The 143,504-nt window shown below is 46.1% G+C and overlaps 3 protein-coding genes across 11 annotated transcripts; 2 read left to right on the plus strand and 1 right to left on the minus strand.

Moving 5' to 3' along the window:
• Nucleotides 1–2,905: 2,905 nt before the first annotated feature.
• Nucleotides 2,906–72,003, plus strand: CEMIP (cell migration inducing hyaluronidase 1). The gene is made up of 29 exons (XM_004387501.1): nt 2,906–2,999; nt 3,195–3,304; nt 7,693–7,839; nt 8,335–8,473; nt 9,193–9,429; nt 13,125–13,304; nt 17,082–17,152; nt 17,806–17,901; nt 19,784–19,905; nt 23,336–23,468; nt 24,262–24,453; nt 34,170–34,345; nt 36,236–36,445; nt 43,775–43,980; nt 44,706–44,775; nt 46,812–46,940; nt 47,674–47,759; nt 48,764–48,895; nt 49,787–49,822; nt 49,904–50,059; nt 52,921–53,101; nt 54,479–54,694; nt 58,958–59,169; nt 60,099–60,284; nt 63,909–64,113; nt 64,321–64,407; nt 65,078–65,235; nt 69,299–69,399; nt 71,876–72,003. Exons 2-29 carry the CDS (start codon nt 3,211–3,213, stop codon nt 72,001–72,003), a joined length of 4,086 nt encoding a protein of 1,361 aa, XP_004387558.1. The 5' UTR covers nt 2,906–2,999; nt 3,195–3,210.
• Nucleotides 72,004–92,667: 20,664 nt separating this feature from the next.
• On the minus strand, nt 92,668–127,997 carry MESD (mesoderm development LRP chaperone). 9 transcript variants are annotated; one of them, XR_002825776.1, is made up of 4 exons: nt 126,561–127,997; nt 124,532–124,630; nt 121,137–121,354; nt 101,342–101,384 (listed from the first exon to the last, which is right to left on the minus strand). XR_002825776.1 is itself a non-coding variant. In XM_004387502.2 (3 exons), exons 1-3 carry the CDS (start codon nt 108,785–108,787, stop codon nt 96,419–96,421), a joined length of 699 nt encoding a protein of 232 aa, XP_004387559.1. In that variant the 5' UTR covers nt 108,788–108,792; the 3' UTR covers nt 92,668–96,418. The 9 variants fall into 9 exon arrangements, 2 of the variants coding, with proteins under 2 accessions (XP_004387559.1, XP_023597458.1); XR_002825775.1 differs by lacking the exon at nt 101,342–101,384 and adding an exon at nt 112,298–112,346; XM_004387502.2 differs by lacking the exons at nt 101,342–101,384; nt 121,137–121,354; nt 124,532–124,630; nt 126,561–127,997 and adding exons at nt 92,668–96,677; nt 98,330–98,562; nt 108,581–108,792.
• On the plus strand, nt 126,975–130,002 carry TLNRD1 (talin rod domain containing 1). Its single transcript, XM_004387503.2, has one exon. The coding sequence runs from the start codon at nt 128,274–128,276 to the stop codon at nt 129,360–129,362; it is 1,089 nt and encodes a 362-aa protein (XP_004387560.1). The 5' UTR covers nt 126,975–128,273; the 3' UTR covers nt 129,363–130,002.
• The last annotated feature ends 13,502 nt before the right edge of the window (nt 130,003–143,504 follow it).

Below are 143,504 nucleotides of genomic sequence, written 5' to 3' on the forward strand. Positions count from 1 at the left end.
GTCAGGGCTCAGGGCCATCAAGAGCCCATCTAGAGAAGCCCTCTAACCCAGCGAGGGCAGCGGCCAGCCAGCCCCAATCCAACAGCTTCCTGCAGAGATTTCGAGCATTATTAGCCAGTGTGCAGTCTTCCAAGGCCTTCAGCAGCTGGGAACCGATTCAAGATTGTACCGTGGCAGCCGGAGAACCCGAGTCCCACTTCCCATTGCCAGAAATTTTTAATAGCCGACCGAGAAATTCTTGGTGAAGACGTCCCAAGTGAAATTTGAGAACCTCTTGGAATTCACTTCACCAGAATGTTTCCCAGACTTACGGATACTGGTGCTGGGAAGCCCCTCATGGACAAGCAAGCACGAATGTCCACTCACTCGGTGATGTGGGGCTCGCCTCTCTGGGCAGGGAGATTTCTCTGCCTCCTGTGGCTCTGACATAGCTGGAAGGTAGCAGAAGTCTCTTCAATGTTAGGAAAACAGCAATTAGAGCATTATTCTCTCCAAGTGGCACTGTTTTTATTTCCACCCAGAAAGTAATTTTTTTTTTGTCTTTGAAGTTATCTATGATAAGGTCCCTGGGTGGAGCAGACAGTCTGCACTCAACTGCTAACCTAAAGGATGGCAATTTGAATCCACCCAGCAGCACCACAGAAGAAAGACCTGGCGATCTGCTTCTGTAAAGATTACAGCCAAGAAAACCCTATGGGGCAGTTCTACTCTGTGCCACGTGGGGTTGCCATGAGTTGGGATCGACTCCATGGCAATGAGTTTGGTTTTTGGTTTTTTGATGATATCATCGTCAGAAGCTACCAGAGCTTAAAAGCCCCCGCAAACCAGCCTTCCCACTCTGCACATGGGAAGTCTGAAGCCCGCAGGAGGAAATGACTTGGCGAGGGTCCCTCGTAGCTTAGGGAAGGATAGGTGCCCGCACCCATACTGCTGCCCGCACCCTGCTGCCTCCAGTCTGGGTGCCTGTCATATTTCTTTACCAAGCTAAGGTGCTAGCTCATGGCCCAAAAGTACAGTTTCCTTTCAGAGAGGCCCCATGCTGATTTGGGGTTTCTTGGCAGCAGACAACAAACTGCCTTTGGTTTTTCCAAGCTGATGAGGACTTGAGAGCAGGGCTGTAGCTTTCCCCTGAGGACCCTGAAAGCACTCCTGTCCCTGGTTTCTCCTCCTTTCTATCACAAAGAGCATGAAAGAGAACACTCGTGGGGGCCATGAGAAAGCAGCCATCCCCAGGTGCTGCAATACGTGACTTCAGCAATCTGACACAGGTGACTAGAATGGGCCCTGTTGTTCTCAGAAGATCAGATGTGGGCCCAGGCAAGGTGCCCATTATGAGGACACCACCAACATTGATTCTGAGAGTATTGTTTCCTCCTTCTCCAGGCTCCCCAAGTACACCTGTGTGAGAGATATCAGGCAAAGGGCCCAGTGGGCTCCCGTTTCAGGCCTCTCCCACCCGCCCCAGCTTGCCGAGCGTATACACAGAGCTCTGCTTTGAGCCGAGAGGTCAGGGATAATCAGATTTGTCGCTGAACTAGTTTGAAGAGAGGAGCCTGTGTTGGCTGAGATAGATGTTGGCCCCTCACTCATTGTGGGAGAATATCTGTTCCTGGGCACAATAATAGTCATACTCAGGGGAGGATTTGGGGGATGGGCATAGAAGCTGGAGCTGGCCACTTCCAAAGTCCAGTCTAACTAAGCTTTGTGTGTGCCACATATGACTTGAATGCAGACATTTCTCCAAATGACACTATACACCCATTCCTCACTTATCAGCATGATTAGGTTCCAAAGACCAGGTTGTTATACAATAATCAGCGTTGCGTGCAAATGGAGAATGACTACATCAGATCACAAAATGGAGGATGACTACATCATTACATAACTGCCAAACCACTGATAATCATGGCCAGCCAAGCTGACACATAACCTTAACCATCACAGCCAGCATTACTCTTGCCTCGCACCTCGGTGTTCGTTACCGCCATATGTATGTTGTTAATGCACAAAATAGTCGGATAGTAGATCTTTTACTATTGTCATAAATTTGAAATGTTGGATAACGAGGTAGTCGATAAGTGAGGAGTAGGTATAATTTGAAAGGCAAATCTTGTATCATTTTTTAAAGTTCCTGTTTTAAGGCTTACTTATATTCCCACATCCACATTCTGTATTAGTTAAAGAAAATAGCGTAAGAGTGACTTGAATAAAATAGAAGTTTAATTCTCTCTCACATAAAAATAAATCCATAGGTAGTCAGCCGGTTTAGAGCTCTGTCAGTTCTCCTCAGTGTCAGGCCCCTAGTTCTTTCCATTTGCTTTGCTACTGCATGGTCCAAGATAGCTGCTGAAGCTCCAGCCATCTTTATCTGCATTCCAACCAGCAAGGAAGAGGAAAGAGGGTAGCAAGGCACCTGCCTTTCCTTAAGGACATTTTCTGGAATACACACTATGCTTCTGCTGTACTTGGCTAGAACTTAATTCCAAGGCCACAATTAACTGCAAGGGAGACTGGGAAATGTGGTCTTTATTCTAGGCAGCCGTGTGCCCAGATAAAAACTGGGGATTTTATTACTGAGGAAGGAGGGTAGAATGGATACTGGGGGACAGTCAGCTATCTCTGCCTCACCTCCCTCTTGGGTGGGCAATCTGAAGAGGGCTTGTAACGCACATATTTACATATTTAGGAGTTCAATTACTATGATCCAAGACTGGTTTCAGAAGCATAGATTGTTACCGGTGGGGGAAAGCATAGAAACCAGCCAGTCCGCGGATTAGGAACTTGAGGCCCAGAAGAGTTAAACAGATCAGCTGAGATCACACAGCAGATTGGCAGCATCGAATTTCCCACTTACGTTCAGGGGGAGTGTTTTTCTTCTTCTCTGTTTCTTAATTTAAGAAAAAAGGCTTCATTCTTGGGGCGGGGGGAGACTTGGGCACCAAGAATGAAATTCCATCCCTCACTGGGTCTCTGAGCCTCAGGACACAGGCAGGACAAGGGCAGGGGTTGCTGGCCTGATCTGCCCGGCCCTGGGTTCTGGCGGCAGCGGGACACCGCTGGGAGGACTCTGCATGGACTGCAGCTATCTGTGTGTGCACATGGCCCTGTCTGTCTCTGGGTCTGTCCTGCCACCCTGCACACTGTCCTGGGCCTGCCCAGGTTGCACGTCTGACGCCAGTGTGCTTCCATTTCAGGGAGTGCTCTGCCACCATGGGAGCTTCTGGAAGGCGGGACTTCCCCTCTAGGGCAATGCTGACCATCAGCTGGCTCATCCTGACCAACTTCTCTGGGGCCACATGCATAGGTGAGCCACCACACAACAGTGGGACCTCTGCATCTCAGCATGGAAGGGCACAACCCCTCAGTGAAGCAGTGCTGCTGGGGGCCGGGGAAAGAGCTGTGGGTCAGGGTCAGGTTCTGACTCGTCCTTGCTAACTCAGGATCCCAGGAAAGTCTCATGCTGGGCTTCAGCTTCTTCATCCACAAAATGACGGGTTAGACTAAACCAGGAGGTAGGCATGTGACATAAATGGGTGAAACTGGTCACATGGGGACTGTGGTCACCGGCTCCCTCTAAAGGGTCTCCCAGTTCTCCGCTCTGGCCAGTGCTGCCACGTGGGAATGTGGGTCTGTGTTGCAGCACCTGCTCAAGTTTCAGAAACCAGAAGTCTCAATTTTTATGTAAAAGCTCCCTACTTTTTAAATGTTAGTGATGAATTCAAATTTTCAAAACCACTCTGGAGGAGGGCCAGGAAAAAACACCCCACATATCTGTGAGCCAGCTAGCTACCTCTGAGCTGCCTGAGCTCAATGATTCCTGCCTGCTTTGGCACCGTAAGATCTGGGTACGTTAAAGCACCTTGTAAGCTGTGCAGTGTTATGCAAGGGTTAGGTCTATTGTTCCAATCTCAATATCTTTAGCTTTTTCTTTGAGTGATTTTGAATTAATATCCAGAAACACAAAGCAAATTTTCCTGGGCTTTAGGAAACAGGAACCAAATAAATCAAACTTGGGGTGGAAGGTAAGAAATGGGGGACAATTTTTAAATTTTGAATAGGAACTTCGTGATATTACCATTGGAGTCCCTGGGTGGTGCAAACAGTTAACACACTCGGCTGCTAACTGAAAGGATGGAGATTCAAGTTGACCCAGAGGCACCTCAGAAGAAAGGCCTGGTGATCCACTTCCAAAAAATCAGCCATTGGAAACTCTATGGAGACAGTTCTGTTCTGGCACACTTAGGCTCACCATGAGTCAGAAACGACTCACCAGCAGCTGGCTCTTAATATTACCATCACTATTGATTGTTCTTTGAAAAAAAAATGCCCTTGTTATTAATTAGTTTTGTGCTCTTCTATGATAAGAATAAAGGGCTGTACATTCATTGTATTTTGCTTTTCTCAACCCACTGATGGACAGAAGTATCTATAATCCTAACTAGTGAAATTCCTTCAATGTGATTCCCTGTAGAATCTTTCCAGTCCTTAGAGGATGCAGCAAGCAATCAATATTTTAACTTTGGATGCAATAGTCTACAATATCACCTGAATTCATTCATCTGTCCTTAAGTCATTTATTCCATTAACACACAAAGGGGGTGTTAACCATGTGCTAGCCGCTGGGTTTTGGTTTATCCTTTGGTGTGGTCCACTGCAGGGCCTTGGGGAAGCCTAATCGATGCTTTGCCGGGTATTTCCTCCCACATCCTGGCCATCTTGCCGTTTGAGAGAAAGCCGTTTGGAATGGAGGCTGGGCCTCAGGTTCCCCCTGCTCTGTAGGAGGGATGGAGAAGCCAGTCCTTGCAGGCACGGTCCCAGCAGGTCCGTCTGTTCACTCTCCATCCTGCGTGGTGGGTCCACTCCTGGGACAGCACTGGTGGCTGCCGTGGTGATATTTCAACAGGGTGCGGACCATTTCCAGCCCCTCACTGATTTCTACAAATAAAAACCCACTGTCAAATGATCTCCACCAAGAGCCAAATATCCAGGTCCAATGAAGGGTTGTCCATCCCAGGCCAAGCTTGTCACTGCTGGGCTTGAGCAGTGGGCTTCAGCTGTGGTGCAGAGCTAGGACTTGTGCTTCCGGTGATGGGAAAGCCTGCAGGGTGAGACTGACCACCTCCAGGTCCAGCTTGTCTGACGCAAACTTGTGTCCTTGCAGAGTACAAGGGGCAGTTGAGAAATGTGGACTGTATTATACCTTGAGGCTTTGTCTGGTGGACTGGAGTGGTTTCTTCCCAGCATGCTTGTGGCTCCTTGCCTGGACCTCTGGGCTTGCTGGTTGACTACACGTGTTCCCCACACTGGAGAAATTGACACGCCAGGTCCAGGACCAGCTGGAGGGCAGCCCAGGGCCTCCAGTCCCCTCTGCTGAAAGCCAGCCTTGCACTTGACCCCATCTGGAGACAAACGCAGGGATGGGCATTGGCCCTCAGAGCCCTTTGGCGGGGCAGGGGCTCTGGAGCCGCCACCCCATGACTACCCTTGATTGTTGAGTTCCGAGGCAGAGAGCCCACCCCGCCCATATCAGCAGCTTGCTGTAGCCCTGCTCTTACATTAGAATGGAAAGCCCCAAACGAACAGCCCTGCAGTGTTTCATCTTATTGCCACAGCTTGAGCCTCTTGGGATTTACAACAGCTGGAAGAGCTGCTTCGGTAAAACTCCAAGAAACGTGAAACTCTCTTCTTAATGAAAGAGATCCCGGGCCTCCGTTGGGCCTGACAGCGAGCAGATGGAGCAGAAAGGAGGAGTGTTGTGAGGATGGGGAGTGAGTTCACTCAACAAACATGCATTGAGTGCCTGCTCTGGGCTAGGCAGGAAAGAGGAGAAGGCCAGTCCCTGCAATCTGATGGGCAAAGAAGACGCTGCAACGTGACTGGGGGTTAGGGGGCCCAAATCAGGCGCTGTCAAGTGTAGAGAGGGACAATCTCCTTCCGGTTCTTTTTGAGATAGATAAACATGGGACAGGTACTCTTACCCCAGAGATAACAGAATGGAAATCAAGTCACATGAGACTAGGCATGCCAGTAATTTCACTGAAGCCAGATCCCTCCTGAGGTCACGGTGCCATCTTGTGGATATTAGTCACTGCACCTACTTTGCTCGAGGGACGTGGCCTCCTGGGCTCCCTCTCAGGGTCTGAGCTGTGGATTGTGCTTCTATTCCTTCCAGGACCTCTCTCTGCCTTGGGCACCTCCCCACCTCTCCGTTCCCCACCCCAGCTTATTTTGAAGTCTGCTGTTTCATACTTCACAGCTCTGTAGTGACAGAAAAAGGAGGGCACCAGGGCCTAGTCCCTGAGGCAATACATTCTCTCTCTCTCTCTTTTTTTTTTTTTTGCCCATTGCCTCTTCCCACCTCTTTCCCTCTATGGATTTTTCTTTGCTATCCCAGGAGATTCTTTGAGTTTCTGAGCCAATCCTCCCCCCTGCACCCCTCCATGGCACACTGCTGGGTTAGAGCCGTGTTAGCCATATGAACATGGAGGGTCCTCCCAGTGCTTCTGTTGGGGCCAGAGGAGAAGTCCCTCTGCAACACCCTCCACAGGGGCTTTTTAGATTCAACTAGATATTCATACCCATGAGGCTACCATTGGCCACACTTGGCATCCGACTCACGCTGGAGGATATAGGACGGGAGCCTGTCATCAGGGCAGCATCAGGCACTTCCTTTCCATGGGAGACTCCTTGCAGCAGTCCACACAGCCATTCAGAAACTAGTCTCTTTGGTTTCCCAGGTGACAGCTCAGGTGAGAGGAAACCAGACTCATGGGACAGGTGTGGGAACTGCCCTTGCTTAGAAGCCTCAGGTCCCACTGGAGCCGGTATCTCTTATAACGACTCTATTTGCATAACTTCCGTTGTTCCTACAAGGGACGTACCAATTACAGGGTCAGCCCAAAGCATGACCTCCCCACCAGGTACTTATTCATTTACTGTTCCTCTGAGTTTAGAGGCCACTTACCAATCATTTGTTATAAGCAGTGTTCTTGGTAACATAGTTTAGAAAATAACCGTCTTTCTCAGATTTCCAGGGGAACAGAGCTAGAACATTAACCAAAGGTCAAATTCTCATGCAGAAGGGGAAAGACTTTCTTTAACTCTTCAAACCCCTGCTTTCCAGAGGACAGAATGGCTTGGAGTCCAAGTAATCTAGGTAGATCATTGTGTAACTTTAGATCTTGGAATGTCCTGAGGAATCATTTGGTCTACCCTTCATTTTATAAATGGGGGAACTGAGCCCAGAAAAAGGAAGTGACTTGTCCACAGATAAATGAACTAATGAAAGAGATGAAACTAGACCCCAGGGCTTCTGACACCTGTACCAGGGGGCGTCTCCCTGCTCTTTAAGGCCTGGCTTTTTAGCTCTAGAGGAGGCAGAGTCCATGGGTGGTGTGAACAGTTAAAGTGCTTGGCTGCTAATCAAAAGGTTGGCGGTTTGAGTCCACCCAGAGGCACCTCAGAAGAAAGGCCTGGTGATCTACTTCCGAAAAATCAGCCATTGAAACCCCTATGGAACACAGTTCTACTCTGACACACCTGGGGTTACCGTGAGTTGAAATTGGCTCAATGGCAACTGGAGAGAGGAGGCAGGAGCTGGAAAGATGGATGAGAGCCCCCTCGTGGTCTGTGGTAAACCTCGCTTGGTGAGGCTGGTGGATGGGAGCTGTGACATCTCTCTGTCCTTGGCAGTGGCAGTTGAGTGCCCCGACCAGAGCCCTGAGCTTCATCGCTGGAGCCCTGGCCATGACCAGGACAACCACGTTTACATCGGCCGGGACAAGGCGCTGCTGCTCACCTCTTCTACCACGGTCTACTCCATCCACATCTCAGAGGGAGGTAAGCCAATCTGCCCTTCCCCCCTCCATCACCCCAGAGCCTAGCAGATGGGATGCAGGTTGCCATAACTTCAGATGGACAGAACAAACATGTGCCTTGGGTTAATGTCAGAGCATCTGGCTTTTTGCGCTAGCCATCAGCTCTAAGCCCTTAGGAATGGCTTGTCGGGGTGCCAATCTTAGTGAAAGAAGCATTTCTAGAAGAAATCCTTGTTGCTGCTCTGAGCAGTCTTACGTATTTTACCTTTGGATGCTTGGTCATTGAATTTAGTGTCTGCGGTGATGGCAGGAAACCAGATGGACTTATTTGCACATTGAGAGGACGAAAGAAGAGAAAAGTAATTACTTGGGAGGACAGCAAGCACTGAGATGTTCAAAAGATGTGCCCTCTTGCCTGCCAGGATGAGATGAGGGATTAGGGGGGCTGCCCTGGCTCTGCTATGGTTTCATCCCTAACTTTGGTGTTCTGAAACCTCACCCTTTCCTACCTCTTCAGGAAAGCTAGTCATTAAAGACCACGAAGAGCCAATCGTTCTGCGCACCCGGCACATCCTGATTGACAATGGAGGAGAACTGCATGCTGGGAGTGCCCACTGCCCTTTCCAAGGCAACTTCAGCATTGTTTTGTATGGAAGGTGAGTAGACAGCTTCCATGGGTCAAGTGCTGTTCTTGGATCTGATAGGAAGGAGGCTTTCCAAAGGAGAGAGGGAGACAAGACGGCGAGGCTTAGTGTAAGACAGGGATCATCATTAGGTCCTGCCAGATTGCAATCATGAACAAACAGACATGGTAGTTTGGACGAGCTGGAGAAGTACATGAGGGATTTTATTTATTGTGGCCTGGGTGCTGTGCTTACGTTACAGAAGTCCATGCCAGCTTCTCAGCCACCTTCCAATCATGTCATGGCTCAGGGCGGCTCTGCAAGGTTTTAATAGGTTATAATGGACAAGATAAAGAAAAATTCCATGCAGTATTTACCTTTGGCTGTGTTCCCTCTTTAAGCAGTTGAGAGTTCTAAGAAGTAATGGCCAAGAATACACAAGGGTATGTGGTACCTGTCCAGGTGATTCCACATCTGACACGGACCAAAATATAAGATAATTACAATTGAAAGAAGTGCCAATGTGTCAACTAATGACAAGCACTTCTGCTTGATTTTTTGGCCTCCTTTTGGTTGGGCTTAGGAAGAGCTGGTTGCTAATGCTGTCTTTACTGACCTTATGTGATCATCAAAGTGTGGCTGACTCTGTAGGGGTCTCCGGGGGAGACGGGGAGCAATGATGGTCCCCTCTGGGTTCAGCACCTGGTAAAGAGATGTGCCAGCCGAATCTGAGGAGCTGTTCTCTCTCGTAGGGCTGATGAGGATGTTCAGCCCGACCCTTACTTTGGCCTGAAGTACATTGGAGTCGGCAGAGGAGGCACCCTTGAGTTGCACGGACAGAAAAAGCTCTCCTGGACGTTTCTAAGCAAGACCCTTCACCCAGGTGGCATGGAGGAAGGAGGCTATTTTTTTGAAAGGAGCTGGGGTCATCGTGGAGTCATTGTCCATGTCATTGACCCCAAGTCGGGGACAGTCATCCATTCTGACCGGTAAGCTTTGCCTTCACTTAAACACATAGCTGTTCATTCAGCATGGACTTACTGAGCGTATGGGCTAACCAGATACTGTTCTGGGTGCTGGGAGTATCACAGAGAATGACAGACAAAGAAGAAGGGCCCCCAAGGAATCATTGTCCTCCCCAGCCATTTTCCTGATGAAGCCAAATTTAACAGGGGGAAGCACACACAAACACACACAACATAGTTTCAGATGGTGAGTAGTGGGCATAAGGCGGAAAAACATAGAGGAATTGTAGAGCGTAGTAGGGAAGACCACTTCACACAGGGTGGTCAGAGAAGGCCAGTGTAAAGAAGAACCATTTGAGCTGAAAAGTGTGGCGTCAACGTGAGTCAGGGAACGTGTTCAAGCCAGAGGGAGGCACTACAAAGTGTGTGCAGAGGGACAGAGGTGAGAAAGAACATGATGTTCTCACAGAAGAGCAGAAAGGCCACCAGAGATGCTGGAGTACAGTGAGCGATGGAAGAGTGACATGCAGTAACATTGGAGATGTAGGCAAGGGCAGATGTGGGAACTGGGAGGCCGTGTAAGGAGATGGGGTTTATTCTTAGTGGGATGGGAAGCCACTGAAGGACTTCAAGAAAGGCCATGAGATCTGGTTTAAAATAATATTCTGGCTGCTGTGTGGAGAATGGATTGATTGTGGAGGGCAAAAGCAAAAACAGTGGGAATGGTTAGAAGGCTCCTTCAGTGGTCTAGGCAAGAGATGGATAGAATTGGATGGTTTTGAGAGGCATTTAGAGGCAGAGTGGACAGGTCTCCCACTCCTTCCCCTCCTACCCTCTTCCCTGGCCGTGGTGTAAGCTGGCATATAGTGCTGCGGCCAGTGGGCCTGCCCCTCAGACTCCTGGGGGCTCTCGTTCAGGCCCTGCAGAGGCCGTCTGTCCCAGGCCACCCAGAGGGAAAGATCCACTGGGAAGGACACAGATAGGGTAGGAAAGTGGAGACAGCTATCCTGGAGCTTCTGGAGGAGGGAGACGTGGAGCTCCTCAAGAACGGGGCCTGAGCTGGCAGTGTCAACAGGAGGTAGCAGGGGAGACAGCTTATCACAGGAGCAGGTTGGGCAAAGCTGAAGTGCTTGCTGGTGAACACAGGACAGCCAAACCTTGCCCTCTGGTGAATATTAGTAACAATGATACAATCACTGCATAGCATTGCGTTTACCACTTTACCCACCATATATAATTTAATCTTCATAAAAATCCTGTGGGGCAGATTCTGTTGTTATCTTCATTTAAAAAAAAAAAAATTGTTGCCATCTAGTTGATCCAGACTCATAATGACCCTACAGGACAGAGTAGAACTGCCCCACAGAGTTTCCAACGAGCAGCTAGTGGATTCGAACTGCCAACCTTCTGGTTAGCAGCTGAGCTCTTAACCACTGTGCCACCAGGGCTCCATTATACCAATGAAAATGCTGAGGCTTAGCTCAGAGAGGCTAAATTTGCTCACAGTCACAAAGTTGGTAAGTGCGGGAGCTGGGATTCAAGCCCAGGTCTGTGTAGACCCTTAACCACCAAATAGCCCCCACTGAATCTCTGGTGACAGCCATCTGCCTCGGCCTGGGGCTGGGCAAGCCCAAGTTCACATGTAGCAACTGATGCCAGAATGAACAAGACTGACGCAAAGCGTGCCAGATAGCGTCCACCTTCATACAAGAGAGAGCAGTCTCCTCAATTGCGTGCTGATTCCTTGGCACTGCTTCCTAAATAAGTAAAGTGTCATTACTTGCAGCTATCCAACCTCAAGCCTAATTCATCACTGAACTGGATAAAAAGAAGTTATCCAGACAGCTGCAGTGGAGATTACGAAGTGCTTACTCACTCCAAATCTCCTTGGCTTAAAGCGTGTAGCTGCAGCCTCGAGGATCTGATAGCTAAATGTGTATGAGTAAATAAAGATACTAATAACACACACACAGAAACACACATACACACACATGGTTCCTGGGTGGCACAAGTGATTAGGTGCTTGGTTGCAAACTGAAAGGTTGCCGGTTTGGGTCCACCCAAAGGTGCCTTGAAAGAAAGTCTTGGTGATCTACTTCTGAAAGTTCACAGCCATTGAAAACCCTGTGGAGCACAGTTCTATGCTGACTTACATGGGGTTGCCATGCGTTGGAGTTGACTCGATGGCAACTGGTTTTTTCAGCTTGTGAAAGGTAGTGAGGATTTGATTAGTTGGAGAAAAGGGGTCGTTGAGTGAAGACAGGAGTGGGCATGTAATGTGGTCACGGGGCACCAAGATGTGCTTGGCTTACAGAAGACAATTCTTGGAGAGCAGGCATGAAGGATGAGGGGGCATAGAGAGAGTGGGACCAGGTTGTGCAAACAGTTGAAAACCAGCTTGAGGACTCAGGAACACCTATCCAGCCACCACCCATACCACCATTGTTTTTCCTTTCCAAAATCTTCTTGGCTGTCTATGCTGGCTTCTTTTCCTGGAGTCAGTTTAGAACTATTTGGTTTGTTAGGTTCCAAGACAAATTCTTCTGGAGTTTCCATTGTAATTACACAAAATCTTTATACTTACACTGGGGGAGAATTGAGATCTTTACAAAGTTGTGTCTGTCTTTTTCTTCTCACCAGTGGTGGATTTTTTTTTTTTTTGAAATCTGCATTTTCTTGATGTTTTATGTGAATAAGGGTGAGTTACCTTTGTCAAGTTTGAGGTGATCGTTTCTTGGTATAATAAAATCTTCTTTCTTTAAAAATCACAGCTTTGGAGCTAAGAAGTTTCTTGAATACAACCAAACACTTTGAGGGACAGAGTAGCAGGGATGGGCTCTGGGGACCATAGTTTCAGGGGACATATAGGTCAATTGGCATGACAAAGTTTATTAAGAAAATGTTCTGCATCCCACTTTGGTGAGTGGCGTCTGAGGTCTTAAAAGCTAGCGAGCAGCCATCTAAGATGCAACAATTGGTCCCAACCCACGGGTAGTAAAGGAGAATGAAGAACACCAAAGACACAAGGAAAGTATTAGCCCAAGAGACAGGAAGTGCCACATAGACCAGAGACTTCATCAGCCTGAGACCAGAAGAACTAGGTGGTGCCCGGCTACCACCAATGATCGCCCTGACAGGGAACACAACAGAGAGTCCCTGATGGAGCAGGAAAAAAGTGGGGTGCAGAATTCAAGTTCTAGTAAAAAGACCAGACTTAATGATCTGACTGAAACTGGAGGGACCTCAAAAGACATGGCCCTTGGACTCTCTGTTAGCCCAAAACTAAAACCATTCCCGAGGCCAAGTCCTCAGACAAAGATTAGACTGGCCTATAAGACATGAAATGATACTTGTGGAGAGACTGCTTCTTAGCTCAGGTAGATACATGAAACTAAATGAGCAGCTCCTGTTCGGAGGCGAGATGAGAAGGCAGAAAGCGACAGGAGCTGGTTAAATGGACACAGGAAATCCGGGGTGGAAAGGAAGAATGTGCTATCACAGTACAGGGAGAGCAACTAGGGTCACATAACAATGTGTGTATAAATTTTTGTATGAGAAACTAACTTGAATTGTAAACTTTCACTTAAAGCACACACAAAAAAGTCACAGCTTTTGGGAGCTTTGATGGCATGTTAGTTGTTTCAATAAAGATAGACTTAGACCTCTCTTTTGTGGCTATTATCAAGACAGTTAAAATCCTCTCTTTCTGCCCTTTTGAGGTTTGACACCTATAGGTCCAAGAAAGAGAGCGAACGTCTGGTCCAGTATCTGAACGCTGTCCCTGATGGCAGAATCCTTTCTGTTGCGGTAAATGATGAAGGCTCTCGAAACCTGGATGACACAGCCAGGAAGGCAATGACCAGACTGGGCAGCAAACACTTCCTACACCTTGGATTCAGGTACTGCCCAGCTGTTTCTCTTCCCCAAGCTCCAAAACACTGAAGCAACCCCATGCCACCTAGAATTGACCTTCTCCTTCTTTTTTCCTTGGAGTCCCTGGGTGGTGCAAACAGTTAATGCACTCAGCTGCTAACCAAAAGGTTGGAGGTTTGAGTCCACCCAGAAGTGCCTCGGAAGAAAGGCCTGATGATCTTCCCCAAAATCAGCCATTGAAAATCCTATGGAGCACAGTTCAACTCTGACACACATGGGGTTGCCGTGAGTCAGAGTCAACTCTATGGCAACCGGTTTTTTCCTTTCCCCACGGCCACATGGTTTCAAAGGGAGATGCAGACACATTCTCTGCATTAGACATGCTTGGGGCTTGTTCTTAAAGGGAGTCTTTTTTTTAGCATTAATTTTTTTGTTTTATTGTGGTAAAATGTGTATAACAAAATTTGCCATTTTGACCATTTTTAGATGTATGAGTCAGTGAGATTAATCACATTCGCCATGTTGTGCAACCTTCACCATTATCTATTTCCAAAACTTTTTCTTCACCCTTAAGAGCAACTCAGTGCTGTCTAAGCGATTACTTCTCCCCCCACTCACCTGCCCCTGGTACCCACTAAGAAACTTTGGCCTCTATGCATTACCTATTCTAGATAGTTCATATAATCGGATCGTACAATATTTGTCCTTTTGTGACTGACCTACTTCACTCAGCATAATATTTCCAAGTTCCTCATTGTCATAGCGTGTATCAGGACTTCGTTTCTCTTTATGGCTGAGTAATATTCCATTGTATGGATAGACCACATTTTGTTTATCCATTCATCTGTTGATGGGTACTTGGGTTGTTTCTACCTTTTGGCTATTGTGAATAAATTGCAATGAATATTGAGGTACAAGTATCTGTTTAAGTCTCTGCATTCAAGTCTTTTGGGTATATATCTAGGAGTGGAATTCCTGGGTCATATGGTAGTTCTATGTCTAACTTTTTGAAGAATGGTTTTTCCTTACAAACATATTCCTAAGCAAAATTTCTCTCTTTATGTGAACTCATTCAGTCAGTCAGCTACTAAAGAAATACTAATTGAACATCTACTGTATGCAAGAGCCGTACCTTAGCCAGTAGTTAATGCAGCTAATTGCCCATCTCTGGTCATGTTATGCCTTGGATTGGCAGGCAATGATTTAAAGATTATGCAAAATGTCTCTGGCCAGCCAAAGACCCAAAGAAAAGTCATTTTGATGTGCTGCAGTGTGTTTTGTTTGCCTCGGACTGTAGCATCACACCTGAGTTTGGCATGCACACACATTGGTCCCAAGAGAGCTCTGTTTGTTCCCCAGTAACAGCGCCTTTTTATCTTGTTGAATCAGGTCTGAGCCCCGCGGAAAGTAGAGATGATCTGTCCTGTGGCTGTTGGGAGGTTGTGACACCTCTCCCTTCAGCTCCCAAGATCATGGGCAAAATGAGGGCAGGCCAGAGCCTTTTCTGGGCGTGGGGCAAAGCCATGTTCCTGGCTGCCCAGAGATCCCCAGGAAGGGTTGGGTGCTTCAGGTTCCAGGGTGCATTCTCCAACAGCCCAGGGCTGCTCCTTCAGGAAGGGTTTGGGCAGGAAACCCAAGCAGCCAAAGATAACAAGGATGGCTTGGCATTGCAAGACTTCTTTGTTAGCAAGAACTAAGGGCACTTCCACTTCTCTGTTTTATAAAAACCAAAAGACCGAGATGGAGAGAACTGTAGAGGGGACTGGCTACTTCAGGCCTCAGCGGAGGAAGCACTGGCTAAGGCGCAGGACCTGGTGTACACCTGCTTGATTAGAGTCTGGGCCGGACCTCCTACTAGGTGTGACCGCAGGCAGGTGACTCACTTTCTGCCTGGCTCCTGCATCTGTCAAACAGGGATGTGTCAGGGACTATCTCAAAGAACCGTTGGGAGGAGTAAATGTAATAATATATGCAAAATATTGGCCACGGTGCCTGGCACAGAATAAGCACTTAATAAATGTTAGCAAGTACTCTTTCCTTATGAGCCAAGAGTCATGAGGAGGGCTGACGCTCACCATGTTTTGTCATAGACGTTTGCGTGGCTGGAGTACATAGGTCAGCAGGAACTGCATATTTATCTCTTATTTGTACATTGTTGTTGTTGTGTGCCGCCAAGTCAACTCTGACTCATGACAACGGTATAGGACAGAATAGAACTGCCCCGTAGGGTTTCCTAGGCTGTAATCTTTATGGGAGTGAGTAGATCACCAAGTCTTTTCTCCTGCAGAGTGACTGGTGGGTTCCAACTGCGGACCTTTCAGTTAGCAGTTGAGCGCTTAACCATAGCGCCACCAGGGCTCCTTTCTTATGTGTATAGAGACACACTTTGAGTGACAAACTCAAAACATCTAAAATCAGTAGAAGTGCTGAGACTTGGATTCTGTGCCCTTCATTCTTTCATTTGTTCATTCATTCATAAGTGGTTACTGAGCAGCTATGGAGCCAGTATTGGCAGAGGTGGGTGAACTGAGCTCTCATGGGAGGCAGATATCAGATGGGGAACAATGATGAGGCACAAGAGAGCAAGAGAATGGGCAAAAGGCTCACGTGGAGCTTTAGTGCAGGCTTGTGGGTGAGGATGAGGGCAAGCAGGTTCCCCACAGAGTGACCAGCACGTTCAAAGGCCCAGGGGTGAACGTGTGGCTGTTTTGAAAGAGTGGGAGAAGTGCAGGAAGCAGCAGGGTATGGCAGAGGGCAAGGGGTGAGAGATGTGGCTGGGGAGACAGGCATAGGAGGGCCTTGTTTTCTGTGCCAAAGAGCTTGGTCATCATCCGAGGGGCAATGGGCAGACATTGAAGCATGTTAAGCAAGAGTGTGACATAGTCAAATCCCCAACCTCAGTTAAACACCATCCAATAACAACTTATTTTCAATACAAGAGATCAAAACAAAAATAACGAAAGGTATAAAACCCAAAACCAAACCTGTTGCCATTGAGTTGGTTCTGACTCATAGCGACCCTAAAGGAGAGAGCAGAACTGCCCCACAGAGTTTCCAAGGAACGCGTGGTAGATTCGAACTGCCAACCTTTTGGTTAGTGGCCATAGCACTTAACTACTACACCACCAGGGTTTCTAATGAAAGATACAGGGGAATAAAAATCTACTGAGATCCCATAGTAAGAGAGAGGCTACATTAGGCATTATGGGGAAGACAAAAATGAGTAAGAAAACCTCCCTGGCCTATAGCAGCACACATTTTAATGGAGGAAAGACATGGGTGTCCATGTTTCCGAAATCTTAAGCCTCCCTTTTCTCCTCCCCTCCTCTTCAAAAGGAAGAGGAGTCTCTTTCTGAGGCTCAGTGCAGGCCTCCAGGCTTGTCACATTAGCCTCTGGCATTTTCCGCAAGTCCAACTCCAGGGATGCTGGGCATGAGAGAAATAACCTATCTCTCTTGGAACGGAGCACTTGCTTCAGGACATAATTGAGCCTGGCAGGTGGAACGGTAGGTCTGTTGGCTTGTTTGTTTATTCGTGATTCATGCCCCGTCTCCTGCCAGACTGGAGCCGAAGAGGCTCACAATAAGCAAACACCAGGCAAACCAGGAGGCTAGAAAGCCCAGACCAGGGCTTGCAAAGAAAGACTCTGATTTTTCTGAAGGAGAGAAGCCCAGTGAGTGAACTAATTCTCCCCGAACAACAGGGAAGGTGCTCCTCAGTGGATATTGTTTCAACTCTGCCTCCAGTTTGGGCTCAGACGTGTGACGAACTTTACTTATTTATTTTGTTTTGCGTTGTTTCAGACACCCTTGGAGTTTCCTAACTGTGAAAGGGGATCCCTTTTCTTCGGTTGAAGACCATATTGAATATCACGGTAATAAATGGTTGACGAGAGCCCTGATTCTCTCCGGTGTCTCTCTGAACAAGAGAATCGGGATCTTTCTGAATGGCCCACTTCCCTCAAAAAATGGCTGACCCATTTCCTAACACCCAGTTGAATGACTAGCTGCTTAATTGGCTGTGTTCCATGAAGGTGGCCAAGGTCAATACTGATTTAAGGTCAATCACTCGAGATAGTATTTACATTTTCAAAGAAGTCTTCACTGGCTTCATCCAAAACAAATGACACTGGAAAGAGGAGATCTGGGACAGAGCCAGCAGGGTCATATTTTGAGCTAAAAAGACACTCTGGACAGGCCTTTATCATTACCACATAGCGGCAGCCTTGTCTGCCCAATGAAGGTTGCGGGAGGTGCTGCTGGTTCTACTCCCAGGGAAGAATTAATGAGAAATGATGGGACTCCAAAAGTCTAGATTTGATGGAGCAATGCAACTAACCCTTCAAAACTGAAACAAAGAAAGGGACAATAATTTGCTTCTCAAGTAGAAAGTTTTGTCTGGAATTTTTTTTTTTTTAAAAGAAATGTCTCAAGATCCGTGTGTGTAGGAGGCTTTCTTGGCCTCGGAATCAAGCCCTTTTGAATTGGAGGGTCCATCCGGTTCCTAAGCCTCTGGTCTCTCTGACAGGACACCGTGGCTCCGCTGCCGCCCGAGTGTTCAAGCTGTTCCAGACGGAACAAGGCGAGCTCTTCAACGTTTCTTCATCCAGCGAGTGGGTTCAAGGTGAGGTGCTTGAGAACTTGGTAAAACCTACCAGCGTGATCAAAGGCCAGGGGTCACCGTCTTTGCAGAGCAAAGTTTTTGCTCTTGCACCAATTGTTATTGTAGTTAGCTGCTGTTGAGTTGGCCCCCAACTCATGGTGACCCCATGCACAATGGAAGAAGTGCCACCTGGTCCTGCGCCATCCCTGGGTTGGAGATTAGATTGCTATGATCCATAAGATTTTCATTGGCTGATTTTCAGAAGTAGATGCCAGGCCTTTCTTCCTAGTCCATCTTAGTCTGGAAGCTCCACTGAACCTAGTTCAGCATCATAGCAACACACAGGCCTCCACTGACAGACAGGTGGTGGCTGCCTATGAGGTACATTGGCCAGGAATTGAACTCTGGTCTCCGGATAGAAAGCAAGAATTCTACCGCTGAATCACCACTGACCCCATTCTTGCACCGATAGGACCCCTTAACTGTTTCATAGTCAACTAGATTTGCAACTGAAAGCTATCTTTAATTAATCAAGCCACACTGGCAAATAACCCAAAAGGATGTTTCCATCTCGGTAAGATTTGAATTACACCTCGATTTGGGTCAATGGCACTTAGTTTTGTTCACGGAATACCTTTTTTTTTTTCTTTTTTTTTCTTAATTCTATTGCATTTTATTGCTTAAACACAATCTGATACGAATACGGCTCAACATGTTAAGATTTGAAAAAACTGAGTGGGTGTCTTAGTCATCCAGTGCTGTTCCAACAGAACTACCACAAGTGGATGGTTTTAACAAAGAGAAGTTTATTTCCTTAGAGTAAAGTAGGCTAAAAGTCCAAATTCAGGGTGTCAGCTCCCGGGGAAGGCTTTCTCTCTCTCGACCTTCTCATCAGTGTTCCCCCAGACTAGGAGCTTCTCGGCGCAGGGACCCCGGTTCAAAGGATGCACTCTGCTCCCGGCACTACTTTCTTGATGGTATGAGATCCCCAACTCTCTGCTTGCTTCCCTTTCCTTTTATCTCTTGAGAGATAAAAGGTGGTGCAGGCCACACCCCAGGGAAATTCCGTTTACGTTGGATCAGGGATGTGACCTGGGTAAGGGTGACGTTACAATTCCACCCTAATCCTCTTTAACATAAAATTACAATCACAAAATGGAGGCCAACCACACACTTCTGGGAATCATGGCCCAGACAAATTGATACACACGTTTTTGGGGGGACCTAATTAATCCGTGACAGTGAGTATATGGATGTTGTAGCACAGAATGTCTTTTAAGAGCTAGGCAATGGCCCTGAACAGGACAAATAGACGTGACTTGGACGTGGCCCATACCTTCAGGTACCTCATACATGGTTGCTGCAGAAAGCAGCAATCCTAGCGGCAATCCTTGGTTAATAGTTCTATGGATGGATTTTATTTTTCTCCTTTTTGTTTATTTGTTTTTATAATTACAATAAACATACCAAGAATACATATTGTTTTTTATATAATAAGAAAGTCAGTAAGAGGTGTTTTTAATTAAAAGGGAGTCCCTGAGTTGTGCAAATGGTTAACACGCTCAGCTTCTAACCAAAAGGTTGGGAGTTTGAGTTCACCCATAGGCACTTTGGAAGAAAGACCTGGCAATCTGAAAAATCAGCCATTGGAAACCCAATGGAGTGCAGTTCTACCCTGACACACATGGGGTCACCGTGAATTGGAGTCGACTCCAACTGATTTTCATTAAAAGGTGAGAAAATTGGCAGATGGTGCTTACAAGCCACCTGCTCCCCAGCCAGGAGGAACAATGTGCAGATGATATTCAATACCCATTTCTCTGAGGGTGCTTTGGGACTGCATTGAGCATGACTTGCCCTCTTGGACCCTTCCTGACTACCTTGCTCTTTGCTTTGTGCCTAGATGTGGAGTGGACTGAATGGTTCGAGCATGATAACGTGTCTCCTACCAAAGGTGGGGAGAAAATTTTAGACCTCCGGGCAGCCTACCCAGGAAAAATCTGCAACCGTCCCATTGATATACAGGTATCAAACCCGCAACCATCAAATCATAGTCAGGGCTTCCTTTTGCGGAAGACTCTATAGATCACAAATGTTCTTGTCGTGGAGTGATTCGATTTTCCTGGCCTTCCTCTGAGACAGGTAAGCCAGAGAAAACCGTTCCCATTTATAGACGGAAACTGAGGCACGTTATCTGCTCCAGGCTTCACGCCTAGTGAGTTCCAAAACTAGGACTCAAACTAGGACTCGGATTTGCTCCTGGATCCTACTTCAGCGTTCCTTTTCCTTCTCTTTATCCTGCTCTTTTAGCCATGGCTCAGAGTGCCCTGACTCTTCAAGGCTAGGAGGACCTACTGTATACAGATTTCCTTGGGGTGAGACCACACCAGGCCGTCTTTGTATTCCCCACAGCAGCTGGCACAGAGGTTGTAGGTTAACCTGGTGCTTAAGAAAATGTATTTTGAAGCCAGAGAGATCTGAGTTTGAGTCCTAACTCTGTCACTTGTGAGTTGTGGCATATCAGAAGGTTCAGGACTAGGGCCAGGCAAGTGAGGAGCCCAGGGCACAAAATTTAAGGAGGCACTCACTCTCAGGAGCTGATTCTGCACTTGCACAACACTGACACTGAGTGCCTCCTTAAATTTTGTGCCCTGGGCTCCTCACTTGCTTCACCCTAGTCTCAGCCTTAGATATCAGTCAAGTGACTTAGCTTTTCAGCGCCTCTGTTTCCTTGTCTGCAAAAATGGGGATAGTAATTGTTCCCTCATGGGATGGTTTTGTGGATTCATTGCAACAATATGTGAAGTGTCTGACCCATAGTGAGTGCTCAGTCAATTTTTTATTATTTTGAAATCATTTTTATTTTATTATTAACTGTAATGATATTGAAGGAGCCCTGGTGGCACAGTGGTTAAGCGCTTAGCTGCTAACTGAAAAGTTGATGGTTCAAACCCACCACCCGCTCTGTGGGAGAAAGATGTGGCAGTCTGCTTCTGTGAAGACTACAGCCTTGGAAACCCTATGGGGCAGTTCTACTCTGTCCTATAGGGCTGTTATGAGTCGGAATAGACTTAACAGCAATGGGTTTTGGTTTATAATAATATTATTCATTATTTTACTCTTTGAAGGAGCCCTGCTGGTGCAACAATGAAGTGCTTGGCTACTAATCAAAAGGTTGGCAGTTCAAACTCACCCAGCAGCTCTGCGGGAGAAAGATCTGGCAATCAGCTCCCATATGGGGCAGTTCTCCTCTGTCACATGGGATTGCTCTGAGTTGAAATCAACTTGATGACACCCAACAACAACACATTTTATTGTTATTAATTATCATCAATAACAATAAAATTTTGTCTATTTAAAGTGAAGGTCCAATTCACTGAATGGTGATAGAGCCCTTTTTACTCTTCTTATCCCAAATTGAGGTCATTCTTCAGGATAGATAAAGGGAGGGAAAAGAGCAGAAGTGAGCAGATGTTCCCTTGAAATTGCTTTGTTTGATATTATACCTTGGAAAAAGTCCATTTGATGACGCCTTTGGGCTCAGTTCTCAGTGTTATGGGGTTCCCTACTGAAGAGCATGTTGACTTCAAAGGAGACTATCCGGTGATCAGAGGAGGTGGCTTGACATTCAAGTGACCTTGAGCATGCATCTGAACCCCTCTGAGCCTTGGAATTTTCCTCTGAGAGCACATTGGCAACCCCTGCCTCTCTGCTGCGGAGACCACGTGAGACAGTGGGTGTGAGTGTGTTACTTGCAGCAAAAGACTGAATTTTAATTGTGACTGAACTCACATTTATGCACTGGCTTTTCAAGCCAAAGACAATGCATGTCTACTGGGTTCCAAGCAATGTTTCCTTAAAAGTCCCTTCCTTTCCTTTTTTTTTTTAAGGTTGCCTATACTACCCCTCCCTATTTCCCCAGCCCTGGTCCCTTTGGTCTCTGTGCCAAAGGCGACAGCAGCTGCAGCCCTCGCTCTTAAATTGCATGTCTGTGAATGACGGTCACAGTCTTGATGCGGACACACCCTGGCTCCGGGATGAGCCCCAGCTGGCGGGGACCACGTCCTCATCTGGGCCAGCTCCCAAAATCCCCTACCTGCCCTGTAGCTGCTGGCGCAGTCAGCCCCCATCCACCGAGACCCCTCTCTGTGCCAGGCCCAGGGCTGGAGGCTGGGGACACGAGACAGACAAAGACCTGGTCCTTGCCCTCCCAGAGCCCAGAACTCAGTGGGAGGGAGACAGACACACACAGACACATGGGTCTGCGAGCCCCCACGGAGGAGGGGAAGGGTTGGAAGCACAGGCTTTGCAGCTGGATAAGTCTGCACTCAAATTTTGGCTCTGCCACTTTTACTAGCTTTGTGACCTTGGGCAAGCTACTTCTCTGAGACTCAAGTTTCTTTGTCTGTAAAACTAACAACAGCTACCTCATAGCTTTGCTGTGAAGATGGAATGAGATAATACAGCGAAACCTGTGAGAGCCGAAACGCGACAGCACGGCTTTGTTTACCAGGTCTCGCAGGTTTTCCGCCTTTGACAGGGTGCAGTCTTACCCCTTGTCTATTGCTCTCGATGAGTGGAAAATATTTGAGTTTTCCTTCTCTGGCAGGTTTCCGCCTTACACGGGTTCCAGCTTTCACAGGTTTTACTGTAGCCATAATGTACTTAGCTCAATAACTACGGGAGTGGTTCCCAAACTTTGCTACCAATTGGAATCACCTGGGCAGCTTTTAAAAATTTCAATGCCCAGACCAGACTGCACCCCAGACACAGTGAGATTGGAGCCTCCGAGAATGGGGCCTGGGCGTGAGTAATTTTAAAAACGCCCCAGGTGATTCCAATGTGCAGCCACATTTGAGCACCAGTGCGCTGAACTACAACCAAGTCCAACTCATGGCGACCCCATGTGTGTCAGAGTCGAACTGTTTGCAATGGCTGGTTTTTCAGAAGTAGATTGCCAGGCCTTTCTTCCGAGGCACCTCTGGGCAGATTTGAACCTCCAACCTTTCTGTCAGCAGCTGAACGTGTTAACCGTTTGCACCACCCAGGGACTCCTGCATTGAACCTAATGAGTCCTCAGTAAAGATCAGCCACTGTTCTTGGTGCTGGTGGTGGCGGTACAAGTCGTAAGAAGTAGCCTGCCTAGCTCCTAAAAGAGGGCCTGCTTGTCACAGATGCTCCATAAGTGTTCACCAAACGAAGAGCAGTTGATCACTGGCTTGAATATTGAGTACTGTAGGACCCCAGGCAAGGCACTTACCCATCCTGTGACTTCATGCTGTCTTCTTATAACAAAACGGATGTGGGAAATAGCTGGGATAATAAGCTCGGGCCATTGTGAATAGCTCTTGCAGCAGGGACAATGTTAGACTTGTGAGTATATAACATTAATCATCGTCTTCTTTCTTCACCAAAAAAAAGTGACTTTGCCCTATAATTTCGGTGCCATTCCCAGGCCACAACAGTGGACGGAGTTAACCTCACCACCGAGGTCATCTACAAAAGAGGCCAAGATTACAGGTTCGTGTGCTACAACCGAGGACGAGCCTGCCAGAGCTACCGTGTGAGGTTCCTCTGTGGCAAGCCCGGTAAGCAGCCCCTTGTGGGGGATAGAGGCACAGTCGTGAGGTCATTCCTTGAGCTGGCAGCTACACATTGCGAGTTTGGGGGGCAGGTCAGCTGCCTCCACGCATCTGCAGTGACACAGTGCTGCCTCCGAGCTTCCCGCTGGAGGGCACTTCTGTGACACAGGCATGGTGGGAGGGTGCTGGGTGCTGGCAGGGCAGCAGAGCCACACCCTGCCCATAAGCCTTTCAGGAAGGGAAGGGCTTGGTCTAAGACACCCAGGGCTCTGATGGACAGGGCTGGCCTTCCTGCAGCCCTCCCCTACAGAGATGTGCCACGCTTGGCCTCTTTGGGTGCTATTATTTTAAACCGGTTCCTGAGGTGATCGTTAGAAGGGATTGGAAATGGTTAGTTTGTTAGCTGACGCACTTGGCCATCTCCAGAAGGCAGTCATTAGCCATGGAAGTTCTTTGGAGGGAGAGGTTTATGGCTACTGTAAATAATAGTTGAGAGGAACTATATTTGTTTTATATCTTGAGGAAAGTGGGTGTGGTGAGGCGGCCACATTTAACTCCGGCTAAGGAGTTGGTGGAAAATTCCCCTGCCCAGAGCTCATGAATCGCTCTTTTCTGGTAGGGTTTTTGTTGACTTCAAAAACCCGCACCAGAACTGGGATGGGGTGAGCCCAGTGATAGGAGTTTTGGATGGGCAAGTCTGGCATTTACTTATTTCAGGAGGGGGAGGAAAGAGGCGGACAGCCTAAAGTCTGCCAAGAGCCAAGGGCTACATCTCAGTCCTCCCTGTTTTGGGTTACAGTGAGGCCGAAGCTCACGGTCACCATCGACACCAACGTGAACAGCGTCATCCTGAGACTGGAGGACAATGTGCAGTCATGGAAGCCTGGAGATACCCTGGTCATTGCCAGTACTGACTACTCCATGTACCAGGCAGAAGAGTTCCGGGTGCTTCCCTGCAAAGCCTGTGCCTCCAACCAGGTCAAAGTGGCAGGTAGGCCCTCACTAACCCCTTCTTAGGCTGGACGAATCTGAAAATTGTTAGGCTTAAAGTTGACTGAGAGTCCCTGGGTGGTGCAAACAGTTAATGTGCTCAGCTGCTAACCGAAAGGTTGGCAGTTCGAGTCCACTCAGAGGCACCTCGGGAGAAGCCCTGGCGACCTACTGCCAAAAAATCAACAGTTGAAAACCCTATGCAGCAGCTTTCTACTCTGACACACATGGGGTCCCCATGACTCAGAATCAACTCGGTGACAACAGGTTTTTTCAAGTTGACCGAAATCACAAGAAATCTGTCTTCACTCAGCTATTGCCACAATTATGCTGCATAACCAAGCAAAACAAAGAGCCATCTTAAAATCTCGGTAGCTTACAATGACAAGTGTTTATTTCTCACTCACGCATCTGCAGGTTGGCTAGGGTTCCGCTGTGCTAAACTGAGCTTGGCTTCAGGCTGAGCGTTGGGTTTGGGTCTGCTCCTTGTAACGCATTCTTCCCAGAACACGCTCTTCTCGTGGGAAAGGGTGAAAGCGCCTACTGAGGGGAGCGTAAACACAGGAGGACTCTGAAGGCCTAGGCTCAGAACTGCACACTCTCACACCCACGTTCCATTGCCCAAAGCAAATCGCATGGTCCAACTCGACATTGATGGGGCAGGGAAGCAGAGTTCTCCCATTAACACCGAGGTGAGGGAGTGAATATTTGATAGATGCTCATTTAACTACTGCAAAAATATTATATCCCGTCTTTCTGTAGCTTTTGGGTTTTCTTTTTTTTCCTCATTGTGTCTCCTAAACCTTGACTTAAGTGCCTTGTAGTTTATGTTATTTGTTGCTACCAGATTCACAGATTGTTAGAGCCCAAAGAACCTCAGACATAATCCAGGCCAGTTGTTGTCAGTCGGGGGGGATTATGTATCAGTTGGAGTTCTTTGGTTGTAAGCAACAGAATCCAACTTGGCTATCTTAAGCGAAAAAGGAATTTATTGGGAGGTTACTCAAAAGACCTCTTTAAAGTGTCGAAAAGCGAAGCTGTCACTCTGAGGACTAAGGTGTGCCTGACGAAGGTGTGCCTGACCCAAGCCATGGTATTTTCAATCTCCTCATATGCATGCAAAAGCTGGATAATGAATAACGAAGACAGAAGAAAAATTGATGCCTTTGAATTATGGTGTTGGCAAAGAATACTGAATATACCATGGACTGCCAGAAGAACGAATAAGTCTGTCTTGGAAGAAGTGCAGCCAGAATGCTCCTTGGAAGTGAGGATGGCAAGACTTTGTCTCACGTACTTTGGACATGTTATCAGGAGGGGTCAGTGACTGGAGAGGGACATCATGCTTGGTAAGGTAGAGGGTTGGCAAATAAGAGGCAGACCCTCAACAGGATGGATTGACACAGTGGCTGCAACAATGAGCTCCAACATAGCAATGATTGTGAGGATGGGCACAGGACTGGGCAGTGTTTCATTTTGTTGTACACAGGGTGGTCGCTAGGAGTCAGAACTGACTCGACGGCACCTGACAACAACAACAACATTCAGTTTAGAGAATTAAAGCAGAAACTGGACAACCAAGCTGTAGAAGGACTTCAGGGGTCTGGGTAGCAGGAACTAATGGGCAGCATCCATTGGGCATCACTGGAAGAACCATGTTTAATTCCTGGGACGTAGCAGTCAAGAGTCACCCTCCAGGGAGAGGGCAGCTGGTTGGCCTGGTGGGTCACGTGCTTACCGCTTGGCTAGGAGGAAGCAAGGCATCTTCATAGACTGCATCAAAGGTTAGCTCCCTGCAGGGAAAATTAGAGTGTACTACTGGGCACTCAAAGTATCAGATGCCACAGGACCATAGGAAGAAAAGCCTGGCAATCTACTTCCAAACACCAGCCAGTGAAAACCCTGTGGATCTCAACAGTCCAATCTGCAACTGATCATAGGGATGGCAGCGTTTTTTTCCATTGTGCATGGGGTGTCCACGAGTCAGAGGCTGACTGGACAGCAGCTAACAACAACACAAGACCATAGTCCTGGAGAAGTATTACGCTTTGGGATGGGAGGAGGACAGTAGATTGAGAAAGCATACCCGAGATATTTGAAATACCTATTGTTTTGGAAATAAAACCACTGAGAGTAAAATTCAATACAATCGTTTTGGCTGGTGAGGATGCCCATGGTAAAAGGGATTGTAAAATCACAGAAGCAAACTATTTTTATCATTGTTTTTAACCAACATATGAGACAAGTCTTAAACTCCCTCCCACCCCCAGGCTGGGCGGGCATCCCGGCTTCTCCATTCTTGAGGACAGTCACGGGAGGTGGGAAGGAGCATTTCATCATTTGTTCAACAAATAGTTAAAGAGCGCATATTGTGTTCCAGGCGACAGGCCGGGCCCTGGGGATGCAGTGGTGAACAAGATAAACATGTTTCTGCCCTCGGGGAGCCTACAGTCCAGCAAGGAAAACAGACATCCATCAAGGAATCGTTGTTGTTGTCCAATCGATGTTTGAATCAGTTGCCGTGGAGTTGATTCTGACTCATAGCAACCCTATAGGATAGAGTAGAATTGCCCCATAGGGTTTCCAAGGCTGTAATCTTTCTGGAAGCAGACTGCCTCATCTTTCTCCCTCAAAGCGGCTGGTGATTTCAAATCGCCAACCTTTCCGTTAGCAGCCGAGCACTTAACCTCTGCGCCCTATATGACAGAGTAGAACTGCCTCATAGGGTTTTCTCGGCTGTAATCTTTATGGGAACAGATTGCCAGGTGTTTCTCCTGAGGAACCGCTGGGTGGGTTCCAGTGTCAACTTTTAGGTTAGCAGCTGAGCACTTAACTGCTGCACCACCAAGACTCCTTTCAAGGAATCATAAATCTCAATAAAATCATAAATCCCAATAAAAATAAAATTCCAACCATGATAACTGTTATGATGGAGAAATATGAGGGATGGTGGGAGCATAGAAAGGGGGATTTGGCAAAGCTGGAGCAGTCATGGAAGCCTTCCAGAGAGACTAATGACTGAGCTGAAGTTTGCAGAAAGTAAAAGTTGAGTAGGGAAGAGAAGCGCCGCCAAAGAGCAACAGTGTATGCAAAGACCCTTTGCTGGGAGGAGCACGGCGTAGTCCACTAGCAAGAGGTCCAGAGTGGCTGGAGTGGAGGATGCGAGAGCTGCATGGGACTGGAGGGAAAGAGAGCCCACGGTGGCAACTGGGAAGTCACAAAGGGCAGACACCCATTGGGTTTCCCCAGGCAAGGAAAGACTTCCTATGTCAGCATTTACAGGAAGCACCAAGAGATGCCAGTTCGTTATGAACTTGGGTCCCCTGGGTCTCCACCAGATGACTTCTCCGTCCCCTGGGAACAACACATTGTGGTCAAGCCCTCCCCGATATCAGGTTTCCCCTGGACTCTTGGCAGAGTGGTGGCATTCAGACTGTTTGAGCTGATGTCACTGTTCATTGCAAGGTGATCCATGGTTCTGGGGCAGCATTTGGGGTCATCTGGGAGGGTGAAAGCCTGACATCACACCCTGGGGCAGAGATTTCACTTGGAGCAGGTGCTGATGGGGCAGCCGAGACATGAGGGTGCCAAGGGCGGCCCCAAGAATACGAAACCTGTGCAATGTTGGGGCATGTCGGCCCCACCCAAAGGTGTGGTTTGGACATAAGTGTCGGTCCTGCTGCTCCTGGAGGCCTCATGAGGCTGGACAGAGAATGAGGTGGCGCTGCATCTGGACCCTGAGTTCCAGGGGCGGAAAGGACAAGTGGAGAGGATGCTGGATTCCCCTCAGGACCTTGCGAACGCCATTGGATTAGCACTAACTGTGTCCATATCACCCCAGCCTGCTCACGACTCCCTTAAAGCGATAAGGCTCAGAGTGGACTGTCCACTTGACTTTGCACAGAAGCTTTAGGGCCCACATGGAAACAGCGCCTCCTGGTGGGCAGTGTCAGAAAAGCCCTAGGCATCCCTCGGTGGCGCCAACATTTAAGCCCTTGAATACTAATCAAAAGGTTGGCAGTTCAAACCCACCCAGAGGCACCTCAGAAGGAAAGGTCTGATGATCTGCTTCTGAAAAGTCATAGCCATGAAAACGCTGTGGGATGCTGTTCTACTCTGAAACACGTGGGGACACCATGAGCCAGAATCACTACTCGACAGCAACTGGTCTGGTTTTGGAGTTTTCTTAGAGTGTGTGTGTGTGTGTGTGTGTCTGTCTGTCTGTCTGTCTGGGGGAGACTCACATTTCTCCTGCTGAGCCCCAAGCCTATTCCCTGGCTCTCCATTCCCCCGCTGACATGGGGCAAAGGCCTTCCACCTAGCTTCTCTCTTTTCCCTAACTGTGCCCTCCTGCCCCAACTCCCTTAGGGTTTTCCTCCCCAGGCTGGCTGCAGAGAGGGACACAGCCCCCCCTGGATCCTCCTTCCTCCCTGCCCCCAAAGTCCAGTAAGCAGGACTTTTCTCATTTTGAGAATTTTCCTACAGGAAACAGATGGTAACAAAGTAATGAAAATATGGGAATCATCTAAAAAATTCTTTCAGTGGTTTGCCAACCACAATGTGATCCCCAACACCTTCAACAGGGCAATTGGAGGCCCCTCGATTTTCTGCCCTGTTTCCAATCCCACCTTTCTGCTTTGCCTGTAACTGCCCCCACACCTGTAAATAATAACTACTATAAATTATTATTAGCATTTACTGAGTTTCCCATAATATGCCAATCACTTTACATGAAACATCTTATTCACTCTTCATGTTAACCTAATAAGGTAGATACTCCTGCTTTCTCTATGACACAGATGAGGAAACCGAGGTTCATGAAAATTAAATGTTTAGTCTTGTGCTTTCTGATACAGTAGCCACCAGCTGAATGTAGCTATTTAAAAGTAAATGTAATTAAGATTTAATAAAATTAAAAAATCAGTTCCACTAGCCAGATTTCAAGTGTCCGATAGCCACAGGTCGCTAGTGGCTACCATACTGGACAGCACAGAACAGAGCGTGTCCATCATCACAGAAAGCTCTAGTGGATGGGGCTGGTATAGACTAGTAAGCCAATATCTGAGCCAGGATTGAAACTCAATGCTATCTGGCTCCAGAGCTACATATGCTGCTTTGCCATTCCTCCATAATGGCCCCTGTTCCTTGCATCTCAACCCAAAGATGACAGCAGGGGGGACCTTGAGTGCTCTGTGATTTAAACTGGCCTCTCTGACACCCTCCAGCCTGAGTCCCTATGGCTTGTCCTTGTACCTCTGATGGCCTGAGAGACGCTGGCCCTCCTCTCCCCAGCCTCAGACTCACTGGGCCCTGCTAGGTCTGAGCTACAATTTGTTGTTGTTAGCTGACATCCAGCCAACCCCTGACTCATGGTGACTCCATGCACAATGGAACGAAACACTGCCCAGTCCTGCACCACCCCCATGATCAGTTGCAGATCAGACCATTCTGATCCATAGGGTTTTCACTGGCTGATTATCAGAAGTAGATCACCAGGCCTTTCTTCCTAGTCTGTCTTAATCTGGAAGCTCCACTGAAACCTGTCTGGCATCATAGCAACACACAAGCCTCCACTGGCAGATGGGTGGTGTCTGCTCATGAGGTACACTGGAGCCATAAGTATATGTGTCTGTTTATCCCACTGGAAGATCCTTAATGTTTATGCTTCTCTTCACCCCAGAGTGCCTAGCACTGTGCCTGCCTTGTATGGAGGGCTCTGGGGGTTATGGAACCAGGGCACCTGCAGGGTAAATGCTAGGAACAGTTGGTGTTTGAAGCCCTCTGTGGGGCCACTGCACAGAGAAAGCTTCTCTGCTCTCCAGGCCCCTCCCATCCCTTGCCCAGGGTTTTTCTGGATAACTTGGGAAAGATCTGGCTTAGCCAAGTCTGCTTTTCCCTGGTTGTCCTTCATGTATCAGTGCTGGAGAAGGAAGGGAGGGTGGAGGCCGATGAGAGAGCTGCGCAGACAGGATGGGATGCTGGAAAATCAGGAGCACTGGGCTTCCCTAAGATAGCAGTCTGGGAGTGGCCTGTGAATGTAGCCACAGGACAGATGAGCTGACTGCCGCAAGAGACGGTGCTGGTGAGGTTTTGTTTAAAGGCCTTGATGGGGGCTTCGGAGTGGGGGAATATTTCTTACAGCTCTCAACTGGTCTATTGGACTTACATGTACTCAGCTTCCAGGAGTCTGATAAACACAGTTTGTCCAATTTCCCCCATGGAACAAAGAACATTGCCAAACCTGCTTTCCACCAACTCTAGCATCACAGGCATGAGCTTAGTGGTTGGAGCCCCGGGTTCCAGCCTCAACTTGAGGACAATGCCAGTGACAGCCGTAGGAGTCAGGTCAGTTACACGAGCCACCTACTATGTGCTTTTGTATGCCAGGTGCTGTTCTAAGCACAGTCCATGGGTTAACTCATTTAACTTCGTGGCTACCTTATTAAAACCCATTCCGTCTCATAGTGATCCAATATGACAGAGTAGAACAGCCCCATAGAGTTTCCAAGGCTGTAAATCTTCACAGAAGCTGACTGCCACATCTTTGTCTCACAGAGCAGCAGGTGGGTTTGAACAACTGACCTTTTGGTTAGCAGTTGAGCACTTTGATATGTGCTATTATTTTTCCCATTTTACAGAGGAAGAGCCCAAGGGATAGGGACCTTGTGTGCTCTGGGACTCACAGCTACAGTCTGAGTCAGGAACCTCCCCTAGAGCTTCAGAAAAAATCCAGCCCCGCTGACGCTTTGCCTTTAACCCAGTGCATCTAATTTCAGACTCCTGGCTTCCAGAACTGTAAGAGAATAAATCTGTATTGTTTGAAGCCACTAACTTGGTGGTAGTTTGTTATAGCAGCCACAGGAAACTAATACGGACTCCAATGAAGATGTTTTCTCAGGTTTGCCGCACACTAATTTTACATCTTGAACTTTTGTTGTTGTTAGCTGCCGTCAGTCAACTTGGACTCGTGACGACCTTGTGTACAACAGAACAAAACACTGCCAGGTCCTGTGTCATCCTCAGGATCATTGGCATGTGCGAGTCCACGTTACAGCTATTGTGCCAGTCCATGTCACTGAGGGTCTCCCGTGCCCTCATTGGCTCTTTACTTCACCAAGCATGATGTCCTCCTCCAGCGATTGGATCCTCCTGATAATGTATCAAAAGCAAGCGAGTTGGACAGTGTTCTCTTATGATCCATAGGGTTTTCATTGGCTAATTTTCAGAGGTAGCTGGCCAGACTTTTCTTCCTAGTCTGCCTTAGTCTGGAAGCTCTGCTGAAATCTGTCCACTATGGGTGACCCTGCTGGTATTTGAAATACCGGTGGCATAGCTTCCAGCATCACAGCAACGCGCGTACGACAAACTGACAAACGGGCAGTGAATATCTTGAACTAAGATGCTTCTAAGAAACCATCATCTCACTGAGTCTGCAAAAATTTCAAAACAGTAAACATCCTTGGAAATAATGCAGACTCACAGGATGCGTGCCAGGTGTCTGGGGGGGCAGGGAAGCTAGCTCTTCCTGGGGATGAGAGGTCAAGGCAAGGCCGAGTGATGCTGGAGGGCTAATTATAACTGCAGCCTTTGTCTGTGGGCACTGGCGGGGCTCTGGGTTGAGGTTTGGGCTCCGTTGCTCAAGTCAAGGTCAAATGTGAATGTCAAGTGGTGTAGGTAATGTGGTTCAGACGGGGATTGTTTCTCACTGTAATTGCATCCTCAAATGGAAGAGAAAGCGCCTACTAGCCAGCTCAGCAGTCTCAGGAACGAGCTGAATTTAGAACCAGGCTGTTTTCTGTCCCAGAAAAGAATTTGCGATTGTTGTAAAGGCAGAATTTGGGCCTGTAAATCAAAGACAACGCTAAAGTTTGAACTCTTGTCACTGAGTATGTTTCTTATGGTACATTTTTGTGCACAGATGGAGGAAGGGGAAACTGGGAGGGAAAAATTGCAGTGGATTTAGCAGTTAATTGAGTGAAGTGAAATCTGTGTTAAGAGAAGCAAAAGGAGGGGACAGTGAGGGAAAGCAGAGGTGATAAAATCAGAGCTGTGGCGACAGCGGCAACAGGGTTGCAGAATTGGTCTTTTTGCCAAAATCCTTTTGTTTTCTCGTTTGTTAGCTTTATTAAGGATGGAGAGGCCTAGAAAAGTTTGAAAACAGAACATGAGGAACCCAAATGGGGGAAGAAATGAAGCTACTGGAGGGCCGAGCTGTTGGAGTCAAGAACCTTAAGAATATGGGAAGGGATAGTGGGCATGGAGGAGTCCCTGGATGGTGCGACTCCTTGGTAAGCACTCAGCTACTTACCAAAGGTTGCAAGTTTGAATCCACCCAGAGGCACCTTGGAAGAAAGCCCTGGCGATCTACTTCCAAATAATCAGCCATTGAAAACCCTATGGAGCTCAGTTCTACTGTGGCACACATGGGGTTGCCATGAGTCAGAATGGACTTGACGGCACCTGATTTGGAGTTTTTGGTTTTTAGGGAGGTAATCCATGGCACGAAGGGAGAGAGCACCCTCTCATCCAGGCTGGAGGGAGAAAGGGAGGTGGTGGTGAGGTCAGTACAGAGTGGGGTGCTAACTCTTCCTCACTGTTCCGTATGGTACCACTGAAGCACCCGGAGCCCCCCCACAGTGCTCTAATCTAGGTCTTTCCAGAGTACCAGGCTGTAGATACACACTCTACCTGAAGTTGAGGAAAGCACAATATGGATTTGCTTGCCTTAACAGACTATGGATTTGTACTGCTTTAAAGCCGTAACTGTGTTCTATCTCTGTAAGAATCCCAGCTGGTGGGCAGTCCAGGGTGTAAGCTCTGTGAGGTTTCTTCTCTCTTTTGCTCTGCCGTCTCTAGGGCATGGCTCTCATCTACATGGGCGAGGCCAGCCCACCAACACACGTCCACATCCAGCCCCCAGGAGACAGGAAGAGGAGGGGCAGCTAGAGGTTGCACAGAGCACTTGTGCACACATCCTGTGAGCACACCCTACTGCAGGCAAGCCTGGGAAGTGTAGTTCCCCTGGGTTCTCCTACCTAACTCTCAGGATTCTAGTACTGAAAAGCAGGAGAAAAGATAGACATTGGGGACAATTAGCAGGTGTGGTGGTTAAGAAGTCAGCTGCTAACCAAAAGGTCTGCAGTTTGAATCCACCAACAGCTCCTGGGAAACTCTATGGGGCAGTTCTGCTCTGTCTTATAGGGTTTCTATGAGTCCGAATTGACTTAACGGCAACGGATTTTTCTTTGGCCAAGGGCTTCAGATCTAAACATATGTGACTGTGAATCCGGGCTCTAAGTTCAGGCAAATGATTTCAAATGAATGAAGTCCCTGGGCTTTTATTCTTCTATAAAGTGGGACTAGGGATCACCATAAGCACAGAGTATGGTGATAAATAAGCAGCTTCTGTTAAAGCCTCTGGCAGGGGCCTGGGAGAAAAGTGGGCACACCAAACAAAACAAAACCAGTCGCCATCAAGTTGATTCTAACTCATGACGACCCCATGTGTGTCAGAGTAGAACTGTGCTCCACAAGGTTTTCAGTGGCTGATTTTTTGGAAGCAGTTCATCAGGCCTTTCTTTCAAAGTACATCTGTGTGGACTCAAACCTCCAATCTTTCTGTTAGCAGCCAAGCACATTAACTGTTTGAACCACCCAAGGACTCCCAGTGGGCACAGAGTACCTATCATTCCCCTACCTTCCCCCTTTCTGCCCTAGGGAAACCAATGTACCTGCACATCGGGGAGGAGATCGATGGTGTGGACATGCGGGCTGAGGTCGGGCTCCTGACCCGGAACATCGTGGTGATGGGGGAGATGGAGGATGAATGCTACCCCTATAGAAATCACATCTGCAACTTCTTTGACTTTGATACCTTTGGGGGCCACATCAAGGTATGGGTCTGCCAGGCTGAGGCTGTCAACCCATGATAAGGGTTAAGACAGCACACTGATTCCAACCCAGCCAGGAAAATTCCCTCGATGCCAGCCTATGGGTGGGAATCTTGATTGGGGATGGGATGGGAAAGAAGGAGGTGGGATTTTTTTTTTTTTTTTTACCAAGGGAATAGTGTCTTCTGGGAGGTGGGGAAGACTTCTGCATTATCCGTTGGCACATGGCTTCACTTGTCAATATTGGGGACAAGAGAGATGATGGAGCCAACTTGGAAACTCTCCTCTCCCAGGCCACATGGTACTCATCATACTGCACTCTGTGCTTTCAAGCCTTTCAACCCCAACCATTTCTTTTGTTCCTTTCCTTCGTTATTGAGCCTTGATCCCTTCCTAAAAGCACAAGCATTTAATTCACAAGAAAAATCACATTTCCAATAGATCAATTAAGACAAAGAAGACAGAGACATACTGGGCTGCAGAGCTCTACACAAGAAGGAAAAATGATACCAGTTCATTGGGGCTCCGTTTTTTCTAGTATTAAGCTCAGAGAGGAATTTCTTTTGCATTTCCTGCCTCTGTCTGGCATCTTGAATAGCATAAGACATCCAAAAGCCCTTCACGTGGCCATTGCTTTCAGTGACTCGGGATCAAAGCTGATAGCATAATATTATGTTGCAGTCCTGTGAAGATAATTCTCTCAAAGCAAAGATAGTGTGATTTAAGATAAGACCTTTTGGAAATTTAACTAAAGAGACTGATGGAATGAAACTTACAGAGTTTCACAATAGGGGGCCTACTGGCATTATAGGAGACAGAATTCTTGGCCATGTGGGCCTATATTACAGATTTTTAGCATCCCTGGCCCCTGCTCATTTAATTCTGGTAGTGTTCCCCGGTCATTGTAACCACCAAAAACTCTACATACTTCCAGTCATTTCCTGGGGATGGGGTGGGGAGAGGGGTGGCATTACTGCCCTTAGTTGAGACCCTGGTTAGAGAGATAAGCAAAAATAGCAGGTATATGGTATAAAAGCTGCTGCAACCCCCTTTCCAATTCCTGAGCGATCAGAGTACTCTTTTTCACTGAACTCAAACTAGGCCTCAGAATCATTCTCAACACAGCTCTCCAGAGTAGCCACTACCGGAGTTGGCATTCCAGTTGACACCTGTTTTTGGAGGGAATGGTTAGCATGTCCCTAAGACCATCTTTCCCTACTAGAAGTTGACTGAGCCAGAGTCTTGAGTCTTTTGTGGTGAGTTCCTGGAGTGCAGATATTCTGTGTTCTCAAGTGGTTTCCTTGAGCAAGCTAAGAATGATTCTGGGTGTGCTGTGATGTGAATATGTGGGTGCTCACTGAGCAAGACCCCACCCCACCACTCTACACGCCCACTGCCATAGTGTGTGGTTTCTCAAAGTCTCTGGGCTTAGCATCTACCTTCCCTCTGCCAGGTGACAGCCTCAGATGGTGGACGATGGCTCTTGTTACCCAAAGGTCCACCCTAACCTGGATTCCCCAACCCTTCTAGGGCAGGCATTTCGCCAGATTCCTCCCAGGTTAGCTCAGGGTTATCCCTTCCTCATAAGATGCAGTGTTTTAGGAGGCAGGAAAGGAGGGTTGAAGCAAACACCAGCTATTGCACAGGTCCTCCAGACCTCTCAACTCCAAACATTATTGCCTTAACCCTCTATCATTAGTAGTCCCTTGCTTGCCTCCTTTTGTGTACGAAGGACCAGACATCTTACTTCATCGTATGCACATAGAGAATATCTTTGATTCACTGAGGACCAGGAATGGGGATTAATGAAACACTTTGAGGACAATACCACTGCCATTTTGGAATGTGAAACACCTCGTGGACTCCTTCTGACTCTCGTCTCTCCTCTCCCAGTTTGCACTGGGGTTCAAGGCAGCGCACCTGGAGGGCGTGGAGCTGAAACACATGGGACAGCAACTGCTGGGTCAGTACCCGATTCACTTCCACCTGGCGGGTGACGTGGACGAGAAGGGAGGCTATGACCCACCCACATACGTGAGAGAGCTCTCCATCCACCACACGTTCTCTCGCTGTGTCACCGTCCATGGCTCCAATGGCCTGTTGGTAAGCACTTCCTTCCCAGGAAGCAAGGGTTCTAGGGGTCCCTCATCCCCTCAGTCCCTCCCCTCCATGCCAACCAGCTCATCACTGGTCCCAGGGATGGTTAGTGCTAGAAAGGCATTTGGATCTAGACACTTAGTCCAGAGCTGTTGGGGGTTGAACCATCCTTAGCTCAGATTTTAGACCAGTGTTGACTGAGAGCAGGTCACCAATCAAGCAAGAAGGAAAAAGTAGTCTGCTCCTTAAAGGGCACAAGCTACTGAGATGGGTGAGTAGTTACTTTGCAGTGGTCTCTGGGAGTCCAGCTCCTGCTTCCTCGCATTGGAATGATGTGAAATTTGGGATTGTTCCATGAGTGCAGACAAAAGGGATTGGGCAGGTTTCTGTGCTGAGGCATCTGCCCAAATGACTTGAGGTGGTAACAGTGATGGCCCTTTTTCTTCTGTTGAACCAAGTGCTCCTTCAGAGCAAGTGCTGCTGGGGGAAATGTTCTCATCTTTCCTTCCCATGTGAACCCAAATGTGGAGCCCAGACTCATGTCCTTGATTTTCATGGCCCAGGATTTTTATTGACCAACTGGAGTAAGACATGTGAGGGAGAAAGGATATATCACAGGTCAGCACAGAAAACACCACAAAGTAGAGTAAAAGGATGACTTTTCTTTCTTCTTCTTTTTGTAAAATAATATAGTGTTTTCAGTGAAGGTTTATACAGCACTTTAGGTTCCCATTCAACAATTTCCACACAAATTGTTCATTGACATTGGTTACGTTCTTCACAATGCATGAACATTCTCAGTATTTCTGTTCTGGTTGTTTGGTTTCCATTAATCTAGTTTCCCTTACATTCTCATCTTTGTTTTAATGTAATTGTTGACCATTTGGTCAGGTCCCCGTTTTCTTACCAGTCCCTCAACAGACCCAAAGCTTTCCCTCAGACCTCAATACCCACCCCCCAACTTGGTTGTTGAGTTCTTGCCCCTTCCTTCTAATTTTCCTTCCCCTCTCCCATCTCTCCTGAACTGCCTTAGAAACTCATTTCTTTCCTTATTAGGCAGAGTATTTTGGTTCTCAGTTTCCTTTCCCAGCTTCTATTTGCATATTCAAAAATTCATTAAGACTCAACTAAACAAAACTAAATAAATGACCGCCAACTCCAAGGCTTTTCTCTTTAGCAGCTGAAAAAAAAAAAAACAAAAACAAAAACAAGTAGAAGCTTGGAAATTCCAGTCTTCCTTTAAACGTGATCACATCTGTTGTCAAGTTTCTCACTTATATGAATTATATCACACACATCCCCTAGAAAGTAGAAATGGGTATAGTCAATTCCTGCTTGTATTTGTTTGTTTTAAACAGCAATTTCTTTTCCTTGCTTTATACAGGTTGATAGTTGAAACCATTACAACTGGGGTGACCATATGCCCTGGTTTGCACAGAATAGTCCATTTTAGATCTGTTGTCCCAGCATAATTATTAATAGTGCCCCATTCACTCTAAAAAATGCCCTGGTTCGAATGATGAACTAAATGGTCACCCTAACTAAAGGAGTCATTGGTGGCTGTGGGTCCTCAATTGTTGAGCAGAGCTGAGGAATTTTCTCCCTTATAATCTCATGTCTAAACTCTACCTAACAGGAGCTCTGGTGGCATAGTCGTTAAAGAGCTCGGCTGCTAACCGAAAGGTCGGCGGTTCAAATCCACCAGCCACTCCACAGGAGAAATATGTGGCAGTCTGCTTCCATAAAGATCACAACCTTGGAAACTCTGTGGGACAGTTTTACTCTGTCCTATGGGGTCACTATAAGTCAGACTCAACTCAGTGACAATGGGTTTGGTTGAGAAACTCTACCTAACAGCAGTTGAAGATTTAGAATAGCTTTAAGGGATTGTGTTTATGGCTTCCAACCATTAACAAGGAAAATGTTTAGAAGAAAAAAGGGAAAAATACAAGTTGTGCAGAGAATGACACATTATTCTGGTTAGCATGATAGAGACCCGGTGGCCACCTCTAAGTCTCCATGTATGTGTCTGTTTATCCATCTGCAACGTATCTGTCTGTCTATCTGTCTTAAGCTGTGTCACAGTCTAAATATTTAATCCTTGGAAATATTCTAACAAGGAACAATTGTAGAATGTCAGAGCTGGAAGGGACTTTAGAAGTCACCCAGTCACACAGGGGACGCTAAGGCAAGTTACACAGCAAGTTTGTGGCTGAGCCAAGATTTGACCTTGTGTCTTCTGTTCCCAACCCAGTGCTTTCTTCTGCCCTATAATGCCTCTCTTTTGACCCTACATACCTTTCTTACCCCACTCCTAATGAGAAGAAAGAAACATAATCCAAGGTGAGAGTCCCCCCACCCCCAGCACTGCTGAGTATTGATTGGCACTCAAGTTATGGAATCAGACGGAGAGGAAATCAAATCCGTATTCTGTCCCTGCAAGGGAAGTGACCTGGGGCAAGTTTCTGAGTCTCAGTGTCATCTGTAGAAAGGGAATAATCATTGTGATAAGGATTAAAAGAGATAATGTGTGTAAAACGTTTGACACCCAGTCAACAGCAGTATTTTTCCTTCCTCTCAGTGGAGCTTTTCCCTCTCTGTAGCACGTCACAAGGGTCTTAAGAAGGAATCTCTTTCTTGGGTATTTGTTGGAAAAAAAATGAGCCTTGGTGGCACAGTGGTTAAGAGCTCGGCTGCTAACTGAGAGGTCGGCAGTTCGAATCCACCAGCTGCTCCTTGGAAACCCTATGGGGCAGTTCTACTCTGTCCTGTGGGGTCGCTATGAATCGGAATTGACTTGATGGCAACCAGTTTTTAAGTCATTATTTGGAGTCTCTCGGTGGTGCAATGGTTAACGGTGTTCAACAGCTAACTAAAAGGTTGACAGTTCAAGTCCATCTAGAGGTGCCCAGAAAATCCTGTGGAGCACAGTTGTACTCTGACACACATGAGGTCACCATGAGTCGGAATCGACGCAAGAGCAATTTTTTTTTTTAATTTCATTATTTTAAATTAAATTAATTAATTAATTATTTAAATTCATTATTCCCTTCTTTTCAAAGAAGGGCCACGCAAAGTATGGTCCAGACAGAGGGCAAGTGACTGCATAAGACTGAAAAAGAGCTGTGGCTGGAGACCGCGGCCTGGGTCAGAACAACGTTCTCCCATGAAGCCACTGCGTGGCCCAGAAGCTCCACGTCTCTTCTCTGGACATCAGTGCCCTCCTCTGTAAAGAGAAGACGTTGGACTTGATCTCTGATGTCCTGCCAGCTCCAGCAGCCTACATTCCTTGCTTTTTCCTCCCATGCTTGTCTTTCTAGGCTATTTATAACCAACTTTCATAGCTCACTAGAAGAAAAGGGAGCAGCCCCATTAAATGACCTTGGTATTGACTGAAATGCTTATTGAGGGTCTGAATAGGAGTCAAGATAACGCCCTTGACTATTACAAAGATTAAGGGAGGGGTGCTGTTCAAGAGTACAGAGAGCCTTTCCAGAACAGGAAAGTTTATAGGGTGAATGGGCACACTTAGAAAATGGAGGTTCCAATCCTGATTTTGTTTATATGGGTTGAGTGACCTTGGGCAAATAATTTAACTTCTCTGACCATTATTTTCCTCATCTCTTAAAAAAAAAAAAAAGATGAGGGGGTTGTGTGAGATTTAAGCAAGATTAAAAGGTGTAAGAGCCAGCCCAAGGCTGGGACACGTAGGGGCCTTTTTTCCATATGCTTCCCGAAGAAGGCTGCCTGAGTGTTGGAGAGTAGACAAGCTCTGTCATATGGAAGGGTCTGGGGGAATCTGGTTGCTCACCCCAGATCAGTGCTTCTTAAAAGGGAGCGATTTTGTCATTCCCCACTCCCCAGCAAGTATTTGGCAATTTCTGGAGACATTTTGGTTGTCACATCTGGGGCCAGGAATGCTATTGTCATCTAGTGGATGGAGGCAGGCCAGAGATACTGCTAAACATCCTACAATGTATAGGGCAGCCCCTTAAGATGTTAACAGGGCCGAGGCGGAAGTTGTCTTGGCTGGTATAAGGATTTCCAGGGCCTGGCATGGTGGTAAGGTCCTTAGGTGGCACAAATGGTTTGTGCTCGACTGCTAACCTAAAGGTTGTCAGTTCAAACTCACCTGGCAGTACCACAGAAGAAAGTCCTGGTGATCTGCTTCTGTTAAGATCACAGCCAAGAAAACCCTATGGATCAGTTCTACTCGGGAATTCATGGGGTGACCATGAGTAGGAATGGACTCTGTTGCAATGGGTTTGGCTTTTTTTTTTTTGCCATGGTAGTAGGTACATTAATACGTGTGAGTTGAATGGATGTCATTCCACTGGAGCTCGCCTTGTTTAGTGGCGTCTTTGGGAAGTCAGGACCCCTGGGCGGGGATGAAGGAAGAAGATTGCAGTCAGGACAAGTAGGTGTTTCTCACCACCCTCAGTGTCCCACAGGGGGACAGGCCACCTGGTGTGGTAGTGAGCAGCTCATCTCTGGGATGTTCAAGCAGAAACAGGATGCCCATTTGTCAGAAACAAGAGTCCAGCACTGGACAGGGAGGTAGGGCTCAGGCAAGAGGCCCTCTGAGGACCTTTTAGCTCTGAGACTGAGGAGTTCATAGGGATTCTGACCCAGAAGGGGCCTATCTTAGTTTCCTGGGACTGCCTTAACAAAATATCACAACATCAGTGGCTTTAAAGCACAGAAATTAATTCTCACAGTTCAGGAGGCTGGAAGTCGGGATTCAGGCTTCTCTCTGTCAGCTCTAGGGGAGGAACCATCCTTGTCTCTTTCAGATTCTGGCTGGTAGCTGCATCCTCACTGGATCCATCTGTCTTCCCTCTGTGTAATTGTTTCCATGTCTGTTCTCTGCTTTCATAAGACACTGCTCAGAAGGGATCAGGACTAGAACCCACCCTACTCCAGTATGACCTTATTTAACTTAACTGATAACAAAAGAAAACTCCTATTTCCAAACAGGGTCACATTCACAGGTACAGGAGCTAGCACTTCAAGGTATCTTTTTTGGGGGACACAATTCAATCCATGTCAGAGCCCATAAATGGTAGAGTTCAAGTCTTCCGTTGTGTGGTAGGGAAAAGTGAGTTGAAGAAAGGCTGGGAGACTTGTCTAAGATCCCTGTGCTGGTTGGATACACCACCTAGACTGTATCCCAGGTTCTTTGACATCCATTCCAATTATCTTTCTGCTTCCCGCACTGACTCTGTGATTCCCAGAAGGAATTTGAAGAGCTAGAGTTTGCAACCCTTTCTGGTTCTCTGCCTAGGGGTTGTAAGTGTGGCCCATGTCTAGTGTGGGCTGAGAAGGCTGCTTAGATTCATGGGGGAGGGCGCAATGAGAAACGTCAACACTAGTCGTAATAAAAAGTCCACCTGGCTCCGCTCGGATGCTTCTCCTGGCTGAAGCTCTCCCCACCACCCTTACTCACTGGTCTTGCTTCTGTATAATCCCTCCATGTTAAATCCTAGTAAGCTGTGTTCTTGTCTGGGTCCTTCACCAAAGCAGCCACATGCAGTCTCCTCTCCATGTCTCCTCTTGGACACAACCTCTCACATCTGATGTTTTGTCCCCTTTCCTACACCATAGAGCCTTGACCATAACATTCCCAACTGGATGGGACTTTAAAAAGTCACCACTCCAGATATGGCACCAAAGCACAAGCAGCAAAAGACAAAATAGATAAATGGAACCTCACAAAAATTAAATATGTTTGTTCATCAAAGGAACTTGTCAACAAAAGTGAAGAGACAACCTACAGATTGGGAGAAAATTTCTGGGAACCATATATCTGATAAGGTTTAATATCCAGAATATATAAAGAACTCCTACAACTTAACAACAAAAAGATAAGCAACCCCTGTCAAAAAATTAGCAAGAGATTTGAATAGACATCTCACCAGAGAAGATATACAAATGACCACCAAGCACGTGAAAAGATGCTCAGCCTCATTGGCCATTCCAAAGAACCAAACCAAACCAGTTGTCATCTAGTGGATCCTGACTCATAGCGACTCTAGAGGACAGAGTAGAACTGCCTCATAGGGTTTCCTCAGAGCAGCTGGTGGATTTGAACTGCCGACCTTTTGGTTAGCAGCTGTAGCTCTTAACCACTGTGCCACCAGGGCTCCTCGTTAGTCATTAGGGAGATAGATGCAAATCAAAATCACAGTGACATTCTAGTTCACCCCCACTAGAATGCCTATGATTAAACAAACAAACAAAAAACAAGGTGTTGGTTTGGATATGGAGAAACTGGAATCCTCATCCATTGCTAGTGGGAATGTAAAGTGGTGCAGCCACTACGGAGAACAGTCTGGCGGTTCCTCATGAAGTTGAACATAGACTTACCATATGACCCAGGAATCGCACTCCTAGGTATATAGCCAGGTGAACAGAAAGTAGGAATGCAAACAGAAACTTGCACACCAACGTTCACTGAAGCACTTTTCACAATAGCCAAAAGGTGGAAACCACCTAAATGTCCATCTACAGATGAATGGATAAACCAAATGTGGTACATACACACATGGACTATTACTCAGTCATAAAGGGACGTGAAGTCCTGACGCATGCCACAACATGAGGGAACCTTGAAAACATGCTGAGTGAAATGAGTCTGTCACAAAAGGACAAATAATGTATGATCTCACGTATATGAAATATCTAGACTAGGCAAGTGAATAGAGACCAAAGTTTATTAGTGGTTACCAGAAGTGGGGAGAGGGGGAAAGAGGAAGTTATTGCTTAGGGGGCCCTGAGTTTCTGTTCATGGTGGTGGTGGAATAGTTCAGAAGATTTTAATGGTAACGGTTGCACAATGTGAAGAATGTAATCGATACCCCTGAATTATGTAAGTAAAAATTGTTGAATTGGCAAATGTTTTGTTATGTATATTTTTTACCACAATTAAAAAAAGTCACCACTCCATCCCCCTGCCCTGCCCTCCCCAACCCCAGCGCCTGTGAGGGGTTCATCTCCAAAGCCCCAGTGCTCCTCACAGAGCCTGGTGTCTAGCTGATGCTTTTGAAATGTTTGTTGAGTGAATGAATAAACCCGTTGCCATCGAGTTGATTCTGACTCATAGCAACCCTATAGGACAGAGTAGAACTGCCCCATAAGGTTCCCAAGGCTGTAATCTTTCTGGAAGCAGATTGCCACATCTTTGTCCTACAGAATGGCTGGTGGGCTTGAACCGCCAACCTTTCAGTTAGCAGCTGAGTGCTTAACCACTTCACCACCAGGGCTCTTTGAATGAATGAATGAGCACATGAATAATTGGACACTGGATGAAACGCCCCCCTGTTTTGGCCTTTGCAGGTCAAGGACGTTGTGGGCTATAACTCTTTGGGCCACTGCTTCTTCACGGAGGATGGGCCAGAGGAACGCAACACCTTTGACCACTGTCTTGGTCTCCTTGTCAAGTCCGGAACCCTCCTGCCCTCTGACCGCGACAGCAAGATGTGCAAGATGATCACAGAAGACTCCTATCCAGGATACATCCCCAAGCCCAGGCAGGACTGCAAGTAAGTGCCTCCCCTCCCCGCTGTGCCCAGGAGAGCGCGTGTGAGCCATGCTCACGTGGCTTTTCAGCTCATCTTCCACTTCCGCACTCAGGGCTTCTGAGCCACTTGGACCTCACAGTTTTTAACCTGCTCACAGCTTCTGGGAGAGAAGGCAAGAATGTGTCTTCTCCTTTCTCCCTTCTCAGTTTGCCTCCTGTGCATCCCTCTTGTCCAAGGAGAACCACTGTTCTCATTGGTGGGGCATTTCCTGGTGCCACAGAGTGCTCCTTTGATGAGAGGAGGGGGCTGCCTCCTCGGGTGCCACAGTCTGAACACACGGGCCCCAACCTCATGGATCCATTTCTAGACACGGGAGAGAGTGAGAGAGTGAGTGTGAGCGAGAAAGCGCTTCCTGTGCGGTCAACCTCTCCCTTAGAACTAGCTACTTTCCTGGGCTCTTTTGACTTAACACTCATTTTAGAGTTGGTCTCAGGCTTCCCCCTCAAAGTGCTTCTACCTGGCAGGGCAATGCCTGTTTCAACTTCTGATGATTTTCAATGCTTAAATGCAACACGCTGTCACAAGAAAACTGGGCTTCAGATCAACAAATCAATGATTACTTAAATCTCTGATTGGAGGCTCTTCAAACCAATATTACAGTGTCTGGCATGTGTCCACTGGGGCAGCAGCATGGAGCTGGTGGCCCTTTGTGTGATGCCATTCAATCTCTTGCCCCTTCCCCCTAGTGCTGTGTCTACCTTCTGGATAGCCAATCCCAACAACAACCTCATAAATTGCGCTGCTGCAGGATCTGAGGTGAGCAGAAATATCCCTTCTTTGGCAGAAGGTAGGGATGGGGGTCGGGATGGGAGATGGCTGGGGCTAACACCTCTGCTCACCTTGAAATGTGTGTGTTTGGAGCCCAGAGTCAAGGTATCCGTGCAGTCAGGCTTAGCTGGAGTGAAGAGGAAGAAACACCCAGACTAGGAGTCGGGTGGACTTGGTTTTAAGTGTTGGCTCTGTCGCTTCACAGTATTAATGACCATGGCCTACTGAGTGCCAAGCACTTTTGTTTTTTTTTTTTTAATTGTTGTAATTAAATGAAGTTTACATTTCAAGTTAGTCTCCATACAAAATTTTTATACATACATTGTTACAAGACCCTAATTGCTCACCCCATTCTGTGACAGCACAATCCTCCTTTCCGCCCCTGATTCCCCATGACCATTCAACCAGCTCCTAACCCTCTGCCTTCCCATCTCACCTCTGGACAGAAGCTGTCCCTTTGGTCTCTTGTATCTACTTGAGCTAAGAGGCATACTCCTCACGAGTATCACTTTATGTCCCACATTCCAGTCCACTCGCTGTCTGAAGAGTTGGCCTTGGAAATTGTTTTAGTTCTGGGCTGATAGAGAGTCCAGGGGCCATGCTTTCCAGGGCACCTCCAGTCTCAGTCAGACCATTAAGTCTGGTCTTCTTACTGGAATTTGAGTTCTGTGCCCCATCCTTCTACTGCTCCATCAGGGACTCTGTGTTGGGACCAATTGATGCCGAGTGCCAAGCACTTTATATGTAACAGCTCATTATTAGAATTAAATTATTTTAGCTTAGAATGGTGCCTGGCACATGCATTTGATCCTTATTATCCTAGGATTTCGTATTTGTGAATTTGCCTACTTGCTAAAATTTATTTGTAACCCCAAAGTCAATACTCATGGTGTTTTTGTGGTCATTTGCTGATACGCACATGCACAGGGCGGCATAAATCTTGAGTTGCCCTGTGTGCAGTTCCTGGCTGAGGTCGGACAAAGCTGGCTCAGTATTCACGAATTCATTGTCCCAAGGACTTTATAGAACATGTTATTGTTAGCTGCCATTGAGTCAGTCCCCAACTCATGGCAACTCAAGCACAATGGAATGAAATGCTGCCTGGTCCTACGCCATGCCCATGATCAGTTGCAGATCAGACTGTTGTGATCCATAGGGGTTTCATTGGCTAATTATTGGAAATAGACTGCCAGGTCTTTCTGCCTAGTCTGTCTTAATCTGGAAGCTCTGCTGAAGCCTGTTCGGCATCAAAGCAGCATACAAGTGTCCACTGACAGATGGGTGGTGGCTGCACATGAGGTGCATTGACCAGGAATTGAACCCCGATCTTCCACATGGGAGGCGATAATTCTGCCACTGAACTACCGATGACCCCTTTCACTGCAAATAACAAGAACTGACTGTATATGTTCTAAGCTAAAAATAATTGAATTTTTGCATTAAATTATTAGGTACTATTATTACTCCCATCTGATTAGTGAGGAAGCTAAGGCAGAGAGAGCTAACATGCCCAGAGGCACACACAGGTGGGAAGGGCCACGGGGACACAAACGTGGACATTCTGTCTACACAGCCTGGGCTCTTGCCCACCTTCCTCTGCATTTTACCTTCCGTGGGACCCTGACCAAGTCAGGTGCTCTCTGGGCCTCAGCTTCTGCATCTGTAGAATGAAAAGGAAAAGTCAAGGCCATAGAGGAACTTCGGGCTCTGAGCTCTGCTTAACGTCTGAAATCCTCCCATTAGCATTAGGAGGAGGAGCCTAAACTCCAGTAGTTCAGAGCCCATGGCCCCTAGAGTGGGATCCTACAAAGGGTTGAACAGTCAGGGTGGGCCCCACATATTATGTCTGCCTCATACTTTTCTCTGTATCCCTTCTGGACCTAGCCCACATGGAGGTGTGTTTGGGGATGCGCAGTCCTTTCTGAGTGATAATACTACATCTGCCCACTGTGTGGGCCACTTGGTCACCCTGATAAGTTGGTGCTGAATTCTGTGGCTTTCCCCTTTGTGCCCTCCCCCAACAGGAAACTGGATTTTGGTTCATTTTCCACCACGTACCAACAGGCCCCTCAGTGGGAATGTACTCCCCAGGTTATTCAGAGCACATTCCACTAGGAAAATTCCATAACAACCGAGCACATTCCAACTACCGGGTAAGTCTTTCCAGACTGCGCCTTGCCGGACGGCCTGTTGGCTCCCCCAGCTCAGGCCTGCAGATTATTAGCGCTGGGACGGTCACTTGGCTACAGCCGGGAACAGCTGCATTCCTGGCATGGGTCTTGAGAAAACAGAGCAGCCTTCTGAGGCCCCCCAGCCACTGGCCATTCTTCACAATAATCTATTGTGGCAGTTCTTGAATCGGCATCCACTTAGCATCTGTCCAGAGCCAAAAGGGGAAGGATGTGCCTCTACTCAGGCTGATGTGAGGAGGGCTTCTCCTATTGGTGTCCTCAGAGCTGAGCACCAGAGTTTGGTTTGGTTATTTACATGGTGGGGATGGGTTTAGTGTTGACTATGGAAAGTTAGGCCTGACCCACAGCTAAAGAAAATCAGGACGTGGTTCTGAAGGAAGGTGCAGGTAGAATTCTCTCCTCTGTTCCCTTTTATTTTGTTTCTTGAGACTTAGCTGTGTGACCTTGAACAAGTGACTTAACCTCTCTAGACCTCAGTTTCCTTACCTGCACCTCAAAGAGGACACGTTATTCCAACGCAGGATAGGGCAAGCTCTTCACCTCCTACGCTGCAGAACCTTTACTTCTATTAATGCAGACTGAGATCAAAGTTAGTTTTCCTGGAGCATTGAAGAGTATGTGATGAGGCCGGGTATGAGAAGATGCCTGCAGCCTGCAACAGAAGGTAATGTGTCCCTGTGTCTTCTCTGTCCAGGCTGGCATGATCATAGACAACGGTGTCAAAACTACGGAGGCCTCTGCCAAGGACAAGCGGCCCTTCCTCTCCATCATCTCTGCCAGGTAACCAACCCTAGGGAACGTATACAGCCCACAGTGACCACTTACCCCAGATCCTTAATCTCCCTCATGCATCCATTCATCAAATGTCTCCTGAACATTTTTCTTGTGCTCGGCATTGAGCTAGCTACTGGGAGTGTCCTGGTGAAAATCTGAGCAGGGCAAGGTCTGGGTCCCAAAAGCGTAGGATTCAAGTTCCCGCAGCCAGAGAGAAACACATTCCTGAAGCTTTCCTCAGCAAATACCCATACCTGCTATGTCAACAGGGGTGGCTAGGGCCATAACAAGTTGGGCTGGGGAAAGAAGGTGAAGAGGAAAAAAGGAAGGAATTTCACTATTAGGTAAATGGGCAGGAACATGCAGACTGTGCCTGTAAATAAATCTGAAGCCCAGCTGAAGGCTAGGAGCTGCTTTTAAAAGGTTCTGTCCAAACCTCAAGGTAATTAGTAAAACCAGTACCCGTTAAAGAGATCACTTCTTGGTCTCCATCAAGAGTGGGTAATGCTAGCGACATGATGATGTTTACGGAAGACTTCCACTGGCCGGACATCCGGCAGGCTCATCGCTCCTTTTTGTGACTGAGAAGCTGAGGCCCAGAAAAGGCACCAGCTCAGTGTCATCCCCCATTAGCAGGAGAGCTGGGCATCTCAAGACAAGCTTCCCAGGCCACATGAGCCGCATTTCATGCCTGGTTTGGGACTGGCTGTCAGAGCTTTCCTCTGGGCTGTGACCCCTCCTGGGGAGGGCTCTGCAGTGGTGCTGGTGGGCAACAGCGGTGACAGTGTCTGCAGGCTGCACAGGGCTGGGCCTGGAGGAGAGGCCTCCTCTTGCTTCTGAGATGAGCTCGGACAGTTCATTCCCAAGCCCAGGCAATGCCAGTTGGTTTTCGCTTAGTTGGTGTCTTCCTGGGCACCCTGCGTAGAGAGAAGCTCACAAAGTGCAGGAGGGAGTTGGTCCAGGAGGCCCCCTAAAACTGCCAACTGTGCCATTCCAATGGTGTGTTCCAGATACAGTCCTCACAAGGATGCCGACCCCCTGAAGCCCAGGGAACCAGCCATCATCAAGCACTTCATCGCCTACAAGAACCAGGACCACGGGGCCTGGCTGCGGGGTGGTGACATTTGGCTGGACAGCTGCCGGTGAGCTGGGAGCATGTGGGGTTCACGCAAAGGAGGGTGATGGCCCTCCCCTGGGTATGAAGAGACGAAAGAGGGAGAGAGTAACCAATACATACTGACATTTGGTTTTCTGGGATTCCCAACCAGGTAGGGATGTAGTATGACGTCACGTAGTGACCAAAACCACTGAAACCACCATATTGGCTTCAGCCTGCAATGCCAGCTGCTGTGGGCCATGATTTGCCTCTGAATAGTCACTGGGGTTGGCTTTCTTAAGACCTCATGCCAATCCACGAAGGGAAGGAAGGAAACCAGCATGTTCTCTGCACTTACTATGTGCCAAGAGCTTGGTTTCGTTTATTTCTTACCATGCTTCTCAAACATATGAATTATTATCTCCATTTTAGAGATGGAAAACTGAGGCTCAGTTTTGTGAATTTCTCAAGGTTGCACAACTCATAAGTGGTTGAACTGGGACTTGAAACTCTGGTTCATTGGACTCTAAGGTTCTAATGAAGAAGACAAGGAACACTGAGTTCTGATGTAGGGTCCCCATAGACAGCCACTGGCCATTCTGAACAAGGACCAGAAGGGACAGGCAGCTCGAAGAGGTGGACTGGGAGAAAGAGGCACAAGGAGCCCAGGCTGCAGGCTACTAGCACAATGTAGCATCAATCTCTGAGAGCCACCAGGCTCACCTTTTTCTCTCTAGAGTCAGAGATTGAACAGGAGGGGGCCTAGAATACCCCTTTATTGTACAGAATGGGAGAGTCACAACTACCTCAGCAAACTCTCTGCTTCCCCCACTCAGTATCCACAGTAGGATTCCAGAGGCAGGGAAGGGTCCTTCCCTCCATGCCTTCACTTAATGAGGAGTGAGAGAACATTCTGACTATCTGCTCTTGTCCCCAGGTTTGCTGACAATGGTATCGGCCTGACTCTGGCTAGGTAAGAGCAACTGTCATTGTGTTTGGTCTTTTTGGGGAGATTTTTTCTGGACATGTCATCTCAAACATCTTCTCTCTACAGTGGTGGAACCTTCCCATATGATGATGGCTCCAAGCAGGAGATAAAAAACAGCTTGTTTGTTGGCGAGAGTGGCAACGTGGGGACAGAGATGATGGACAACAGGATCTGGGGCCCGGGCGGCTTGGACCACAGTGGAAGGACCCTCCCTATAGGCCAGTAGGTTTGCAACCATGGTGTCTTCTTTGTTCTGTGTGGCTTAACCTAGTGGCAGCAATGGAAGGATGGAAGGTGGTGATTTCTACCTCTTGAACATGACTTCCCTGTTGAAATTATTGAAGCACTAAAGATTAAATAGCAGTTAGAGGAAATCTGAAACGGAAAGTGAAAGTTTTAAAAACAAACATTGTTGAGTATGAGTCAACAGGGTGACATGGCCATCAAAATGCAAAATGTGGTCCTGGGCCGCATTGATGGAAGTTCAGTATCCAGGATGAGGGACTGTGGGTTCCAATCTCCTCTGACTGCAACACCCACATGAAGCATTTCGTCCACTTCTGACCGTGGTAGGTGATAGAATCAGGCCAAAGCACACATAAAATAGAAGGACTAGGAGAATGACAAAACCCAAAGCCATGTCACATGCAGATTGAAATTTTCATCCAGGAGATGGGAACATACTTGCCAGGACATCATGGGAGTGTTGTCATATATTCTTGGGGCCACCATGCACATAAAAGACTAGACTCATTCTACGTTGGTCCTAAAAGATAGACTTGGTTTGGTGTAGGAAAGGTTTTTCTAGAAGTCAGACTTCTTCAACAACACAATAGCAGGGCTGTCTTGAGGAGTCATAGGCTCTCGGTTACTGGAGGAGTTCAAACAAAGGTTGGATGACAATCATATAGTTGGAGGAGGCAGTGGGGGACTGGAGGGTTGATGAGCTGTCATCGTGATGAGCTGGTCAGTTCCTCAGAAAGCCATATCCTGGGTCAGTGGTGAGGGAACTTTCTCTACCTTCTCACGGTGGTTCTGCTTAGATGAGAACTCAAGCCAGAGAGCAAGGCTCTGAGCCAGGAAATAACATGGTGGTCCCGATTCTCCTAGAGCTAAGATCAGCCCTTCCTGTCTCCCTTTCTCTAGGAAAATATAATTACTGCCACTATAGTCAAGACACAAGCATACCTGGGCCTGAAACCCCCAACCTAAGTGGACATTTATCTTTTTAAAAGATTTTGCAAAGGCAGAATTGCAGCCTCCTTTGGCACGTGCTGTTGAGAAGTTCTTGCTTCTGTCTATCCTAAGTGATGTAGCAACCCTTCATATCATTTTTATGAGTAAATTTGAGTCTGCATATTTGGGGTTTCTTTGCTGAAGGTTACTAGCTTCCCTGGGCCACAATGTTCTGATGACTTCCAGAGGTGGGCTTGTTTATGGAAACCTGACGACTACGTAAGACTCAGGCAGGTTCTTCAAACTGCATTTGAGAGGAGGAACCTAGGGCTGTGCACTCCTACTCATGGGTGATTAATCCTGTATGGAACTTGGTTGGGGCCCGAAAGTAAAGTAAGCACATGATTTAAATCAGAGCTAGTAAGAATGGGCTGTCCCTAAAATACCTTAAATGGAAGAATGTACGGAGCCATCCCATGAGTATCAGGATTCAAGGTGATGGTGTAAATCAATTATAAATATAAAAAATGTGGAAATGCAAGGAGTCCTTGGTATCCACAGAAGGCACAGTGCCAAGGCAGGTGTGACTAGGGACTTCCTCAAGGACTCGTATCTGAACTGAGGGGAAGCCATGGTCAAAGATCTGGGACAGCTGGAATACAGCCTTTCTCCGACGGATAGATTCCTTTTCTGCTTCCTTTTCCTCTTTCCACCCTTTCTTCTTTACGTCCCCTGTGGTCGGGGAGGAGCCTGATCCAGAGGTAGAGACACCAGTATAAACACAAAAGTTGGGCTTGGAGAATAAGTAAGCCTAGAGTTGGGGCCAAGTCCAAGAAGGAGAAGGCTGGACTGTGGAGTCTTCCAGGAAGTCCAGCCAGCTCCACTCAGTCCTTGCTTCCTATTCCTTCTCAGGAGTCCAAGGCAAATGGGAGGAGCATCTCTGAGAAGCTTGCCCTGCTAGGCCTAAGGCAGATTTCCAAGTCACTAGTTCTTCTCTAGTCTCTCCATTGCCATGTCCTTTCCCCGATTCTCAGGTCCTTAGGGCCTGCTTGGGGCCCTCCTGTGTCCACAGTCTTGCCTTCCCAATGGGACCTGCCCTCTCCTGTTATTGTTGTTGTTCACTGCTGTCGCGTTGGTCCCCAACTCATGGTGACCCCAAGTGTTACAAGTAGAACTAGTCCATTAGATTTTCTTTACAGAAGCAGATTACCAGCACTCTCTTCCAAGGAGCCACTGGGTGGGTTCCAACTACCAACCTTTTGGTTAGTAACCAATCACAAACTACTTGTGCCACCCAGGCTCCTTACTTTCTCTTCTAGGGCTACTCAAAAAGCTACACTACAAATACTCTTACCACATTTTTATCACCTTCCAATCTGTGTCTCTCCTCTCCCTGCTGTTTCCCAGCGTACTCCCAATCGAAAGACTTACTCAGAGAGGAGAAACTCATGTGAGTCTTAAACTGATTTAATTATTATAACCACTAAGACTAAGGTAACAATGAGTAAGAGCTCTACCTCCCGAGGGACATGGTATTGGCACTCTCTAGTAGTATTTACAGTATTTATCCAATGACTCTTCATATTATGGGAAAATTGGAGGAAATAGTTGACTGGAGGACCATCCTCAAATACTAATGCAGAAACTAGACAAATATTCATTCATTTATTCTTTCATTCATTCATTCAGTCAGTCAGTCATCCAGCAAACATTCATTTATTGACACTTACAATGCCCATGAGTGTTTTTTGAATGAATTAAGTAATCAATAATGTCTGGGGTGGAGAGAGCCGCTGGAGGTGGGGATCAGGAATGGCTTTGCCCAAAAGGTCTCTGCTACCAACCCCCTCAGAGGACGTAAACAACATGGCGGCACAGCCTGATCTCTGACTTTCTTAACTCGATAGGAATTTTCCAATACGAGGAATTCAGTTCTACGATGGCCCCATCAACATCCAGAACTGCACCTTCCGAAAGTTTGCGGCCTTAGAGGGCCGGCACACCAGTGCCCTGGCCTTCCGCCTGAATAATGCCTGGCAGAGCTGCCCCCATAACAACGTGACCAACATTGCCTTTGAGGATGTCCCGGTGAGTGAAGCGCCAGGGCAGACTTCCTGCAAACCCAGACTTTGGGCAGTGATTCACAAGTCTCCTGGGGCCTAGAGTTTGAGCTGTTGCCACTACCACAGGGATTGAACAGCCTTCTCTAAGCAGGCTGGGCCATGTCCCAGTTCTCTCTGCTTCCAAACTGGAAAAGTACAAGTATAGGTTGCCCCATAGGTCATGTCTGGGTACATGACCACTTACCCTCACCCTGTTCTAAACTCACCCAAGTCTCAGTAGGAACCTCACACTGGACTCAAGATTCTGAGGACATTCCTCCAAGGGTCTTGGTCTGGACATACATTGTGCTGTGACCAGGCCACCTGACTTAGCACAACTGATCTAAAAAACTCAACAGTTTCCACGAGAGGCCTTTCCTGAAGATGCTCTGTTTAATCTCTCACTGAGAGTGGAATATAAACAGGGGCCTCCTTGCCACAGATGAGTCTTCGGACTAGGAGCTGGGATTGAGGAGATCAGAACGAAGGGCACCCATTGGGATTAGGCAGGTTCAGATCCCCTGGTGCATTTTCTTCAGGTTATGGATTTCCCAGACTTTTCCTTCCTCTATGCTCCTGTCTTTGCCTGTCTGCCCAGTCACTGGCAGGCTGAGGGAAAAAGGAATGAAATTTAAATTACTTAATTTCTTTACTCAGGCATCTGTGGGCTTGAAAGAGGTCATGGAAATCTCTAAACACTCATGCTGAAAAACTCTTCCTGAAACACACACACACACACACACACACACACACACATGCATTCTCTTACACATAACACCCACACAAATAGATATACTTTCTCATACAAACATTCTCCACACACCTCCCTTTCTCCTCTCTCTCTCTCTCATACACACACACAATCTTACACACACAGACACACTTTCTTATACAAACATCCCCCACCTCTCTCTTTCTCTCCCTCGTACACGCACATTCTCATACATATACCCCAACACATGTATACGTACTTTATCATACAAACATTGACCACACAAAGTTCTCTCTCTCTTTATCTCTCTCACACACACACTCACTCCTAAATCCTCTCGTCCTCTGATCTGGGCCGTCTGTTGAGCCTGTGTATCAGAGCAGTCTCTGGGTCCCCCACAGCAGCTAGCCCTCCAGTGAGTGGAGGCCAAAATAATGTGCTGGGTCTGGGAGCTGAGAAACGGGGAGCACTGGCTGTTTTTCTGGCTCCATCTGAGGGGTCAGGCATGTGGTTTCCTCTAGTGCCCGAGAGCATCTTTAGTTTGGCTCATTTGGAATGTCAGCGGAAATCGGAAATCTTGCCCTGGCCTGATGACGGCTGCAGTTTCCCTTCACCTTCTGGCCCAGCCTAACTTTCTTGGGCTCTGTTTAGATTACTTCCAGAGTGTTCTTTGGAGAGCCTGGGCCCTGGTTCAACCAGCTGGACATGGATGGGGATAAGACGTCTGTGTTCCACGATGTCGATGGCTCCGTGTCGGAATACCCTGGCTCCTACCTCACCAAGCATGACAACTGGCTAGTGCGGCATCCAGACTGCATCAACGTGCCTGACTGGAGAGGGGCCATCTGCAGTGGGCGCTATGCACAGGTGGGGCGCTAGGGGCACCTCCCTCGGGGCCTGTCACTCACGCAACTCAATCAGGCAACGAGCATTCAGTGAGTGCCTACTGTACGTACTTCCGACTCTGTACTGGCCCAGGAAGAAACACAGGCTTCTTTTCTTCTTCTTTCTTTCTCCCTGTTCCCCCTACCCCGCCCCCTTTACTCGCTAGGATTTTCACAAAGTCAAAGTCAAAGTCAAAATACTTTGTAAGCATAATGCTTAGAAGAAAAGTACCGTGAGGTCAAATACTTGGATTCAAGTCAGGCCCCAGCACTTACTATGTGACCTTGGGCAAGTTACTTAAACTCTTGAAGCCTCAGTTTCCTCATCTGTAAAATTGGGATAATAATTGAACCTCCTTTGTTAAAATTATTAGAGTGGGTTCAGATAATGCAAGTAAATTGCTTGGACCAGAGTAATAGAAATATAATGAAAGCCACATATGTGATGGTAAATTTTCTAGTAGCCACATTAAAAAGTAAAAAGAAACAGGGGAAATTGATTTTTATTAAAATTAAAATGTATTATTGTATATTTTATTTAACTCAATATTTCAAAATATTATCATCTCAACATGTCATCAATATAAAAATTATTAATGAAACATTTTTACATTTACATTTTTTTTCTGTTCTAAGTCTCTGAAATCTGGTGTGTATTTTACACTTAGAGCCCATTTCAATTCAGACGCTGAATTTTCAACAGTTAAAGCGAAACATAGTCCTGCCAAACAACCAACTTGCATTCAACGGAAAAATATTTTACACTGCTTCCATTTTAAAATTTAAATTTAATTAAAATAAAATTAAAAGTTCAGCTTTTCAGTGACACTGGCCATCAGCTTTTCAGTGACACTGGCCACATTTCAAGTGCTCAGTGGCCTCATGTGGCTGTTTTTGTTAGGTGCTGTCGAGTCGGTTCCGACTCCTAGCGACCCTGTGTACAACAGAACGAAACACTGCCCAGTACTAAGCCATCCTCACAATCGTTGCTATGTTTAAGCCCTTTGTTGCAGCCACTGTATCAATCCATCTCATTGAGAGTCTTCCTCCTTTTTGCTGACCCTGTACTTTACCGCGCATGATGTTCTTCTCCAGGGATTGGCCCCTCCTGATAACATGTCCAAAGTATGTAAGATGAAGTCTCACCATCCTCCCTTCTAATGAGCATTCTGGCTGTACTTCTTCCAAGACAGATTTGTTCGTTTTTCTGGCAGTCCATGGTATATTCAATATTCTTCACCAACACCATAATTCAAAGCCATCAATTCTTCTTTGGTCTTCCTTATTCATTGTCCAGCTTTCTCATGCATGTGAGGTCATTGAAAATAAGGTGCACCTTAGTCCTCAAGGTGATATCTTTGCTTTTTAACACTTGAAAGAGGTCTTTTGCAGTAGATATGGCTAGAGGCTACCATATTGGACAGCAAAGGTTTAGACAGTGCCTGGAACGTAGTAGAACTGAAAATATTTGTTGTTGTTATTATTGGATGAGTCGAGTTGATACCAACTCATAGTGACCCCATGTGACAGAGTGCACCTGCCCCATAGGATTTTCTTGGCTGTAATCTTTACAGAAGCAGATCACCAGGTCTTTCTCCTTTGGAGTGCTGGGTGGGTTCAAACTGCCAACCTTTTGGTTAGCCGCCAAGCGCTTAACTGTTGTGCCACTGGGGCTACTTGAAAATATTAGTTAGCTGTTATTATATTATTGTTATTGTAAGGCATAAGGGGAGAAAGTTCTGAGAAAATTCAGAATCATCCATTCAGGAGGGAAACACACTGAGCCAGGTGGCCCCAGAGCAGGAAAGAAACATACATTCATGAAAAAGTTGTCCTTATGAGGGGATTGCAACCAATGTCGCAAAACAATTTGTGTATAAGTTTTTCAATGAGAAACTAATTTGCACTGTAAACTTTCACCTAATGTACTATAAAATTAAAAAAGAAAAAGTTGTCCTCACAACTACCCTTTGAGGCAGGTGTTACTACCACTGCTGTGGACTTAGGAGTCGGGTGTTAGAAAATAGCTAGAAGGTGATTTGGGGTTGGAGGAGAGATGGAGGGTGAGGCAGTGCCAAGCGGAGGGAAAGGGCAGAGGAGGACAAGGTGGGCCCAGAGGAGGAGGGGTACATGCTCAGGGTGGGGTGGGTGGTGCCAGAGGAGGCGGAGGGGCTAGGGTTTGGCAGGAAACAGGACCAGAGGAAGACAGGGGCTGGGGTCAGGAGGCAGGAAGTTGAAAGCGTTCCCACCAGCTGGCCTGGGTCTCTTTCTGTAGTAGCAGGCGAGGTCATGTGTTGAGAATGCAGGGAGTGGGCCTGTGGAGGGTGGCCTGCAGAGAGCGATAAAGGTTAGGAAGAGCTGCTGTAGAGAGTGGAAAATACTGACAAGACGCAGGGAAGGATTGCCTGGTAGTATTGAAACCTCAGTGGAGATTGGAGACGGGGAATTTGAAGAGGCACCTATCTCCTGGGCTGTGGGATTTTCTCTAGCCTTGTTCAACAGCCCTGGGAGAGGAGGTGGACTGGGGAATGTGTGGACAGGACAAGGGCCAAGGGATTGGATGATCATGGGAGCAAGTGGTTGATGCAATGGTCTAAGGAAGATAAGAAGGGAAGTGGAGTCAGAAGGCAGCAGATAGATGGAAGGACAGTGAGGAGTTGTGCCCTGAATAACTAACTGAAGGTGACCAAGCCCTCAGGCCTTACACCCACGCTTTCAGCGTTACATGGCACCTCTGACTCAAGGACTAAGTGTCCCATGTGGGACACTCTATCTTCCCTTCCACCTTCTCTTTCCAAAACATTGCTTGTGTTCTGTAGAAAAGGACTACTTGTTAGAGTGTTCCAGGGTATAACTGGCTGTTGTTAGCTGCCACCGAGTCAGCCCCCAGCTAATGGTGACCCCATGCTCAACAAAACGAAACGCTGCCCAGTCCCATAATTGGTTGCAGATCAGACCGTTGTGATCCATAAGATTTTCATTGGCTGATTTTTAGAAGTAGATAGCCAGTCCTTTCTTCCTAGTCTTTCGTAGTCTGGAAACTCTGCTGAAACATGCTTAGCATCATAGCAACATTCAAACTTCCACTGACAGATGAGTAGTGCCTGCACATCATGATTGGCTTCTGGTTGAATGTTATCAACAATCTCTTCCCCTCACTTTACAGCTTACAAAATGCTTAAATATACCTTCTACCTTTTGATCCTCTTGACAGCTCATAAGATAGGTAGGGTGAAAATGTCTCTTTTCATTTTATAGGCAAAGAAAAATGAGAGGAGACAGTAAGTCCTTTCTTCCAAAGGCACAGCGATATTGCACATTGGTGTTATGGTCTCGCTTGACTATAGCTGCGGGATGACATCTTACGAGTATGAGACATGTGGGTTGTCATGGTCCTAAAACAAAACACAGTATTTTAAATCAAGGCTGCCCTAAGGCACCTGGGCTGTTTGGCCCCGGGGACTCAGTGGCTGACAGTCTTGCTTTCTGTTTTTTCTCTTAAATAAGACCCCACTCATTTACCCAGTGCAGTCCCTGGATGGTGCAAATGGGTTAATGTGCTTAGCTGTTAACTGAAAGGTTGGAGGTTTGAGTCCACCCAGAGGTGCCTCAGAACAAAGGCCCTGAAGATCTTCTGAAAAATCAGCCATTGAAAACCCTATGGAGTACAGTTCCATTCTGATACACATGGGAGTGCCATGAGTGGCAACACACTCGATGGCAACTGGTTTTTCATTCATCCAGTGTGCACTGATACCACGTGGACTGGCCACACAGGCCAGACCCTGACATTCAGAGGGAGAACAGGGCACCACACCCAGGCAGCTCTCAGATGCAGTTGGGACAACAGATAATTAAGAGGAAGCTGCATTTGCAGTAGAAGTGTAAACGTGCTCTCTCCCCTTCTCTCCCTTCCTCCTCCTTCCATATCCTCCTCCTATTGTCAAAATCTGCTGACTACTAAGTAAACTCTTCCCAAGTTTCCACTAGTAGCTCCTCAGCAGAGCACTTTTTTCACGAGGCACAGAACACGTAAGACGGATTGCACAGCCCAGCTTGGGCTGCACCCACGCACATTAAGAGCTGCCCCTTATTTGGCCTTTCTTTCACTCAAGCCTTCTAAAAAGGGTACTGTAAAGAGAAAGTGGCTTTGAAAGTTCAGTCTGTAGTTCGATGTTAACCAGACACTCTTGAAATAATCCTTTGCAATAGCCTCGTTTGTGTTTTCCTTTTTGGGTTTTAAAAGATGTACATTCAGGCTTACAAGACGAGTAACCTGAGGATGAAGATCATCAAGAATGATTTTCCCAGGCACCCTCTCTACCTAGAGGGGGCCCTCACCAGGAGCACCCACTACCAGCAGTACCAGCCAGTCATCACCCTGCAGAAGGGCTACACCATCCACTGGGACCAGACGGCCCCCGCTGAGCTCACCATCTGGCTCATCAACTTCAACAAGTGAGTGGGTGGACAGCCAGAGGCAGCAGGACCGGGGCAGCTGCTCTAACTGAGTTCAAGGCAGTGGTGACATGCTGCTCACAGAACTTCAGCCTAGCCCATGTCATCCCTGCAGGAGGAGGTACCTAGAAGGGTTGATATCACCCAGCAATTAAGAGCTCAGGCTCTAGAATCAGAAGACACGGGCTCCAGCCCCCATTCTGCAGGGTGGGCAGCCTTAAGCAGGGCATCTAACCTCTTGGAGACTTAGTTCTTCATCTAGGAAGTGGGGATAGTACTTTATAGGAGTGCAGTGAGGATCGAGTGAGATGATGTATGGCAGGAATTTCTCCCATGGCCTGGCATTGCAAGGTGATCAATAAATGGTAAAAATATCTGGGTATTATTGTTACCATTTTACAGAGAAGGAAATGAGACTCTGTATGGTGAAGTGATTAGAGTGAGGGCTCTGTATAGGGTTTTATATTTTATGTTCAAGAATTTTCTGCACACATTATTTACTTGTCACAGTATTCCTGTGAGATGGGCATTTACTGGATGCAGAAAATGGGACCCAAGAAATGGAATGTGTCCTACCATCAGGCTGGACCTCCAGATCCCGTGGTCTTTTAACTACCACAGAGTTGCCAGCCCAGTTGAAAAAGTGTCTTTTTCCCAGCCAAAGGTCCATATGGATCACCCCCAAGGTAGACCCCAGAGTCACACATCTGACCTATTCCCATGACCTCCTCTGTCACTGGCAATCACCATTTCTCCCTCTCTCCTTGACCATTTATCAGCTCAGTCATTATCAGTTGCAAATGTTCTTTCAAAATTATCCATAAAAAATGGAGGTGCCCTTTGGTGAAGTCTTTGGTCTCTCTCCATGCCCAGAAGGCTGGGTGGAATGAACATCCTGGCTTGTAACCTGACTGTACTTCTGGTCCCAGGGGCGACTGGATCCGAGTGATGCTCTGCTACCCCCGAGGCACCACCTTTTCCATCCTCTCGGATGTCCACAATCGCCTGCTGAAGCGAACGACGAAGACGGGCACCTTTATAAGGACCTTCCAGGTGGAAAAAGTGGAGCAGAGCTATCCCAGCAGGAGCCACTACCACTGGGATGAGGACTCAGGGTGAGGAGTCTTCCCTTGGCTGCAAGAAAGAGCTCTTCCCCATTCTGTTGCCCTGGCCTTTCCAATACTCCTAACAACTACCATGCAATTAGTGCCAAACAAAGCGCAGGATGCTTTCCTAGGCTCCTTGATTCCAAGACTGATTTTACATCCATCAATGACTTTTTGAAAGCTGTTAAGCTTTGGGAATAAAGTAAGCAGGCTATTAAATTCTCATGTGGATTTTAGGGAATATGACTATTTTGGGAAAAAAGTGAAAGGTGTGGATCTTAGAATCGAGAACACACGGTAGATTCTCTCAAATCCTCACAATAACCTGGTTGGATCAGTTGATATTATCACTAATTTACAGATGGGAAAACAAGACACAGAGAAAATAAGAGTGACTAACGCAGGGACCACAGCACCAGCTTGGCACAGCCAGATTTGAACCCAGGCCTCTCTGTGTCCAAAGCCTTCACCCTTTTGCTAAACTGTACTAGGTTTTATACAAAAGAGATATAATGGGGATAGAGTGTCTGTTCGTGGAGAAAAGGGAGCAATTTGATCCCCCCTTGCCCCTCCTCCCCCCAAATTTTTAGTCTAACATCTTAGGAATGCCAGCACATCTCCAAAATGATAAAGCTGTGGATAGCAAATCCTCTAGGGAGTAAGTGTAAAAGATCATTTTATGTCTATTTCTCTGCTCTTATAGTGAAGTCAGTGATAAGGAAATAGATAGCACACGCTCTTCTTTTTGTTTTTTAATTGTGAAAATTATAGTGCTGCTGTTAGGTGCCATTGAGTCTATCTTGACTCATAGTGATTCCATGTGACAGAGTAGAACCGCCCCATAGGGTTTTCTAGGCTGTAATCTTTACAGGAGCGGATTCTCAGGTCTTCCTTCTGTGGAGCTGCTGGTTGGGTTTGAACCGCTGACTATTCAGTTGGCAAGAGCTCCATTGTACCACCAGGGCTCCTAAAATAATAATATATTTATATGGCTATATATATATATATACACACATATATGTATATATATATGCATAACACTACATTTGCCAATTCAACATTTTCTACATATGAAATTCAGTGAAACCAATTACCTTAATCATGTTGTACAAACATCACCACACCAGTATCCATTGCCATATTTTCCATCACCATAAACAGATACTCAATGCTTCCTAAACAGTGGCTCCCCCTTTTCCCCTCCCTCCTATCCCTGGTAACCACCAATAAATTTGGGTCTCTATGCATTTGCCTCATCTAGCTATTTCATATGGGTGAGCTCATACACTATTTGTCCTTTTGTGATTGACTTACTTCACTTAGCTTAATGTTTTCAAGATTCTAAAGAGAGAAATGTCTCTATCAACCTGATTAGGAGAAACTCAGAATTTGAAAATCAGAAGAATAAGGCAAATACTGGATGGAGGAGCAATAAGTGCATTTCTTTTCCAACACAAGTTCTGAGCCAACTGTGGGACAGACAAGAAGGAGATGAAGAGGGAACTACAGCTTTATTGATAGAGCTAGCTGTTGGAGAACCAAAAAAAAAAAACCAAATCCGTTGACATGGAGTTGGTTCCGAATCATAGCGACCCTGTAGGACAGAGTAGAACTGCCCATAGGGTTTCCAAGGAGCGCCTGGTGGATTCAAACTGCCGATCTTTTGGTCAGCAGCTGAGCAATGGCGGGACCCCTACATAAAGCCCAGCCCCAAAAATGAGGGTATGGAGGGCCAGGCCAGAATGTCTGCTCTCTAGGAGTGGAGCTATACACCCCAAACCCACCAATCAAATGAGTCACTTCACCTCCTCCGGGAAGGAGTGAGGTCCCTGGGTGGTGCAAACAGTTTGAGCTCAACTACTAAAGTAAAAGTTGGCGATTTGAACCCACCCAGTGGTGCCACAGAAGAAAGGCCTGGCAATCTGCTTCCATAAAGATTACAGCTAAAAAAATTCCCATGGAGCAGTTCTACTCAGTAACACACAGGGTTGCCATGAGTCAGAATCAACTTGATGGCAACTGGTTTCGTTTTTTGTTTTTTGTTTGGGAAGGAGTGAGTGAACGGATGGGGCAGGGGCCCAAAAGTATTTAGAAAAATCCTTCCATATGAAAACTAGAGGAAGAATTAAATGCCCCCCACACACACCAGTAGAAAATATTACGATGAAAAGAACAAATGTAAATAAAGTCCTTGTGATATTGTCGATGCATATTTTCCTTACCTTTTAGGATCGTGAATAATGGGATGTTCCCAAGATGTGAATTTTTCCAAATGAAAAACTGCCCGTAAACAAGTTGAAGCTCTTTGACTAACACTTTTCAAAATCTATGATTTGTTCCCTAGCCACTTTACACAGATTTTGCTGCATAATTCATCCTTTTTGTTGGTAACTTAGTTTACCATTATGCCTATCGATTTTTATGTTGTGCTTTAATTCAGTGGTGTTTTTAGGGACTATGAACTGGGTTTCAGGATGTGTGCCTACTGAACAGAAGGACTCCTAACTCCTGGGGGTTTTGAATTCTTAGAGCTGTTTTTAATGATCACTCTGCCTTATAAATTTGTTGGCATTTATTGCTCAGACTCAGAATGCCTGCCTATAGGAACTACTTTCTAATCTTGCTAACTAACTTGCTATAATTTGAGGTGAAGGCAGTGATCGTTCAGTGGTAGAATTCTTGGCTTGCATGCAGGACATCCAGGTTTGATTCATCACCCGTCTGTCAGTGATGCCGAACAGGTTTCGGCAGAGCTTTTGTACTAAGACAGACTAGGAAGAAAGGCCTGGCAATCTACTGCTGAAAACCAGCCAGTGGAAACCCTCTGGATCACAATGAGCTGATTCTGTTGGGCATGAGGTCGCCGTGAGTCGGGGGCCGACTCAACAGCAACTAATAATGACATATTAGGTTAACGGAGCACTTAACCATTGTGCCACCAGGGCTCCTTTCCGAGCCAGATAGCCCATACATATCATCTACTATCTCAGTCATGAGAATCAGCCAGAGGCATTTTGTTGAGCTAAAAGAACAATGAGCAATGAATGCCCAGTTAGAGCCTTGGTTTCCTCATAATCGAACTCCCTGTAACCCTGGAACAACCTATAGTCCGTCACAAAAGACAGAAATAAATTATGATTAGGGGTAAAATAGAAGTTAGGAAGACTGATTTCATTTTCTTTACCAGGCACAGTGATGTGATGGAAAAAGCGTGGGCTTTGAAGTCAAACAGTTGTGGGTACAATCCCAGCTCTGTCCCTTACCTGTTGTGTGGTCCTGGATAAGTCACTTCACTTCTCTGAGTCCCTGTTACCCCATCTGGGAAATGAAGATAATAACAGTACCTATTGGACAAGATTGTCTGAGAGTTAAATAAGATAATATATATCTTTATGGTGTGTGTGTGACATGGCGCTTACTACATGCTCAGAAAACAATTGTCTTTATTCTTAGTTTTCCTTATATGTATATTTCTGCAACCACAGCTGTAACCCTCCGGTAGACACAGCTCTGTTATGTAAGGCCTGTTGGGTCTAACTTATTGCCCAGCACTTAGTAAGTGCTTGGTAAGTGTCTTTGGGTGAGGAAGTTTGGCTGCCAAAGCCAACGCCTGCCTATGCTCCCTGTGTACAGGCTGTTGATCCTGAAGCTGAAAGCGCAGAACGAGAGAGAAAAGTTTGCCTTCTGCTCTGTAAAGGGCTGTGAGAGAATCAGGATTAAAGCTCTCATCCCAAAGCACGCGGGCATCAGCGACTGCACGGCTACAGCCTACCCCAAGTACACCGAGAAGGCTGTCGTGGACGTGCCGATGCCCAAGAAGCTCATTGGTTCTCAGCTGGTGAGTGGTTGACGGGCGAGCCTGGGCCCCTTGCCTTCAGTTGGGCCGAGACCCAGTTAGGTTCCTCTCTCGACATCTGCTCAGCTCCACAAACCATTTTCTGTGAGCAGGGGTTAGGGGTGGAGACAAGGGGGATAACCACTCATCAGGCCGTAAACTTGGCTTCTGAAACCCAACAAGCACGCTGGGTCTTACTTTGTTTTCCAGAAGACAAAAGACCACTTCTTAGAAGTGAAGATGGAAAGCTCCAAACAGCACTTCTTCCACCTCCGGAATGACTTTGCTTACATTGAGGTAAGCGGCTCTGGCCCCTCTGGGGCCCTGCTTTGCTCATTGACAGAGTGTATTAGTGTCCTAGAGCTGCTGTAACAAATTACCACAAATCTGGTGGCTCAAAACAATGTATTCTCTCACAGTTCTGGAGACCAGAAATCCAAATCAGGGTGTTGTCAGTGTTGGTTCCTTCTGGAGGCGCTGGGGGTGAATCCATTCCATGCCTCTCTCCTAGCTTCTGGTGACCGAGGGTAATCCTCAGCATTCCTTGGCTTGTACACTCATCACTCTAATCTCTGCCTCCATCATCACACAGCCTTCTTCCCTTGCATCTGAGTCTCAAATCTCCCTTTGCCTCTCTGTTATAAGGGCACCTGTCACTGGATTTAGGGCCCACTGTAAATCTAGGATGATCTCATCTCGAGATCCTTAACTTGATTACAGCTGCAAAGACCCTACATCCAAATAAGTTCACATTCATGGGTTCCATGTAGACATATCTTTTGGGGGGTCACCATTCAACCTACTAGAGAGGGCTACAAGGAACTGATTTATGAGGCTTTTGTGCTTTGAACGCTGCATAACCAACCTCTGTCTTCAGGGTTTACATGGAACCTCCCCAATAGGAGAATCCCGGGGCTTCGGCTGCCTCAGGACCCCACTTCACCCCCTGTGTTGTTTGGGTCTGCAGGTGGACGGGAAGAAGTACCCCAGCTTGGAAGACGGCATCCAGGTGGTGGTGGTTGATGGGAATCGAGGGCACGTGGTGAACCACATGAGCTTCCGGAACACCATTCTACAGGGCATACCATGGCAGCTCTTCAATTACGTGGCATCTCTCCCTGACAAGTGAGTGCTTGCCTCTGCTTCTAGAACTGGCCTGGGGCCCCCTCTCCATCACTGAGGCCTGCACCACTGACCAGTCTGGGAAAGCTTAGAGAGTCTCCACGGCCTGTCCACAAATACTGGGTGCTGGGCTGGGAAAGCTCCCTGCCTCCTGCTGACTGTCTTATTGGAGCTAGGGCTGATGTGAATGTAGGTCAGGCCCGAGGCAGGCGAGACTACCCACTTGTAAATGGGAAGCCTCTCCTGGCCCTCTTCTCCCCACTAACACCCTCTCCCGGCATGATCTCATCCCCTCCCACTCCTTCAGTATGATCCAAACGCTAGTGGCTTCTGGGTATCTCTAGCCTGAATCTCGCTCCTAAGTGCCAGACATTCACATCCAACTGCTACTTGGACAATGCCACCTGGATGTCTCATATGGAACTGAATTCTGATTGTTTGTGGGTTTTTTTAATCCCCAAACCAGCCATGCCCCCTGCTCTCCCTATTTGGATTAAATCATCATCATCCATCCAGACAGGCTAACCCAGCATCTGGGTATCGTGCTTGACTCCCCCCTTTCTTTCATCCCCCACACTCTATAACTGGATCCTGTCAATTCTGCCTGCGTTATTGCTCTCTTGCCAGTTCCCTCCGCAGTGTCCTCTCTGCCACTGCTCAGCTCACACCTTCCCCGTCCATCACCAAGTCTGTAGGCCCAGTCTCCTAACACGCCTCCCTTTTCTGATCTCCCCCGCTCTAATCAATCTTCCATACTGGCTGCTGGTTTGACTGTCTTCAATGTAGAGATCACCTCTGCCTCAGAAATCTTTGATAATTCCCTACCACCTTCCAAGTCTAACACATATATCACCTCCTCCATGAGGTCTCTCCATCCAACCAAAAAGTTATGCCTCTCCAGAAGCATTACTCCCAATAGGCCTGGTGGACATGTCTGCCCCTCCATCTAGATTGTGGACTCCTTGATGTTGGGACCCTGTCTGATTCATCTTTGCATTTCTAGCACAGTAGCTGGTGAGTGAAATGGGTGTAGAATTAACTTAAGAGCCACACCTGGCATAGCAGGAAGTCTCAGTAAAGCACTTAATGTGGTACCTGCCATCTAGCGGGTGCTTAGTGAATGCTTATTGAAGAAAAATAAACGTACTTCCCTGATGCTAACTCTCTGATGGGCATGACATGGGCTCAGCACTGTGTGAGGTTCAGCAGAACCAGGTGTTCGCTTCACCACGATTAGCGCCCCCTGCAGTGCCTCGGCATATACTTCTTTAGTGTTACGTTTTTCATGTGCATATTCGTGTAGAAAGTCAGATTTACCAATTTGGGAAGAGTAAATTTATCATCTAGAGATCAGTAGTTTTCAAGCCTTTTTTTTTTTTTTGGCCAGAGAACTTTTTCTTGAAATAAAACGGGATGCAGAAGGCTGGAATAAGAAGGGAAAGTGCAGAGCTGTTCTATTTGGACCAGGGGTGAGAGGCTTGGAACTGCCCGCCCAGTGCTCCTTTCAGCCCTGCAGCAGCCCCAGTGAGCCTTCCTAGGGGAATCCTTCACTCACTGAGCACCTGGTATGGCAGGCCTTGAGCAGCGCTGGGTACTCAGACAGGAATTGGGTACCACAGGACCCCTCTCTCACCTCCTAGAAAGGAATGAGAGGGGGGCAAGGCAGGTCCTGCCCCACTGTCACTGCAGGCCCAACCCAGCCCTCTCCAGTGCCCCTGTCTCCCCACTATCCCCATCCATGGGGCAATCCCTGGTCCCAGGGTCCGGGGAAAGAAGGGGGCAGCCGCTCACACTAAAAACATCCAGGATCCTTGCACTAAGGGAAGTTCTAGTGGCTTCTAGGTGCTGCCTCTACCCTGCTGCCCCATGGAAGACTCCATGCTGGTCGGTGCAGGGTCGTGGGAGCCATGGGATCCCATACAAGGCTGAACCAGTTGCCGTCAACTGGATTCCAACTCTTGGTGACCCCATGTGTGTCAGAGTAAAACTGTGCTCTATAGAGTTTTCAATGGCTGATTTTTCAGAAGTAGTTCACCAGGCCTTTCTTCTGAGGTGTCTCTGCGTGGACTCGAACCTCCAACCTTTCAGTTAGTAGCTGAGTGCATTAACCATTCGCACCACCCAGGGACTCCAACCAGGCAGAGAGGGCACCTAAGCAGGCCAACAGGGGGCTGTGGTGACAGACCAGAAGCCCTGTCTCCCTGTCCTGCTCCTGTGAACTAACCCATCTGGACGGCATGACCTTCCTTTTGACCACCCCAGCAGGAAGACTTAGCTGAGCCAAAGAGACTTTAGCTTTTCTTCTGAAATGGAATGGTGGGGAAATAGCCTCCTGGGAACAGAGCCGGAATCCAGTGTGTGTTTGTGATACAACCTCTCTCCTTAACGAGGCTCACCCCACCAATCCCCTCAGCTTTCCTCCTCAGCCTTCCTGAAGAGCCCAATGCAGCCCCCCACCTTCCTTCACGTCTGTTCTTATTGCACACAAGCCCTTTGCATTTTAAGAGCTTTCATTCCGCTCCCAATGGGACACACATGGGGATAACAATAGGTTCCAGAACCCTATACAGTTTTTCCATGTCTGGACTGTGGTCTGTGGTTATGGTGTTCCTTTGAGATGGGAACTGGGAGCCCCACTGGGCTTCTGCCCGTTTCTATTCCTGAGGGAGGTGTTCACTTCTTTCTGTCTGGCCCAGCATGCTGAGTCAGCCTCCGTGAAGGAGCACTTTGGCCTACCAGTGCTCCCTGGGTGACGCAAATGGTTAAACTCTCAACTACTAATTGAAAGGTCGGCATGTTCGAACCCACCCAAAGGTGCCTGAGAAGAAGAGCCTGATGATCTGCTTCCAAAAGTTCACAGCCTTGAAAACCCTTTGGAATGCAGTTCTACTCTGTACACTTGGGGTCTCCATGAGTCGAAACTGACTCCAAGGCAACGGGTGGGGTTTTTTTGTTTTGTTTTGTTTTGGTGTGAACACAACCCAAGGCAGGGAAGTAGAGAGACCCCTTGCTCCCAAGTTACCTTTTGACATTGGGACTGTCAGCCCGGGCACACCCATCGCCTCAGGCCTCTGCCCCTCCCAAGCAGGTTTCCCGTAGGCAGATCCTCTCAGATACTTAGTAACTATTTTCCTCATCTCTCCATTTGCATTAAATGGAAGCAGTCACCCTGTCTGGCCTGAGCAGAGAGGGAAGTGACAGGAACATAAGAGGCCAACTGTCCCCTGGGCACGGAACCTCCACGTGATGCTTATCCCAGAAATATCTCAAACCTGCCACACTCTTCCTGCAGCTCAGAGGAGGCCAGCTCTGGGCCAAGCAAAGTCTAGGCCCACCAAAGGAAGACCCCAAGGTAGACAAGGGCATAGGAAGAAGTCTTCCAGCACAAAGCTTCTCAGCTGTTAGTGTCCACACACTCTCCTGGAGATCTTGTCAAAATGCAAATTCTGACAAGGGGTGGGATAGATTCTGCATTTCTACCAAGCTCCCAGGTCATGAATCTGCAGCTGGTCCCCAGGCTTCAGCAGCCTCAGGAGCTAATGGATCAATTTATACACCAGCAGATGCTCCATACCCCCTTCTTCTCTTCCACTCATTCTCTTCCCCTTTTTGCTTCCTTCTTTCTGCTCTGGCTTTCTGTGGCTATGTCTCCACCTAGCCCTATCCAAACAGGGCTGAGACCATTCAAATTAAGAAATGCATGCTGAAGTCCTACTGTGTGCCTGGTCCTGGCATAGGTGCTGGCCCTCCAAATGGTGTGCTCTGCGTACACACTGTCCTGGTTGGGGACAGATGCGTAAGAGCAGCGAGCTGAGTCCAGGCTTAGAGAAGAATATGAGTGCCAACTGCTGCCAGATGAGCGGGAGGGTGTCAGGATGTTTGTCACCACATGGAAAGAGTCTGTCAGCTTGGCCTGAGGGAGAGGCTGCGCTTTCCCAAATTCCTGGCCAGGTCTCCAGGCTCTGCTAACTCAAGTCCCACCACACGCAACCCTATACCCCTCACCACCACCCCTTACTCCAAATTGCTTATTCTATTATTTATCAAATTGGTCCCTTCTGCTCAGTTCTGTAGTGCTAATGGCATCAAAGGGAAGATACATCTCCAGAGGCCCGTGGACCAGAGTGCTGGAAAAGCTTGGAGCAGACAAGGGTGTCAAATTGAAAGGTAAGGTGTCTGGGCTGAGTTTTAAACTGACCAGGAAATCAGAGAAAGCAAACACCTGGCATGGAGGTTGCTGTTACCCTTGCTGTGTCCAGAACATTCTTATGTGCTAAAATTGGGTACAGCCTCTGAATCTTCAATGCAACTATGCAATGATGGAATTAATGGGCAAGATGCCACCTACTTACTATCCACATGCTAACCAGCCAGTTTCAATCAAGTAAACACCAATTCATGGCAACTCCATGTGTGTCAGAGTAGAACTGTGCTTCATGGGGTTTTCTACCTCTGGGTAGACTCAAACTGCCAACCTTTTGGTTAGCAGCCAAGCACGTTAACTGTATCACCCAGGGACTCCATACCTACACTGTAGCAACTTTATTTTAACTTGCAATCAGATACTGGAAGAAAATTTTTGGAGTTGTTCACCCATCAATTCAGCAAGTGGCCCCTTACTCAATGCAAGTATCTGCAGAAAAGTGGCTTTTTCTGGCCCTCCTACTGTAACTTCAACTACCCAGACTGGCCAGGGGCCCTATCTTTTTCCCAACATTCCAGCTGATGCCCAGCATTGGTATAGTCCTTTACAGTTTGCACAGACTTGGCATATGCTTTCACTTCTTCCTCTGGGATATGTACCGAAAAAAAAAAATCCGGTTGCCACAGAGTCAGTTTCTACTAATGGCGACCCTACATGTGCAGAGTACAACTGTGTTCCATATAGTTTTCAAGGCTGTGACCTTTCCGAAGAAGAGCACCAGGCCTGTCTTCCAAGGCACCTCTGGTAACCTTTTAGTTAGTAGTCAAGCACTTGACTGATTTTGCCATCCAGGGACTCCCTGGGATACATAGCGAAGGAGAAAATGAAAACCCAGCTCTGTCCAAGGTCACACGGCTCTTCAGTGTTGAAGCCTAGCACAGAACCCACAAGGAAGAAGCCAGCCAGGACAGAATGCCAGCATTACATTCACTATCATCATCCCAGACTGTGCTCAGAGAGAACCTTAGGGCAGGTTGAGAGGGGTGCAGAGCAGCTCCATAGGCAATAATGGTAACGATAATTGTAGTTACCATTGAGTGTTCAGCCTTGCGCCCTGCAAAGCATGTTCTAATTATCTCCCTTATTCATTATGAGCCAGTGCAACAGGTACTACTGCTTCCATTTAAAGAAGAGGAAACTGAGAATTAGGCAGTTAAGTACCTTGTTGAAGATGAGGGTTTGGATTCTAATCTTCCTAATCCAAAGCCAGTGTTCTTAGCTGCTCTGCCCTTCTGACTACAAGCGACAAGCTCTAGCAGCCCATGATATGCGACTTTTATCCCAGGCAGCTCCCAGAGCAAACCTAGGAACAGTGAAAGCCCTGAAAGCCAGCCGAAGGAGCACACAAGGAAAGATAAGCGTCTTCTCCAGCCCAGTCCTAGAATCTTTTAGGCCTTTGTCTTTTAAATTAAGACCCTGTGGCCTAACTCTGATGTGCAGAAGGTGGCCTAAATCAAGTGGCTCTTTCCCAGCCAGCGGTGATAGATGTGTGTCTGCCGAGCAGGCGGCCATTCCTGAGTGTAGACAGGGATGTCCGTGCTCCTGCAACGATCAAGCTCTGAACTGCAATAGACAGAGCTCTGCACGGGGTTGAAAGGAGCCCTGGTGGCACAGCGGTTAAAGCGATCGACTGCTAACTGAAAGGCTAGCGGTTCGAAACCACCACCCAGGACTGCTGGGTGTAAAGAGCTCTCGTGGTGCAGTGGTTAAACTCTTGGCTGCTAACTGAAAGGTGAGTAGTTCAAACCCACCAGCTGCTCCACGGGAGAAAGATGTGGCCGTCTGCTTCCATAAAGATTACAGCCTTGGAAACCCTATGGGGTCACTATGAGTCATTGAATCAACTCGATGACAGTGGGTTTGGTTTGGTTTTTTCTGCACAGGGTTGAAGGTTTTAAAGTTCATGTCTGGGCTGCACCGTCTATTCTCTGTAACCTTGGACAAATCCCTTTGCTTCTCAGAACCTCCTTCTAACGGAACAGAATGTTAAAGTTGCGGGGGAGATCTTGTACGTGAATGTCAATGCTTGGCAGATGGGAAAACTGGGCTTTGGAGAGGGGCAGGGACTGCTGCTGATCACAGGGTCAGCCGGCAGTAGACAGGGCTTGTGCGAGGTCTCCTTCCCCTCAGCCCTCCGTGCCCTGCCCCTTCCTACTGCCCCCTGCCCCTGCCCGCCTGGCTCTTGTGTGTGTAAAACTGAGCCACCACTGTATTGAGATGACAGTGAGGTTCAGGTGAGATCCTGGACGGCCGTACACACAAAAGCCAGGGGCCATCAGCAGCTGAGCACAGAGCTCTTCCAGGGGGACCCAGCCCAGTGTGACAGGGGGAGGGTGTGCCTTGTAGGAGCAGGGGCACAGTGATGGGGTGTGTGGAAGGTGGTGGAGCTTAGCCACTCTCTCAGGGTTTCTGCTCATGTAATTCATCATCGCTTTACAGAGAAAATGGCATTCGTTGGCTTCAAAGGCAACTTCCGGCCCACCTGGGTGACTCTGGATACCGAGGACCACAAGGCCAAAATCTTCCAAGTGGTGCCCATCCCTGTGGTGAAGAAGAAGAAGCTGTGAGGATGGCTGCTGCCCCCCATGCCGCCCTGTGGTGGACTCTATCACCACGGACTTTGGCAGCAGACCAGGGCAGGGTGGCTGGGAACCCAGCCCCTGTCCAGCAGCTGCTTGGGAAGGCTGTGTGTCAGCCGTGATGGGCCAAGGGGCAGATATCAGAGACCCCTGCTGCTGCCCACCTGCCCCCACTCAAGTGTCTACCTGCAGCTCTGGGGCAGCATCGGCCACTGCTCTTTGCTGCAGCCTCTCGGGTGCTTCTTTCCTGTCTGTGCCTCTTCAGTGGGGGGTGTGGGGACCATTCAAAGAAAACGACTGGGCCGGCAGCGAAGGGCCACCACCCTGGCAGGAGCCCTGACTGGGCTAGGAGACAGCAGGGGGCTGGGTCGTTCTGCTTCACAGATCCCCATGTTCTCCAGCGAGCACGTTGGGGTGGTAGATGTGGGAAAGCAAACCCTGGCCTTAAGGAAGTTGTTCTTCCTATAACCAAGAACCCACCTCCATGGGCTTAGAAGCTGGTGTGTGAACAGAGTTCCCTGAGATGGAATTGGCTCCATTTGGAGAAGGGATGACTCTTGCCCCCGAGGGTGCTCGACCTTTCAGGAGACTTCAGGTAGCAGGTTGGGAGTTGGACTAGGGGACTGTTAAAGGCCTTTTCTGCTCTGAGATTCCAGAAGTCTGTGGTTTTTCAGATGGTACCTTGAGCCCAGCAGTAGGTGAGAACATTCTTTCTGGCAACATACATGATGCTGGCGCTCCCGTGCATGGAGGATTAAGGGGTACAGAACGAGATTCCTAGGGCAAGAAGCTTACAGTCTGGAGGGGCAGGCAGTGAAGTACACATGCCTGGTGCCAGATGGAAGTCTAAGGGTGAGGTGAGATGGAGCTCAGTGCAAGTCAGAGGAGAGAAAGATCTTGTACACTGGGTGGACCAGGAAGGCTTCCATGGGAGGAGGCATCAGTGCTTGCAGGAGTGGGGGGTGGGGGTGGGGGAAGGGCATTTGGGTTGCAGAGGTGAGGCATTCTCTGTAGTGCTTCAGAGGTCCCTTCCTGCCACTGCTTGCCAGAACTGTGTGATTGCTGAGTCACCCTGTGCCGACCCTGTCACCAGGTGGGCCACTCATGCCAGAGAAGGTGAGTCAGAAGTGAGGAATGGGGCTGGGCTTATTATGCCCGAAAGTGCTAGGAATTCAGTCCCTGGCCCCACCTCTGACTCCAGGACAGGGTGGAGGCAGATAAGTGAGGTGACTTAGAGGCTCCTACCTTGGTGCCTCATTTGCTCTTCATCTCAGGAACTGAGCAGGAAAGCGCCCTGGGAAACGGGTTGTGTTTGCACTTCCATGATCCTGGGAGGTCAGAGCTGGAAAGGGCCTTAGAAAACATCTAGTCCAAACCCTTCATTTTACAGATGGGGCAAAGGAGACCCTGAGATGGGAAAGAACCACACAGCCAGGGCAGAGCCAGGATGGGAACCCTACTCCCAGCACTTCCTGCCACACCACACTGCCTCAACAACCGCCCGGAAGCGTCCCGGGCACTCCTGAAATAGCTTCCAGCTTTGGGGCCAAGTTCCCTTTAAGGGAAACAAGATGATCAGAATATAATTAGCCAGGAATGATTTCTCTCCTGCCCCTCTGTGCACACAAACCCACACCTCCTCCTGGTTTGGGTGGCTCCTGCAGCCTTCACTGTGTTCATTCTACCTGAATTCCTATGCCCGGGTAGCCCAGCAGCTGCGGTTATTCCATTGGTGCTACCTGTCCGCAGTCCTGCAGGTGTGGCCCAGCAGACGGCATCAGGGCATGCTGAAATGTCTTTGCTGATCTCGGGGGTCTGAAGAGCTGTCGGGGCCACCCCAAGCCCTCTCAGCTACTGTTTAATACCCTGTTCTCTCTTTTGCCTACCGTGGAGAGAGCTAAGAGAGCTCCTGGAAGAGGTAAAACTCTACCTGTGGTTTTTACTCTCTCATGAGGTACCAGGGTCTTCCCAGGTCTCACGCTGAACCAGACTTGGTCCCTTTTCTGCCCCAACCACAAACTCCTCCCTTTAAAGAGGGCTGTCTTGGCTCACCTCTGCCCAGTTGTCAGCCGAGACTCAGTCAGCAAGTCCCCAGATTGAGTCAACTACCATAGAGGGCTTTCCCCCCAAATAGGACTTTCAGCTGCTAGGAGCTGGCAATGGGGCTCAATCACTTAAGACATGGCAGCTTCTCAGACAAAAGTCACAGGAAAGACCTCTCCCAGGGAGACTGGTGACCATCGGGAGGGGAGTTGAAATGACCTCATATTCTTCCCTCTTGTCTACACTCTTGTGGAGCCTTCAAACTCTTTTAATGTAAGGGTCTCACACTGTGAACCTCTTAGGGGGTGATCACTTTCAGGTGGCCAGGAATGTTGAATGTCTTTGGGTCAGTTCATTTCATAAATATCTATTTGGAAATTCTCAGAGTTGTATATATGTTTAACAGTGTAGGATCTGTATATAAAACTTTATTTCCTCATCAAGGAACCATTCACCAAGAGCCAATAGCTAGGCGTTTTCTTGGTAGCACAATTTGTCTTATTGCTTAGAACGTTCTCGTTGTTTGTTCTTTATGTTTGTAAGCGTTAAAGTGAGTTAGGCCTTTAAGAAAAACAACACTCCACTGAAATGCTTGTCTTTTTCCTGTTGCCGAAATAGCTGGTCCTTTTTCGGGAGTTAGATGTATAGTGTGTTTTGTCTGTAAACATTTCTTATAGGCGTCATCATGAATAAAGATCTATTTTCTATTTATTTATTATATATGCACTTCTGGGAGTCATTGTCAGAGAAATGAAGAATTGTTTTAAATGTCATGTTTGGGAATGTTCTTTGGACTCTTTGAAAATCATGCACCCAGAGCCTTCTGCTTGCAGCAGAGGTCATTGGCTCTGGTTTAGAAACTCTTGCTGTACCATAGTAAATTGCAAGGGATACCATCATCCTGTGTTCTTGTTTTTTTTTTCATTAAAGTGGGTCTCATTTTAAACCAGATATTTGAGAAAAATAAGAGTCTTGAAATCACCCCACGGGTCTACCTCTCTCTCTCGGCTTTGTTCACATGTCATAATCCTACCTTGCTCCTGCCCCAAGAGGGCGCCATAAGAGAAGGTGGAGATGGTCCTGTGAGATCAGACCAGACCAGCCGTCAAGTGGATTCTGACTCGTGGCGACCCCGTGTGTGTCAGCGTAGAACTGTGTTCCATAGGGTTTTCAGTGACCTGATTTTTCAGAAGTGGATCACCAGGCCTTATTTTTGAAGCACCTCTGACTGGATGGACTTGAACCTCCAACCTTTCAGTTAGCAGCCGAGCACATTAGCCATTTGCACCACCCAGGGACTCCATTCTACATAGAGAGAGAATGGAAAGGTTATAACAAGAAAACATAAAAGTAACAAAACGGCGTGTAGTGAGATATCAGAGGGGAGTCCACCCATTACTGTTATAATAGGACACAAGTGGCTTAAGTTTCCGTATTAAAAGCAGGGGTACCTGGGTGGCACAAACAGTTAAGCGCTTGACTGCTAGCCAAAAAAGGTTGCCAGTTCTAACCCACCCAGAGGCACCTCAGAAGACAGGCTTGGGGATCCCCTTTCAAAAAGTCACAGCCTCAAAAACCCTATCGAGTAGTACTACTCTGCACACGCCGGTCGCCATGAGTTGAAATTGACTCGACAACAACTAACAACAACAGATCAGATTGAGAAAAGAAACTTAATTTACTGCCTACAGGCTTCTCACGATCCATGTTGGCTGCTTGGGTGTCTGCAGCGTTTGGGGATCACCTTGTCTCTTAATATCTAAATGAACCTGCTTAAGTTCCCACGCCGAATAGGATTGGAAGAAACCCAGCAACCCCCAACCACTGCCAAAACACACACGGGCGTGAACATGAACCCTCGACCCTACGTTTCTCCAAAGCACTGCTTGTTTCCCCTTCTTGACTTCCTTCTTCTCACCTGACAGAGCTGGTGTCTTTTTTTATTTCCACACCACAGTGACCTAAATGTGAAATGCAAACCTCCTTCCTTCTTAATTTCCCTCAAATTACCAGAAACAGAAGGAAGTTATTTGTAGCTGAATTTTGCTGAAGAATTGAGAATATAGCATAACAAACAACTTAAAATAGAATATTAGTCATCATTGCCAGAAAGTTCTCCATCTCCCTCCCCCCACAACTCACACCTTATGTAAACTCCTGGGTCAGACTGCCTCTGGAACATAGAATTCTCACTTTGTCATGCCTAGCATTTCTGCTCTCTGTCACCAATTAAAAAAAAACTGGCTCTAGGCACTTCCTTTCATATCTAAGTACGCCTTGAGGTGCTCTGCTAAGCAAAGGACAGGCTTCTCTGGGTCACTACCCTTTAACAGCACAAAGAATCAGCACAGGCCTTGCAAGTATTATCTCTTTGATGTAATCAGGTTTTAAGCAGGGTTGTCTTCTCCAAGGACCTCAATGTATAGGTATTCGGAATGAGATTTCTCCTATTGTCTTAGAAATTTGGCCAAAGCCTCAAAGTTGAGGACAAAAGGTTACACTCAGCCCCACATTCTCAAAGAGAGGTGCTAGAAGCATCCTGGAAGGACTTGGTAAGAGATGGCTACACTGGGCTCCCTCAGCCATCTCCAGACTATGAAAGAGAGCTAGAGAGTCCTCAAAGGAGAGGTTCTTTGAAGGAAATACAGTAGTATGCTATGGGATTTCTCCCTCTCTCAGGGGGCATATTCCACCTCAGCCAGGTGAGGTGGCTGTAAGAGAGCACCTCTGTGAAGACATAGGGTATCTGCAGGAAGGAGAGTCTGCCATTTTACTTCTCAGTTGGATGTTTGCTGAGTCCTCAAAACTCACTGGCCACCCATCTGCAACCAGAGCTGGGCATGAGAGCTTTCTGGCCTTATGTTCCCACCATTTGGAGGGTAGAGGCTGAAGGTCTTGTTTGGGAGTTGCTGAAGGTGGAGGCAGACTGGAACTGCCTATAGTGCCCAGGAGGACAGAGAGCAACCTCAGGGTAAATGCACTTCCCGTTTTGGGCTGGCCAAAGAGGCATGAAGTGTCCCTGAGCCAACCGCACGGGCTTGAAGGTACCCTGCCTCAGACGGCTGCATGCTCAGGTGAAGGGGTCCCTGGCAGAAAGAGAATATGGGGCATCTCTAAAGGCAGAACTTGAAGAAGGAAAGCGTTTCACCAGTGTCTTAGGCTGGGTTCTCCAGAAGAGCAAAACCAGTAAAGAGTATAAATATATATAGAGAGAAATTTATATCAAAGAAATGGCTCATGCGATTGTAAAGGCTGGAACATATCAATTCTATGGGTCAGGATAGAGGCCTCTCCTGATTCATGTAGCCACAGGGGCTGGCGAACCCAAGATCGGCAGGTCCAACAGCAGGGCTCTTGCTCACAGGCTTCGAAGATTGACAAATCCCAGGATTGGCAGGCAAGATGGTAGGGAAGCTGCTAGCTCAAGTCCCAAGAGCCGGAGGTCAGATGAACAAGAGCCAGCTGTAGGATCCACAGCGAGCAAAAGCCCACGAGCCTTGCCAGAAATATTCATTGCAAGCAACATCCCCAAAGAAACTCCCTTTCAATTCATTGACTACTCACAGCAAATCCCATCATGAAGGTGATCACATTGTATCAAATCTCATCATGGAAGTAATCAGATCATCATAAGACTGCCAAACTGCATCATAATTGCCAAACCAGTGAGAATCATGGCCCAGCCAAGCCGACACACAACCTTAATAATCAGAACCAGTGTTCAGCTGGAAAATATATCACTCAGAATAATCCAGAAACACATCACATGCCAAAGAGCCAACATTTGGACACCTGCTGTAACAGAGGGCACCTGAGGATAGTTTTTAATAACACAAATCATTGAAGACTTTTTGGAGTCACTGGGTGGTGCAGATCGTTAAGCACTCAGCTGCCAACTGAAAGTTTGCAGGTTAGAGTCTAACCAGAGGTGACTATGAAGAAAGGACTGGAAATTTACTTCTGAAAAATCAGCCATTGAAAACCCTACAGAGCACAGTTCTACTCTGACACACATGGGGCCACCATGAGTCGTAGTTGACTCAATGGCAACTAGTTTGGTGTTTTTGAAGACTTTTTACCCCTCTTCCTTTAACCCCTCCTTCTGTGCCCCAACCCTGTAGGAGCCAGCAGTAATGGGGAGAGATGGGAGAAGCAGAGTAGGAAAGTAAGGTAGAGGAAAAGGAAAAGAATAGCTCATTCCCCCTATTCTCTGCTGCAGGTAGTCAAAGAGGAGGTCTGAGGTGCAGGAGGAGCAGGGTGTGCAGGTAACCCAGCTCCCTGACTGGGGTACAGGGGCGGGAGAGGGAAGCCCTGATTTGTAGCTTTTGCTGATCTCCATGGTGTAAATACTCCCATCATGGTCAATTTTGAGCTACACTAGTCTCATAACCACTTCACAAAATATCTATTTATCGGTTCTCACAAGCTGGAGCTAGCCAGCTCCAGCTCATCATGGTGGAAAACTGAGTCAACAGAAGGGATTTGAAAGCAGCGTGGAGAAAAACAACAAAACTCTTTCCTAGTTTGGACCCTACTAGATCAGTGAGTATAAAGATTTATGTTGTTATTGTTGTTAGGTGCTGTTGAGTCAGTTCCTACTCATAGAGACCCTGTGTACAACAGAAAGAAATGCTGCCCAGTCCTGCGCCATCCCCACAATCGTTACTATGTTTGAGCCCATTGTTGCAGTCAGTGTGTCAATCCATCTCCTTGAGGGTCTTCCTCTTTTTCTTTGACCCTCTACTTTACTAAGCATGATGTCCTTCTCCAGGGACTGGCCCCTCCTGATCACATGTCCAAAGCAAGTGAGACAAAGTCTCACCATCCTCCCTTCTAAGGAACATTCTACCTGTACTTCTTCCAAGACACATTTGTTAGTTGTTCCTTCTTCTGGCAGTCCATGGTATATTCAATATTCTTCACCAACACCATAATTCAAAGGCATCGATTCTTCTTCCTAATTCCTTATTCACACTCCCCTGGAAAGAAGTATGTCAACTCCCTTAGAAGAAAGAAGCTAAAGGAATTTTTTGTTTTCCTTTCCCACTCTAGAGGGAAAACACTCTATGTTTGGTTGAATGTTGGGGATGGGAATGCCTTTCTAACCAAAACATGGAAGGTAAAAATCACCAAGATTGATTGATATGACTACATAAAATTATTAAAATTTAAAATTCAAATAGTATTAATATATAACAAACTGAGGAAATGAGTTTATGACACATAATGTCCTTAGATGTGCTGGGTATCTTCTGTTTGCCCCAGATGTCCTCCACACCCTTCCCCAGCCTGCTGGTGCCCCCAGAGGCTGACATGATTCTATTCACAGTTCCTTGGTCCCCTGGCTTCCTGTTGAGCTCCACCAACTGGAGGCACCGTCAGGAAGTGGAAGAGACGGAGGAAGGTGTCGGGTCCGGAATGAATTTCACCGCCAGAGGAAGCCAGAGCTTCTGTCAGAGACCCTCTCTCCGTAGTCATCTGCCTGCATTCCAGGCCTAGGGGTGGTAACTGCTCCCCACCATTGCAAGCCCCGGGGTACTGCACCACCACTTGTTGGGGTCTCTAACCTTTATTCACACAATTTGCAAATAGTCCTTTCCCTAACCGCTTGCCCTTGAGTCTGTTCTAACTCATGGCAACCCCATGTGTGTCAGAGTAGAACTATGCTCCACGGGGTTTTCAATGGCTGATTTTTCAGAAATAGATCACCAGGCCTTTCTTCCGAGGCGCCTATGGTTGGACTCGAACCTCAAATCTTTTAGTTAGCAGCTGAGCACATTAAGTGTTTACACCACCAGGGATACTGGTCCCTTCACTAAATGCTCCTTAATATGCCATCTGTTTCTTCCTGGGACTCTAAGTGATATATAATATAGAAGAAGCTCTTACAAAGCAATAAGAAAAAAAAAAATGAAAACACTGAAAAAAAAAGGAAAAGTCCAATTTATATAAGAAAAATACAAATGGCAAAAAAATTTTAAAAACTTAACCTCATTGGTATAAAAAATTCCATTGCCATTGAGTCAATTCTGACTCAAAGCGACCCTATAGGACAGAGTAGAACTGCCCCACAGTGTTACCAAAGCTGTAATCTTTACAGAAGCAGACTGACACATCTTTCTCCTGAGGAGCAGCTGGTGGGTTCCAACTGCTGACCTTTTGGTTTGCAGCCAAGTGCTTAACCACTGTGCTACCAAGGCTTCTCTGTATTGGTTTCTAAGATGCAAATTGAAACAACAGAGAGATGCTATTATTCACCTATCAAACTGGCAAGTATTAAAAGAACTATAAAAGACAAGAAGGAACAGATACTCTTAGACAATGTTGTTAGAAGAATAATTTATGCAACTTTTCTATAAAGCAATTTGGTATTATGTAAAAATGATTTCAAAATATGCACGTTTCAAAATTTTTGGCTCCAAAATTCTCTGTCCAAGAATTTATTCTTGAAAGAATTTATCCTTAAAGAAGAGCTACAGGGGTGCCAAGGATTCATGACAAGGATATTCACTGCAACATTCCATCTGAAATAAAAAATTTGAAACAACCTTAATAGGCAACAATCAAGAGATTGGTTAAATAAATAAAGGTACATCCCCTCTAAAAATGCCTGTTAAAATGTTGATAACTGATAATTGTTAGAGCTGGGAGGTAAGGATCTATTAAGGATCTAGGATTTATAGAGATTTATTATATCAGTGACACTATTTTTGTGTACACTTTAAATATTTCCATGATAAAAAAGATTTTAAAATTATAAATAACTATGTTGAAAAATATTTAGCATATGAATCAAGAGCTAGCCTTAAAAAAAAAATTACTCATTTTCTTTGACCTACTAATTACTTATCTGAGAATTTAGCCTAAGGAAATAAAGCTTGTGTATAAAGATGCTCACTGTGGCATATTCTTTATAATCATGACAGGTTCAAAGATCCCACTAAATGTTCAATTACATGGGAATGACTGAATAACTGATGGTCTCATTTGATGAATTATTATACCTCATCGAAACATTTACAAAGAGTTTGTAAAAACACATTGCTCATTTGCAGAGTTAGTTGCAGAATCCCTGTGGGTTCTTGAAGTCACAGAATATTACAGACGAAAGAGACCTTTGAGTTCAGCTGGCCCAGCATTCCCCAAGTGAGACATGTATAAACATACATGTACATGCACACATGCCCACACACATGCCCCCCCAACATGCATGCGTGTACTAGGTCATGTGAGGGTGTGCACACGCACACACACCTCGCCAGCTCTGCCACCTCCACCTAGGTCATGCTTCCATCCCCTCTCTCAGCCCCCTAGCCAGCCTCCCTCTAGGTCCACTCATACCCACTCTATCCCGGAGGATTTTATCTTAAGAATCAGTAAAGAGATGCTCAGGTTTGTCGTGCATAAACTCGGTTAGTTTATTGTAAGGTAGTCACGGCAAGGAATGCAAGTAAGACCCCAAGACATTCATTTAGCAGTGGAGAATCAGAATGAGCAGTTACAATGTTAGTTTAAATGATTTAGAGTGCAAATCTTTAGACTTCAGGCTTTTACCTTTAAGGAGTGGTCTCGGGGAAGAGACTTGGCCACGCCTCCAACTCAGAGGCAGTCTGTCCCTGGTAGCGAGGGTCCCAGGTCGGTTGTGGGAGCAGTATCTCAGCAGGCTTCTCAGTCTCGAGACGGAGAATCAGAGAGAACTTTTGCTTCTGTCTTCTCCAAAAATGAGCAGAAATCCATGGGTTTTACACCCTGTGTGCTGTCATGGTCAACTATAATCGGTATGTATTATTGTCAGTCAAGGGCATTGTTGTATGGCATATTTATGTTTCCTTAATTTAATTATGTTTTATTGCCAATTAAGGGACTGATGCATGACATATTTCTATTCTTGTTTACTACATGTTTCAAGGCCAAGTTAATTAATATAAATATTGTGGGCGTTGTTTAGTGACAGATTTATGTTTTGCTAATTTATAGAGATTTGATTAATGTTACATGCCATTATCACAGAGGGCAGGTGCACAGCCCAGTTTCAGAAAGTTTTTTATGACCCACTTCACATACTTCTATTATCTTACTTTCAAGGTTAGGACAATTTTCTAACAACTTATAGTTAATGGTTAGAGAGCAATATAGAATATATATGTTTCTAAGTTCAGAAATTCTCTATTTAGAACTTTATAAGTGACTTATACATAGGTGTTTAAAAGCATTATAAAAACATCATACCAGTGTAAAAAGTGCTATAGAAGCATATGTAATAGTGACTTACACACGTGTTTTAAGACCATTACAGAATCAGATGTGATTTGACAGCATACAGAAAGCGTGCAGAACACGCTCCAATCTCAGTTTAGTAGCCTCTTGCTCAAGGAAGCTATTTTCTGGCCTCCCTAAGGGAAATCCCTCTGTTACTACAAGCTTCATAGCACTTCTCACGATTGAAATTGTAATTCGTTTGTGTGTTTCTTTGACTCAGGCCCATTTCTCTCACATCCTGCTTCTCCTCTGCCCCCTTCTCCCCACAGTCTAGCCTTTGTACCTCTTATAATGTACTTGGCTGCTAACTGAAAGGTTGGAGGTTCAAGTTCACCCAGAGGTACCTTGGAAGAAAGGCCTGGTGATCTACTTCTGTTGGAGGTTCAAGTTCACCCAAAGGTGCCTTGGAAGAAAGGCCTGCTGATCTACTTCTGAAAAATCAGCCATTGAAAACCCTATGGGGAGCACTGTTTTACTCTGACACACATGGGGTTGCCATGAGTCAGAGTTGATCCTATCGCAACTGAGTTACTGGTTATCCCTTTGTCCCTTTCCCCCTTCCTGGTTCTGCATCACAGAAAACCACCAGTTGGTAAGGACAAATTTGTCCTAAATGGGTGGGTCCATTGGTTAAATTTGTTTGGAAAATGCTGATCTGGTCCAAGTGAGGCCCAGAGAGGTGATACATTGTGCCCCAGGGCATACACTGATTTACATTTAGAAGTAGGACCCCAAAGGCAGAAAACACAATCCTCACCCTCAAGGAGTTGCTAATGTCAGAGCAAAGATCTTCAGGAATTTTTAAGGAAGGTTCTCTATGGGGTTGCCATGAGTCAATCCTAGGGTAGTCAGACCTCCTTTGCACTGGAATAAGAGTCTCTCTCGTCCCCTTATCCTGTTTCTTCCAGGCCCTAGTATGTAAATCCCAAGCGAGGCAGGACTTGTCACACCTGTTTATAGAAGAGGTGAGGCCCAGAGACATCAAGTGTCTCACTCAAGGTCATCCAGCTTGGGGCTGAGGCAGGAGGCACAGATCAAAGAGGTCTCGATGTTTCCAGGCCCTTCCTTGTAGAACTCACTCACCAAGAATGCAGGCTGGCCAAGAAGAGCAAACACAAAGCAGACCAGATGCCCCTGGGAATTCCTGGAATTCCTCTGACTGCAGCCCTCCTTACCCAGAATGCTGCCCAACTCCAGTCCCTGGATTTGTTGTCTCTGCAACTTCACCTCAGAGACTTCGGCAGACTTCTCTGGAGGGAAAACGTGCCCTGGGTTTGCCAGGGCACTGAGCTCTAAGGTTAAAAACGCCTGCAAGTTGGGCCGCTGAGATGAAGAGTCTGACAGCAACTCCAGGTCTGAGTTCATTCAGCAGGATCTATGGAGACTTTTCCATGGTGGCCCCGGCTGCAAGCTTGGATTTCTCCCGATGCAGGACCAAGATGAGAGGTCCCTAAGTTCCTGGCTTGTGACACATTGATGGGACCTCCTGAAATCTGCCTGTTATAGTGAAGCACCAAACTTACATTCTGCTAGAAGTGAAAACAACAAGTTTTATTATGGAATACAGAGATTCGCGAATTGGGATACACTTTGACATCCACGCAGGATGCCAGCAGTGTTCCAAAGTGCAGGGAGAGCAGTGAGGTTTTTATCAGGTGAAGCAGACAAAGGGCTATGTGCTCGCTGGCACGAAGTGGGGGAGGGCACACGGCAAAAAGTTACAAGGGGGTCGTTAAACGACAAACTTTCTTGGCATTATCGATTCTATTTTCTAACCTCCTGGAACACATTTGGTTTAGGCATCCTTCTTGGATTGAGCTGCGTAAACATTCTTTGGTGAACATCTTTTAACAAATAATTCCTTACACAAACTAAAGTCTTGACCCTCATTCCTTTCTGTGTTCCAAGCAGTTAAACTTTTACAAGAAGCTGAATTGTCTCGTCAGAAGAGCAGAAGCAGTGATTCCAGGTCAAACTGCAGTTTAATCCAAAATGGAGTTTTTGTTTTAGTTCTGTGGCACCCATCTTAGTTATGCCAAATGGCTGAGTTTAGGGGTTTGCTTACAGGCTGCCCCTGGAAATGTCATTGTCCCAGGCCAACCAAGTCAGCCTGTAATCTTCTGCATCCATCCTGGTCTTTGCCCCTTTCAAGGTGAGGCCGTCTGTCTTAGTTTCCCGGGGATGCCGTAACAAAGTACCACCAAATACATTCTCTCCCAGTTCTGGAGGTCAGAAGTCTGAATTCAGGATATTAACAGGGTCAGGCTCTCTCTGAAGGCTCCAGGGTAAGGTCCTTCCTTGTCTCTTCCAGCTTCTAGTTCCTTGGCTTGTGGTAGTGTCCCTCCAATCTCTGCCTCCGTCTTCACATGACCATCTTCCCTGTGTGTCTGTGTCTCTTCTTTTCTTCTTACAAGGACGCCAGTCATATTGGATTAAGGGCCCACTCTACCCCAGTAGAAGGAGCCCTAGTGGTGCAAATGGTTAAGTGCTCTGCTGCTAATCAAAAGGTTTGCAGTTCGAACCCACTCAGCAGCTTCTTGAGGGAAAGACCTGGCGATCTGCTCCTATAAAGATTACAGTCAAGAAAATCCTATGGGGCAGCTCTACTGTGTCACATGTGGTCACCATAGGTTGAAATCAACTCCATGGCACTTAACAGCAATTACCCCAATATGACCTCATGTTCGCTTAACTAATTGTATCTGCAAAGACCCTATTTCCAAATAAGGTCACATTCATAGGTATTGGGATTAGGACTTCAACGTATCTTTTTCGAGGGCACAATTCAACACACAACACCATCTTATCTAAGAGTGAAGATTCTCAGCCATGCAATTTTCTGAGAGTACAGAACAAAGGTGGTGAGAACGACTGGCCTTCCTGCCTAGAATTGGCTGGGAATCTCTTGCCTACACCGCACTGAGCAGATGGCCATTCTCCCTCTGGAAGAATCTCTGTGGCCCGTTTAGACTTCCATCACAGCCCCACACCGCCCGGTGGAGAATGGGCCTGGGTTGGGATGCCATTCTGTCTTCTAGCTGTGACTTTGGACAAGGGACTTAACCCCTATGATCCTGTGTTTACTCATCTGAAAAACGAGAATGATATGATTATTGAATGCTGTCATAAGTGTTTCAAATTTAATCCTCGTAACTAATTGAAAAGTTGGCGGTTTGAATCCACCCAGCCACTCCTTGGGAGAAAGATCTGGAGATCTGCTCCCATAAAGATTACAGCCCAGGAAATCCTATGGGGCAATTCTCTTCTGTCACATGGAGTCCTCTGAGTCGAAAAATGGACTCAATGGCACCTAACAACAAAACAATACTTTTATGAGGTAGAAAATTTTTTAGCACCAATAAGCTCAGAGGGAGTCCTGATGGTGCGGTGGTTAAGAGCTTGGCTACCAACCAAAAGCTGCTCCTTGGAAACCTTATGGAGCAGTTCTACTCTGTCCTATAGGGTCACTATGAGTTGGAATTGATTCGATGGCAATGGTTTTTTTTTTTTGGTTTTATAGGCTCAAATAAGGTCCTTAAATAACTTGCCCAAGATTATAAAACACCAAACCTGTTGCCATTGAGTCGATTCTGACTCATAGCAGCCGTATAGGATAGAGCAGAACTGCCCCATAGGGTTTCCTAGGCTGTAATCTTTATGGAAGCAGATGGTCACATCTTTCTCCCACAGAGTGGCTGGAGTTCGAAGTGTCAGTCTTTCAGTTAACAGCCAAGCACTTAACCACTGCTCCACCAGGGCTAATAAAATATAAAGCTGGGCAGCCCAGCTCTACGGGGCCTCACCATAATGCTAACATCCACTTTGCAGGGTTATGGAGAGGAAATGAAATAAAGTCTGTGAAGAACGTACACATAGTGGGTGCTCAAAAAATGGTGAATGACGTTGAGTATCTTTAAGCAATCTGTAAACGCCAAGAAGGCAGGGATCTTGCCTGCCTTATTCACCCTTTATCCCCAACATCAGAACATACTGGTGCTCAGTTGTCTTTGGTGAGTCAAGGAACCAACAGACACGTGGGTTTACAATGAGGTCTGGAGAATGGGAGGCCATCTTTTCCCAAGTAGATCACTATGGTGGGTACAGGCATGGACTCTGGAGCCCGAATGCCTGGGTTCAAATCCTGGCTTTGTCACTTCCTAGCAGTGTGACCTTGGGAAAAATACTTAATTTCTCTGTGCCTTAGTTTCTTTGTAAAATGGAAATGATAATATAGCATCTACTTCATGAAGTTGCTATGAGAATGAAATGAATTAATATATGTAGAACAGTAGAAAGAACAGTGTACCCGATTAGATAATGCTGTAGATTTCAAAGAGAAATTCAGAGAGGGAGATGTATGCAGATTTTCACAGATACTTTTCAAACATGGACTGAGTGATCTGGTGGTTAAAAGAATAGCTGAAGAATTCTTCACCAAGGCAATGTGTCGCATGGAGGCAGTGAGTTATGGTCGGTCTCTGCTGCCCCCTTGTGGCTACTTCCCTCAAGTTTTAATTGACTTATCCTTTATGGGAAGACAGTAAGGACCACTTCAGAGTGATCACTTTGGAGAAGGGTCCTAGCCAAATCACTTCCTCTAGCTGTGCCTTTGTTTTCTAGATGTAAGGTGGAGAGAATGGTCAATTCTACTTCAGTGATAGGGGTGTTATGAAGACACACTCACTGGCTGTGCAATCATGGGCAAGTCCCTTCCACTCTGGGCTTGTTCATCTTTCAGCTGGAACTACCAACACCCCCAATGCAGGGCGAGTATGAGGCTCAAATGCAACAGATAACGTGAAGCAGGTATAAACTCTAAAGTCCAAAACATGTCCATCGTTGTAATTATCATCAATATCCCCTTCTGTTCCCTAGCCCCAACTGCCCTTCTGGGTATCCAATTTAGCCCCTCCTTTTCTTCGGGACTTTTCTCCTCAGACTTCATCCTGAAGGACCCCTGCTGCAAGCCGAAGTGAAGAGCCCAATCTTTGCTCACCTAAAGTCATCAGGCTTGGACTCTCCCAACGTGGTCAAGAAGGTTCCCCACAGCCTCACCCCAGAACAAAATATTGCCATCGGATTTCACAGTCAAAGGGTGAATTTTTATCTTCAATAATGAGCACACAAATTGGCAAAACATCGCAGGCTCCCAATACATTAAGGGCCAAAAGATAAGAAGACATAATTTTCACAGGAGGAACTGATTTTTGGTAAGCACCGGGAGAACGTGAAACCTCACTAATAATCAAAAGTATGCAAGTTAAAATAAATTAAGGTTATACATCTATTGAACTATGTCCAGCATGCCAGTTGTCAATAATATTTTGTTGAATGAATGAATACATTAATGAAATTTAAAATGCACAATTCTAGTGAGTTTTTGGAAGAATTCATGGGTCCCCTCATATATTGCTGGTGACAGTGCAAATTGATATAATTCTTTTGGAAGTAAGATGGTAACATATAGTAAAAACATGTCCTTTGTTCCAGTAATCTGAAATTGACACTTAAGGACTAACCCTAAGCGAAGAAGAACTACTCAACGCAATGTTATTAATAATCGTGAGCAACTAAACCAAACCCACTGTCCTCGAATCGATTCCGACTCATAGCAACCCTACAGGACAGAGTAGAACTGCCTCATAGGGTTTCTAAGGAGCAGCTGGTGGATGTGAACTGCTGACCTTTTGGTTATCAGCTGAGCACTTAACCACTGTGCCACCAGGGCTCCGAGGCACTAAAAGGAATGCAAATATTTAACAGTATGGAAAGAGAGTACGAATGCAGGCACAATGCTAGGGACTCTGAGAAGCCCTGGTGGCGCAGTGGTTAAAGTGTTCGACTGCTAATCCAAAGTTCAGCGGCTCAAACCCACCAGCCACTCCGTGAGCAGCGGGTTTACACGTGTGCTTCAGGTCGCTATGAGTAGGAATCAACTCGACGGCAACAGGTTTGGTTTTTTTTTGGTTTATGGATGGATAAGGAGCCCTGGTGGCACAGTGGTTAAGTACTGGGCTGCTAACTGGAAGGCTGGCAGCTCAAACCCAAGAGCCACTCCAAACCCACAAGTGCTACCGAGGAGAAAGATGCGGCAGCCTGCTTCCACAAAGATTACAGCCTTGGAGACCCTACGGGGCAGTTCTACTCTGTTTAGGGTGGCTATGAGTCAGAATCCACTCAATGGTAACATTTTTTTTTTTTTTAGATGGATAGGGTCCCTGGTGGTGCAAATGGCTAATGTGCTTGGCTGCTAACCGAAAGGTTGGAGGTTTGAGTCCATTCAGAAGCACCTTTGAAGAAAGGCCTGGTGATCTACTTACAAAAAATCAGCCATTGAAAACCCAATGGAGGACAGTTCTACTCTGATGCAATGAGCCAGTGTTGACTTACCAGCAACTTGGTTTAGTGTTTTCGGTGTAGATGGGTAACTGAGAATAGGATTATCAGACCAACTGTAGAAACCTCTTCAATCTAGCTTCAATTAAAGTAAGGATCCAGAGCTCTCAGAATCCAGAGACAACCTGAACAATCAAGATCCAGGAGGTCAGAAATTCAGGGCAAGTCTAGAAATTTCACCAACAGAAGTTCTGGGAACTTCACTCTAGTTGCTCCATTATTAACTCAGCTATCAAACCATTCAGTGTGTGGCCAAGAGGATCTGATTTGCCAACCTGGTGTGTGAGTGAGTTCCCCGTGGGTCAGATGCCCATCTCTGCCCAACTGGCCATCACCATACAAAAGGGTTGGGAGAGTGGGGGTAAGGTCACTCATGCTGATGAGAGCCAGAGCCTTGGGTTGAAACAGATGCTCCTGGAAAGGGAGGTAGAGAGTGAGACAGAGATCAGACCCCAACTCCTAAGTAACAGAGCCATGCCTGGAACCATGGTCTGATCCTACTCTTTCCACTGCCTCAGTCTATTAAGTAAAAGCATGGCACTGCAATTAAAAAACAACAAAAACCAACCAAACCTGTTGCTGACGAGCCCATTCCGACTCATAGCAATCCTACAGGACTCAGTAGAACTGCTTTATGGGGTTTCCTGGGCTGTAAATCTTTACCCAAGCAGACTGCCACACTTTCTCTCATGGAGCGGCTGGTGAGTTCAAACCGTAGACCTTCCAGTTAGCAGCCGAGTGCTTAACCACTGAGCCAACAAGCCTCCTTTCAAATCAAACAGACCAATTATATTATTTGTATTGAAAATCATTTTATTCATGGAACACTGAGTACCAATTTATCCCGCACCTATATATTCAAAGTGTTTTAACATTTTTAAAGCTGTAGACGAAAAAGTTTCAAACTGGAGGCACTCACGTCAGACTAAGAATGATGCGGCCAACATGGATTCTCAGGAAACAAAAGGCCAGGCAGGAGATAAGCCATTTAGGAAGAGTGTGTCAAGATGCAAACGATTTGTTCCTCTGATGACTGTGTATAAGAATGTGTATAATCGAACTGGCTGGCGCCACTGACCCGGGTGGTAACCCACCCCTTCCTAGCCAATTGGCAGGTGTTTACATTTTAAAGGACGCCAAACTGAAGCTGATCTTACCAACCATTAACCCCTTCCTTTCCTTTGTTCTCTATGTATATGGACCCCTCTCTCCACTTGAACGGTGGGCACTTTGTATTTTTACCTAGTGCTGCCCAGCTATAGCTGTTATTATTCCTCAACAAAACTCCTTCTTTGTTACTCCTAACAGAGTATTAGACTTTCTACTTTGACAAATAAAAACTGTTTGAAAAGATTTTTTAAAAAACAAAATTTGTTAGGTATAAAATTTTTTTTTCTCAAAAATCATTTTTACTGAAATAAATATTACTTTGTCCCATCCTTAAAAAAAAAAAAAAAGAAAAAAAGTAAGAAAGAAAAGAAAAAGAAATGCCAACTAAACACTGTTGGTTTAAGATAGTAGGTCCAACCCTCACTGTCTTGTCCTAATCTCAGCCCTGTTGGATCCTGATTTTATTTAAAATGTTGACGTTTTGTTTGTCAGGAGTTGTTTTTTTCTTTGTTAATTTCGATTTTAATTGTGGTAAAAACATATATAACCAAACATTTGCCTTTGCAACCTTTTTCACAATTCAGTGACATTATGTTCACTTATTATTATGCTGTTGCAACCACCACCATCAGTTTCCAAATTTTTCTGCCACCCTTAACAGAAACTCAGTACCCCTTAAGCAATAACTCCTCCTTTTTCCCTCCCACTGACCCCTGGTAGTGGAGCCCTGGTGGAGCAGTGGTTAAGAGTTATGGGGTCGGTAGTTCAAACCCACCAGCTGCTCCTTGGAAACTCGACGGGGCAGTTCTACCCTGTCCTATAGGGTCGCTAGGAGTCGGAGTCGAATGGAACGCAACGGGCTTGGGCTTGGGCGGGCCCCGGTAACCACTAATAAACTTCGGTCTCTATGCATTTGTCTATTCTAGTTATATTTCATATACGTGCGATGAGACAATATTTGTCCTTTTCTGTCTGACTTATTTCACTCAGCATGTTTTCAAGGTTCATCCATGTTGTAGCATAATCCAGCACTTGATTTCTTTTATAACTAAGATTCCATTGTATGTCTGTTCCACATTTTGTTTATCCATTCCTCTGTTGATGGGCATTTGGGTTGTTTCCACTTTTTGGCTTTTGTGAATAGTGCTGCAGTAAACACTGGTGTACAAGTCTGTTTGTGTTCCTGCTTCCAAGTCTCTTGGGTATTTACCTAGGGGTGTGATTGCTGGGTCATACGGTAGTTCTATGTTTAACTTTTTGAGGAATACTTTTGATTTTTAAAATACTGTATTAAAATATTATTCATCTTGATTACTGAGTTGTGCAGTATCCCCTCACTCCCCTCACCTAGTTCCTGCCCTAGCCAAACACTGAATTTTGCAATGTTCTTCTCTTCTTCAGGAGCAGAAGAATGATTCTTGGAAAGAGATGACTGAAGCAAAGTAAATTCTCCAGCCTGATCCTCCCCAAGGGGAGCAAAGGTTCCGAAGTCCACTGCTAATTTGGGAGTACCCCCTGAGGTCTCAATATCAACGTCCTTGGAAGAGTAGTCCCTCGCTCCCATGAGGGAGGAGAACCCTGGTCTAGGACACCTCGTTAAACCACAGGAGCGGGGCAGAGTATACCTGTCAGGCAAGGCCACAATCAGTCCTGCCGGAGCCCCTCTCCCTTTCCTGTTCAGTTCTAGAAAAGCGGAGAGAAAGTAAAACTCAGCCCTCAAATGGCAGCTCCCAGGGAAACAAACACGTCTCAGAGAAAGTGCGAACGGAATCAGGGAGAACTCTCCTACAATGCGGGTTTCTGCCAAGGTCTGGGCAAAGATGGTCTAGTAAGCACGAACAAGAGGGGGAAAAAACAAAAGATGTGGCATCGACCCAAACATTCTGTTACAGGAGAACAACAACAAAGAAGACAGCAGCATTCCAAGGCAGACAAGTCATCTAGTCTGGAAAAAACATGCCTCCAGGAAGGACGATTCTCCCCTTGTATGCTTTTGAGTTATAGGACTTAGTAAGAACATGAATTTTAATAAAAACAGCTAAAAGATGACATTAAAACTCAATGAGACTGAAAAACAAAAAGCAAAATCTCATTTCCGAGCTAAGAAACGAACTGATGCTCCAAACACTAGCACAAAACTGAAAATAAGTTAGCAATAGATACACTTCCCCAAAATGATGATAAATAAACAGCGGAATCTGCCCCTGGAAATGGCACACCATGTTTTAGGAGGAAGAGAAAAATCAACATCAGGCCCTTTCCTACTACAATTACTGGTTGTTAGGACGAGGAACAATCCCAAGGCACTCTGAGAGAAAAAGTACTCACTTCTAAGGGGCAAAGACGAAGACTGGCCTCAGACCTCTCCGGTGGAGCAATGTCTATACACAAGTGCAGAGGACAAAGGCCAGACTCCAAAATGCTATGCCCACCACTGTCACTCACGCATCAATGCTGAACATAATGGTTACACAAAGTGGAGATTAAACATCTTGTCAGTATAGTAACAATATTAGACAACAATCAGGGAAGACAGGATGTTCATAAATTTCTTCACCTTGACTAGCCGCGAGTTAATAGTTACGGAATAATGACCAAAAAACCAAACCCGCTGTTGTTCAGAAGATTCCAAATCACAGCAATCCTACAGGACAGAGTAGAACTGCCCCATGGGGTTTCCAAGGCTGGAATCTTTACGAGAAAAGGAGCCTGGTGGCACTGGTCAAGTGCTCGGCTGCTAACTGTCAAGATTTACAGCCTTGGAAACCGTAAGGGGCAGTTCTACTCTGTCTTACAGGAGTCGGAATCAACTTGACAACAATGCGTTGCTCTTAATCTTTACTAAAGCAGACTGCCACATCTTTCTCCAACGGAGTGGCTGGTGGGGTCGAACTGCTGGCCTTTCGGTTACCAGCTGAGTGCTTAACCACTGCGTCACCAGGACTCTTTTAAGTAATAATAGTTAAGTTGGTTTAATTTTAAAAAAAAAGGTTTAACATTATAAAGGAATCCACCAGATGTACTAAAAACTACAGCATAACCATCAAAACCAGCGAGTACAAGAGTGAAGGGAAGTGGAAGGATGTGTATATGTGATAAAGTTCTTCCATTTCATAACTGATAGTCAAAGATACCATCTAAATTTATTCAATCAATAGACGTTAAGACAGTGAAAATAAATGAAAGTTGTGTGTATGTATAAATTTTTATTTTCTGGCTTAACCCATGACATTCCTTTCGTTCATGAATCTGCAAACTGGGCAGGGCTCTGCGGGACAGCTCATCTCTGTTCCCTTGGTGTCTGCGGAGAGGCCTGAAGGCTGGGAGCCTTGGAAAACTCACTCACTGTGTGTCCGCACTCACTGGTGCTGGGAAGACTCACAGCTGGGGATGGAACAGCTGGGGCTCTCTAGGCATCTCTAGCTTTAACTGGTCTCTCCAGTAGCCAGTTAGGATGAGGATTTTTAGTCTATTCAATAGGCAAGCGTGATGCTCAGGGCTGGCAAGGGTCTGAGGAAATCACGGCAAGAGTGTCAACTGGCACCACCATTTGAGACGGCAATACATACCGAGATGTTTCCTTTTCTGTTTGGTCCAGCAATTCACACGGCTAAGAACTGACCCTTCAGATATAAACAAAAGTTTAGCAAGACGTGTTCAGAAGCGTCCACTGCAGCATTATGTGCTAGCACAAAACCTGAAAACTCGAGTGTCCATCGGCAGACTGTGCCGGTAAGCTGTGGTTCACACCTCACCACTTTCTTGCTAATCTGGACCACTGTCAACCACTGAAATACTCTCAACTTTTTCACACCCACTGGTGCCCCTTTTAGGGAGCCCTGGTGGCGCAGTGGTTAAGTGCTCGGCTGATAGGTCAGTGGTTTGAACCTACCAACTGCTCCGTGGGAGAAAGATGTGGCAGTTGGCTTCCATAAAGATTTATGGCCTACGAATCCCTATGGGGGCAGTTCTACTCTGTCCTATAGGGTCGCTGAGTCAGAACTGACTCAATGTCAACGGGTTTGGGGTGCCCCTTTCTAATTAATTCTTCACTGCAGCCAGTACAAACCAGATTGTTACTTGCCCCCGACCCCACCACAGCTTAAAATCCTTCAGGATGTCCCCAGTTCCTTAGGATGCTTCAAAACCCCCTGTACCTAGTTACCTTTCCAGCCCAGACCTGGACTGCCTACTCACCGGCCTTCTTGCCGTTCCTAACTCTACTTCTAGTCTCAGGGCCTTTGCATGGACTGTTCCCTCTGCCTGGATCACTCCCTTCTTTCTCTTCCTCCTGTCCTCTCTGACCACCTCAAGATAAGACACCTTCTACCCAGCTCCACAATGTATTCTCACAGCACTACGTACATCTTTCATACTTCTACCAATGCCATTTTACTTTTTCTGTGTTTAACACTTGTCTTCCTCTACCAAATCACCGAGTTTCACGAGGGCAAGGTCTCTATCTACACCATCCTTGACACCCAATAGTACCTGGCCCATAACAGACACTCAGTATTACTGGCTGAAGTGACTGCACAGTCTATAGGAAGCAATGAGGTAGATGTGTACATCCTGATACAGACAGATTTCTAAGTGGGAACAGAAGGTACTGGGCAGTGTGGAGGGTCTGCTCCTTTTTGTTTAATGAAAACACCTGACCAGTCAGGACAGTTGCTCTATACTGGACCACTGTGGCTACAGAAAACCAACAAATTTACCTCAAGTTAGAAAAGTAGGTTCACTGGGTCCTGAAACTGAAAAAGCCCAGGGCCTGGGTTTGCTTCAGACATAGCTGGACTCAGGGTTTTTAAATGACACCACCAGGGCTCTGGCTCTCTTCCCTGCTTGTCTTGGCTCTGCAGACAGTGCTTCTTTCGAGGGCAAAACGGCTGCAGCAGCTCCAGCCTCCTATCTTCCCAGGTTCAATCTGTGTGAGATATCACATGAGAAACAAAGAACGCCTCCCCCTGGGGTGGCTCAAGCAAACTGGGCCCAACGGCCCTCAGCCTAGAGCTAGATCACACAGGCCTGGGCCCTGGAACAGGACTGGCCTGAAGGTTGAGGGGCTGTAGGGCAATTATCCCACCCAAAGCACAGAACTGAAAGTGGAGAGGGTGCAGTTCATCGAAAGCAAGTCAGAGTAAAATAAAAAACTATTGCTGTTAAGTCAATTCCAACTCATAATGGGACAGAGTAGAACTGCCCCACAGGGTTTCCAAGGCTGTAATCTTTAAGGAAGCAGACTGCCACCAGAGCTCCTTCAAGTCCAGGTAGTTACCAAAATAAGAAGAAATAATGTGGCAAGGCCAAAACAAAGAAACACACATCACTAGAAGCTGGTAAATGTACCTTAAAAAAAAAAGAAAGAAATTGTTAACAGTGGTTTCCACTGGACAAAGGACTGGGGGTGGGGTAGGCGTATTTATTTTTCACTTTGTATCATTCTTTACTGTTCAAATTGTCTACCCATGTACATGTGTTATTTTTAATTTTTTAAAATCACAACTGAAATTTTTTTCAAACAATTGTAGTTCTTAAAAATGACACTGGTATATAAATTCCGTGACTCTTGCTCAGAGTAGGCTCCAATGTGTGCACAGCAAAATCAGACACCAACAGGTAGCACATCAGGTTAGTACCATACAAAATGACAATTTTAGGCACTTCATCAAAGAAAAATAAATGTTTAGAAATAAATGAGGTTATCCAGTCCTCTGTCACACCCTGCAAAGGACTCTGCTGATTCCCTATTTACACTTTAAAACTATCACATTAAATGGAACATCTAAACCCTCGATGCCAGGATTATTTTTTCCTAACTGAGGGAACAAAGTAGAACCAAGCCTGGACTTTACAGACCATGTAAAACCTACCAGATACCAAGAGCTCTCTTTAACTGACGAGAGGGATTCAAGTCAACAAAACGCAAAGTGAATACTTAGGCTTCCCAAGTGATTTTCCGTTGCCTGCACTTTTGGCACAGATTTTGGGTTTACACATCCTGATCGTATATTTAGATTTTAGTGTTCCCTGCAGTGCTCTGATCACATGTGCTAATTTCACACCTAGACATGCTCTCCTCGTAATAGGATCATGAAAACGATGTTAGTAGCATGTTGAGTCGAATCCAATTAAGTCAGGAGTTTTGAAAGCTTGTCTGAGTAGAATCTGGTATCCTTTTGCTCAGTATAAAATATGCAGCCCTGACCCAGCAGGCCATCTGATCAAGGCAGGTGCGATGAAGAGAGAGTGGGCCCAGCAGCCCGTTCACAGGGCAGGAAGTCCCCACTATAATCGCTGACTCACAAGATTTAAATGGGGAAAAGCAACACGCTCAAGTTTCCATTTAAAGTGATTCTGTAGCAAACATTAATTTCTCAGAGTCTGATATTAATTAGAAAATTTCTGTCTTTTCACTTGAAGCCTTTTAAATGGTAAGTCTTACACTGAGCACAAACTGGTCACGTGGCAGACCCTTTGTACAGCAACTAGAATGTCAGCCGGTGCACGGCTTCCCAGGCCCGCCTCCACCCTCACGAGTCCTGCAGAGCTCTCCCTGTCCCACTGCTCCTCCACAGAGCACCACGGCTGCCCGTTACAGGTCTTCTCTTTTATTCCCAGCTCGATTGTCTTCCTTTGAAGTCCGAGACTTCGGATCTCCCTCCTTCTTCTTTTTGCTCTTCTCTTGCTTGGTTTTATTTTTCTCTTTGCTTCCTCCTCCTTTGCCAGGGTATACCTGTCCCTCCAGAGTTACATCAGCACACCTGTCTTGACTGACCAAGAAGTCTTTGATCTCCCAGGCATAGCTGCCATCACGAAGCATGAAGATAGCACGGTCGGATCCCACAATAAACCTTAACAGGGAGACACAATCATACAGTCAGTGCATGTCATTAAGGTGCTTAAGAGCTCAGAGCAACTTGGTGATGCTCATGAATAATATATATAGTTTATTTCAAATTCTACAAGAACACAGACCAAAAACTTGTATTTTCTTAGGTCTAGTAACTACTAGGAGCCCTGGTTGTGCAGTGGTTAAGAGCTCAGCTGCTAACCAAAAAAGTTAGCAGTATGAATACACCAGCTGCTCCCTGGAAACCCTTTCGGGCAGTTCTACTCGACCCTTCTCATAGGGTGGCTATGAGTCAGAATTGACTCAACAGCAGCGGGTTTGGTTTTTTGGTTTTTGTAGCTACTAACATCCCAATGTTTGAAAACACCAGCTTGCTGAACTATTCAACATATCTGCTCAGATCAAACTGGAAGCACGCTAGATGCTCCTTTATAGCACAAGTGGGTGCTCCTGTTAGACAGCACTAGAAGAGCTCCTAGCATGCGCAGAGGTGACTTGGGGGCTGTGGCTGTGGTGGTAAGAAGGAGGCATCTATTTTTTTTATATTCTGAGGTTTCATCTGACAAAAGGCTGCTGCTGATAAAGTCTGAATGCCACTTGTTTAGACTGGGTCATGGCAAGAGACTCGTGAAGGGCTCAAGAGGACGCTCAGCTACTCAACAGAAATCTTAACCCCTGAGCTTAACAGCAAGCAGCCCAGGCATATCCACACACAACTGGTCCCACGGAGCAAAGAAGAACAGAATAGGGTCTGGGTGTACCCCTAGCGTGACCAGTGGGCACAGTTCTTCCGTTCCTTGAGGGGTGACACCCACACCTCCGTCCTTTGGTTTATAACACTCCCACTCTTCCACACAGACTGGGACCTCTGGACCAGTTATCACCAAAACATTTACTTATCTTCTTTAAGTGTCCATTTAAGTTAACTAAAGCATTCTGCCCTCACAGACACTGTCTAAGTACTCCTTCCATTTCTTTCTATTAGTTTTATACTTTCAAAACTAAGGCATTTGAAGACACTAAATTTCAGAACTTTGTTGATGGGGGGGAAGAAAAGGAGAGTCCTTAAAATTACATTCTCAGAACCACAGTGAGCTGTGAAAACTGGGCCCCTTCACATGAGTTATCTGTTAACAGTCTGGTCCAAAGCTTTATGTGTGAACATGCTGTTATGTGCCGTTGAGTCGATTCTGACTCATAGCAACCAACCCTACAGGACAGAGCAGAACTGCTCCACAGGGTTTCCTAGGCTGTAATCTTTACAGAAGCAGATTGCCAGGTCTTTTCTCCTGTGGAATGGCTGGTGGGTTCAAACTGTCGACCTTTGGGTTAGTAGCTGAGCACTTAACCATTGTGCCACCAGCGGTGAACATACCTACACATAAAAGCATTCTCCATTGAGTAGAAACATCTAAAGGAAGCAAACTGTCAAACTGTAACTAATTTGTTCCTCTCTTAGAGACTAGGCTATACATTAAGACTTTTACTCAGATGAAATAAAACCTAGAGATACAAAGATAAATTAAAATTTCAGGATCAAATGAAAATTTAAAAGAAGAAATTCTAGAAAGGAAAGGTTCAGGGCCCTGCTCAGCCTCAGAAGGAGTCCCACTGCAGCCTACAATGTTCTCAGCCAAGCTGCTGGTGTTTTACCTCTGGACATCGTAGTTGGCATTGAAAAGACTGCCCTGCCACAGGCTAGTGATTTCCTCCATCTCCTTCTCAGTGGGGCTTCCGGAGACAGTGACGAACATCATCAGAGTCTTCCCTTTTTTCGTCATTTTCAGTATGCTTTCAGGCTTGCCTGGATCGATCTGTGAGAAGTCGATAGGTGCTGAGGGTCTTTTGTGCTCTGGAAGATCTCCTTCTTCGATGTCATCATCTTTCTATCAGGATGGGAGGAAAAAGAAGCATCAAACCTATCGTCTCTCTTCTCAACTGGCAGAGGCAAAAATATCTGCATATTCTGTCAGGAGCAGGTACATGACCTCAGTTATAACAGGAAAAAGGAAACCCATGGGGTCTTCTCTTCTATTTGACTTTCAAACCAAGTTTAAGTTTCAGGCAGTACTTACTACCCATCACCCTAGGTTGCCAATCACAGGGAGACCCCTTGTGATGGGGTTTCCTTAGCTTTTTCTCTCAAAGAATCCACCGAATGTGGTAACTCTAATAATGGCTGCGATTCAGGTATGGTCATACAGTGAAGTGCTATCCAGCAATGAAGAAGAAATACTGATAAATGCAATAAATCTCAAAACAGAGCTACACAATCAGGGTCACAAAACAATGTATGGATAAATTTTTGTATGGGAGACTAACTTGAAATGTAAACTTCATTTAAACTACAACAATAAACAAAAAAAGAAAAAGAAGGGGAGACTAGGGGACTGGGAGAGAGAGCGGTCCCTAGGATTTTGTCCTGTTTTTCCGGTAGCTGTAGAAATTAGAATAAATCATCATCCTCCTTAAAAAAAAACAAAAGAAAACCAGCTACAGAAGCCAGACACAAAAGGAGATATGCTATACAATTCCATCGATTTGAAGTTCAAGAATAGGCAAAACTAATCTAGGGTGTTAGCAATTAGAACAGGGGTGGCCTCTGAGTGGGATGGCAGGGAGTGTGAGGCGGGACGGACTGAAGTAACAACAGAGAACTTTCTGGAATGATGGAAATGTTCCGTATATTGACAGAAGTGTGGGTTACATGGAAACCCTGGTAGTGTAGCGGTTAAGAGCTACAGCTGCTAACCAAAAGGTTGGCAGTTCAAATTCACCAGGTGCTCCTTGGAAACTCTATGGGGCAGTTCTACTCTGTCCTACAGGGTCGCTATGAGTTGGAACTGACTGGAGGGCAACGGGTTTGGAGTTTTTTTTTTGGTGGATTACATGAGTGTATCCACTTGGCAAAACTCATTGCACTGTACGTTTAAGATCTGTGTATTTCATACATATCAATTTCACCTGAAAAATGAGAATTGTAACACAAATATTCAATTCTAGTTACATTTATTTATTTTTTTTGCAGTGGTATGAACTAGCAATCCTGAAGCTACTTTCTGTGAATTCTAGGCTTGAGCAGAAGAGTAAATATATTGAAGACAAGGAGAGCCAGGTTCTTCACTTTTAGGGAGGAAGTTACAAGTATGGAAGGTGGAAGAACGTACCCTGTGGCACTGGACAGACAGTCAAGGCATCAGAAGGAACTCATGGTTTTTGACAGACAGATAAGATAGATAAAAGTATCTAAAAGGACCAGGATTTCATAGAGAAAAGGCTAACTTCAGGGCTAGAGCAAAGAAAATATAAGCTGAGCCTAGAATATCTTCTTGCTTCAGAAAGAAAGTGCTCAAAGAATCATGAGAACATGTCAAAATGAAACAGGAGCCAACCTGAAGAGCTCTCACTGGCCAAATATGGAATAACATGAACATCAGAATAAATACTGATAGTAATGACTTACAACCCAAAGGAAAAAAAAAGAACTATTGAGTCCCTACTAATAATGAATAAACTAACAGTAGAATAAGTAATCAATAGACTACAGGAATGATGGAATTAGAAAATCATCAGTATATACTGATGGATAAAAATTCGATGAGAAAGAGGATATTTACAAGGTCTCAAAGTAACCACCTACAAATTACTTAATAATTATAAAGGGAAAAATAGTAACTTTACACTGTAGAAACCTGGCAGATACCACTATAAGCAAGTCATCAAAGCTAACTTCGTCAATATTGCGACAAACCAACATCATATGCCTCTTAATAGAATGCACTATGAAAATCTGAACATAATTTCAGTGGTATTCCTACCAAAAATGCATAACCTAAGGAAACAGCAGAAAAACAAAAAATGAGAGACACGATGCAAAATAAATGGTCTTATTCTTCAAAATATGTCAAAGGTAAAGAAACACAAAGGCAGCTGAGAATTGTTCTAGATTAAAGGAGACTGAAGAGACGTGGCTTGCTGAAAGTGAAGACGACTTGAAGCACTTACTGATGAAGATCAAAGATTACAGCCTTCAGTATGGACTACACCTCAACAAAAGGAAAACACAACTGGACCAATAAGCAACACCATGATAAATGGAGAAAAGACTGAAGTTGTCAAGGATTTCATTTTATTTGGATCCACAATCAATGCCCAGAGAAGAAGCAGTCAAGAAACCAAAACACATATCGCACTTGGCAAATATGTGGCAAAAGACTTCTTTAAAGTGTTAAAAAGCAAAGATGTGACTTTGAGGACTAAGGTGTGCCTGACCCAAGCCATGATATTTTCAACTGCCTCATATGCACACGAAAGCTGGACAATGCATAAGGAAGACCGAAGAAGAACTGACCTCTGAATTATGGTGTTGGCAAAGAATGTTGAACATACCATGGACTGCCAGAAGAAAGAACAAGTCCATCTTGGAAGAAGTACAGCCAGAGTGCTCCTTGGAAGGGATGATGGAGAGACTTCATATCACGTACTTTGGACATGTTATCAGGAGGGACCAGTCCCTGAGAAGGACATCATGCTTGGTAAAGTAGAGGGTTAGTGAAAAAAAAGGAAGACCCTCAGTAAGATGGAGTGACACAGTGGCTACAACAATGGGCTCAAACATAGCAACAACTGTGAGGATGGTGCGGGACCAGGCAGTGTTTCGTTCTGTTGTTCACAGGGACGCTATGAGTTGGAACCGACTTGATGGCCCCTGACAACAACAACAGAGAGACATGACAAGTAAATACAACGCCTGGTCACGGATGAGATTCTGGACTGGAGGGAAAATACCTATTAAGGACGTTATTGAGACAAATGACATTTGAACATGGACCATGGATTATATAAAAGTATTCTATGGATGTTAATTATTGAGTTTTAATAACTATAACCGTTGCCGGGGAGTCAACTCATGGCGACCCCATATGTGTCAGAGTAGAACTGTGCTCTACAGGGTTTTCAATGGCTGATTTTTCAGAAGTAGACTGCCAGGTCTTTCTTCAGAGGCACCTCGGTCTCAAACCTCCAACCTTTCAGTTAGCAGTCGAGCACATTAACCGTTTGCACCACCCTGGTTATATAGACGGTACCTGTTCTTGGGAAATACAAAATACGAAATAAAAACAGTCAAAGCTTTTTACCCCTCCCTGTAACCATGCCCCTCTGCATGTCACTTTGCAGCTCCCCTAGGAAGACAAGCTGTATGACTTTGGTCAACTTACTTAATCCCTTGAATCTGGGCTGCTGTTGTGCCTTGTTGTGGCCAACAAGTTCCTGCAGAAACTGTATTGTAGCAGTTCCTATCTAAGCCTCAAAGGGCCTTGCCTGCTTCCGCTCACTCTCCTGGAACCACTATGAGAACAAGTCTAGGAGAAGGGCTCAGGTGGAGCAGAGACAAACCTCCTCAGCTGAGGTCATCTTAGACAAGATAGCCCCAACCAAGCCGGTAGTGACCTCAGACCACTCAGGTAATCCAAGCCCAAACTGTTCACTTTCAAAATCATGGGCTAAATAAATGGCTGCTATTTAAGACACCAAGTTTTGGGGTAGGTTGTAAACCAGCAACAGCTAACGGATAACCCACTACAAGCCCCTGATGATGAGGACCACTTGAATTTTGCTTACTCTGAGGTTCGGGAGCTTTTCTCCTATCTGCTATCCCTTCAGAGGTAAGCACCTAGTTCAACCAACAAGCATGAGTAAAGGAGAACAAACACGAAAGGGACTTTTTTCTTTTAAGATATGCCAATTGATAACCCAAAGGCAGTTTTTAATCTCAAAATAAAAAATTTCCCCACATTCTCAAGATAGCAGCAGAGTGGGGTGCACAATTTAGATGCAAAACTAAAACAAACCACAATGAAATACCATTTCATACCCCCTGTGATACAGGATTGCTATGAGCCGGAATTGACTTGATGGCATTGGGTTTGGTATTTTTGGTTTTATACCCATAAATGGAATATTGTTTGGCAATAAAAGGCACTGAAGTACTGATACTAAACATGGGTGAATTTTATGCCAAGTGAAAGCAACCAGCTACAAAAGAGGACACATTGTATGACATTATATGAAACGTCCAGAATAGACAAATCTAGAGACCAAAAGTAGATTAGTGGTTGCCTAGGGCTGAGGGAAACTAGGGGGGTGTCACTGCTAAAGGTTATCGGGTTTCCTTTTGGGGTAATGAAAATGTTCTAAAATTGATTGTGGTCATGTTTGTAGTACAACTGAATATACTAAAACACCAACAAAACGTACACTTTAAATGGGTGAATTATATGGTATGTAAATTATATCTCAATAAAGCTGTTACCAAACAAAAAAACTAAAAGGAAACCAAAAGCCCCTATGTCATGCTTACTTGGTCTTCTTGATAAGTCACTGAAGGCCCAAGGCTTAAGATACTGGCAGACATGCCAACAACTTACTGTACTTTTAGCTTTTAATAAAAGATGAGAAGAAAAGGAATTCTAAAGCAGTGCTTGAAGGTGACCTAGATTTATATCAGATCTGGGATCTTGTTTCAGCTTCACATAACTAGCTGTGTAACCTTGGATAACATCCCTTACTCCTCTAGCCTGTTTCCTCGTCTATAAAACCGAAAGTGATCTCCATGGCCCCAGCAATGTGGCCACATATAACGCACCAACCTTCTCAACTCTGTCCCCCTCTCAACTGAAGGGTTTCTTCCTCATTTTGCTTTGAAGGAGCAGTTGACGGTGACCTGTAGACAGGTGCCTGGGCTTTGCTGTCAGATGGATCTAGGTTTGGCCCTGGCTCTACCATCTTAGCTGTGTGGTCTTCGGCAAGTCACTTAATCATCTGAAAATGACTTTTCTCACCCTCAGTGGGGTTGGGGGAATAATAATAGTATCTACCTCCTAGGGTTGTTTGGGAGATTTAACGACATAACAGCACACAATAAATACTCAGAATATGTGGCTACTAGAGTCCCTGGGTAATGCAAACTGTTAACGGGACTGGTTACACATGGCTATCACTACTCCCCGCTTCTGCATTAACCCAACCCGTTGCCATCAGACTCAAAGCGACCCTACAGGACAGAGCAGAACTGCCCCATAGAGTTTTCAAGGCTATAATCTTCATGGGAGCATACTGCTACATCTTTCTCCCACGGAATGGCTGGTAGGTTTGAACCGCCAACCTTTTGGTTTAGCAGCCGAGCATTTTAACCACTGCGCCACCAGGGCTCCTTGCTCCGGCATCAGCCTCCTATAATCTAGCCTCCAATCAATCACCCTATGGAGACCACACTCTCAATGTCACAAAGGAGCTCCAGGATGCCAAATTCACAGCCTGATTCTCAGTCTTCATTCTATTCTACTTCTCCACATCTGTCAGATATCCTTAAAACACTCCTTCCAAGACTTCAGGTTGGTTCAATACCCTAGAATATCTGAGTTTCTCAAACTGATTTCACTAATGGTCATGAAATGAACTCAGTAATTCACAAGTAGCATTTTTTTAAAATAAAAATGTAATTAAATATTCCTAAGTATAGTGTATATAGTAAGGTTAAGGATTGCTTCAAGCAACTCTAATTGCCATCTTATGTTTTTGTGTGTGTTTCAGTTGCAGGAAAAAAAATGGGCAAACAGTACCCTAGATGTAGGTAACTGCCCAGTTTGGCTCTCAGACCAGAGTCCCTGGGTAGGGCAAAGGGTTAAGCCCTTTACTACTAGCGGGAAGGCTGCAGGTTGGAACTCACCCAGAGGCACCTTGAAAAACAGGCCTGATCTACTTCTGAAAAGTCACGGCCTTGAAAACCCTACGGAGCAGTTGTACTCTGCAGACACGGGGTCACCATGAGTCAGAACAGCCATAAGTCAGAATTCCACTTGATAGCAACTAACAACTAACAAAACTCTTGGCCCAAATAGGTCCCTGGGTAATCTTATCTATTCTCATCACTTTCTCTTATGCTGAAAACAATTAAATTCTTACCTCCAGGCAGGGCAGGGACCAGGGGAGGGAGGCCAACTGGGATACTCCCCTGCCCACAGCTCCAGCCCTGCCTCCAGGCCAGCCCTGCATCTTCAGCTGCTTTCACTGTATCTCCACTGATGGCAGTCAACTTCAGGAACTACAAAGCAGAACTTTTCTGCAGATCCTTTTATTCCTTCCACGGCCCCTGACAATATCACTAGCTACTATCTCTAGTGTACCTACTCTGCCCCCAGGCACTTTACCTATATCATCTTGAATCTTCAGAGCAACCCTAAAACGTTCTCATTTTATATAAGGATGAGGATTAGAGGATTAAAAAAAAAAAAAAAAAAACTTACTCAAGGTCACATGCTAAAAGGGGTGATGCTGACTCCAAACACTGACCCCATCACACACACACATCTCTCATTACACCTGGTTAACAAAATGTGAAATGAAACAACCACCAATTGGGACGCAGCATTAGTTCTAACACTAGGATTCTGTCTTCTCTCCCCACTGCACACATGTGAGGTACAGCCTCTTACTGTCAGACTGGTGGGGGAATAGTGGGGGTAACGGACTTGGTAGCCGCCACTGCAGAAGGAAGAACTGTTTCCTACGATAAAGCACCCAGAGATAGCTATCCTCCCCCACTGAAAAAACTGTGGCTACCAGGGGAGGGAGCGTACATTAGTTTGTGACTAATGTCTACACACATCAGCTCACTTAATCTGCATGGCACCCTGCAAGGTGGGATATTATCTGAATTACAAATGAGGAAACAGAGGACCACCAAGCTACCAACGGGTGAAGCTGGTTCAAAATCCCTGTCCTTTTACTACATTATGCTGTCACCTTCCTGGTCACACATTCGACCAGCTACCAAGCCGTGTTAAGAGCATCAACTCTCTCACGTTTCTCCCTTCCACTCTACTACTGTAGCTTCTAGCTTGATTCAGGTCCTCACTGTTTGTCATTTGTACCTCTGATGATCAACGTGAAGGCTAGTGTAGTAAAATGGCTATAAGAAAACAGGCTCTAGAGTCAAATGATGAATTTGAAACTCAGCTTACTTACCTCTGGGTGCCCAATGTCATCATCTAGAAGAGTGGAAAAAGCACCTCCCTCATAGAGGTGGTGACAGGATGAAATGAGATAATGTGCTCAGAACAGTCCTGTCATCGAATGAATGCTCACTAACAGAAGGGCACTTGGAAAAAGGAAACACATGCTTTGGGATGAGGTTATGGATGATTAAATATAAAATTTTCAGTATTGTAATATGTGATAATTAGAAGCCCTAGGGGCACAACTGCTGCTAACTGAAAGGTTAGTGGTTCGAACCCACCAGCCACTCCCTGGGAAAAAGACCTAGTGATCTGCTCCTGTAAAGATTAGAACCTAGGAAACCCTATGGGGCAGTTCTACTCTGTCACATTAGGTCACTATGAGTTCATATTGACTTGACAGCACACAATAACAACAAACATGCGGTAATACAACTTTTTCAAACTCATCTAAAAAAAACCAAACCCACTGCCGTCAAGTCGATTCCAACTAGTAACTACTATATAGGACAGAGGAGAATTGTCCCATAGGGTTTCCAAGGAGCAACTGGTGGATTCCAACTGCAAACTCATCAGGGACTGCATATTTCCTTCTGAAGTCCAAACCCCGAAGCATTTAAGGCGTTGCATTTGCATGACCTGGTTCCCACCAACCTTCCCATCCTAATCTCCTACTACTTTGCTTAAGATAGTCTATTCCAGCCAACCTAAATCATTAATATTACCATAGCTAATGGCTACTGAGTTGCACTGTTCTACGTTCTGTCCGTGTATTGTTAATCCTCGTAACAACCCTAAGAGGTGGGTACTACTAATACCTATTTTATAGCTAAGGAAATTAAGGCATAGAGAGGTCATTACTAGCCCAAACTCACAAATTTAAGTGGTTGTGTCCAGACAGTCTAACTCCAGAGCCTGGGCTGTAGATGTCTGCACCATTCTGCTAGTTCCCAGATACACCATCCTCAGCTCATGGTGCCCCACTAGGAATGCCCTTCTCCCTTTTCCCTTCTCCCTCTCCTTGGCCTATCTAAAATGTCATTTCCTCCATGAAGTCCTTCCTCAGGGTTCCCATAGCATCTCCTTTCTTTTTGTCTACTTTGTATCGTGGTGATTTCTATCGGTATCTACTGCTCCCGATGGCGGGATCCCTTGCTCATCTCTGCAGCACCCTCTTCGTCTAGCTCAGGGTCTGAGCATTTCCAAGGTATAGCTTCCTCATGGGGTGATGTTCTCACTTTGGCAAATCAAAAGGTTTCATTTGCTAGAGTCCAAAAAGAGATGGGGAGATTGCAAGGGACATGGTGAATGGGAAAGAATGCAGCACTAAGTGCCCTCTTCGTTAACCATCCACACACACTCAAATCTACCCCAATCTTTCCATCAGCTACTGAAAAAGATGAAAACACAGGTCTGCTTTCTTCCAATCAACTGCATTAGGTGGCATTTAAAATTCATGTCTGAAAACCTCTAACAAATGCAAACCCTTGAGATTACTGCTATACTACCCATTGCCAAGGAGTCGATTCCAATTCATGGTAACCCCATGTGTTACGGAGTAGAAATGCTCCATAGGTTTTTCTTGGCCGTGATCTCTGTGGAAGAAGATTGCCAGGCCTTTCTTCCATGGCACTGCTGGGTGGGTCTGAACTGCCAATCTTTAGGTTAGTAGGTGAGTGCAAACTGTTTGTGCCACCCAGGGACCTACTGCTATACTTAAAAAAAAACAAACAAAAAAAAACCAAGCCTGTTGCAGTCGAGTCGATTCTAACTCAGTGACCCTATAGGACAGAGTAGAACTGCTCCATAAGGTTTCCAAGGAGTGGCTGCTGGATTCACACTGCTGATCTTTTGGTCAGCAGCCTGAGCGCTTAACTACTGCGCCACCAGGGCTCCCTCCTCTGATATATAACAAAGAAATGGAAAGATAATCACAAAGTGACAAAACTTTAATGTTGAAAGGAAACTTAGGGATCATCCAGTAAAACCTCATTTTACAGATAAGGAAACTGAGGCTCAGACGGGGCAGATGACCTGCTCAAGTTACCGAGTAAGTAGAATCCAAGCTTATTCCTTCCACTCCACCAGCTATGCAAACTAACCAGAACAGTGCAACCACCTTTGGAAGGGAGAAAGGCAGCAGCATGGTTTTGACCAATAAACTTTATCTCCTTCACCATGGCCAGTGGATCTCAGTAACAAACCCCAAAACTTTAACAAAAACAAGTCACTGCTCCTTTAAACGAAAAATACAAGTTCCTTGACAGAGAGCCACGCCTCTGCTAAACTCTCCCCTAAAAAAAATCCACCCACAAAATTACAAAACTCCGACCAGGGAAATATACCAAAATAGGAAGTCTGAAAAGCCACTGATTTAAAATATGGGAGAACTCAAAGCTAGGATGACTCTTAAACGATAATCGTCACTACACGCCACTCACCCACCCCGACACAAACGGGGAACGGAGGAAACCTGGGCCTTTGCTCTTCAGGAGTGGAAACAGTCTCCGTCCCTTTTTGCAGGGCTCACTGGGCACGGGTGGCAGAGAAGTGACCAGGGCACTGAAGGGAAAGTGGGGCTGGAGAGTGAAAGCCTGACTCCTGATTGGAGTGGCCGAGAAACGCTGACAGATGGAAGAGGACACTGGGATGAGAGGCCTGGGGCGGGGGTCTCCAGGGCGTGAGGGGGTCAGAGGAGGCACGGAGGGTCAAGGGTGGCTTGAGTGGGTCAGTAAGGACTCATGGCATGAGTAGAAAGGACGCTAGAAGATCAGAAGATACTGAGACGGAGATCAAGAAGGTCAGAAGGCGAACAAGGGGGTAAAGGGTCAGTCAGAGCGGGGACTGGGACAGAGAAAAACCGGGAAGGCGAGCGCGAGCCGCGGACCTCCCACTGTTCCAGGAGCCTCGCCATGTCCGCATCATTGTAATCGCGAATATCCTTCTTCTTCTTTCGGGGTGGTGGGGTAGCCTCGCCAGGTGTTCCAGCCGGGTCTCCAGTGGCGCAAGCCCGAGGCGGAAGCAGTAGCAGCAGCACGAGATCACAGGCACAAAGCAGAACCACAGCCGTGCGCGCCCAGCTGGAGGCCGCCATCTTCGCCGCGCAGCGCCGCGCCGCCGCGGAGACCGGACCTGCGCTACAGCTTTGGACGGCCCCGGCCCCGCCCCTCCGGCCGCCGGCTTCCTGGGCCCGCCCCCGCTGTAGCCCGCTCGGGACCCGCCCACACACTCCTCCTCGTACGTGAGACCCGCCCCCCCGCGGCCCCGCCTCCCGTCCCAAGCTAGCCTACCGGACCCCGCCCCGTCCTATTTCCTCCGGCCCTCGTCTCCGGAAGCCACGCCCCTCCGCCATATTGGCCCCGCCCCTGTCGGTGGGTTTCTCTCTTTGGTCCGGCTGCGGCTTTTTGCCATTGCCTGGTAGGGCCTTTAATCTTCTTTTTCATTTTCCGTCAGAGGCTGGGCATTTTCTCTCTAACTCTCAAGGTCAGGTCCAAAAGTTCCCTCAGGGCCTCCGGGAATCGGCATACAGCGCCCCTGCGAGGCCTCTGTTTCCTCGCCTGTGGAATGAATTGAAGCTGGAAGTTCTGGGAGCTGCCCCAGCTCTAAGAAAGCCCATTTGAGGGTGTCCAACGTTTCCCGAGTCTTTTGAAATTTCCTTTGAGAACTGCCAGTTAAAAAGTTAGTGGCAGGTAGAACAGCTTTTTCAGAAGGTCATAAAGATACTGGATCCACAGCTTGCCTGTTCCTCTCCTGAACTTGAAAAAGCTTTTTAAAAAAATCATTTACATTTAATTTTTAAAATTGCTCCAGTTGCTTTTTTTTTCTGACTTTAACCTAGTACTGTAGGCTCTGACTAATCCTTTTCAAGGCTGAATCACTTTTTTTTTCTTAAAAAGATTCTGGCCAGCTTCTTAGCTCAAGTAGATACATGAGACTAAATGGGCAGCTTGTGTCCGGAGGTGAGATGAGAAGGCAGAGAGGGTCACAAGCTGGTTGAATGGACATGGGAAATCAAAGGTGGAAAGGAGAAGTGTGCTGTCACAGTATAGGGAGAGCAATTAGGGTCACATAACAATGTATAAATTTTTGTATGAGAGACTAACTTGAAATGTAAACTTTAAACTACAACAATAAACCAAAAAAAAAAAAGATTCTGGCCAGAGATACTCTAAAATTCCACTAGTTTTAAATGACTGATCTATTTTAAACTTTTAATTACATAAGACATAATCATTCACTGTAGTTGTAAAATATTCAAACATTACACAAAGTTGAAAACCCCCCACCTCCCTATCCTATTCTCTGCCAACCACAGCTATCAGTTTGTCATATATCCTATACATTTTTCTACCCATTTACAAACATCCAAGAATCTCTAGAAATAATTCTGTTACATTTATATGTGGTTTATGGCATAAAACTGTATGAATTGTTAAACGTATTGAGCTCCGTAAATGTTTTCCACTTAACAATATGACATGAAGAACTTTCATTCTTTATACTGCTGTATAATATTCTTTGGTATGAATACACTAATAGTTTATTTCACTATCCCCCTATTGATGGGAATTTATTACCATTTTTCTACTATCAAAAAAAAAAGCTACAGTAAACTATTCATGCCTTGTTTGGATAGGATTAATAGCTGCATATAACAGAAAACTGAACTGAAAAAAGTGACTTAAGACAGAAAGCTTTGTTTTTGTTGTTGTTTTGTGTTTCTTTTACAAAAGCTGCCAGAAGCTAAGCATCTGGGCTCGTATGGGGGCTCCGTGGTGCTGGCCTCAAGCCTGTTTCTCATCCTGCCTCATCATCCTGACTTGTAGCTTCCATCCTCAAGGTTACCACAAGTTCCAAGATGGTGACTGGAGTTCCAGCCATCAAGTTCACATTCCACCAAAGGAAAGAGGAAGCCAAATGGAGCACACCTTTCAATGAAGTCAGCTTCAAGTAGGATGTTCCACACAACACTTCTGTTTACATCTCTTTGGCTGAAACCTAGTCCTCTAAGGGAGACTGGGAAATTGTCTTTTAGCTGCATACGTTGTCACCCAAATAAAACTAGGATTCTGTTATCAAGGGCAGAGGAGAGTGCACTAGCAAGCAATGTCTGCCTTACTTTCACTCTTAGGACCACTGGGTTTAAATTATCTTCCGCTGTAGTGGTGCTTTATATTCTAGATTCATGTATGCATTATACATGTACATACTATGTACAACATTTTCTATTGACATTGAGCAGAAACAACTCATTAAAAAAAGGGATTTTTCTTTTCCTTTCCTTTCCTTTCTGAAATCACAGGGGAAATGTCATAAGCTCTCTCCCCAGGGCTCATTGCTCCACCCAGTGGCTTGGAGCCCTGTCCTGGTGCAGTCATGCTAAAAAACACGCACAGCTGTGGTCGATCATGTGCTTTGTTGGGAGGGGTCAGTCTGGTAATTCATTTTGCCAGCTGCCAAGTTAAGGTGCAAAAGCACTGGGATTCTTGGCCCACAGTTCCTAGTTACAGAGAATAAAAGTCACTTAGGGTTTCATATAAATTGTTGGGATTATGTACAAAAATTCCAGGGCTCACAACTAGACCAATAAGCAACATCATGATAAACGGAGAAAAGACTGAAGTTGCCAAGGATTTCATTTTACTTGGTTCCACAATCAATGCCCACGGAAGCAGCAGTCAAATCAAAGGACATATTGCATTGGGCAAATATGCTGTCAAAGACCTCTTTCAAGTGTTGAAGAGCAAAGATGTCACTCTGACGACTAAGGTGTGCCTGACGCAAGCCAAGGTATTTTCAGTCACCTCATATGCATGTGAAAGCTGGACAATGAATAAGGGAGACCAAAGAAGAATTGATGCCTTTGAATTACGGTGTTGGTGAAGGATACTGAATACACCATGGACTGCCAGAAGAACAAATTTGTCTTGGAAGAAGTATAGCCAGAATGCTCCTTAGAAGCGAGGATGGCAAGATTTCATCTCATGTACTTTAGACATGTTATCAGGAGGGACCAGTATCTGGAGAAGGACATTATACTTGGTAGAGGGTCAGCGAAAAAGAGGAAGACCCTCAAGGAGATGGACTGACACAGTGGCTGCAACAGTGGGCTCAAACATAGCAGCGACTGTGAGGATGGCGCAGGACTGGGCGGTGTTTTGTACATAGTGTTGTATGAGTCGGAACTGACTCAACGGCACCTAACAACAACAACTGACTTCCATCTAAGGAGGAAATCAATTCAGCCTATAATCCACAGATGTGAAAACATCTGGATTGATTGCATTTTCATCACTTATTTTGGTGTTTGGAACTTGATTCAGCTCAACTCTCTGAGAATTTATTTACTGATGGCCAAATGCCATGAAAGACTCAAGAGAGACACCATCTGGGGATGTGAAGATTCATATAACAAGGTCTCTGCTCTCCAGGAGTTTACAGACTAGTAGAGGATCAATCCCTGGAGAAGGACATCATGCCTGGTAAGTAGAGGGCCAGCGAAAAAGAGGAAGACCCTCAATGAGATGGACTGACACAGTGGCTCCAACAGTGGGCTCAAGCACAACGACGATTGTGAGGATGGCGCAGGAGCAGGCAGTGTTTTGTTCTGTTGTACACAGCGTCACTATGAGTTGGAACTGACTCGACGGCACCTAAGAACAACAACAAAGGAGATCAACAATACATAATAAGCATAGTGTAGATTACACAGGCCAGGGCCTAAAGGGTTTACTCTATGAGGATGATAACATCTGTATTTTAAATAAGAGGAAACCCTGGCTCTGATATTATATAATTTGTCCAAGGTCACACAGCTAGGACCTGGTTCAGGCCTTTATGTCTTTCCGTGTGAGGGATTCTGGCTCCATGTTAACAACAACAACAGAGCAGATAAACAATATACAGTGAGTTTCCTTCTGTTATACATAAGGTCACTGTGAGTCTGAGCAGACTTGAAGGCACCTAATAACAACAACACAGTGCAGCTTATAGGTCAGAGCCTAAAGGGTTTAATTAATGATGATGATACTACTCCTATTTTAATAAGAGGGAACCATGGCTCTGGCATTACATAATTTGTCCAAGGTCAATAGCTAGTGAAGTGGCAGGGCAAAAATCTAAGCCCAGGTGTGTTTGAAGACAAAACCAAAAACCAAACCCATTGCCATCAAATTGACTCCAACTCATAACAACCTTATAGGACAGAACAAAACTGCCCCACAGGGTTTCCAAGAAGTGGCTGGTGGATTCAAACTGTGACCTTTTTGGTTAACAGCCAAACTCTTAACCACTACACCACCAGACCTCTGTTGGAAGACAAGGTATGTCTTTCTCCCAGCACAGCACTGTCTGGGTTATCAGCCAGGTGACGCACTCAAGATAGTTAAACAGGGAGCCTCACAGAGGATGGATTGAAAAGGAGAAAGACGGGCCAGGAGTGCTCAGATGGGAGGAGATTAGGGTCTGAAGCAGGTCCCAGGCAGTGCAGTAGGGCTGACAGAAGAGGACAGAAGTAAGGGATGGTGTGGTCACGGTGGACATGAAGCCAATAGCCTTTCACTGCTCTAGGGTTTAGCTCTAACTCGGCCTCTGAGGGGTTCAGTGTCTGAATGGTAAAACTGAATCTCAGATCTAATTAGTGTCCTCATCTGGGCTCGTGCTGGCTATGTCACTCCACAACAGAGGACGGATGCCTCATCTGGAGGAGAAGCAAGAGTTTCCAGCAATATTGACAATCAGGCAGAGGTGATATTCAAAATATTGAAAAAGTGAAATGGAATACTCATTGACTAGTCAGAACTGAGGCTGAGGCCAATGTGAAGGGTACAGCAGAGTTCTGGAAGTCCCTGTTGTGTCCAGCATCAATCCTTTAATGACTGAATCATGGGGAAATACGGAGGGAAAGGTCTCCAGGATGGGACTGAGGTGGAGATGGGGGAAGCAATGACTATTCACTCTTCTTCATTTTTGCTGCTTTTTAATCCACTGCAAAAGAGGCACTGCACACCTCCTGGGTCTTGTTATTAGCTGTTGCCGAGTTCACCCCTGACTCATGGTGACCCCATGCACAACAGAATTGGACTGTTGTGATCCATGGGGTTTTCACTGGCTGATTTTCAGAAGTAGATCACCAGGCCTTTCTTCCTAGTTCCTCTTAGTCTGTAAGTTACAGTTAACCTGTTCAGCCTCACAGCCACATGCAAGCCTGAGATCAAGATGCTTATAATTAAACATAAAAATTAAAACCTGTGTTTGTCAAACACCATGAAAACCTTTAAAAGGCAAACAGTAAATTGCAAGGAAAATTGCAACACAGCATATATAAAAATTTCTTACAAATCAGTAAGAAAAAGATGAACACTCCAATTGAAAAATAGTAAAGGACATGAACAGGCAATTCTCGAAAGAATAAACATAAATGCCCAATTCATAGATGCAAAAAAAATTGCATAACCTCAACAGGTATCAGAGAAATGCAAATTTAAACAAGGTATAATTTTTTACCTATCAATTGGGCCAGGATAATATACATTGCTGGCAAGGCTCAGGGAATAACTGTTTTCATTCACTTAGGGGATGGAATTTTTCTGGATGAAAATTAGATGAAATGTATCAAAACTCTTAAATAATGTCCATAATCTCTGATTAGCAATTGTACTTCTGAATTGATTCTGAGGAAATAGACAATGAAAATAATAGTAATAATAATAATAATACTTAGCACTTACTATATGGCAGCACTCTCCTCACTGCTTTACGTGTATTTCTTTATTTACTCATTGTAATAATCCTACCTAACACCCTCTATGATAGTGGAAAATGGGAACCACACTAAATATTCAACAATAGTAGATTGTAAAATCTACATTTACAGATTGCAAACTACAGTCCACTCATACAATGGAAACCAATGCAATCATTAAATATAATGAGACATCATAGATGCATATTTGTTGATACTAAAATATTTTCATTTTATATTATTAAATGATAAAAGGCTATAAAATGGTATTACTATTATACAGATATTGTCTTAGTTATCTAGTGCTGCTGTAACAGAAATACCACAAGTGGATGGCTTTAAAAAACAGAAATTTATTCTCTCATAGTCTAGGAAGCTAGAAGTCTGAATTCAGGGTGCCAGCTCCAGGGGAAGGCTTTCTCTGTCAGCTCTGGAGGAAGGTCCTTGTCATCAATCTCCCCCTGGTCTAGGAGCTTCTCAGTGCAAGGACCCCAGGTCCAAAGGACACGCCCTGCTCCTGGCACTGCTTTCTTGGTGGTATGAGGTCCCCCTGTCTCTTTGTTCATTTCTCTCTTTTATATCTCAAAAGAGACTGACTCAAGATACAATCTAATCTTGTAGGTTGATTCCTGCCTCATTAACATAACTGCCTCTAATCCTGCCTCATTAACATCACAGAGGTAGGATTTATAACACATAAAAAAATCATGTTAGATGACAAAATGGTGGAAAATCACACAATACTAGAATCATAGTCTAGCCACGTTGACACACATTTTTGGGGGATATGATTCAATCTGTAACAGATATGTATGCATAGAAAAATGGCTACAAATGTGTAAATAAAGGTTATCTCTTTGGGGTGTGTCTTAGGCTGGGACACGGTTGTGGAGGCTGGCAAGTCCCAAATCCATGGGTCAGATGTCAGGCTTGAGGCTTCTCCTAACTCACGTGATTGCAGGGGCTGATGAACCCACAATCGGCAGGTCGGATGGCAGGCTGCTGGGTCACATCCTGAGAACCGGAGGTCAGAGGATGACGAGTTGGATGCAGGCTGCAGAGGGAGCAAGTTTTGCCAGAACCTCTATATATATGGGATGCAGGCAACATCCCCAAGGAAACAAGTGACTGGCTGCTCACATCAGATCACAAAATGGAAGATTATTACATATCTTCCAAACCACCAAGAATCATGGCCTAGACAAGTTGACACATTACCTTAACCATCACAACTCACCCCTTGTCAATTTGGCACCTGTATACATCTCCTTAAACCATATATAATCTCTAAATAAAGACAATTATAGAGTCATATTTGTGCCTAACATGATACAACTAACATGAGTACAACCGAAAACACACTAGCCCTGTTTACATCTTATATTTTATAATAAGTAATAGAACAAGGGAGAGAAAAAAACAGATATTTGAGAGAGAGAGAGGTGTATATATATACTTCTGCACGTATAACAAAAAAAGGAAGAAATACTAAAAACAATTACAGTCCTCATTTCTGCAACTGGTCACATGGTTGTAGCTGGTATTTAGAGCTACATTCTTCCACCACCCATTCTGTATTCCCTTTGCTCTCAGCAAGTACCTCAGCTGGTCATAGTTCTCTCCCTGGTGGGGTGACCCAACCTTCATTCCTAAAGGGTCTGGGCCATGTTGGAATTGGATTGCTGTAGTTTTCCAATGATTTTAATCACAGGGCATACTAGTACTAAGAGATGTCCTAAGGGGGGCTTCTGTATACCAGACACACACTTCTTTACCTGCATTATGTAATATCAACCTGATTTTCCCTTGGTAATCAGAATCAGTCACACTAGCCAATCTGGTAACTCTCATCTGTTGATCCAGAGGCATGAGGAACCCAAAGTGGTCAGGTGGCATTTTTAACTTTCAGTTAATTGGAATCAGTGTTGTTTCTCCTGGTAGCAACATTCCTCCCTTTGGAACTAAGACTTCCAGACCTGCAGAGCATATTTTTCGAGTGGGTCAATAGGGGTAATAACGAGTGGTGCAACTCCCATTTTCACCCCTTGATTCCTGAGCCCATGAATCCTGGCTATGGGAGAAACAGCACCATATACTGGATGCTGGTTTAGAGCATATACAGCCTCCTAGAGAACACTGTCCCAACTCTGCAAGGTATTGCCACCTAGCTGGCACTGAAATTGTGTCTTTAGAAGGCCATTCCATTGTTCTATCAAGCCAGCTGCTTCAGGATGATGGAGAACATGGTAAGTCCAGTGAATCCCATGAGCATGGGCCCACTGTCACACTTCATTTGCTGTGAATTGAGTTCCCTGATCCAATGTGATGCTGTGTGGGATTCCAAGATGGTAGATAAGGCATTCTGTAAGTCCATAGATGGTAGTTTTGGCAGAAGCATTGTGTGCAGGGAAGGCAAATCCATATCCAGAGTAAGTATCTATCCCAGTGAGAAACGAAACACCATCCTTTCCATGATGGAGGTGGTCCAATGTAATCAACCTGCCACCAGGTTGCTGGCTGATCACCCCTAGGAATGATGCCATTTCAGGGACACAGTGTTGGTGTTGCTGGCAGATTGGGCACTCAGCAGTGGCTGTAGCCAAGTCAGCCTTGGTGACTGTAGAAGTCCGTGTTGCTGAGCTCATGCATAACCTCTGTCATGGATTGAACTGTGTCCCCCCAAAATATGTGTCAACTTGGCTAGGCCATGATTCCCAGTATCGTGTGACTGTCTACCATTTTGTCATCTGACATGATTTTCTTATGTGTTGTAAATCCTGTCTCTGTGATGTTAATTAGGTGGGATTAGCAGTAGTTATGTTAATGAGGCAGGATTCAATCTACAAGATTGGATTGTGTCTTAAGCCAATCTCTTTTGAGATATAAAAGAGAGAAGCAAGCAGAGAGACATGGGGGCCTCATACCACCAAGAAAGCAGTGCCAGGAGCAGACTGCATCCTTTGGACCCAGGGTTCCTGCACAGAGAAGCTCCTAGACCACGGGAAGATTGATGACAAGGACCTTCCCCTAGAGAGAGAAAAAGCCTCCCCCTGGAGCTGGTGCCCTGAATTCAGACTTCTAGCCTACTAGACCGTGAGAGAATAAACTTCAGTTTGTTAAAGGAATCCACGTGTGGTATTTCTGTTACAGCAGCACTAGATAACTAAGACAACCTCCATTCCTGACACTATGGCCACTTTGTTCATGAGCTCATTGTGCAATGACAGGAGTGGCTAGGGAAAGAGAATGACTGGCGTCCACAGAATGCATCATCCTCTCCACTTGATTGTTAAAATCCTCCTCTGCCGAGGTCACCCTTTGGTGGGCATTCACCTGAGACACAAATGTCTTCACGTCTTTGGCCTTTCCCACTCAGAGAGGTCTATCCATATGCCTCTTCCCTATACCTCCTTGTCACCAATTTTCCAATCACGTTCCTTCTAACTCCCTGACCATCCAGCTAAACCACTGGCCACAGCCCATTAATCAGTATACCATCACACATCTGGCCATCTCTCCTTTCAAGCAAAATGAACAACCAGGTACACTGCTCAAAGTGCTGCCCACTAGGAGGATTTCCCTTCACCACTGTCCTTCAAGGAGGTTCCAGAAAGAGGCTGCAGTGCTGCCGCTGCCCACTTCTGAGTGGTGCCTGCATATCGCACAGAAACATCTATAAACCAGGCACGAGTTTTCTCTTCCTCAGTCAACTGATAGTAAGGAAATCCCCATGAAGCCATAGGTGCAGAATGGAAGAGGGAGATAATGTGACAGAAGAGGGGACCATGGGCATTTGAGCCACTTCCTCATGTAACTTACTTGTGCCTTCAGGTCCTGCTCGAGCCCAATCTTATATACACCACTTCCACTTAATAATAGAGTGCTGCTGTGCACGTCTGACTTTATTACTCTGTGGGTCAGACAACACCCAGTACATGATTGGCAGCTCAGGCTGCATGGTGACTTGGTGGCCCATGGTTAAGCATTCAGTCTCTACTAAGCCCCAGTAACAAGACAAAAGCTGTTTCTCAAAAGGAGAGAAGTTATCTGCAGAGGATAGCAGGGCTTTGCTCTAAAATCGTAAGGGTCTGTGCAGTGATTCACCAATAGGGGCCTGCCAAAGACTCCAAACAGCATCTCTATCTGCCACTGCCACTTCAAGAACCACTGGGTCAGCTGGATCATACGGCCCAAGTGGCAGAGTAACTTGCACAGCAGCCTGAACCTGTTCCAGAGCCTTCTCTTGTTCTGGGCCCCACTCAAAACTAGCAGCTTTTAAAGTCACTTGATAAACAGGCTGGAGTAGCACACCCAAATGAGGGGTATGTTGCCTCTAAAATCCAAAGAGGCCCACTAGGCACTGTGCCTCCTTTTTAGGTTATAGGACGGGCTAGATGTAATAGCTTATCCTTCACTTTAGAAGGAGTATCTCGACATGACCCACACCACTAAACTCCTAGAAATTTCACTGAGGTAGAAGGCTCCTGAATTTTTGTCATATTGATTTCCCACCCTCTAACACGCAAATGTCTTACCAACAAGTCTAGAATCATTGATACTTCTTCCTTACTAGGTCCAATCAGCATAATGTCATCAATATAATAGATAGGTGTAATATCTTGTGGAAGGGAAAGGTGATCAAGGTCCCTGCAGACCAAATTATGTCATAGGGCTGGAGAGTTGGTATACCCCTGAGGTACGACAGTGAAGGTGGCCTTGCCAGCTGAAGGCAAACTGTTTCTGGTGTACTTTCAAAACCAGAATTGAGAAAAAGGCATTGGCCAGATCAACAGCTGCATACCAGATACCAGAAGATGTATTAATTTGCTCAAGTCATGAAACCAAATCTGCAACGGCAGCTGCAACTGGAGTCACCACCTGTTAAGTTTACCATAATCCGCTGTTGTTCTCAAAGATCCATCTGTTTTTTGCACAGGCCAAATAGGTGAGTTGAACGGGGATGTGGTGGAATCACTACCTCTGTATCCTTCAAGTCATTGATGGTAGCACTAATTTCTGCAATCCCTCCAGGAGTGCAGTATTTCTTTTGGTTTATTATTTTCCTAGGTAGGGGCAGTTCTGATGGATTCCACTTGGGTTTTCCTACCATAATAGCCCTTGTTCCACTTGTCAGGAATCTAATTAGTCCCACTGTAGATATGTGTCTTAATTCAGTTAGGGCAGTTCCCACTGTCAAATCTGACTTACATAAAATAGCAATCACAGCAGTCTTCAAGGATGCTGGGGCTCCCTTTAAAAACTTGTTCCTTATTGTGATAAAAGGTGAGTCCTCTAGGCATTCCATGGGTGGATCTGTAGGTCCAACCTGATAAATCCACTCTAACACGCCAATTTCCCTAAGCCTTTGGATACCTTCTTCTACAGTATACCAAGGCAGATCTAGCATTTCATCTTGATTTAGTGTAGGCCACCATTTAATCCACGCTTCAGCGAGCTAACCAAATAAACTACTAGATCCTTTTCTAACCCCTCAAGATGAAACATTGTTTGAAGATTCTGTGCTTAGTGGGCCCATATCAGTAAACTCAGACTGATCCAACTTTATGCTCCTTACACCATTATACCACACCCTTAACAGCCAAGCCATTCCCACACATATCCCCCAGGTTTCTGTTAATATGTATTAGAAAAATCAAGCAGTTCTTTTGGAGTGTAGTGTACTTCCACCTGGGTCACACTTTGTACTTCACCTCTTGTGTCTTGCTGGGACTTGAGGATAGTTATAGGTCTAGAAGCAAAAATGGCTGTGTGGATAGGTTCTGGGAACATTTGGCAATGTCTTGTAAGGGATCTGCCTCAGGTGATGCCCCAGGCAATGCCCCAGGCACCACCCCAGGTGATATTTCAGGCAGACTCTTCAGGCAGAGCTGGGTTAATCTCATCAAATGGGGGTGGAAGGGATAATGGTTTTACCAAGGAAGGTGAGTTAGCAGACAAAGATGGAGTAATCTCTTCAGATGGGAGGAAGAGGGCTGGTTCTGTTGACAGGAGTGGTTAATGGAATTTAGGGGCTCAATGTCCCCAGCTTCCTGCTTATCTGTCCATATGTCCTCATCCCAAATTTCAGGATCCCATTTCTCCCCAATCAGTGCCCTCACTTTAACTTCAGCCATCATCTGAGGTTAGGAATTTAGTTGGTGTTTTAATTCAGCCACTCTTACGATAAGACTCTGGGTTTGGTTTTTGGCAATAGCAGCTGTTACTACAAGAAATAAGCCTTTCTTTCAGGGCACAAGTGGCAACTTCCAGGTCTTTTATATGGTGCCTGAGCTGTGAGTCTGAAGCCCTGAACTCATCTCTTTCTTTCAACACTCTGTCTACAGAAAGCAGGACCAATCAACCAGCCTCCCCATACTTCTCATTCTGACAAAATTGTAGAAAAGTATCAAATATGCAATCACCCAGAGCCTTGTTTCTCACAAATATTTTGACCCATTGGTAGTGATATTTTGTGTATTTCTATTGCCACCTCACACCATGGATTAGCAGTGCCCTCTTTACTACTGCAGGCAGAGTCATCAGCGCTTTTAAGACTAGCTAGATTTGAGAACCAATTCAGAAAACTCGTCCTTACAATTCTGTTCCTCTAGAACCACTTTCGGTACAAAATGTCTCAGGCTGGGCACTCAAGAGGAGCAAAACCAGTAAAGCCTATATACATAGAGAGAGAGTTAGTTACTTCAAGGAGATGGCTCATGCAATCGTGGAGACTGGCAAGTCCCAAATCTGTGGGTCAGATGTCAGGCTAGAGGCTTCCCCTAACTCATGTGGTTGAAGCGGCAGATGAACTCATAACTGGCAGGTCAGATGTCAGGCTGCTGGCTCACAGGGCTTTGGTGCTGGTGAATCCCCAAATCTGCAGGTCAGATGGCAGGCTGTTGGCTCATGTCTCAAGAACTGGAGGTCAGAGGATGACAAGTCAGATGCAGGATCCAGAGAGGCAAGCTTTGCCAGAACATCTGTACAGTATATATTGGATACAGGCCACACTCCCAAGGAAACTCCCCTTTTAGCTGATTGGCTGCTCACATCAGATTACGAAATGGAGGATCATTACATAATATCTGCCTAAACCACTGAGAATCATGGCCAGGCCAAGTTGACACATAACCTTAACCATCACAGAGTGGGATTTAAAATTATTTTGATCTTTTATCTGTATTTTCTATTTCTCTACATCTAACGTTTTATAAAATAACTGCAAAAATGGTCTAAAAAATACCAACAATTCTGAGGATAGCACAGGACCAGGCAATGCTTCCTTCTATTATATATAAGTTTGCAATGAGTCAGAGTTAACTCAATAGTTAACTAACTAATAGTTAACTAACTAATAACTAACAACAACAACTTATCAGTTGTATTTTAAAAAGGAGGGACACACATACACACTGATGACCACAAAATGTTGACTGATACTCATCTCTTCATCATGGTATAGAAAAAAAACTCATTTCAACTGAAATTCTCAGAATAGTACACTTACTTAATTCTAATAATCGACAATACTACAATTGCCTTGAAAATTCGGGGATGATATCTGAATCCCCCAAGAATAAAAGATAGGACTTTTATCTGAGCTATCTGAAAAATTACCTGTATTCTGTAGTACAGATATGTCACCAGACATGAAATGACTATGTCTAGAGAACTCACAATCTCTGTTTCCAAAGAATCATCTCCCTGGCTTCTCTCAAACAAGCTGTAAGAGAAATAGGGTGCACAGTTGCTGAGCCAAGAGGCTCAGGCCTACACTTTACCCTCAGAGCTGTGAGCTGTAGCTCAGGATCACACACAGGCTGTGTCCCGGCTGTGGAACACACTTCCAAAAGCAGCTATGGGTTCATAAATGTCCATGATTTTCTGTCCGTTACTGAGTAAAAGTTGGAGGCAGCTGAATATTGGTTCAATAAAGGGATGCCTTCCTTGCAAGAGACGTAACAACTGAATTAACTCATTAATTTACTAACTCCACAACATTTATTTGACAACCAGGCAATGGATTAGGTGCTGGGGAGAGATGAACACACCAAGTCCTCGCCCTTAAGGAGATGACAGGGTTGTGGGGAGAGAGTTATGCCAACAGTTACAGGTACACAATGCCAATGGTCACACTGACACTGTGTACAAAGCACAGTAGGTGTAAGGGGGCAGAAATGCCCGAGTCTGTCTGGGGGACCAGGGAGGCTCCATGTGAGGGAGTAATAAATCTAGTCAATCTCTGTATGCTGTTATTGTTGTTCTGTGCTGTAGAGTTGATTCCGACTCATAGTGACCCAATATAACAGAGGAGAACTACCCCATAGGAAATCCTAGGCTATAATCTTTACGGGAGCAGATCCCCAGATTTTTTTCTCCCGTGGAGTGGCTGGTGGGTTTGAACTGTTGACCTTTTGGTTAGCAGCCGAGCACTTAACCATTGCACCACCAGGGCTCCTTATACATACTGACCACTAATTATGTGTTAGGCACCATGACAGATATCAAAACATGCTTAGGCATGATTGGTATTAGGAATTTGGGGTGCATGAATCTTAGTATTCATCTTTTCCTCCCTCCAGGATTTGAGACAATGGAAAATACACCCCAAATCACTAGCCAAAAGACAAATGGGGTACTCATTTTATTAATCTGTGTCAGCACCCTTCATCTCCATGCAGGGCTCTCAGGTAAACTAAACTGGAGAGAATTCCAGAGCTCCAGATCTTGGGACCTGAATGCTCAAGTGTGCCTGCCAAGGTATACCTGGTCCTGCACATAGGCCTCCCTCACATGCCCAATTTCATGCCCAATTTCAGCTGAACAGAGACAGAGAATGGCAGGGAGGGTGGAAGGCAAGGATGGGGATGGGACAGACATGATGGGTGAGGTTCTGCCCAGATATTCTTGTTGTATAGGAACAAAATACACTAGAGAGCAAGAGGGCATGCTAGGTAAGGGCAGTGACCTGTTACACAGTGATCCTGCTCCCTAGTGAACCACATCCAATGAATGTCAGGCTCTCATCCATCACCTGTGGTGATGAGTGAATCGGGACAAGAGAGATGGGCACACATTTTCCACACAGAAATTCCTCTCCCTTTAGAAGAGATATTAAAAGGAAGACAATGAAGGGTTATTATAGATTGAATTGTGTCCCCCCAAAATATATGCTGTAAATCCTAACTTCTATGCCTGTGGTTATAATTCCATTTAGGAATGGGTTTTCTCTGTTATGTTAATGAGACAAGATTAGTGTAGGGTGTATCTTAAGTCAATCTCTTTTGAGATACAGAAGATATTAAACAAGCAATTTGGAGAAGCAGAGGTAGGGGACAAGGATCTTCCTCCAGAGCCAACAGAGAGAAAGCCTTCCCCTAGAGCCAGCACCCTGAATTTGGACTTCTAGCCTCCTAAACTGTGAGAAGATTAACTTCCATTTCTTAAAGCCACCCATTTGTGGTATTTCTGTTATAGCAGCATTAGATAACTAAGACAAGGGTGATGTTTGGATATGTGTATAAAGATTACCTGAGATTGAAATGGTCCATCTGTGAACACAAAAATAAAAAAGAGGGACACTATTCCAAAGGAGAAATACATTAAGGCAGAGAGTGCCCCTTACTGACCACCAGGTGGCAATAGAGACCAAATGTAGCTTGGTTGCTGGTCCATAGAGTCTGGGGTCCAGCAAGTAGTGTGGAAGTTGGGTATCAAAACCCAGAGTGTTGATACTGTTCCCTGAAACCTGCTTAAAGTCCAGGTGGTGGATGCACCTTCTAGAACAGGTAAGGGAGGAAGGTAAAGATGTTTCCTCAATCCTTGCGCCAGCCTCTGTCAGTTTCGCCTTTCCTGCCCGAATCCTCGATAAGTTCTCTGTTTGTATGTAGCTCATTGATTCAATAAATATTTATCAAATGCCTAAGTGTTGGCCTTGAGCCAGGTAATCACCAGTGGTTAAGCCATTTTTTCCAGTAACTACAGGGGTAGATATAAATAGACCTCCTCTATCAGGTTAGACTAAAATATGTTACAGTAACAAACAATCCTCAAATCTCAATGGCTTAATACAACAAAAGTTTACTTTTTGCTCACATTACATGTCCAGCGCAGATCAGCAGAAGGTCTACTCCACACAGTCACCTAAGCCTATGGTGGCTCTACCTTCTTTCAGCTGCACAGTCTTCTCAGTAACTGCAACAGGTAAGAGAGAGAGTGGAGAATTATAAATTGGCTTTTCATTGCCTCAGCCTGGAAATAACAAACATCACTTCCACTTACATTTCATTGGTCAGAACTAATCGCATGACCCCACCTAACTGCCATTGGAATATTTAGTGAGCAGTACTATCTCAGCTATAGTTTCTTTACTTTGCTCTTACTATATCAACAGTGAAACTGTGATTACCTGTTTGTGAATCTATCACCCTCTCTGGATTCTACTCTTCAGGGTAGAATCAACTCATCTTGCTTATTATGTAGCTTTGGTGGCTAGCACAGGGCCAGGCACGTGGTACACTGGTACCCAGTGCTTGAGGAGTAAGTGAACACAGGCAGAAAGTAAAGGTGACCTAAAGGAAGGCAGAGGTAGTACCTGGAAGTATCAGTTTAGGAGGAGCTGCCTACCTGAAAAATAAAACAGGGATGGCCAAGAAAACAATCCTTTCAATTTTTAAAGCCACACCAATCTTATCAAATAGAGCTCATTACTGGGACATGACATTTCCAGTAACAAGAAAACATGCTACCCCAGGGGCAAAATCTTCTGATCCCAGAGCAATTTCGTGAGTAAACTAGGCAAAGAGGAAAGGTATGACTGCCTCCTCATAGTAAATTTTTGGAGCTAAGAAGGTCTTAGGTGCTAAATCCTGGGTTACCAAGTCAAGCTTATCCAACTGTTTCTCCTTGGTAGAAAAATAAAAGGGATGAACCCTCTAGCATTGCTGCTTGTTTAGAAAGTCATTCAGTTTTATGGGCCTCAGTTTGTGAAGTAAGGGCACTTTCAGTTATAAGTAGGGTAACTTCCACCCAGTTTTGTCTGTCATCCCTGTTATCAATAGCATCCCTCACTGTTAACTCTCAAGTGTTTCGGTTTGGATGATGAATTGCAAGGTCATTCTAGTTATAAGCAACACTTGCAACCAGCTGAAAAAGGGTGACCTGGGGTCCTAGGAAGGGAAAGAGGTACAGGCATTTCTGTTGATTGTACACACCCAGCTTCTGCTGGGCTGGGCTTCTAGAGAGGTCTATTTTAGGACTAAGAGGTGGGGCTCTTTACTGGGTTTCAACCACTTCCTGAAGAACAGGGTCTGGGTAAAAGGAAAAGGGGTTGGGGATGGGAGTGAGGGTAGCCTCCTCAGCCAATGGTTTGCTATCTTCCTGACCTTAGGCAGTCACTTAAGGCATCTGAGCATCAGTTTCCTTATCTCTAAAACGGGGATAATGTTTACCTCCAAAGGCTGTTAACTCCTATTCAACAGTAGCCACTACTATTTTATGAACAAAGAAACAGAGGTTATGAGAGGGCACACTGTGCTGATAATTAAGGCCCATAATTATAACAGGTGGTGGCACAGTGGTTAAGCATTTTGCTGCTAAGCAAAAGGCTGGTAGTTAGAATCCACCAGCCGCTCCCTGGAAACCCTATGCGGCAGTTCTACTCTGTCGTATAGGGTCCCTACGAGTCCGACTTGACTGGCAATGGGTTTGGTTTTTGTTTTGTTTTTTAATATATGAGCCCGGTAACTCAAATCGGCCAGTGTTCAAGTACTCAAGTATCTGATTTAGAGATAGAGAACTTACACCAGGTCACACAGCTTGTAAATGGCTGGGTAAGACTGACCTCGGGAAGACTAACTGAAAATCGGTGCTCTATCTACGTATATATTTAAAAGGAAGAAACGGCAATTATCTCGCTCCCCTTTCAGACTCTAAATCCAGTGCTCTTGTGTAAGTCAGCACAGTCCCGCAGAAACCCATGGCGGACGAGGATCAAACAACAAAGGGCAGGGGGAGAACTGGGAAAATCAGTAGATGTCCCGCAAACCGAAATTACTGGACCCCAGCAGATCACCATGGGATGGTGTCGGGTGTCCCTCTCCCTTCACCTCAGGAAACAGGTCACCTTTTAGACGTGGTCCCTTTGGGGGGAGGAGAGCGCGGAGCCCCCTCGTCTGGCTAAGCGCTTACGTAAGGCCAACTGGCAGCTGCGCCCCGATCTCCCATGGGTGTGCGCAGAGGCCCTGGCCCGGGGCTGGCCTCCCTTCTCTTCACTGCCGGGGCCTCTTGGCCCGAGACCGCCGGGGAGGCCCGGGACCCCGGCCGAACGCCGGCAGGACCGGGGCCGGCAGCGTCCGCGTTGGGCGGCGGCGTCCTCCCGCAGCCACCCAGCTTCCCGGGGGAGGAGCAGCGCATCGCGCAAGCATCCGGGAGCGGCGGAGGGGGCGGGAGGAAGGGCGAGAGGAGGAAGCGGGATTTAAACGAAAGGCGGTGACGCCACACAAAAGATTTCTATAGGCTCCAGGGAGGTTACGGCCGAGGCGGTGGCGGCGAGCTCGGGGGCGAGGCGCGGACGGGAAGAGGAAAAGCCTCCTGCAGCACAGGCGGGCGGGCAGCGGTGCACCCACTGCCGCGCTCCGAGGTGAAGCCGCTTGGGGAGAGGAAGCGGGTGTTTTCCCCTCTTCGTTCTGGCCCCCGCCCTTCCTTTCAGTTTCTCCCCGCTCGCTCGGAAGTTGGTGGTTGACAAAAATGGCAGGAGCCGGGGCGCGGGCGGGTTGCCGCAGCGCCGCGGGGACCTTCTGAGTTGGATTGGCCGCCGGGGAGACGCGCGCAGGGACGTCCGATGCGCGGAGCCCGGGTCCTCGGGAGAGCTCAGCCGCCGCTGGCCCGAGACGAGGAGGCGACCGGGATGGACTCGTGCCGACAGCAAGCGGCGGGCCGCGGGGTGCGCGGTCCGGGAGGGCGTGCCGCCTGGGCGCCGGGCCTCGCTCTGTGAACTGCGAGGCGGGAAGGGACCGCCGCGGCGCCCGGGACGCCCGGGTGTGGCGGGCAGGCAAGCGAGCGAGCGGGGCGCCCGGCCGCTGTGCGCAATCAGTGCAAGCTCCCGCCCGACTCTGACTCGGCGCGGCCGCGCCAGCGCCGGCCACACCCTCGGCCCTGCAGCCGCCGCCGGCGCCGCTTCCCGAGAGCAGGAGGCAGGAGATGCGCCCGGAGCGGCCGCGCCTCCCAAAGCGCCAACCCGGGCCGCCGTCGCGGGGAAGTGCTGCTTTACGGGGTCACGGCGCCTGAAGCCCACGTGCGCCGGGGAGCCGAGGTGGCTTCGAGTGCGGCGGCTGACAGCAGAGCCCGCCTGGGCCGCCGCCCGCGCTCCTCCCGGAGGAAAGGATTTTGATTTCAAAGAAAGGAAGGAAGGACAACTCCCAGCTTCCCCGTCCCGCCCTCTCGGCTCCGGCGGCCGGGCCGGGCCATGCCCAGGAAGGAGGCGGCGGCCCAGCAGAGGGGACTTTCCTTGCAGCAGAGCGGCGAGGAGCGCGGACTGTGAGTTTGCCCTGCCCCGGTTCATGCTTCCTGCAAGCCCTTTAGGAGGCAGGACGCTGCAGCCCCGCCCCGTGCCCCGAAGAGTCTCTTGGCGTTTTCTGGCCCTCGGTCCCGCCCCGCGCCGCCCGGGCTCCGGCAGCCGCAGCCCTGTGCCGTCCGCCCTCGGCGGTGGATGGCATGATGGTTCGGGGAAGGCACCGCGGCCTTGGCCTGCTCAGTCGCGACGGCCGCGGGGGCGGCGGCAGTGGCAGTGGCGGCGGTAGCGGGCTCCCCAGCGGCATGCCAGTGCCCCCCGGGCGTGATGGCTAGCGGCAGCGCTGGAAAGCCCACCGGCGAGGCGGCTTCTCCGGCTCCTGCGAGCACCGTCGGCGGGGCCAGCTCGCAGCCGCGTAAGAGGCTGGTGTCTGTCTGCGACCACTGCAAGGGCAAAATGCAGCTGGTGGCCGACTTGCTGCTGCTGTCAAGTGAGGCTCGTCCAGTGCTCTTCGACGGCCTCGCCTCCTCCTGTGCCGGCGCCGAGTCCTTCGAGCAGTGCCGGGACACCATCATCGCGCGCACCAAGGGGCTCTCCATCCTCACCCACGACGTGCAGAGCCAGCTCAACATGGGCCGCTTTGGAGAGGCAGGGGACAGCCTGGTGGAGCTGGGCGACCTGGTGGTGTCCCTGACCGAGTGCTCCGCCCACGCGGCCTACCTGGCGGCCGTGGCCACGCCGGGTGCGCAGCCTGCGCAGCCAGGCCTGGTGGACCGCTACCGCGTGACACGCTGCCGCCACGAGGTGGAGCAGGGCTGCGCGCTGCTTCGAGCCACACCGCTGGCTGACATGACGCCGCAGCTGCTGCTGGAGGTGTCGCAGGGCCTGTCTCGCAACCTCAAGTTCCTGACGGACGCGTGTGCCCTGGCCAGCGACAAGTCTCGGGACCGCTTTTCACGGGAGCAGTTCAAGCTGGGCGTCAAGTGCATGAGCACGAGTGCTTCAGCGCTGCTGGCCTGCGTGCGGGAGGTGAAGGCAGCGCCGAGTGAGCTGGCGCGCAGTCGCTGCGCGCTCTTCAGCGGGCCCCTGGTGCAGGCAGTGAGCGCCCTAGTGGGCTTCGCCACCGAGCCGCAGTTCCTGGGTCGCGCGGCAGCCGTGAGCGCCGAGGGCAAGGCGGTGCAGACCGCCATCCTGGGCGGCGCCATGAGCGTGGTGTCGGCCTGCGTGCTGCTGACCCAGTGCCTCAGGGATCTGGCGCAACACCCCGACGGGGGTGCCAAGATGTTGGACCACAGGGAGAGGCTGAGGAACTCGGCCTGCGCCGTGTCTGAAGGCTGCACCCTGCTATCTCAGGCTTTAAGGGAGAGGTCTTCGCCCAGGACTTTACCGCCAGTGAATTCCAATTCTGTGAATTAGCACCCCACCCCCGTACCCTATCTTTCACCCCAGACTAAAGGAAGATACTTATTCTCTGCCCCTCTCCATTTATACCAAAGAAATCATAGGTAAAGTCCTTTTCCCCCACTCCCTGAAGTTAAATGCTCGAGAGGAATCTTCCAAGAGGCAGGGCCTTGCACACAACTTACACACGCACTCAGAGGGCCCAGGTGCCCACCTCCCCTACACAGTAGGGACCCGGAGACAGATGTGTAATGTGTAATTATTCAACCCCCACCCCCAGCCCGTCTTCCGGAATTTCACAACCAAATTTTACTAATTGGGCAGGAAGGAGGTCATGGGTTCATTTCTTTTTTTGGTCTTTTTTAATTAAAAAAAAAAGGTTACCTCAGTTTTCCCTCCTTAGACATGGATGTAGCTACCTTTTTTGTATGTCTTTATTTTTTTTAAGCAATCGTGTTGGATTAGGAGTATACTTGGTGTGGAAAGAGTATGACTTTGCCACGTGATTTGCAAATGGGGGGAAAAGCTACTGTGAGTGTGTGTTTTATTTTTTAATTTACACTATAAAGAGTGATTTTTCTTCCCCCATGTCAAGTTTTTACCTTGCATGTACTGGAGTATTTATTTCATCTATTAAAATGTTATGTTTCTCAGATGGCTTTTTGCAAGTATTGTTGATTTTCAGTAGGTGTGATTTTGCACGCTGCGTGTCATCTACAGAAAGAAACTTGTCGCCTTCAGTAGCAGTGAGGTGCTGTGTTCATGTAAACCCGGTTCCCACTTTCCACCCCTTTCTACTTTTTCCTCAAGATTTACTCCTTTGAACTGTCTAGAACTGAAGAAGAGAGGACTGTGTGTGTAAAGGCAGGTGACATACATGTGATTGGATCATGTATAGTGCCGGGGACCTGGGCTGTTAGTGGGGGCATTGTCTTGTTTCTAGTTTCTTGTGGAAACTACTTTAGCTCCCTTTGTCTCCACTCATTTTCTTGTCCTAACGAACAGTGGTTCAGGCTGGCTAAGTCTGATTTTCATTGTGCCGTTTTCAGATGAAGGCTCTTTCTAATCCTGTGTGGTGTCCCAGATGAGAGGATGTAATTATGGAACTGCAGAAGTATTGTAGTACATCAAGTAGTAATGTTTAGCATCGTTCATATAGACAGATATATTTCTGCAAGAGCTAATTACTCATGATTTTAGGAAAAAGGGATTCTAGGCTGTTTACTAGAGGGAAAGTTATTCTGGAAAGTATGTTAAGAACTTTCTAGAGCAGCAGCATAATTGCAGACAAAGGGTTTATTTTTGTGACCTTGATTGAAGATATGCCCTGGTTGATTGTATGTTGGAAGAATGCTTTGTTAATTGAAATTTGGAGTTACTATAATGTAGTTTGTCCATTCCACACACATTCGAAGACATTGTGGGGGTGTATAGTTTTGCTGAACCTGGTTAAGTTTTGACCACTTTCCCACTGAAAGACCAACAAATTTAATTTGGAGTGATATTACAGTGCTTGTGCTGGGAGGGCCACATGCATGCTACAAATTTGTTCAGTTTACATTTTTCTTGAGATTTGTTGTGCCTAAAACTTTGCAGTTCCCACACATCTGAAAAAAGAAAAAATTTCATTGTAATATGTTAGGGATCAAAAAGCTTGTTGATTGCTTACTTAATTGAATGGCTGTATTGTAAGAACATCAAATTCAATATGCAAAAGATTTTTAAACCTGTGTTGGGTAAAGTTGGGACTGTTCAGCTGCTCAAAATTCAAAGTTTGAAGGAGTCTTGCAGAAGTGGTGTATATATATTTAAAAGAAGGTCAGAGGAAGCAGTCGTTTATCTGTCTTAGATCCTGGTAGATTCAAATTTTTTAAAGTCTTTCAAAGATGAAAATGACCTTGAGGATGTTTATTCCTCTCCTTCTGTCCCTCTTTAAAGCCTGGATCAGGTTCAGGAACTACTTGTTGGAGGGGAGGGGGTAGCCCAATCCATGTGCCAGGAACCTTTCTGAATGTATGTAGGAAATTTTACTTATTTTATTTTTATTTATTGAGTGTACACAGGTAATGATAGAGTTTGTAATTATATGGTTCCTTTAGCCTATGCAAATCGTAGATAGTAAACTGCAAGGAACTGACACAAAGTAAAATAAAATCAGAGCCAGAAATTTGTGAATTTGATATTTGATTAAGAAAAAAAGAATCGCCAGTTTTTCCTTGGACTTGTTCCTTGCAGAAGCCATTTCCAGAATAACTTGAGCCAAAAAAAAAAATCACTTTCCCTATCTGCTTAAATGAAGTTAACTAGCTAGTCACCAAATTAATTTTAAAATTTCTTTTTCTCTTAGCCAAATAATAATTGCTCTCAATATTTCTGTATACGAAAGGTTTTGACTTGTAATATTCAAAATCTCTATATCGTTTAAAGTTGTTAAAAGTTTCAGACTTTAAGAAATACGATGTTTTAACCTCTCCTGTTTTCTTCTGTCTCTAAGATAAAGTTTAAGATTTCTCTTCCAGCAGGTGGCTTGAAATGAATCTGCTTGTCTTTTTTCTCAACAGGTTAAAAGAAACCAGGGTGAGGAACTCACACTAATTCTGTGTCTGTGTGGCTTGGCTAGGCAAGGGATTTGGGCACAGGTCTTTGATATTTAATTTTCTTTGAATGTACCAGAAGGAGCCCTGGTGGTACAATGGTTAGTTGGCAGTTCAAACCCACCAGCCACTTCATGGGAGAAAAGACTTGGCGATCTGCTTCCGTAAAGATTTCAGCCTAGGAAACCCTAAGGGGCATTTCTATTCTGTCCTGTAAGGTCACTGTGACTTGGAACTGACTCAGTGATACACAGCAAGGACGAATGTACCAGGTTGCTAAACTTGTTCCTTAAACAACCTTCAGTTTTTAAAAAGGAGAGTCTCAGACCTATTTCATTGGGTTTAATGAGGTCAACAGAGACTGATTCCAGGAATAAAATCAGGGTGGCCTGAATTTTTTTTTTTTAAGTCACACTAGAGTTAATTTAAGACATCAATCCTTAGGCCCGTCTGAGTTCTGAGGGCAAGTTTTCTTACACAGGCTTAATGCGTACCATCCCAACCAGGGGACGTTGAGTACCTTCTTCCTTTGGATGGTTAAGAGACAAGGAAATCATTATGGCTAAGTTCTCGAACAAAAGCCATTATTTATGACAGTCAACCCAAGTAACTGGGACAAAAACAGGCTTTCACACACAAGACTTAACTAGAAGAAAAGCACAGCTCCATCTTTTCCTTGGCTCTTTGAAGCTTCGCCTTTCTGTTATGCATTCTGGGTTGCTGATAGAAATTTTGGAAATGGAAAAATTATGTATATGTATGTCCCCACCAAGCCCTATGCTCATCTCCACCCTCGTCTTTTTCTAATTTTTAATGAACGTTTTTCAAAAATTATCTAAAGTGTTTTATAATTCTGGAAGCATCTGTTACATCTGATTGGTTATTTTACAAACTTTTTTTTTTTTTAAATTGGCATAGTTCTAAAATATTTGGCAGTTTGAAACAGTTAATTTTAACAGGAGCACCTGTTCCTTGGAATGAATGTGACTATGGTAACTTGCAGATCAGCCAGAGAATTTGAAAAACGACTGCCAAACTCTCTTGTAAGCAGGGCTCAGTGAAAGCAGAGGACCCTGAGAAGGAAAACATAAAGGCTGAGAGGTACCTTCACGTGTGGCTGGTTCCCTGGGCTGCCCTTGCTCAGCTCCCCAGCAGCTGGAAGAGCCTGTAAGGCGTCCATCTCTGGGTTGCCAGTGTAGGCACAGATAATTGTCTTCCATCCAGGCAAATTCTTGTTTTGATTAAAAAAATTATTTTGGAGGAATATTATGAAATGAATTGGACCATTTTTACTCACATGAGGTTTTTCTTTAGGGTAGTTTGTATAGGTGAGTTGTCTGCCTCCACTTCAATGGAAATACTCGAAACATTTCACTATCTAGCTGTTCTCAGGAAAAAATGCTACTAGTGTCTGTATTTAACTGTAAGCCCCCTAAGGTCAGAGGCTATAGTGCCTGGTATATGTGAAATTGTTTTTTTGAAATGTGTGTATACGATGCCTGCAGCAAGTATTCCTAAGTAAGTAGTGAAATTGTTGCTGGAAATGACAGCTATAATAGTCATTCATTCAACAGATATTTATTGGGGGCTGTGTGCCAGGAGTCCTTGGGTGGCCCAAATAGTTAAACGCTTGAATACCAGAAGTTCAGTCCCACACAGAGGTGCCTCAGAAGACAGCCCTGGTGATCTGCTTCTGAAAGGTCACAGCCTTGAAACCCCTGTGGAGCACAGGTCACCGTACACATGGGTTTGCCATGAGTCAGAATCCATTTGACAGCAACTAACAGCAACTGTGTGCCAGAGTCTCTGGGTGGTGCGAGTGGTTAACACGCTCAGCTGCTAACTGAAAGGTTGGAGGTTTGAGCCCACCCAGAAGTGCCTTGGAAGAAAGGCCTGGCGATCTACCTCTGAAAAATCAACCACTGAAAGCCCTATGGAGGACAGTTCTGCTCTGACACATGGCATCACCATGAGTTGAAATCAACTCCACGGGACTTGGTTTGGAACTGTGTGCCAGGCACTGTGCTAGGCCCTGGGACACAGCTGTGAGTGACACGTGGTTCCTCCCCGCACCAAAGTTACCCTCTAGACTCAGTGCTGCTTGAGCTGTGGGCCATGGATGGGCAGCATCAGCATCACCTGAGAGCTTGTTAGAAGTCAGAATCCTGGGCCTGACCCCAGGCCTATCTAATCAGAAACTCAGAAGGTGGAGCAACCTGGGTTGTTATCAAGCCCTCCCAGGTGATTCTGATGCATGGCCAAATTGGAGAACCACTAGGCTATAGGGTCTGCTGGTTTTTTCTTATTCCCTCACACCCCTAAGTCAGAAGGCACAGCCTTTACAAGTTCCTTGCTTGCTCACGCATGTTTTTTTTTTTTTTGTTCCTCAGCTATTGTGAGACCTTTCAATAGGCCAAAAAGCCAAACCTGTTGCCATTGAGTTGATTCCAACTCAACAGTAACCCTATAGGACGGAGTAGACCTACCTGGAAGGGGAAACCACAGGCTGTAAACTTTACCGTGGCAGGAAGCAAATCGCCAGGTCTTTTCTCCTGCGGAGCTGCTGGTGGGTTTGAACGGCTGACCTTTTGGTTTGCAGCCAGATGCTTAACCACTATGCCACCAGGGCTCCTCTCTTTAGATAGAGATAATTTGGTTTGCAGCCAGATGCTTAACCACTATGCCACCAGGGCTCCTCTCTTTAGATAGAGATAATTTAATCTCTTCTGCCAATTTGTAATCTTTAAGAATGCAGATTTTTATTTCTGTGTGTGTGTGTCTGTGTGTATACTAATAAGTAGTGAGTTCTCCCCCATCTCCTACTTCCCTTTGAGATGAACTGAAGTCAAAATAGTAGACTGGCAAATTAACTTTCTAAGCTTTGTTGACTCTTGTCTTGAAAAAATCCAAAACAGCAGTCAGCCTAATTAAAAATCAACCCTTTAGCTCTTTGGCTGCCCAAGAAAGAGCTTTTTGCCATTTAGTTTATGAAGTATCATATTCACAAGCAAATAAACCATACAGACTTATTCCAAAGCCCACTTGAGGGATAACCAGAGTCTGTAATGTGATATTCTCAGGAAATACGCTGTTTAAGGCCGACCATGCACCAAGAATTAGGATGCTCTTTTAAAGCCTCAGTACTCAGAGTGTGGTCCAGGGAGGTGGCTCGACATCACGCGGGAGCTTGGTGGTGGACATGCAGAACCCTGCACAGCCCAGACCTACGCAACTAGAATCTGCTTTTGACAAGATCTCCAGGTGATTTCTGTGCACTTAACGTTTGAGAAGCACTGTATTAGGAGAGAAATGTAGCGGCCGTGACTGAATCGTGGCTTTATTCTTTCCTGTGGGCACTTAGGCATTTATTATGTTTAATCTTTATAAAGTGCTTTCATATATATGATATAACTGGGTCCTTAGAGCAATTTTGTGAGGTAGGCAGGTAGTACCCATTCTGCATGTCATCTAAACATTTGTGCCTCTGTTTCCTATTGTAAACATTGAATAACATATTTATGATGAATTCCCATGAAGTGCAAGGCCCTGTGGTGGGTTCCGTAACACTAGTTCTGCCTAAAGAAAGTCATCAAAGATATTACCCAGAAGACCTTACGTAAAAGTAAGTTTTCTCCTAATAATCTTGTGTTTCCCCTTCCAGCCATATGACACAGCAAGTGTATATTGTAGCATCTTCAAGGGTGGCCCAAATAATGAGCACAGCCCTGTTTTCTGAGTCTTCTCTCTGAAGGGTTTCGTGTGGCGAACCACCTGTCCAGGTTCTCTAAAACACTGGATGTCAAGTTTTTAAAACCATAATGTCAGTCAAACATTTCAGACTTCAGGCAAGAGTGTAAATGCTAGTTGAGAGTTGGTAGCATAATTTAAAAGTGAATCCATTTGCGGATTTAAGCTTCGTATAGTTTGGTATACAAGTCTGTTTAAAGGTCTAGGCTAAGTCATGTAAAACTTAAATTGTAGATTTTTCAAATTTCCTTGCTTGAGTAAATGTATGCACTATTCTAAGTATTCATTAATAACATACATGTAAGGAGCCCTGGTGGCATAGTAGATACGTGCTCAGCTGCTAACCAAAAGGTCAGCAGTTTGAACCCACCACCCATCATGGGAGAAAGATGTGGCAGTCTGCTTCTGTAAAAGATTACAGCCTTGGAAACCCTGTGGAGCAGTTCTACTCTGTCCTATAGGGTCGCTGTGAATCAGAATTGACTCTACGGCAATGGGTTTTTTTTCTATCCAGATTGTGATGAAATAGGGGATAGAGAGGGAGCTTTTTAAGACCCTTTGTTTCAGGAAGGGAAATATATCTGCTATACATCCAAGTTCAGTGAGCATGCTGACCTGGAAAAGTCTGCTGAAATTACGGTGCATCACCTGAGTGTTAGTAGGTTCTCACCTAAGTGTTAGCAGTTCCTGATTCTGTTCTAATTTGTCTGAATTTTAGATGGTACGCAAGGTATTGATCAAGTGAAAAATCACTTATTAGTTCCTTGGTTATATTTTTAATCAATTTTTTTAGGAGACCTGGATTAATATTAAACCTCCAGAAATTGGAGATATATTGTAGGAATCCCAGGTCAGTTTAATGCTTACTAATGCCCTCCTTTCAGAGCCCTGGTGGTGCAGTGGTTAAGAGCTCGGCTGCTAACCAAAAGGCTGGCCATTTGAATCTACCAGCCACTCCTTGGAAACCCTATGGGGCAGTTCTGCTCTGTCCTGTAGAGTCATATGAGTCGGAATCAACCCGACAGCAGTGGATTTGGTTTTTTTTTTTTTTTTTTTTGCTTTTAATGCCCTTTCAGTTTCAGCGTTTCTTGTGATGATGACCATCAGCTACCGGTTCTAAAATTAATTGGCAAGTCATTCCAGCACTTTTCCTTCTGATAGAATTTTGGTATAAAGATTTCCCTGAAAGTTTCATAGGCAGCTAGGTTCTACTTGGACAGTCTTTCTTTTTTGTGATAAAGATTTTCTGAAAACTTGAAGTAGGATTCCAGTTTTATTATCACTTGGAATTTAAATGTTGAGATATGTAGGCATTTGGGTTAATAATGCTACACAAAGTTGTCTGCGGAACTGACAAAAACAGACCATCTGATATTTCACCTGCTTGATGATCGAGTCTTAGCAACTTCCATTATACTGTTTCTTTAAATGGAGTCTGGGCTGTGATATTAGATGTGGCCTGTGACCAGAGAGAGTCCCATGGGAGATGCTTCAAGTAGAATTCAGATGGGCCACAATGCCTCTGAGAATTCAGGGCAAAATAGGAGTTTTTCCACCTAGATTACCCACATACCTAAAGCAGAACTTTTGACTGAATAGTTAGGAAATTATTTTAAAGACCCATCCTCATAGGTGGCTCACGTGTTCCAGTTCCATCATTCCTTACTTTCCCAGAGCTCAACCCAAAGCTTCTTGCCCACTAAGGTTTCTGGAAACACTGGCAATTCTTGACTTCACTAGGACTTCTTGCTTCATCCTGGGCATGGGTGGATTAACCAGTAAGCAAGGTATGCATGGGCTTACTTGTGTTTACTTACTAATATGGTGAAACCCATGTGAAATTGTGCACTACAGATTAGTAAGCAAACACAAGTAAGTCTGTGAGTACCTTGCTTATTGGGTCATCCATCCCTGATCCTGGGTAGTCATGGAACACCTGACTGTTGTTGGCTGCCGTCAAGTAGGCAACCCCACACTGAGTGGAACGAAACACTAGTCCTCCACTATCCCCATGATCGGCTATGGATGGACCTTTGTGATCCTTAAGGTTCTCATTGGGTAAAATTTTCGGAAGTAGATCTCCAGACCTTTCTTCCTAGTCTGTCTTGGTCTGGAAGCTCAGCTAAACCCTGTTCAACATCATAGCAACAGGCAAGCCTCCACTGACAAATGGCGTGGTGGCTGCACATGAGATCTGCACTAATAAGTGAAGCCCAGTCACATATAGTCAACTTGCTGATGATGATGCTTATTATATAATTAGTAGGGTCTAGAATAGCGTCAGGTTTAGTAAGGCTGATGGCAAAATATTTCGGGTTTAGCAAACATTTACTAGGTCTAGCACTGTATCAGGCGTGTTCTCTGTATTATTTAAGAAGAGATGCTCAAAGTCACACAGCTAGTAACTGTTAGAAACAGTCTAGAAGCCCATCTTTTGTCTTCCTCAATGAAAATTTAAGATGCTGTTTGTCTTCCAAAGATGGAGACTTTTTCAGGCACACCTTTCTTTTGTGGTACATTTCTGTAACTCTGGAGAAGCAGAGGCCTGGAAAAGCATAGCCTTCAGAGTACTCACTGTTTAGATAACTGAGGAGTATTAAGTAGACCTTGCCATGATACACTAGAGCATCTTCCATTTTAGATTAGATAAATAATTTTCACATCATGGGGGTTGATTTCTTTCTTAGACATATGTGGATTATTTACATACTACATTTAACATTTTTAAGTGTTAAAAAACATAAGCCTATTTGATCTTTTTCCGGGTAAATGTGTTCACGAAATTCTGTATGATGGGAACTTCTATGTATTGTCAAATCTCAGGGCTGAGGATGTTGCTAATATAGTTGGAGAGGTGAATTCTGCAGGGTCCCTTGGGAGTGCATTTGGATTTTGTGAAGGATTTCCTAATTGCCTAACCTAAATTGTTCTTCCTACATTGTTTTGGCTTTTTTTTTTTTTCTTTTTTCTTGCTGAGAAGAGAATGGCTTACCAACCCCACACAGAGCAGTACATTATTTGCAGTCCCCTGGGGATGCCGAGGTATTGGGAGCCTTATCCTGGATTTTCCAACAGTCTCCAGTCAATATTTCTTAAGACTGACTCTGTGCTAGGTGTTGGGAATGCGGAGATGAGCTTAGAATGTAGTACAAGTGATAGAAAGGTAAAACAAATTATAGGAGGCCAGGATAGGTGCCATAACCAATGTTAATAAGGATCCTGTAGTCTAGGCCTTTGGCTGTTTGGACCCTTCGTACTCCTTGGATTTGATCAAATTGGATATATTTTCCCATAGACCAGTGCCAGGTGACTATATAATTCAAGTGGGAATTCCATTTAATTTATTTTCTGTGCAGCTGTTGGGTGGTTTTCAATTAGAGATTGTAGGTCCCTTGAAGAGTGGGCTTTATCCCAAGGCCCAGGGATCTTTTTCTTTTCTGCTGGTTAATTTTGAGTTAGTGTTGATGTAGGGTGTAGGGCTATTCTGGACTCGGTCTGCTCAGCAGGAAGCAGAACAGCTTTTCTACCCTTCAGTCTACCTGCTGGCCTGGCCTTGGATCAGGAGACCTGAGTGGGGCCAGAGGGACCGGCTTACCTGCAGAGGGATCCTGGCCTGGCTGCCTGCCATCGTGGCAGACCACCGAGAGCTGAGTTGGGGCATCTGAAGACATGCCTGGCTGGGAGAGTGGGGGACTGGCTGGTAGACTGGGAGCCCTCTAAGGCCAGAATGTGGTCTTCTTCATCTCTCTCCTTCCTACCAGGTGGCCTGGATGCTAAATAAATGGTTGTTGAATGAAAGAATAATAATGCCCAGCATTTTTGGAGCTCTTACTATGTTCAGTGCTGGAATCCCTGGCTGGTACAAACAGTTAATGTACTCAGCCACTACCAGGAAGGTTGGTGGTACGAGTCCACGCGGAGGTGCCTCGGAAGAAAGGCCTGGTGATCTACTTCTGAAAAATCAGCCATTGAAAACCCTATGGGACACAGTTCTACTCTGACACACATGGGGTTACCATGAGGCAGAATTGGCTCAACAGCAACTGGTTTTATGTTCAGGACTAGGCACTGTGCATTGTGTCTTACAATTCTTAACCTTTTCACGGATGAAGAGTTGTTCTCATCATGAGGATGCTGAACTGAAATGACTTGCCCAGGGCCATACAACTAGTAAATAGTGGAATAAAGAAAAGAATCAAGGCCTATCTGATGGAGCCCAACGTTCTTAGTCACCTTGCTACAGAGAATGAATGAACTTCTGGGATGGAAACCCTCTGACCTTTAAAGTTGAAATGTTCCCCAACTGTTACTTTTTAACCTTAACAGTGATGATTTCTGTGGGTTTCTTCCAGAGCTTCAATTAACCTTTGGTCTGAGCCCCTCCTGGACCATTTGCAGATGGTCCTGGAAGCCCACAGCCCCCCACAAAGACTCCGGCAGAGCTGAAAGATCTGCTGCATGATACTTGAGGAAGAAGACCTCTGGTTTGTCAAGTAACTTACACTTGGATTTCTAAAATGCAAATTTCTTTGTTACTACCTACTTAAAACCCTTCAATAGTTCCCCAGTTGATTGTAGGATGTAAGCCAAACTCCTCATTGAGGCATTTCTAGCTAGTCTGTTCTCTCACAGCTCCCTCCAAACAGTACTACCCATAATAGCACTCTAGAGTCCCTTCCATTCTCATGCTCTTTCTCCAGCTTTTGTATAAGCTGCCTCCTCTCCTTGGAGCACTCCCCTGCACCCTGTTACCATCCCCCTACCACCCCTCAGCTCTGGTGTCGGCCTCTCCTGTGGGTCCCTGTAGTACCATTTTGTTGTTAGGTGCTGTTGAGTCGGGCCCCCGATTCATGGCTACCCCATGCACAATGGGATTAGACTGCTGTGATCCATAGGGTTGAGTCTATTGTTGCCTTTCAACGTAGGGGCCTCATCTTCCAGCACTATATCAGACAATATTCTGCTGTGATCCACTGGGTTTTCATCAGCTAATTTTCAGAAGAAGATCAGCAGGCCTTTCTTCCTGATCTGTCTTAGTCAAGAAGTCTGCTGAAGCCTGTTCAGCGTCATAACAACAGGTGCGTTGACCGGGAATCAAACCCAGGTCTCTTGTATGGAAGGTGAGAATTTTACTACTGGACCACCACTTCCCCCATAGTACCCTTTACTTCCCCTATATTAGTACTTATCAAGTTACTGTAATTCTCTGTTGATCGGTATTCCCAATGTGTACCATCGGGTTGTACAGTCATCTTTTCATCCCCAGTGACTAACATAGTTGTCTAACACGTAGCACCTGTTACCCACTGCCATCGAGCTGATTTCAACTCGAAGTGACCATATAGGACAGAATGGAACTGCCCCACAGGATTGCCAAGGCTGTAGATCTTTACGGAAACAGACTGCCACATCTTTCTTCTGCAGAGTGGCTGGTGGCTTCAAACCACTGACCTTTCGGTTAGCAGCTGACAACCACTACACCACCATAGCGCCTTCCCAACACAAACCAAACCCATTGCTGTCGAGTTGATTCTGACTCATAGCCACCCTAACACATAGTAGGCCCTCAATAAACGTTTCTGCATGAGTAAATGTAGTCAGGGGCAGATGACCCACCATGTGAAATGGTTCACTACAGGTTAGTAAGTAAGCACAAGTAAGCCCGTGCTTACCTTGCTTATTGGGTTATCCGCCCCTCTCAGGGACTGTAAATGTAAAAAGAAGCTTTGATTCTGTAGGAAGGTGCTGTGGGGTTGGGAGAGAGACAGATGCCAGGCATATCTAGAAGCACAATCTTTGATGTGCTGAAAAATGTGAAATTGTTCACTACAGATGATCTGGTAAGCAAGGTAAGCACTGTGCTTATCTTGCTTTTTGGATAATCTGCCCCTGAATGTGGTATTCACAAGTCATACCAAGCTTTTAGAGGAAACTTCCAAGGAGCAAACATTTCATCAACCTTTCCCTTTGTCTAGGTTCCCTTTATCTAGTCAGTTACCAAGTTCTTTCAAATTCTTCTTTCTAGTACTCTCTTCATGTTTCTTCCCCCGGCTACACTACTACCAGGACCTGGACAATGCTGCTTAATGAGTCGTCCTGGGCCAGCCTGGACCACCCTGCCAAATTAGGCTTCTTTCATCATCTCCCTTCCCACCACTCATGCCTTTGGTGCAGCATAGTGAACTGCAACTTCAGGCAGTTGCTATTTCAATGCTTCTATTGAGTACCAACAGTGTGCACTGGACTGGCCCCACAGTGAATAGGACCAGTCCATAGTCAGGCTGTGGTCATCATCTCCCACCATCCCAAGCCCAGGCCTCTGTTCCTGAGTATCGGATCTCACTCAGCCCATCCCACATGCTATTCTTATTCCTAGCTCCATTCTTTTGCTTTCGTTCACCTTTTTACATGAAATGTCTTTCCCATCTCTCTCAAAAGTTGGTAACCCCTCGAGACCAGAATGCTTCTAGGGTCCAGAGACTGACTAGGGGCTGCCCTGAGATGGCTGATCCTTTGTAGGCTCTTCAGGGACTTGGGTGGATTCCAAGGGAAGACATCAGATGCCCTGGATGGTCCCAGCTGTCTTCCCTCTGTTGGTTTACATTCTTCAGGGCCTCAGAAGGAGTTTGGGCTCTGGGGCTGTGAGCTACAGGTCTGGTGATGATTCTTGTCAGCCCCCTCAGGGTGTTGCTGGGCCCAGCGGGATATGGAAATGATGTGCCACCCCAGGAAGGAAGTTGTTTCCACCCCTTCCTCACCTCCCCCAAATGGACTTAGAACAATATTCCCCAGGGAGCCTTTGAAACCAGGGTGAGAATTGACCGAGAGACTGAATCCCAGCTTTCAATCCCATAATTGCTTTAATATAAAAATTACTGGTGACTTTCCATAATCAGGTTTGGGTTATAATCGCAGACCTGCGTAGAGCTCTGGGATGAACAGTGCCCAATGGCAACTCTGCCTACTTCTTTCCTTCCCGGGCCCAGGGTCCTGTGAGTGGGGGAAAGAAGCTGAGTATTATTAGGGAGGAAAAAGGGAAGCTATGCCAAAGCCACCTTGGAGCCAGGAGAGACTGAAAATGCCTTGGGGCCTCCATGTTGGCAGCAAACTGGCCTTTTGGCTTTTTGGCTGAATTCCCAAGATGAATCTGCTGTTTGCCGAGTTTTATTATTTTGCATTTGACTTTTGACACTACCTGAAAAATAGGTTTTTATCACAAGCTGAGTGGCTGTGGTGTGGGGTGGTGGTATGATGGTCACCTAGTGACCAGACTTTTCTCAGGCTGTAGTTTTCGATTTTGAAAAGAATGCTCTGAGGATTAAGCGCAAAGAATGCCTTCAGTGGTCTTTCTGTAAGCATGATTCAAAAACTCACCAGAGGGCTCCCAGGCAGTCTAGGGTCCTGTTTTTCCTCAAAAGGAGACAATACAATTCAGTGTCAAAGGGCATTTGTAGAGGTGGAGTCTGGGTTTTCTGTCTTTGGACCTCCTTGCCCACTCCATGAAGGAGTCCTGGTGGCACAGTGGTTAAGCACTCAGCTGCTAACTGAGAGGTCAGTGGTTTGAACCCACCAGCCACTCTGCGGGAGAAAAATGTGGCCGTCTGCTTCCATAAAAATTACAGCTTTGGAAACTCTGGGGCACTTCTACTCTGTCCTATAGGGTTGCTATGAGTTGGAATCAACTCAACAGCAATGGTTCAGCCCCCTTCCTGGAGTCCCTGGATGGTGCAAATGGTTAACACGCTCAACTGGTAACCCAAAGGTTGGAGGTTTGAGTCACCAAGAGGCTCCTGGAAAGAAAGGCTTAGTGATCTAC

This window comes from Trichechus manatus, unplaced genomic scaffold, assembly GCF_000243295.1.
Source record: "Trichechus manatus latirostris isolate Lorelei unplaced genomic scaffold, TriManLat1.0 scaffold00186, whole genome shotgun sequence".
Classification (NCBI taxonomy): Eukaryota; Metazoa; Chordata; class Mammalia; order Sirenia; family Trichechidae; genus Trichechus; species Trichechus manatus.

Excerpts from the sequence above, each read along its gene's own strand:
- TLNRD1 (XM_004387503.2), top strand. The coding sequence starts at position 128,274 with ATGGCTAGCGGCAGCGCTGGAAAGCCCACCGGCGAGGCGGCTTCTCCG.
- CEMIP (XM_004387501.1), top strand. The coding sequence starts at position 3,211 with ATGGGAGCTTCTGGAAGGCGGGACTTCCCCTCTAGGGCAATGCTGACC. Across the intron at positions 9,430-13,124 it reads ACAGTCATCCATTCTGACCG|GTTTGACACCTATAGGTCCA; the intron begins GTAAGCTTTGCC and ends TGCCCTTTTGAG. Across the intron at positions 24,454-34,169 it reads CAACCAGGTCAAAGTGGCAG|GGAAACCAATGTACCTGCAC; the intron begins GTAGGCCCTCAC and ends TTTCTGCCCTAG.
- MESD (XM_004387502.2), bottom strand. The coding sequence starts at position 108,787 with ATGGCGGCCTCCAGCTGGGCGCGCACGGCTGTGGTTCTGCTTTGTGCC. Across the intron at positions 98,563-108,580 it reads GGCTCCTGGAACAGTGGGAG|AAAGATGATGACATCGAAGA; the intron begins GTCCGCGGCTCG and ends CCATCCTGATAG. Across the intron at positions 96,678-98,329 it reads GCCAACTACGATGTCCAGAG|GTTTATTGTGGGATCCGACC; the intron begins GTAAAACACCAG and ends CTCCCTGTTAAG.